Source organism: Tamandua tetradactyla, chromosome 23 (genome assembly GCF_023851605.1).
Source record: "Tamandua tetradactyla isolate mTamTet1 chromosome 23, mTamTet1.pri, whole genome shotgun sequence".
Lineage (NCBI taxonomy): Eukaryota > Metazoa > Chordata > Mammalia > Pilosa > Myrmecophagidae > Tamandua > Tamandua tetradactyla.
Genome location: NC_135349.1, coordinates 24,490,768 through 24,599,817, shown reverse-complemented (window position 1 = coordinate 24,599,817; position 109,050 = coordinate 24,490,768). Strand labels below are relative to the sequence as shown.

General features: G+C 47.3%; 7 protein-coding genes and 1 long non-coding RNA gene across 32 annotated transcripts; 4 read left to right on the top strand and 4 right to left on the bottom strand.

The window, feature by feature from the left end:
- Nucleotides 1-7,746: 7,746 nt before the first annotated feature.
- On the top strand, nucleotides 7,747-17,593 carry TLCD3B (TLC domain containing 3B). Of its 5 annotated transcripts, none has more exons than XM_077141296.1 (6): nucleotides 7,747-8,191; nucleotides 8,631-8,757; nucleotides 12,870-12,953; nucleotides 15,402-15,636; nucleotides 16,112-16,207; nucleotides 16,486-17,593. In XM_077141296.1, exons 2-6 carry the CDS (start codon nucleotides 8,633-8,635, stop codon nucleotides 16,789-16,791), a joined length of 846 nt encoding a protein of 281 aa, XP_076997411.1. In that variant the 5' UTR covers nucleotides 7,747-8,191; nucleotides 8,631-8,632; the 3' UTR covers nucleotides 16,792-17,593. The 5 variants fall into 5 exon arrangements, with proteins under 5 accessions (XP_076997411.1, XP_076997410.1, XP_076997413.1 ...); XM_077141295.1 differs by having other exon boundaries at nucleotides 8,627-8,757; XM_077141298.1 differs by having other exon boundaries at nucleotides 7,748-8,191; nucleotides 8,627-8,757; nucleotides 16,504-17,593.
- On the bottom strand, nucleotides 14,556-18,721 carry C23H16orf92 (chromosome 23 C16orf92 homolog). Of its 8 annotated transcripts, XM_077141306.1 has the most exons (8): nucleotides 18,630-18,721; nucleotides 18,178-18,342; nucleotides 17,964-17,977; nucleotides 17,360-17,832; nucleotides 16,594-16,772; nucleotides 15,846-15,997; nucleotides 15,014-15,079; nucleotides 14,556-14,649 (listed from the first exon to the last, which is right to left on the bottom strand). In XM_077141306.1, exons 1-4 carry the CDS (start codon nucleotides 18,718-18,720, stop codon nucleotides 17,683-17,685), a joined length of 420 nt encoding a protein of 139 aa, XP_076997421.1. In that variant the 5' UTR covers nucleotide 18,721; the 3' UTR covers nucleotides 14,556-14,649; nucleotides 15,014-15,079; nucleotides 15,846-15,997; nucleotides 16,594-16,772; nucleotides 17,360-17,682. The 8 variants fall into 8 exon arrangements, with proteins under 8 accessions (XP_076997421.1, XP_076997427.1, XP_076997420.1 ...); XM_077141312.1 differs by having other exon boundaries at nucleotides 16,594-17,832; nucleotides 17,964-18,051; XM_077141305.1 differs by having other exon boundaries at nucleotides 16,594-17,832.
- Nucleotide 18,722: 1 nt separating this feature from the next.
- On the top strand, nucleotides 18,723-29,003 carry DOC2A (double C2 domain alpha). The gene is given in 14 exon segments (XM_077141294.1): nucleotides 18,723-19,093; nucleotides 22,148-22,246; nucleotides 23,939-24,049; nucleotides 24,622-24,766; nucleotides 24,768-24,900; nucleotides 25,290-25,369; nucleotides 25,542-25,616; nucleotides 25,730-25,839; nucleotides 27,234-27,360; nucleotides 27,447-27,506; nucleotides 27,588-27,751; nucleotides 27,848-27,929; nucleotides 28,020-28,116; nucleotides 28,206-29,003. Coding segments are annotated over 11 exon segments (1,203 nt in total). The 5' UTR covers nucleotides 18,723-19,093; nucleotides 22,148-22,246; nucleotides 23,939-24,049; nucleotides 24,622-24,634; the 3' UTR covers nucleotides 28,349-29,003.
- On the bottom strand, nucleotides 28,702-37,970 carry INO80E (INO80 complex subunit E). 5 transcript variants are annotated; one of them, XM_077141303.1, is made up of 8 exons: nucleotides 36,895-37,967; nucleotides 36,673-36,743; nucleotides 36,427-36,479; nucleotides 33,750-33,831; nucleotides 33,539-33,650; nucleotides 33,017-33,133; nucleotides 29,887-29,982; nucleotides 28,702-29,121 (listed from the first exon to the last, which is right to left on the bottom strand). In XM_077141303.1, exons 1-7 carry the CDS (start codon nucleotides 36,973-36,975, stop codon nucleotides 29,908-29,910), a joined length of 591 nt encoding a protein of 196 aa, XP_076997418.1. In that variant the 5' UTR covers nucleotides 36,976-37,967; the 3' UTR covers nucleotides 28,702-29,121; nucleotides 29,887-29,907. The 5 variants fall into 5 exon arrangements, with proteins under 5 accessions (XP_076997418.1, XP_076997415.1, XP_076997416.1 ...); XM_077141302.1 differs by lacking the exon at nucleotides 28,702-29,121 and adding an exon at nucleotides 29,155-29,268; XM_077141300.1 differs by lacking the exon at nucleotides 29,887-29,982 and having other exon boundaries at nucleotides 28,702-29,268; nucleotides 36,895-37,969.
- Nucleotides 37,150-40,669, top strand: HIRIP3 (HIRA interacting protein 3). Of its 2 annotated transcripts, XM_077141293.1 has the most exons (7): nucleotides 37,159-37,748; nucleotides 37,827-37,947; nucleotides 38,049-38,157; nucleotides 38,405-39,411; nucleotides 39,514-39,682; nucleotides 39,766-39,864; nucleotides 39,947-40,471. In XM_077141293.1, exons 1-7 carry the CDS (start codon nucleotides 37,684-37,686, stop codon nucleotides 40,105-40,107), a joined length of 1,731 nt encoding a protein of 576 aa, XP_076997408.1. In that variant the 5' UTR covers nucleotides 37,159-37,683; the 3' UTR covers nucleotides 40,108-40,471. The 2 variants fall into 2 exon arrangements, with proteins under 2 accessions (XP_076997407.1, XP_076997408.1); XM_077141292.1 differs by having other exon boundaries at nucleotides 37,150-37,947; nucleotides 39,947-40,669.
- A 381-nt stretch (nucleotides 40,670-41,050) lies between these two features.
- Nucleotides 41,051-60,382, bottom strand: TAOK2 (TAO kinase 2). Of its 2 annotated transcripts, XM_077141291.1 has the most exons (19): nucleotides 59,585-60,381; nucleotides 56,437-56,603; nucleotides 56,179-56,250; nucleotides 55,986-56,087; nucleotides 55,454-55,499; nucleotides 55,126-55,222; nucleotides 54,856-54,969; nucleotides 54,657-54,748; nucleotides 51,921-52,014; nucleotides 51,736-51,817; nucleotides 50,774-50,941; nucleotides 50,344-50,604; nucleotides 49,986-50,147; nucleotides 48,009-48,374; nucleotides 47,720-47,923; nucleotides 46,767-47,006; nucleotides 43,439-43,651; nucleotides 42,346-42,528; nucleotides 41,051-42,261 (listed from the first exon to the last, which is right to left on the bottom strand). In XM_077141291.1, the coding sequence occupies exons 2-19, from the start codon at nucleotides 56,566-56,568 to the stop codon at nucleotides 41,740-41,742; spliced, it is 3,150 nt and encodes a 1,049-aa protein (XP_076997406.1). In that variant the 5' UTR covers nucleotides 56,569-56,603; nucleotides 59,585-60,381; the 3' UTR covers nucleotides 41,051-41,739. The 2 variants fall into 2 exon arrangements, with proteins under 2 accessions (XP_076997406.1, XP_076997405.1); XM_077141290.1 differs by lacking the exons at nucleotides 41,051-42,261; nucleotides 42,346-42,528; nucleotides 43,439-43,651 and having other exon boundaries at nucleotides 44,856-47,006; nucleotides 59,585-60,382.
- An 846-nt stretch (nucleotides 60,383-61,228) lies between these two features.
- Nucleotides 61,229-98,572, bottom strand: TMEM219 (transmembrane protein 219). 8 transcript variants are annotated; one of them, XM_077141285.1, is made up of 6 exons: nucleotides 98,454-98,572; nucleotides 72,585-72,783; nucleotides 72,305-72,494; nucleotides 63,691-63,920; nucleotides 62,100-62,252; nucleotides 61,229-61,331 (listed from the first exon to the last, which is right to left on the bottom strand). In XM_077141285.1, exons 2-5 carry the CDS (start codon nucleotides 72,747-72,749, stop codon nucleotides 62,115-62,117), a joined length of 723 nt encoding a protein of 240 aa, XP_076997400.1. In that variant the 5' UTR covers nucleotides 72,750-72,783; nucleotides 98,454-98,572; the 3' UTR covers nucleotides 61,229-61,331; nucleotides 62,100-62,114. The 8 variants fall into 8 exon arrangements, with proteins under 8 accessions (XP_076997400.1, XP_076997402.1, XP_076997397.1 ...); XM_077141287.1 differs by having other exon boundaries at nucleotides 72,585-72,786; nucleotides 98,454-98,559; XM_077141282.1 differs by lacking the exon at nucleotides 98,454-98,572 and adding an exon at nucleotides 74,232-74,322 and having other exon boundaries at nucleotides 72,585-72,786.
- LOC143667280 (uncharacterized) lies at nucleotides 73,966-74,867 on the top strand. The gene is made up of 2 exons (XR_013167976.1): nucleotides 73,966-74,096; nucleotides 74,490-74,867. It is a non-coding gene; the product is annotated as an uncharacterized LOC143667280 (long non-coding RNA).
- Nucleotides 98,573-109,050: the final 10,478 nt, after the last annotated feature.

The following is a 109,050-nucleotide window of genomic DNA, read 5'->3' as shown; positions in this document are numbered from 1 at the left end:
TGCCTTTGATCGGTATGACTTCCATCCATGTTCTCCAACCCTGATGCACCTCACCATAGCTGTTCCCCCTCTGGGGATTTCCTACCGCAGAAGGCAGAGACAGAACTGTTAGCATCTGGCTCCCCCAGTCCAAGTCTCCCCTCCTACCTCTAGCCACACTGAGAGATCTCAGCCAATCCTCTGCCAACCTCAGCCCTCTCAGAGGGGGCTTCAAAGCCCAGAAGCCTAAGTGCCCCCAACGTCACCATTGTTGATTCTAAGGCAGGGTCAGATTACATTCTTGGAGTTGTCTTCTTGTCTGCCTCTATGTCCTTTGCAGAAAATCCCGAGGACCAAGATGAGGTCAGTTCCTAGCATCAACCCCAGAAAAGACCTCAGGTGACACCTACCCCCTCCTTCTTCAGCTCCTGCCAAAGGAGAGAGACGTCAGCCTTGGCAAGGCCTCTGGGTGCGCCTGGGGCCTGCAGCAGCCAGGCTCACTGCTGATGGTGTTCTCTTCCGGCCCCAGGCTCATGCATTATGCATGAGGGTGGACAGTGCACCAGGCCCGTTCGTTTGTCACAAGACAAGCCAATTGAAGGAGGGACACGCACACACTACTTTCCCAAGGCCCCACTTCAACCCACATCACACCATTTGTTGGGGGCAGGGAAGAATTGATTTCACAGTAGCCGGATATTATGTACACATAAAGTATATTTAGCTCTGCCTGAAGTTCAGAGCTGGAGATGTCAGGTATATAGTATCAGCAGTTCTGCACTGCCCTTGGGAATGAGAGAAAAGGATTATGTATCCCTGGTCATCGCAGGGTGGGTGGAAGATGTGAGAGTCAGAGGAGGCCCTGAAGATGAAAGAAGCTGCAGCAAGTTTGGGCCTGGGCGTGGGAAGGAAACCTGGGAATTTTTATTTTGATCGAATCTTTTCAGGTCCCTCCTATGGACATCAGACAATATTGTCTCCCAGAGATTAAGAAGTGCCTCTTTATTATGCAAATGAAAGGCCTGTGGTTAGGCTCCGAGGGAATAAAGGCATTGAGCTGAGCTATAGTTACCGTCAGTAGAGAGGCCCATTCAAAGAACTTATTTTATTTAATCCTCACATTAGATCAGAGGGGTAGAAACCATTATTTCTATTGTATAGATGGGAAAGAGTTATGGCCCAGTTGTGGGCCTGTGTGATTTTGGGCAAGTGAATTGCCCTCTCTGAGCCTCAGTCTTCCTCATCTGGGAAGTGGAGGTTACTATAAGAGACCGGCAGGGCTTGCTGGCAGGATTGGAGGAAGTGTATGTAAAGTAAGTACCAGGCATAGAACAAGGACTCGTTAAAAAGTATAAGGATGACAACAGCTGAAAGGTAATGACGATTCACAATGTGCCACATGGGAACTGTGCTTTATATATATTATTTCATTAATCATCCCAGCAGCCCCATGAGGAAGCTCTGCTATTGCCTACATTTAATAGCTAAGGAGCCTGAAGCTCAGAGTAGTTCAAGCACAAGACACCTGGCTAGTGGGCGGTAGAGCCAGGACTGAGCCCAGGCCATGGGACCCAGTATAGAAACAATCGGGGCTCGGAAAGGTTCTGAAATGTGGTCAAGGTCACACAGCCAGTCTATGCGAGAAAGTGGGGGGTGGGTGATGGGTGCTGGATCCTTGGTTTTCTGACTCCCAATCACCTACTATGCACTTCCGCTTTTTCTGGTGGGCAGAAAAGGACTGGACTTGCTTGGAGCGCTACCGAACCCAGGACAGGTACAAATCAAAGTACTAAATAATAAATGTTGCGGGCACACTGGCCCGGACTCTCCCCAGATCACGCGTGGTGGGTGGGGCGGGGGGTGGAATCGGACCCTTGCCTGGGTATCGAGTGGGAAACAGTCCAGTTCTGGCTGCTTATTGATGACTTGTTTACAGTCTTCCAGGAGATCAGGGGCGCCCGCCTCCGCAGCTCGGCGGCGGCGCTGCTCCCGAGAGAGGAGGAGTCTGGAGGAGCGCGAAACGGTGAATTCAAGGCCCAGGGCCCGCCGTGTGTCTGGGTCTTCTAGGCCTGCGTAGGGGGGGTGGGGGGTGGGGTGGATGAGCGACTCGCCCGGGAGCCAGGCTGGGGAGGGCAGGGGGGTGGCGCGCGCCTGGGTGGGCACTGCCGTGGGGCCACCCCGCGCCGCCCCCCCTCCCTGCGGCCGCTGCTGACAGCTTTCCCGAGGCCCGCGGGGCGGTGGGCTGAGCTAACTCCCATGCCAGAACTGCCTGGCCTTGTCTCCCTTCCCGGAGCGGACTCCTGAAGGTGCTCAGAAACTCAAAGATCACCTAGACAGGGGTTTCAAAGTGTGTGGCGTGCATCCCGGGTGGGGTTTATTTTAAGGGGTCCAGAGGTTTCAGGGGATTGGCAAGTAAAGCAAAAACCACGAGAAAGTTCTCCTCTTTCCAACTCCCTTTCCACACTTCTCATTATGCTAGGAGAAAGTCTCATCTTGCTGCCAGAAGTCCTTTAACACCTCTCTGCTTGGCTCCTACTTCTCTTCTCTTCTCTTGTCTTTTATTTTAAACAAAAGCAGGGCAGGATTCCACTTAGGATGCACAGCAGGTGATAGCATCTAGCTAAAATGTAATAACATGTTTTTTTCTTCTTGTTCTCTTTTGTTACTGTCTACTGACAACAGGCAACTGATTTTCTATTTTCAGTGGTGATATAAAGTTTCCTTTGAAAGCCTCTGCTAAAAAGCAGGGACTCTTTAAGCCAGACCATTGGTTCAAATTACGGCTCTGCCACTTACTACCTGTGTGACCTTAGGCAAGTCGCTAACCCCCTCTGTGCCTCAATTTCCTCACCTGTAAAGAGGAGGCAGTAATGGTATCCAATGGTGCTGTGAGGATTACATTAGGTACTATAAAGAGCTTAGTTCCCTGCTTGGCATCTAGGAAATGCTGTATAAGTGTTTCTTAGTGTTGGGTCAAATAAGGCAAAACAAAAAAACATAACTGAGGTTTGGAGAACACTTCTTTGAACCTATCCTACCATTTTGGCCAAGTTAGGACCCTGGTGGGTCTCTGGATTCCCAACCCATTTACCCATCATTCCAATCTTGGACACTTAAACTCTTGAGCCTCAGTTTATTCCATCTGAGAAATGGGATTGATAGTGTCTCCTCGGATGTTGAGAAGGTGTGTGTACAGGTGGCTCTAGCAGGTAGGAATCCCTATAATGCCTTTCAGGTGTTCTCAAGAGGGTCTCTAACACCTTCAAGGGGATGTTAACTTGGTTTCTTGGGGTGGGATGGGGAATGAAAAAACAGTCTTTCTTTAATGTATAAAGTCTAGATATGCAGACAGCACTTAAGCAGATATAAAGTACAACTATGTTATTAATTTGTTTTTGTTTCTAGTATCTTTATTTTGTAGTTACAGAAAACCTTATGATAGAACTCTCTATTTCTAAAAACACTTAAGAGGTGTTTTTGAGTGATGCAAAATCTATTATTTTAAAGCTATGGGTTTCAAACTCCCTGTGGTAGTTAGATTCAGGTGTCAACTTGGCCAGGTGAAGGTGCCTAGTTCTGTTGCTGTGGACATGAGCCAATGGTATGTGAACCACATCTGTTGCTCATTATATCTGCAGTCGGCTAGGAGGCATGCCTGCTGCAATGAATGATGTTTGATTTAATTGGCTGGCGCTTAAATGAGAGAGCTCAATGTAGCACAGCCCAAGCAGCTCAGCATACCTCATCTCAACACTCACAGCTCAGCCCAGGTCTTTGGAGATGCAAAAACAAATCACCCTGGGGAAACTTGTTGAAACCCAGAGGCCTGGAGAGAAGGCCAGCAGAGACCATCCTGTGCCTTCCCATGTAAGAAACAGCCTCAGTTGAAAATTAGCTGCCTTTCCTCCGAAGAACTAACGAAATAAATCCCCTTTTATTAAAAGCCAATCTGTCTCTGGTGTGTTGCATTCTGGCAGCTAGCAAACTAGAACACTCCCCAAATCCAATTCAGGATGTTGAAAAGTATAAAACAAAAATAGAATTCTATTATAATCATGAATACTTATTAAAAATTAGAAGTTTCATATTTCTTTTGTCAAGAAAGTTGAAGTGATAAGTTTTGTTTTCATTTGTATATTTTTCTTATTATCTAGGTTTTCAACCAATTCATAGACAAAAACAATTTTAACAATAGTGGCATATTTCAGTTCAGTAATTTTTTTTGCAAGCCAGTGTTTCACAATGCATACACATTAAGCCACAGCAATTTAGTTTTGTGTAGAATTCAATTTCTTTCATGGACTCAAATACACCATGGCTCAAATTCTTTTTTTTTTTCTTAACATTCTTTTTAATTGTGAAATAAAACATATACAAAAAAGCAATACATTTCCAAGTACATTTTAACAAGTAGTTTAGAACAGATTTTAAAGTCTGGTGTGTTATTAAATTTTTATGAGGAAATCTATAACCTCTCTAATAAAAAAAATAAATATAAAAAATTTCATGAGGGGTGGCAATTGGATGGTGGTGGGGTCTGTGAAAAGGTTCCCTAGGGGGACAACAATGAGAGTCAAAGTTGAGAAACACTATTCTAAACCAAGGTTTTTCCAACTTGGGTCCTTGGGTCATTACCCACCAGTGGGTCGTGAAATCAGCTGAGTGGGACCTGAGCAGCATTTGGGAAAAACAATGAAACAGAAAAGGCCACCGTGCAATGCATGTAAGGACCAGTAAGTATTGTGAGAAAGTTTGGTTTCCGTTTATGTGTGTATTCATGGACTGAGTCACAAAATAAAATGGATATCTTGTGAGTCACTGTAAAGAAAAGTTGAAAGTGATCCCTCTAAACCACTGTTTTCCTTTTTCTCCATTTTCTCTCTCCAACAAGCCCCTGCAGCTTTGGACTGCTCTGCTCTAAGGAGGAAGAAATGGATGACTAAAGAAGGAAATGTTGGAGAGACTTCAGATCCAAGTGAAGTTGGGCCTGAACTTTACCAGCTCATGGCCCATGAGCTTCCCCCCCTTCCTTCTCCTTTATTCCAGGGTAAGCCACATACTCAGAGGAAAATGACTGTCCCTCAGCACTAGGGAGAAAAATTCTTGTGCTTTGCAGCTCCAAGACTGCCTCTCCTCATTCCTACGGTTGCTTCCCCTCCTCTTCCCTTCTCCCGCCTTGGAAGGCGGCAGTCACATTGGCCCAAGTTTAATTCCCAACTCTGCCACTTACTATGTGACCGGAGCCAAGACATTTCTCTTCTCTGAGACTGTAAAATGTGGAAATTATTCATAAGCTTGTAGTGAGGATTAAATGAGAGTGCATATCAAGTATTTTAGCGTGGTGCCTTGTATACAGCAGGTGCTCATACTCGTAGCTAACAGGTACTGAACACCATGTGAAGAAGTTTCTATGCATTGCCTCTAATCCTCACACCAGGCCTCCCCTAGAACTGGGAAGGTAACAGAGTTGGAGAGGAGACTTTGGAGACTGACCGCCTGGCTTCAAATCCTAGCACAGTATCAGTTCATATGTTTAAGAGCCAACTGTATTTCTATGTATATTGCCTTCTCGACCTTTTATAAAGGAACTTTCCTTATAACCCTGCCCCCCATAATGATTTCAGCTTATATCATATTAGCTAGACCTCTGACTGCAAGGGAGGCTGGGAAATATAGTATAAAATAGGCACATTTCATTCTCCAACAAAATCAGGAAGTGAGAGTGGATACTGGTCTGGCAACTAAAAGCCATGCTTTCGATTATCTTATCTTGCTCTTGGGTTTACCTTTAATTTTCAGAGGCCCATTCAGAGGGGATAAAATGAAGAAGCTAAAGAAAGTAAGAACTAACAGAGATAAGCTCTGAAAACATGACTGAATTGTCTGTCATCAATGGTGTTTTGTATCTCTTTTTTTTTCCTTTCTTTTTTTTCAGTTCCATTAAGGAAAGTTTATGAACTTTCTGTGCATCACATTGTAGAGATCAATCTATCCATAAATATGGTTGAAAAAATCTCAGCTCAGTCATTACTTGGCTGGGTGACCTTGGGCAAGGTTTTAAAGTTCTGTTTGCTTCTGTTTTTCTCATCTCTAAAATGGGTACAATAATAATCCCTACCCACCCGGTTGTTTTGAGGAAATAACTTAATATTTTTAAGCACTCAGATCAGTGTCTAAGTCATACTAAATACTATATAATTTAATAATTGTGTATTTTACAATTTAATTCTGTATTTTATATAATAAATATATTTTATAACTTAATTTAATGCTATATATAATAGCATTTCATGAGCTGCCATTTATTATCCCAACTTCACGGGCCCACAGAGGTGGTCATTTGTCCACCATTATTCAAGGAATGGAAGAACCTAAATTTTTTTCCATTTTTAAAAAATTTTTATTTATACAACATACAAGCCCTTGCATTCCTAACAGACAAACATTCCGTGCATGGTGTACAATCAATGGTTCACAATATCATCACATAGTTGTATATCAATCACCTTGATCATTTTTTAGAACATTTGCCTCACTCCAGAAAAACACATAAAAAGAAAAGAGAAAAAACTCATACATACCATACCCCTTACCCCTCCCTCTCATTGACCACTAATATTTCCATCTATCCAATATATAAATATATTTTAATTTTAACATTTGTTCCCCCTATTATTTATTTATTTTTAACCCATATGTTTTACTCATCTGTCCATACCAAAGATAAAAGGAGCATCAGACACAAGGTTTTCACAATCACACAGTCACACTGTGAAAGCTATATCATTATACAATCATAAGAAACATGGCTACTGGAACACAGCTCTACAGTTTCAGGCACTTCCCTTTAGCCTAATGTACCTTAATCTAAAAAGTGGTATCTATATAATGCGTAAGAATAACCTCCAGGATAACCTCTCAACTCTGTTTGAAATCTCTCAGCCGCTGACACTTTATTTTGTCTCATATCTCTCCCCCTTTTCGTTGAGAAGGTTTTCTCAGTCCCTTGGTGCTGAGTCCCAGCTCATTCTAGAATTTCTGTCCCACGTTGCCAGGAAGGTCCACACCCCTGGGAGTCATGTCCCACGTAAATAGGGGGAGGGCAGTGAGTTTGCCTGTTGTGTTGGCTGGAGAGATAGGCCACATCTGAGCAACAAAAGAGGTTCTCTGGGGGTGACTCTTTGGCCTAATTTTAAGTAGGCTTAGCCTGTCCTTTGCCAGGATAAGTTTCATATGAACAATCCCCAAGATTGAAGGCTCGGCCTATTGATTTGGTTGTCCCCACTACTTGCAAGAATAGCAGGAGTTCTCCAAATGGGGAAGTTGAATTTTCCCCCAAGGGGACATTGCAAATACTTTTTAATTCACTGGGAAGAACCTAAATTTGTTGAACAAATTTTTTTAATTTAAATTGCAGTTTAACTTAAAGTACCTGTATTTTAAGAGTAAACCTCGAGAATGTTTACATATATAGACACCCGAGATCTACAACAGAACATTCCCAAACCAGGAAAGGGTCCCTGGGGTCTACTCCCAGTTGGCCTCCACCTGCTCTCCCTAAAACGTTCTGGTTTTTCACGGTAGATGTTCCAGTTCCACTCCTGAAATGAGCTTCCAGCAGGTGCTGGAAGGCCCCTTCCACACACCCCTCCCCTGCTGGAGTAAGCCCCTCCTACCAGGCAGCCAATGACAGGACCCGCGTGTAGAGAGACTGGCCAATAGGAGGAGGACATTTTCCAAACAGTCCGCCAATGGGAAGGCGATATTCCGGCTGGGTCCAACTGCCTAGGCAGAGCCGCCACGTGCCCTTGCAGTTTGACATCTTGGAGGCGGCCTGCGAAGCTTTCCTCCAAGCAGCTAGAAGAGCACGGGATGGCCAGCCCTCGCTCTCCCACACCCCTCCTGGGCCTTCCGCACCCCTCCCCTCCCTGGGGTGGAGGGGAGGGAGGCCTTTACAGATTTAAATAATGTATTTGTAAATATCATCTGAAAACAAAAAAGATTCCTCCTTTCCCCTCCTTTTATCTTTTTTTAATGGGATAATAATTGCTTTGGCTTCTCTTTTTCTTTTCTTTTCTTTTTTTTTTTCGTTTTAAATATTTTTCAATTCCAAACATCTTTAAAAATTGCACCACACCCCCTTCTTTTCTCCGAATTTGAGTGCAGAGAAACTTGAGCCTCCTCTCCAACCTCCCTGCTTGCCTGGTCTGAGGTGAGGCTCTGAGAATTTTGAGGAACCAGGAGATGGGGGAGGGGACATGGACAGCTGGGGTGGGTACAAAGGCTTGGATGAGGCAAGGTTAAGGTGGAACAGGCGCCTCATCAGACTTGAAGGCGAAAGAGAAGAAATTTTAAGGCTTAAGGTTCTTCGGGGGTTACAGGAAAAATTTATGGGATTGTTGGAACCGAGTTTATAATGATACATTAGGACATCTGATTGTCCTGACTGAGAGATATTTAAAAGGCAGTAGGATCCAAAGAAGACTGTGGCTTCTGGATGGCTCCCACGGGTTGGTGGAGTTACTGGGATGGAGGAAGCTGATTGGGGGTGGGGGGCTGGGGGCGGAGGGTGTCTATGAGTCTGAAGGATGTGGCATGGAGGGGTTTTCATTGCCATCTTTTTTTTTTTTAACCTTCTCTTCCCCAGACAGGCATGACTCTGCTTTTTGCACTAGGCTGCATCTTCTTTCCTCTGTGCTTCTCTGTCTTCTGCTGGGGCCTGCAGAGCCACTCGTGTCTGCAGATGGAGAGACAAGAGGCTGTTTTGGTGGCATCCAAGTAAGAAGATAAGGATGAGGGTATCCTTCCTGGGGCCAGGGCTGGTGGAGGTGAAATCTTCCTTTCAGAAAGCGAAACAGAAGCAGAGTGGTGGGGTTGGCTGGGAGGATGGGAAGGGAGTAGGATTAAGACTCAAAAGCCACCAGCTTTGTGGGATCTTTTGCAAGTCTTGATGTTCTTTGAACTTTAGAGCCTTCCTTTCTGAATGGGCTTAATAACAATACCAACCTTCCATTCTCCATGGAGCTGTTGTGTGACGTCAAGTGAACTAGTGTCCTTAAAGTCGGGGTTGCAGAGTCCTGCAAGCAGCCCGAGGGACGAGGGACGCAGGCTCTGTGGGGACTGTGGAGCTGGAGGACTCATGCGACATCTAATGGGGGTAGCAGCTGCTCTGCTGGGCCGGACGTTACCTAGTGAGAATGTCGACCCAATGGTGTCTGATCTGCTGATTCTTTGTTTAAAGAGGTTGAGCCTTCGTGTGAAATCTCCCCATTTTAAAACACTGTCAAAAATAATTTAGAATTGAAGAAACTACTCTACTGGCTAGAGTTATGTTGGCCAAACAGAAATGTTCTGTGGGCTCAGTTGGGCTCTTGAGCTGCAAATTGATGATTTGACAAAGTTTGTACAAACGTGAGCTGTCATCAAACCATGGGAAAAGGTAGGGGTGAGAGAGGGCGGAAGGCAGAATTCACTCGGGCATCTAAATCAGTTCCCCGTGGCAACGCCTGTCTCTATCTGCTTCAATTCACAATGTGTTACATGAAACCCCAATCCCTTGACTGGGTTTGTGGTCCTCAATCAAGTAATGATGGTGGCCCATCCTCTCCTATCTTTCCCCCAAACTCAGTACCTGTTTTGTAGTTTTCCCCATGTTTGGCTTTGGAATCACACCAACATGGGTTTGGAAATCCAGCTTTATCAATTTTTATAGCTGTGTTACCTTGGGCAAGTTTTAAAAATTTCACCTAAGCTTCAGTTTCTTTGTAAAACAGGGAAACCACCATCTGAGGATTAAATAAGAATCAACATAAATCAGCTTCCACAGACACAGCCTATATATATAGTGAACACTAAGGAAATCAGGTCCCTTTCAGCTTTCAGTGAAGCGGGGAAGGCAGGCCCTTGGGTGTCTAACTCCCTCTGCCTAAGACCTCTCGGGATCAGTTCCCACAGGGCGCCACGAGGGGGCAGCGCAGAACCACAAATCCAGCCCCTTGCCTCTCTTTTGGGGAGGAGATGATGAAGAGAATGGGCTTTGAGCTGGGAAAGGCAAATTCCGTGGTTATAGAGGCGGATCTAAGGGCGGGCCTGGAGAACAGAGGGCGGTTTGGGTGGCAGGCTCCACAGTACGCGGAAGTACTCAGGATAGTTCTGTTGAGGACGGGAAGGCAGGAGGAACCCCAAGGAGTCAGCCGGGAGGGGTGAGAAGCCGGGAGGAGGGTGGTTCTCATTCTGGCTGGAGCCTCCAGCCTGTGGCGTGACCCTGGCTGAGCCCCCGGGTCTCTCCTTCCTTATGGCTGAATGTGGGGCTTGGACCGGCCAATCCCCCAGGGCCTCCCCCTCTCTGAAACCAGGCTGTTTCTGGGAAGTCACTGAAGAAGGGGAACCAGGAAAAACCTCCATAAGACTGAGGGAGCGGGACCTGGAGAAGGCATCTCAGGCTCCAGCTGGGTTTTCCAGCACTTCTCCGGCCTCTTTGAACCCTGCCCCGCCAGTCTGGTTCCCAGCATGAAGCGTGTCCTGTGTGAGGGGAACAGGCGCAGGTACCTTGGTACCTCTAGTTAGATGAAGTCATGGGACAAACTTCTCCCAGAGTTAGCGACATACAAGAGGCACCTCATATGCTTTCCTCCCTGCATCCCGTTGGTGTGAAGGTGGTGACGGAGGGGTGTGTGGGGCTGAGCCTGAAGGATGCCGTGTTGAAGTGTTTTTACTCCCATCCAGTCCTTAAGCATCCTTGAGAGAGAGCAAGCTGCTCCACTTTCCCCCACTTCCGCCCCCCAGGGAATCCCCGCTCCCCTGCTGGAGTGGGTGCTCCTAAGCTGGGTCCCCAGGCAGGCCACCTTGAGCTGCACATTGGGAGGTGTGAGCAGAAGAGGAAATGCGGGGCCTAAGTGCTGATAGGAAACCGGGTCAAGCCAGTATGGGGTGGGGTGGGGGGCACCCAGTGCCTTCTCCCAACTGGCCGGGGGGAGGGGCCCCAGCCACCTTTCTTCCCAAGGGAAGAGCCCACCCTCCCCTGGCCCTTGTCCCTGGTGGCCCCCTGTGCCACAGCCGCTGTCTCTTTAAGGGCCTCCCGCCCTCCCCCTTTCTCTGCTCCCCCCCAGCTCTGTCGCAGCAGCCGCTGCTGTGGCTCAGAGCTGCATGGGGAGACGCTGCTGCAGGTCCGGTTTCTTGGTGTCTGGTCGGTGCCATCATTTCCCCACCCCTCCCCCCACCCTCCCCAAGCTGGCGGCTCCCCTCCCCCTCCCCCCTCCCCACAGAGGGGGCAGGGGGCTGGGGGTTGGGCACGAGCCCTCTCTAAGGCCATGTGCCGTGTCCGGGCTGGGCGGCGGAGACTGTGGTGGCAGGGAGAGGAGGAGGCGGAGGCGGGAGAGCAGAGGTGACCGCTGACCACTTGCAGCGGCCGCTCCTCCGTCTTCCTCCTCCCCACCCTCCTCCCCTCCCTCCTCCCCTCCCTGCTGGCATCACAGTCCCACCCACCCCCACCCACCAACCCCGCCTTCCTGGGCCCTCCCAGCCTCTCCGAGTAAGCCCCCCCCCCACCTGCCTTGTCTCCTCCCCTCCCCCATCCGCATCCTCCTCCCTCTTGTACCCTCTCCCTCTCTGTCCTCTCACCAAGTCCTCCCCTCCTCGGCTTCCCCCATCCCTCTTACTGGCTTTCTCCAGTCCTCCCTCTCTCCAGCCACCCCAGCCAGCTTGCCCTCTCCCCCTCTTTCCCCATCCCCATCTAACTCCCTTTCTTCCTCGGGGCATCCCATCCCCGCCCTGTCCCCTTTGTGCCCCTTCCTCTGTTTCTCTTTCTCCTTCCCTGGCTCGGCATCCCCTTTCCACCTCTCACTCCCCCCGGCGCGGCCTCGCTGTCCCCTCCCAGCCCACCTGTCTCCCCGCCACGTCCTGAGCCACCATGCTGACCCCGATGGTGGCTGGCGGGGTGGTATTCCCCGGACTCTTCCTGCTCTCCAAGAACACGCTCCAGCGGCTGCCCCAGCTGCGCTGGGAGGAGGCCGACGCGGTCATTGTCTCTGCCAGGTAAACCGCCTCCCTGCCCCTCCAGCCCCTTCTCCCCTTCTCAGGCGTTATGGGGAGACGGCAAGGGACCCCAGCCCTTCCTGGGCCCTGCGGGGTCCTGGGGGCTGCCCCTGCCGTGGCTGGTGGGCTTTCCCTCCAAGCGTCCTTCCCTCCTCACTGCCTTACTCACTGTCCCGGGAGACGGCATCCAAACCCAGCCATCTGGTCTACTAGTGTTCAGACTGCTTTTTTTTTTTTTTTTCCTGCTCCCATTCACCCTCCCACCCTCCAAAATAGGTCCAGCATGTGACCAAAACATTCCTGTAAGAGATCAGGGAACGAGGGGCAGGGACCTGTGCGTGTCAGGTGTTCAGGGGGGTGTGTTTGGCGGGGATAGGGGCAAGGGACAGAGGGGTGAATGGTAGAACTTCATATAACCCTGGAGTCAGGGCCAGACTTGGAGAGGGGATCAGGGTGGCTGTCAAGAGTGGGAAAGCAGCCAGGGGGAATTCGAGGTCACGGAGGGACCAGAGCAAAGACCAGCCTGGTGACCAGGCAGCTGAGTGGTGCAACATTGGGTCCCAGGGCTTCCCCATCCCTCCCTGTGTGCTGTCCCCTCCCTTCCCCAAGAGAGGCCTTGTTATAGGGGACAGTCTCTGAGCATTGCCTCACCTCAGGATGACCTCGGTAGACCTGAGCAAGCCTAGGAGGCAGGGGTGGGGGTTGGGGAGCCCTGGCCCAGCCCAACCTGGGGAACAGAGGGAAAGTCATGGCCCCGAGAAGTGACCACATCCAAAGCACAGCCACCAGACTAGTGACGAGGAGAAACTGAGGCACACAGCTCTTCCTTCTACCCCATCCTCCCTCTTTCTCCCCAGGCTAGTGTCTTCCGTCCAAGCCATCATGGCCTCCACGGCTGGATACATTGTCTCCACCTCCTGCAAGCACATCATTGATGACCAGTAAGTGCCACGAGGCCACTTCTGCCCAAGTTCCAGCAGACCGTGTAGATGCGCCGCCCCAGGACACCCTGCGTCTTCTAGGGAACCCCTTCAGCGGGACCCAAGCCCTTAAACTTGGGCCTGAGCAAGTTAACTGCAATAGCTGCAACTCAACACGCAAGGATAAATTTATCCACATCCTGTCCTTAAAGGTCAGACCAGGAGGCGGCGTGGGGATCACAGAGAATTCTCAGAGCAGTGCCTCCTTGGCTTCCCAGCCCCTTGTATTGTAGCAGGGCTCCCGGTGTCCTTCCCTTCCCTACCCGCCCTCGCCGGCCTCAGACCCCATTTCTGACCAGCACTCAACCCGGGCGCTCCCTGCCTCCACCCTGTCACGCCAGGCCTACCCCTCACCTCCTCCCAGAATCCAGGTGTCCAGCCCCAGCTCTGTCCATGAGGAAGGAGGAGGAGAGAGGAGATGACACAAACAAGGCCACCGATGGTCAGGCTAGTGGGGGGGGGGGGGGAAGGGGAGGGGCGGAGAAGAGGCCAAAAATTGGCACTGGCAGCCGCTGCAGTGCCTGGTGCTTGCCAGGAAAAGCCCAGGCGAGAGCTGGGGCAGGAGGAAGGCGGGAGCCCTGTCCATGGTGCTGACGAGCTCGAGCTGCTTGTGGCCGCTGAGCCCCAGGAGACACTGTCAGGTTGACCCTAATCTGGAAGTGTCCCCTCTCCTTTACTTGCCCCCTCTTTTCCTGCAGGCGGGTTCCCTCATCTGTAGGGTAAGGTAGCAAGCCCTGTCTGGAAGGGCTGCTGTGAGGATTCATGGAACTGAGGTGCCAAGTGCCTAGAGCAGTTCTCGGTTCACACCGAGGAAATGCGCAATTCCTTCTTCAGACCCTGCCCTCCTCTCACCCTCTTCCTACCGCGCATTTCCTCCTGACACCTTCCTACACAGGGGTCACCTTTTGGCGCTCATATTCCCTCCCTCTTGGTCTGCTCTTGCACACACACACACCCTTAATCCTCAGGTGGGTGAGGTGGATCAGGGTTAATCCAGGGCAACAGCTGTTCCTGCTTCTGAGCACCTAATTGCTGGGAGGGTGGGAGTGGGATTTAAACTTTCCCTGGCTCCCCACCCCCAGTTGGGTGCCCTCGAGTCTGCTGGGCCTGGCTCCGTGCTGCTGCTGTTCGCTGGCCAGGGGGTCTCTCCTTGCACTCCTGCCCTGTTTCTAGCCTGGGCTGCTGCATGCCTCTCTCCCTGTCATCTGTTCAAGGCCACTTTGTCCCATGGGCTGCAGCTTCTCTTTCCCCTGAAACCATCCTTTCTAGAGAGTGGGCTCTGTCACCCCTTCCAGGCCAGCTCCCCTTACTGCAGGGCTTGTGTTCTGCTTCTGTGTTGCCTTCAACCCCAGGTCTCCCTCCACGTCTCCCTTTCAGCAGCACCTATTTAGTCTCCGTCCTTTCTGAGCAGGGTCCAGCTAAATTTGCTTCAATCCCTCCATTCAGTTGGGTCAGGTACCCCTTTGTGCCCCCACTGCCACTCCTGACTTGTCACAGGACAACAAGGTTTAAGAGAGGGTGCCCAATGTGCTGACCTGAGAATAATAAATGCAGTGTTGCATATTCATGTGCTTCTCATTTTTGTTTATTCTCAAAGTACATAGAATTTACTCTGTTCCTGGCTCCTTGTGCTCAGCGTTTCAGTGCTTGGCTGTGCCTGAGAAAACACAATGGGGCAGAACAAGCAGCAGTGAGGGCACCACTACCTTCTCCACTGCTCCTGCCACGGCAGCTCTCCCGAATCTTCTAGGGACAGTGGGCCTGTGGGGAAGGGCTTCATTCCTTGGCCGTATGTTTCCTGGCTCATGACTCAGTTTCCTTATCTGTAAAATGATGATGATCAAACCTATTCTAAAAGTTTTTTTGTGGGGGACGTAAATAAGTTTATGCATACAGGTTTTAGTATATTAGAATAGTGACTGCACCTAGTAAGTGGTCAGTTCATGTTGGCCAATATTATCCTTCCTTGCTGCTTTCACCTGTTCAGATGTCACTGTCTTATCTTCAGCTGTCACCCTTACCTTGACTGAGCTCATTGGCCCTCTCCATCTTTGCCATTTGGATGGCTCTGCCATTTGGCCTCTTGTCTTTTCCATCCCACCACGTGGAAAAGAGAGAGGACAGGAATAAATGGGAAAAATGGGTGGGTTTGGAAGTCAGACTCACCTGGGTTTGAACCCAGGTCTCCCACGTGCAGCTGTGGCTCTGTGACCTTGGGCAAGTCTCTTGCCCCCCTCCCCTTTGCTTTCCTCATCTGTAACAGGAGACTCCGCTTCCATCTCAGGGTCATTGTGAAGATCACAGGAGATCTGCCCCCAGGGGTGCCCAGCCCGGACACCTCGGAGCGGCCTCTAACTGTCCCTTTCCTTTCTTCCTCCATCCCTCTCCCTCTCTCTCTCTGCCCAACAGGCACTGGCTTTCCTCTGCCTACACGCAGTTTGCAGTGCCCTACTTCATCTACGACATCTATGCCATGTTCCTCTGCCACTGGCACAAGCACCAGGTCAAGGGGCACGGAGGGGATGATGGGGGGCCCAGCCCCCCGGGCAGCACCTGGGCTGTGGCCCGTGGCTACCTGCATAAGGAGTTCCTCATGGTGCTCCACCACGTTGTCATGGTGCTCGTGTGCTTCCCGCTCTCTGTGGTGAGTCCCAGGAGCTCTGGGGTGGGGGCGGCGGGGGGCGGGGTCGGGGCTGCCTAGCGCCTGCTCTTCCCTGCCCACCCCACCCCCCACCCCCCGCCCTGGCCAGCCCTGCTGAGGCCACACCCCTGGGGAGTTCCCTGCACTCCTGCCTGGCCCCCTGTCAGCATGAGGGTGTGGGCTCAGTGCACCTGGCCCAGGCTGGCCCCTACCCCGCTGGGGTGCTTTGGAGCTCTTGTTTGCATGCCTGAGACTCAGTTTCCCCTTCTGTGACATAAGGTCTGGAATCTTCCCTGCAGGCTGGGGGGAGGGGAGCAGGGAGCTGGTGCACCTGGCTTTGCTCCTGTACACGTGTGCGCGCAGACTGATCAGAGTGAAGCATCCCCAAAAGAGAGGAGAGGGGAGAGAGGCCAGGCAGGGGCTGCCCAGGAATGCGGGCGTGAGCCCAGCCCCCTCCCCTCCCTCCCTCTCCTCCCAGGTGTGGCGTCAGGGCAAGGGGGATTTCTTTCTAGGCTGCTTGCTGATGGCAGAGGTCAGCACCCCCTTCGTCTGCCTTGGCAAGATCCTCATCCAGGTGAGGGGGGGCACCTGAGGGACAAACAGGCCTGAAGACAGGGCTAACGGGAAGGGTGGGGGTGGGGGGGAGCCTTGCCAAGGGAACTGGCACTTTGGGACACCTTCAGGGGACCTTTAAAGGACAGGTGAAGTTTCAGGCTGGGGGAGAGGCGGAAGGAGGGGGAAGGTGGGTGGGGGTCGGACACCAGGGGAGAGGGCAGAGTGGGGGAGGCAGGCAGTGGAGGGGAGGGCAGCGGACAGAGGCTCCGCCCCCACCCGCCCCCCACGGCGCCCCAGCCCGCCTCTCCTTCGCAGTACAAGCAGCAGCACACGCTGCTGCACAAGGTGAACGGAGCCCTGATGCTGCTGAGCTTCCTGTGCTGCCGGGTGCTGCTCTTCCCCTACCTGTACTGGGCCTACGGGCGGCACGCGGGCCTGCCCCTGCTAGCCGTGCCCCTGGCGCTCCCGGCCCACGTCAACTTGGGCGCCGCGCTGCTGCTGGCCCCGCAGCTCTACTGGTTCTCGCTCATCTGCCGCGGGGCCTGCCGCCTCTTCCGGCCCCGGGGCACCCCGCCGTCCTCTCCCTGCCAGACCCAGGACTGAGGGTGGGGGCCGGGGGACCCTGTCCGCTCCCCCCTCCCGCTCCCCCTCCCCTCCCCCGTGGGGACAGGGTTCTGGAACTGCCGGGTGGGGGTGATGGGAGCCAGGGGCCTCCTGCCCTGACAGCCCCAGGACAGACAGATGGACTGGGAAAGGGGCAGGGACCCTCCCCAAGGACCAGGCAAGAGGGAGAGCTGGGAGAGGTCTCCTTCTCCCCACAGTGCCTGAGCTGAGGGGCTGCACCCACCCCCTTCCTGCACACCCCCTTCTCCAATCTCCACCCCAGGGAGAAGGACAGGAGGAAGGGAGCGCCGCTTCCCACCCGCTTAGGGCTTGGGGACGGGAGCGGGGTGGGGGTGGGGGATGTTGGGGGACCAGGGGTCAAAAGGCGCCACCACCCAGGACATCCCGGCCCCTCTGCTGCAACCTCCCCTCTGTTCGCCCCTCATCCAGAGGGGGGGGAACGCCCCTCCGACCCCACGTGGAGGACCCACAGTGGCTGGCTGCACCCCCTCCCAGCCCCTCTGCAGGGCAGGCCAGCCTGAGGACCTTTATTGGGCCAAATTCAAACCTGTTTGTTGGGGTGGGATGGGGTAGAGATGGCTGCTCCTCACCAGCCTTCGCAGCGCTGAAACCCCGGGGGCAGGTGAGGGGCGCCCAGCCCCCTGCCCCGAGGCTGCACATCTTGCCCCTCAGGCCCTGGCATGTCCCTGGTGCTACAGACCTCTCCAGGCTTGCTCCCATCTGGGCTGGGGGACCCCTGGGGGGTGCTTTACAGACGCTAATAAAGACCCGCGTGAACACAGCACTGAGGCCTCGGCTCCAGGGGCTCTTTGGGGCTGGGGAAGGAGAAGCCAGCAGCTCGGCTGGGGTGGGGAAGGGGTGGGGGCCTTGCTACCACAAGAAAGGGCAGGAGCCCCAGCTGGCCCCTGAGAGGCCAGGGAAGGAAAAAACAGGACTTTCATTTCTCAGAGAGCGGGTTTGGGTGCTCGGGAGCTGAGTCGGGGCCCACGTCTGGCTCCTTAGGCGCCTCTCTGGCAGGTCCTACGGGGAGCGGGGATGAGAGGCGGGAGGTCACCCACTGCCCACCCCCCACCCCCACTCCCCCAGGCTTTTGGTCCCTTTAGCCCAAAGGGGAAGGTGAGGCGGGCAGGGGCCCAGGGAGCAGGCCTCACATGTGGGTGCAGAACTGGCAAAGGAGGAAGAAGAGGGTTGCCCCCAGGACGGCCACCAGGACGTGGTGGAAGAACCCGGCGCCGGAGTCTGTCAGAGAAGACGAGAAGACGCGGGAGACGGGACCCTGGCCTCACCGCCCAGGGCAGCTGTGCTCCGGGCAGGGCGGGGGTGGGGGGTGGGGTGGGGTGGGGCCCTCCTCAAGGTGCTCCCTACCTGAGTTCACAAAAGTGACGGGCTCCTCACCAATAAACTCGGACACGGCCAGGAGCCTGGCTTCGTCCGAGTCCGCGTAATCGAAGAAGTCGGGCGTGTCTAAGAAAAGCCAGGCCTCGGCTCCTGAGCCCGTGGTCTGAGCACTTCCTGGGGGGGGGCCGGGGGCTGGGGGAGCAGGACAGAGGCACAGGGCCGAGGCTGTGAGTCTCAGTGTGGCTCTGGAGAGACCTGGTTTCATCCCCAGAAACTTCCCGAGGGTCAGCTGAGCTCTCCAGGAGCAGGTCTGAGCCGGCACAGCGAGTGGGGGGTGGGGGGTGAGGGTGGGGGAGAAAAGGGTGGAGAGAAAAGAGAAAGGCCCAGGACAGCCTCCCCCCTCCCCAAGCCCTAGGAACGCTTTGGCCCTTTCCCACAAGCATCGTTCCTTCCCCACTGCTCCCAGGAGAGCCTCCCACCTGTCTCTATGGCCCCCAGCCCAGCCAGCCACACCAAGACCCCCTGCCACAGTGTCATGAGCCCTCCAGCGGGTGGACTCTGTGATGTCATACAGCCCAGAGCCATTCCGGTCACACACTCTGGGGTGAGGGAGTGAGGATGTGCTAGGAGCTGGGACCCTCCCCCCAAACCTGAGCCAGTAGAGAAGAGGTTGGGACCCATAGAGCTGACATGCTTATGGATGTCACTGACGGTAAAACAGTAACAGTGGCGGCCCCAGAATTTAGACAGGTGGGCAGTCTTGCTGGAGGCCGGGGCAAGGGAAACTGCGTTTGTACAGCAGGCACATTTGGAGGGACAGGGGCTAAACACCTACAGTTACCCCCTTGGGACAGCCACAGGCAGCATTTATTGGGTGCTTACTACTATGGTAAGTACTTGACACATTCACTCATTTAACCAGGACAACAGCTCTATGGGCTAGGTAAGTTCATGTGGGCAACACAAACTTCCCAGAGGTGTGTGTTTTCCTCCCTGAGGCTCCCCCTTGCACTGTGTTCCCAGACTCAGAGACACACGCTGTCCCCCAAACCCTCCTATTCGGTGCTCAGGTGAGGCTGACACTGGGGTGAGGAATTAAGAGAAGTAACAGGCTTTCCCCACTAGATGACAGCAGTGCCCAGACCTGCCTGGTGGTTTCACCTCCTCTCACCCAAGGAAAGCACAGCTCGCCCACTCCAAGCCCTCCTCCCGCCTCTTCCCACAGGTTGCGTCTGGTGCTGCAGGAAAAGGGGTCATTGGGCGAATGGCAGGCAATGGGGCTGTGCACAGGTCTCTAGACCATTTATAGAACCTTTGCTGACTCCCCTTTCTGGGTCTCAGTTTCCCCTTCTGTAGCCAATGGACTACCCCAGGGGCCCTCCCATTTTTCCTCTTGCCCCTTTTTGTCTTTTCCCTCTTTGCATCAGCCACTCCCACCCCGCTGCCCCCATCTCAGCTCGGTAAGAGTTAGCACTCCTCTGATTGGCAGTTGGGCCTATTTCAGACATGCTCCGCCCCGCCCCAGCCCAAGGACACTTCGGGGTCTCTTGGTCTCGCTACAGAAGATGCTCCAGCCTGGACATGACCTGTTGGGTGGCCCGGGGTGGGGGTGCATGGTGGGCAGGCATCTCCATGACTCCCCCAAAGCCTAGTGCCTATCTGCAGGGCGTGTGAGGTCCTCTGTCTTACAGATGGAGGCTCCTTCCCCTGCTGGGCGCTCTTCCAAGTATGAGCCCACCCACTCTCCTCACAGCAACCCTGGGAGGCAGTTGCCATGGTCAGTTTCTAGTTCCTAAAAATGGGAAAGAGAGGAGAAACTAACATCTATGGGGCCTCCCTTGGAACAACTTTCTCCTACAGGGACTTGAACCCCAGCACCTGGTTCCTGCTGTGGGATGGAGTCCAGACCCTACAGCCTTTGGGGTTTTTCAGCTGCTTCAGTTACCTCAAAAGGAATCCAGCTTCCTTCTCTTTATCAGAAAAGGCCCTTAAGAGTCAAGCAGTAAATTATCCAGTCATTCATCCATGCAATCATTAGATAAAAAAATTGAGTTCCTGGTAGGTGCTGAGCTGGGTTCCCTTGATGAAATCACTAAGGCTTGTCTCATATCTGTCCTTGGGGAAATCACGGAGGAGATAACACATGGATGCGTGTCATGTCTAGAAGGACAACTCCTGGGGGGTTGTCCACACTTCTGTCTCCACTCCTTCCTTGCCTTGAATTTATTTGTCAATCGCTTCTCATTTGGCTTTGTCCCCATCACTCCACTGAAGACACTTATGTCAATCCACCAATGACCTCCTAACTCACCAAATCTCATGATTTCTTCTCTTTTCATTCTAATCTGTCTTGGAATCAGCTTGCCTGGCTTCAAGCACATGAGACATATTCCCTAGTCTTCGGGACCCCTTTTCCTCTAGCCAGCTCAGCCTTGGACCTGCTCTTTGCTTTCTGTATCTCTCTCCCTAGGTGATCTCATCGTTTCCTGGCTTTAAATACCATCTATATGCTGGTGACTCATAAATGTATATTTCCAGCCTGGACCTCTCCCCTGCGCTTCAGACTCCTATATCCAACTTCCTGTGTGATATCTCTGTTTGTCTGTCCAAAAACATCTCACACACAAAAAAGCAAAATGGAGCTCTTGATCAGCTTCTTGCTAAACCTGCTTTTTCCCTAGCCTTTTCATCTCAGCAAATGGTCCCTCATTTCTCTTGTTGCCCTCCTGGAAACAAAGACCTAGGGATCATCCCAGATCCCTCCCAATCTCCCACTCAACATACCAATAGTCAAGACCTGATTTCCAACATCCCTCTCAATTCTGTCCAGCTCCCTCCCCTTCCATTGCCACCTCCTCCTCTAAGCCAAACCTGCATCTTGCCTGACTGATTGCAACAGCAGTTTGAACTGGTTGATTTCCCAATGTATACTCTCACGGATGAGATCCATTCCCCAACCACCAGCCAAAACGAACCAGAACATGTGGATTCACTACTTAATGGCTTCCCATTGTTCCTGGTGTGAATTCTAAACTTCTAATCCTACCCATAAGACAGGTGGCAGCTCCTGGCCAGCCATGCCCTGCAGCCCAGCCCCCACTTTTCCTTGCTAAGCACACTCCAGTCATGATGGCCTTTTGCCCATTCTTTGAATATACTAAGTTCCTGTCTGCTTCCCAGCTTCTGCATATCCAGATGTCCCTTTGTCTAGGACACCCTTGCCCCCACACCTAATCTGGTTAAGTCCTCTTCAGCTTTTAGGTTCCAGCTGAGGCAACGCCTCCTCTGGGAAGTCTCCTGAGCTCCCATAACCTTCTCACTGCCTCCTGTCGTGGTGTCAGTCATGATGAACTGGAATTGCCTGTATATATTTTTTATTCCACTTACACACACACACACACACACACACATACACACAAAAGGTTAGGAAGCAGGTCACGTTGACCTCGGACATAATTGTATCACCGCAGTATATAACTGGAATTCAAGAAATATGCACCTTTCTTTTCTTTTCTTTTTTCTTTTTGTATGCTGTATGGCGGGGGTCTTTTTCCATGTGAGTATCTCATTATTGCAGCACTATTTGTTGAAATTTTTGTTTATTGGTTTGTTTTGTTTTTTGGGAAGTGCATGGGCCAGGAATCAAACCCGGATGGTAGGCGAGAATTCTACCACTGAACTACCCTCGCACACCCTGCACTTTGCTTTTTAAATTTCACAAGAAATCCTGCAGATAGTTCCATACAAGAAAATGAAGAGCCTCCTGCTTTTATGTGGCTGCATACTATTCCACTGCATGACCATGTCATAATAGATGTAACTATCTCCTACTGATGGATGTTTGGGATGTTTCAATCTTCTTCCATTGCAAACATGCTGCAGTTATTAACCATTAACTTCTACTATTTTGCATAAGGGCTGGCATATCTACGGTATAAAATCCTAGAAGTGGAATTTCTGAGTCAAAGAGAATGTGTATCTTGTATCCACTTGTCAGATTGCTCTCCACAGAGGTGGTGGCGTAATTCCTGTGCCCATTTGCCCACAGCCTTGGCAGCGCTGGATGTTAACAGATGCTTTGATTTTTGTCCATTTGGTAGGTGACAAGCGGTATCTCAGTGTAGTTTGATTTTGCATTTCTCTTGCCTTTAAATCACAAATAATCAGTGATGTCGACAGTGCCAGGCCCAGTTTGGGGCACTGAGGACTCAGGGATAAACCAGCCTCTGCTTGGCATGGAGCTCCTTGACTGGTGGGGGAGACAGAAATGCAAGTAGGCGTTGGCAAACCATGCCAGCGGAGCTGAGCCTGGGATGACATTGGTAGCTGAGGGGTAGGGTGTTTGTGGAGATGCTCCGGGAAGCCTCCTCGGAAGAGATGACCCAGGCTGACCACTGAAGGAAGAGAGGGTAATTCCAGACAAAAGAGTTTATGTGAGCGAAGCTCACACAGGGGCCTGAGAAATCACCTTTTCTAGGAACTGCAGGTAATTCCTTTAGTGTCTGCAGGTAATTCCTTTAGTGTGTGTGCAGTGGGGAGTGAGGGCCATGAGGCCGGAGAGGGCAGGGCCCTTGTCTGAAGTCAGGTGAGGAGTTTGTTGCTTGGGGATGTTCAGTTTGGAGCAGGGCAGGAGGGGAGGCTGGCAGGGCTCAGGTGAGAAATTGCAGGCGGTGCAGGAAAGGCTGGGGGCTCTAAAGCTTCAGGAAACCAATCCTGGACCTCCTCCCCGATGAGGGAGAGAACTGGAGATGGGGGAGGGAGGGGGAAGGACAGGAGGTTGGATGTCCAAGCTTGGGCATCCCAAAAGAGAAGCCATCCCTGAGAAGGGGACGCGAACCCCTGGGGCTTGGGTAACCGGTAGAGACCCAGAACAGCCAAAGGGAGGAGGCATGGGGAAGCCACAGCCTCGGGCCTCTGTCTCCTCCCGCGGACTGGGAGGTTCTCCAGGGTAGCTCTGGGAACCTGGGGACCCCAGGCCGGCAACTGCGGGGAGCTGAGACGCCAACGGCCACCTCGCCCCACGGCCCCGCCCGCCCCTAGGTCACTGCGGATTTCGGAGTCCCGCCCACCGGCCCCGCCCCTACCGACTGTGTTGGGGGGAAAGACCAGTACCCCTCCTCCCTCTTCCGCGCTCTCTCTGCGGGGGAGGGGCGTGAAGATGCGCTGAGTGGGGGGGAGAGGATGAGCCAGCGTCGCCATGGCAACGAGGCCGGTGGTCGGGCCCCGGAGACCCGGAGAGAAGGAAGGAGAAAGGGAGGACGGGAGGCAGGGGCGGGGGCCTGGGTCTCCCGGGAGGAGTTGGGAAACACCGGGCAATTCTCACTGTTGGTTTCTGGCGGAGCTGGGAACCCGGGTGTCTGCGAGTGCGTGCACGCCAAGTTCTCCAGGGTGAGTGTGTCGGCGCGTGTCTGGGTCTGTGCATGTGTGTGAGCGTGTGCACGTGGGCACAGGCGTGTGCGCGCGGTAGTGTTTGTGCCAGACGTGTGTGCCTATGTGCACACAAGTGTGTGCCAGCCTGCGTGCCCATGAATGTGTACGTGTGTGCACGAGCACACGTGCTAGTGTGCGCTCTCGTGTGCGCTCCCTAAGGGTGCCCAGGCGGGCGCCGGCGGGCGTGCGACCCAGAGTGGGAGCGGGAGTGTCTGCCCCCGGTCCCCCGCCCCCCTTCGCCCCAGCCTGGGCCGCCCCTCCCCGCCCTCCGCCGCCAGCGCCGGCTGCATCCTCGCCTCCACCTCGCTCACCCCCTCCTCCCCGCACTTTCTCCTTCTCTCCTTCTCGGCGCACACAGCCGGACTCCGCGCTCTTCTCGCCGGCCGCCCTGGGAATCGCCGGCGGCCGCCGCCCAGCCCGCACCGCCGTCCCCCCGGGGCCGGGGCACCTGTTGGACGCACGTTGACAGGTGCCGGGGGCTGGACCGGGCGTGAGGGTGAGGGAAGGTGCGTGTGTTAGCCTGTGTGCGCCTGCGGGGGTGTCGAGCTCTCCAGCGGCTGCAATTTCTGGCTCCCTGGGGGAACCAGGCTCAGGGGCAGGCATCTGAGGCAGGGGTCCCCATCTTATGTGTGTGTGTGGGGAATCAGGCAGGCTGAGGCTGGATGGAGGGATCGTGGGTGGAGAAAGTCTAGAGGGGTGGGTGACACCCAGCCAGCCAGGCAGTGTCTGGTGCAGAGGGATGGACACAGCCTCAGAGGGACAGACAAGGGGCCTTATGGGACTGCTTGGGGGGGCGGGTAGCCAGGGCCCAGGAGCAGAGGGAAGGGCCCAGGATAAGGGGCAGGGAGTGGGATATGGACAAAGGGACAGTTTAGCGGGAAGGTGGAGCCAGGGTCTGCAGGGTCTCCCCAGCCCCTGGGGAGAAAGGCCCGGCTTTTGGAGGGCACGGGCCACCTTCTCATGACACCCAGGGAGGGCCCTGCAGACCGCCAGTGGGCGGAATCCCCCAGAGCTGCTGTTCTCTCGCATCCGTCCCCCCAGCCAGGGCTGCTGCATGAGGGGCCGCAGGGGCGACCGCATGGCCATCAACATCCGGGAGCACATGGCCATCAACGTGTGCCCCGGGCCCATCCGGCCCATCCGCCAGATCTCTGACTACTTCCCCCGCCGGGGACCAGGACCCGAAGGGGGGGGGCGGGGCCTGTGGGGAGACCCCGGCTCGCCTGGCGCCCCTGGCCCTGGCTCCCCCTGCGGCCCTCCTTGGGGCCACCACGACTGAGGATGGAGTGGAGGTGGACAGCTATGATTCCGACGATACCAGTGAGTTTGCGGGCTGGCGGGGAGGGTCCCAGGCCGTGCGGTGGGGTGGGGTGTGTGTGTGCCGGTGTGTGTGGGGGGGGGTGTCGGGGGAAGGCTGCTGGGCGCTGCGGCCACAGCTGCAGTCTGTATGACAGTTACCGCTCAGCAAGGCTCAATATTCAATATTTCTGCGGAGACACTCAGCCACCCACACAGCCTGAGTTGTGGCCGAGCCTGGGACCCAGACGCACACACACGCACATGCCCAACTCAGCCTCTTGCACACCTGCTCCCACACTGACGGAGATGCAGACACGCACATACCCCTTCATCTCCCCTGTCTGCCTGGGGCGTCTGTCACGCACCTGCCTTTACACGCTGACTCAGGCTACCTTTCCCCTCTCCCCCAGCCGCCCTGGGCACACTGGAGTTCGACCTTCTCTATGACCAGACCTCCTGCACGCTGCACTGCAGTATCCTCAGGGCCAAGGTGGGCCCCGGGAAGGGGGGTCTCCAGCCCGCTTCCCTTCCCCAGGTCTGACCTGTGCCTCTCCTGCTTTCTTGGATCTCCATACCTTGAGGGTCCAGCTCCCAGGGGCAGGGATGGATAGTGGGAAGGAAATTGGTGCCAGGAACCCACAACCCTCTTCCCTCCCCTCCAGGGCCTCAAGCCCATGGATTTTAATGGCCTGGCTGACCCCTACGTCAAGCTGCACCTGCTGCCTGGAGCCTGCAAGGTAAGGGCCTCCTCCCTCACCTGGCCTGGCTTTTGGGCCTGCCTTCAGGCCCCAGCCCTGCCCGCATCCCTCTGGGGCACTTGGATCCCAGACTCTTTATGTCTACCCCACAGGCCAATAAACTGAAAACCAAGACTCAGAGGAATACGCTGAACCCCGTGTGGAACGAGGACCTGAGGTACAGCGGCATCACGGACGACGACATTACCCACAAGGTGCTCAGGTGAGGGCCCCAGCTGCCCTGTTCCTGAGGATTCCAGCCCTGCACCTCCCTTGGGAGAACTGACCCTGGGCCCCGACCTCCCTGTTTCTCTGCCGCTCAGGAGCGATCGGTGGCCCTCATCATCCCCTTTGGCAGCAGGCCAGGATGCTGCTCCAGCATCCCTGCCCCCTGCAGCTCTCTAACCCCTCCCCTGCCCATGGGCCCACCGCTCCCTGCTTCCTCTCTGCCAGCACGAGTCCTGCTCATCACGTGAGGCTCAGCTCAAAGCTCTGCCTTCTCCTGAAGTTGTCCCTGGTCACTGAAATCCCTTCCCAGAGCCCCGGATGTAAGCCAGGTCTATGCAGCTGAGCAGCTTCCCATCCCACACCCTGCATCCCCCTGAAATCTCTAGGGGGGGAAGTCTTCCAGGGCAGGGAACAGACTGGCCTGGGAGAGAGAATTGTGGGGAAAGCATTCCCTCAAGGGGAGGCGAGAGGTCAGCAGAGCCCGGCTCTTGCACTGACCTCGCCATGGGGAGCCAGGGAAGGGTTGCCATCAGGGAGGGGTCATGGCCAGGGCTGCATGTTTGAGACCTCACCTTGGCACTGGGCCTGGGGGTAGACTGGTGGGGGAGGCCAGAGGCAGAAACCAGGAAGGCATTGAGAAGGAGGCCTAAAAAGACTTACCCTTACTGAATGCTTGCTAGCACCTAGACTGAGCATCCATTGATTTCACTGGACCCTCACAATAGCTTTAACTGGTGACCCCTCATTAGCTCCATTTTCTAAATGGGAATTGAGGTTGAGGGAGGGAGGTCAGTGACCCACCCAAGGTCACACAGGGAGCTTACAAATGGCAGAGCTGGGATTTGATCTCCCTGTACATTGCACAGCTGCTCAACGGAGTGGCCATAGCCGGAGCTGTGGAAAGGGATGGAGGGAAGTGAAAACAATCATTTCTTCATCTTGGGGCACCCAGGTTCCTCAGGCATGCCAGAGGTGGTGCGGGGTCCTTGTCTGGCTGCCCAAGGCTCCTCAAGGCCCTTCTAGCTCTTTGTCTGAATCTGTGACCTACCCCTACCGTGCTCAGTTGCATGCTGACTACAGGCCGTCATGGGAGGGGGTGGCCCCCAAGGCCCGAGGGCATCCAGGAGTAGCTGAGAGGGCCTGATGGACCAAGGAGTCTGGGCAGCTGGACAGGGCAGGACAGAGAACAGGGGTAAGTGTTCTGTCTAGAGCTCCAGGCCCACAGCCATTGTGAGGAAGCTGGTTTTGCGGAGGCGGCGTTGAGAAATTTTAGGGCAGAGCTGGGACCTGCCTCAGGTCCCCAGTCCCATCTGAGGATCTTCCTCCTACACTAGAGCAGGGTTCAGGTACTCCGGGGGCCCTGAGCCTGACCCTGTAGTTTCCGGCCAGGATCTCTGTCTGTGACGAGGACAAGCTGAGCCACAACGAGTTCATCGGGGAGATCCGCGTGCCCCTCCGCCGCCTCAAGCCCTCAGAGAAGAAGCATTTTAATATCTGCCTCGAGCGCCAGGTCCCGGTCTGTGGGGTGGGGATGCAGGGGTGCCAGGGGAAGGGGGCCCTTGGAGAGACCAAGTTTCCAGAAACTTCTCTCTGCCCCCTCAGCTGGCCTCACCCTCTTCCATGTCGGCAGCGCTGAGGGGCATCTCCTGTTACCTGAAGGAGGTGAGGCACTCACAGGGACTGTACCTGGGCTAGGGGTGTGTGTGTGGAGGATCAGACTGAGCCCTACCTACCCCTCTGCAGCTGGAGCAGGCTGAGCAGGGCCCTGGGCTGCTTGAGGAGCGCGGCCGAATCCTGCTGAGCCTCAGCTACAGCAGCCGACGCCGGGGGCTGCTGGTGGGCATTGTGCGCTGTGCCCATCTGGCTGCCATGGATGTCAACGGCTACTCTGACCCCTACGTCAAGACGTGAGCCCTTGTCCTCCCTGGAAGGCCAGCCTCCCTGGGAAGCCTGACCCCTCTGGGACCTGGCCAGTCCTTGAACCTGCCCCTCTCCACCACCAGGTACCTGAGGCCAGACGTGGATAAAAAATCTAAGCATAAGACGTGTGTGAAGAAGAAGACCCTAAATCCAGAATTTAACGAGGTAAACGGGCAGGGGCCAGAACCCAGGTGGGCTGGAGGTGGAGGGGGTCGGGGCCTGCCAGCAGGTACGGCTTGCTTGCCCGGTCCCCAGGAGTTTTTCTACGAGATGGAGCGCTCTGCTCTGGCCACCAAGACCCTGGAGGTCACAGTCTGGGACTACGACATCGGCAAATCCAACGACTTCATTGGTGAGGGGAGGAGCCAGCTGGGTGGTGCTGCGGGTGGCTAAGGGGCAATTGACAGGGCCCTGACTTGGTGGCCTATGCCTGCTCCTCAGGTGGCGTGTCCCTGGGGCCAGGAGCCCGGGGGGAGGCCCGGAAACACTGGGATGACTGTCTGCAGCAGCCAGACACAGCACTGGAGCGCTGGCACACCCTAACCAGCGAGCTGCCCCCAGCGGCCGCACTGCCCTTGGCTTGAGGGGGCTGGCAGCCTCTAGCACTCGCCTGTCAAGCGTTGCACGTTTACACGGGGTGGGAGGTCCCTGCCCCGCACTTCCTGTCTTATTTTTGTGAGAGTCTCTGTGACCGTGGGTGTGTCTTCTCGTGAGGGACTGTGGAGATCTATATTCACATATGCAAACCTCCTGCCTGACTTGCTATTATATGGAAATATGCAAACCACTGTCCTCAGTGCCCCCACCCCAGGCCTGGCTGCTGCTCCTCCCTCCTGCCTCTCCAGGCTGCCCGGCCCCCTCCCTCCTAGGGAGGAGGTCGGATTGGGAGGGGTTCGGAGGAGGAGAATGTTTCCCAAAAAGGAATGACAAGAAACAGTAAAGAGCCACATCTTTAATATAGTCTTCGTTAATAAAACTAGCCCTGTACAGCTGCCCTCTTAAAGGGGTGCCCACTGCAAGGGGGCTCTGCCTCCTGAGGGGTGGCAGATGCTCCCCAGCACTCCTTTAATAATTGTCCCCTGGGTGGGGCTGGGATGTGGGACAGGGTTTGCCTTCCCTGATGAGGGCCCTGCCTTCCCAGGGGACATCTGTGCATGTTTACGCCTTTTCTGATTGTGTCAGTGGCCGAAGCATGGCAACTGGGTGTCAATAAACGCCTCTGAGGAAGCTGGGCACGTGTGCGCGAACAAAGGGTTGGGAGGGTGGCGGGGGCAGGTGGTGGTCACTCCGGGATGTCGATCACCAGGTCATCATCCCCGTCCAGGGCATCGTCCCCACTGCCTGTGTCGCTGAACATCTGCCGAGGGACGGTGCTCAGGATCGTGGGAGGAGGCATCTTGGGAGGGGGCAGCGGGGCCAGGGCTGCCCCCACCCCGGCCCCGGAACCCCGACCAGGGAAGGTCAGCGGCCCTCCCACAGGGCAATCGGGGGGTCCTACCGCCATCTGCAGCAGGGGTAGAAGAGAAGGGAGGGGCTGGTCAGGGAGGCCCTGGGAGCTCTGGCAGGCTGGATGCTGCCCCTTCGAAAGCAGTTTTGGGGGCCAGGGCAGAAGCAAAGGCACATTCAAGGGGCAGTGGAAACAGCCTGGCCAGCCCACTCTGGAGCCTAGGGCCTGCCCCCACCACAGCCCCTTCAGAGTCCCAAACCAGCAAGTGCCTGGGGGTGAGGGGTGGTGATGGAAGAAGTGATGGTGGAAGGGGGCGTGGTATGTCTTCACAGGAAACAGGGAGGGAAAGGCTGGACCTTGCCCTCGCCAGGGAGGCACCTTGGCTGCCCCTGTAAGAGCAGTAGAGTCAGCCCGGAGTGCCTGCCTGTCTGCCTCCTGGGTACCTGATACTGCCCACTGCCACTGGCTTCCTCTCCCTCCTCCTCCTCCTGCAGGACTAACTGGTCCAGAGGAGGGTATCACAGGCTCCCTGAGCTGGGGCCCCGGCAGCCTCTTCACCCCCGCCCCCGCCTTCTGAGGCCTCTACTTCTTCTACCTTGGATGGCCCCTCCTTGGGATCCCCACAGCCACTAGCCTAGGCCGGGCCCTCCTCTCCGCTCACCTGTGCTAGCTCACCTGTGCTACGGTATAAGCCTCCTAACTGGACTCCCTGCCTTCAGCCTCTCCCCGAGCCAGCTCCTCCTCCTCCTCATTGCAGCCAGAGGGATCTCTCTAAAACACAAACCTGAGCATGTCACTCTCCTACTCGTGGCCCTCAGGACTCTTGCTGCCCTTGGGACAGGCAGTGCAGCGGGCTTGATGACAGGCTGGGCCCTCCACCTGCAGGATCCTCCTCTATCTGCCAAAGTCCTGCTGTGTCCTCTAAGGCTGTGAAATGGCTTCTGTCCTGCCCAATTTTCCAGCCCCTCCCCTGCCGGGTCAGGTCTCTGGGCCTCAGTGTTGGCCCTTGGGCTTGGCCTGTGGGTACAAACTGTGTTCTGAGCACCTACTGTGTGCCAGGGGATCTCAGTTAATGATCTAACCTCCCTGGGAGGGAGGTGATCCACCAGAGGAAGAAACTGAGGCTTGGAAATGGAAGTTCTAAGGATGAGGACAGATAGGAGGCCCCTCTCACAGGCAGCCTTGCACCTGATGCCAGGCACTGTGAGCACACAAGGGAGCAGACGCATTAGTACAGCTGCATGATGAATGTCCCCTCCCCTGGCCACCACCTGTCCATTTCAACTCCATGCCCTGTGTCCTACCCTTGCCTGGACTTAGTCGATGGCCTCCTCATGGACCCCCAATAGCAGCTCAGGTTTATGTCTGGCTGACAGGGATCAGGTGCTGGGCAGAGTGTTTCCCATCCCTGGGCTCATTTCTGCTCACAGTGACTTGAGTCCACCTGATGGAGATGGAAGCTGAGGCCCACAGGTTTCAAGGCCATGCCTGAGACTACACGATGAGTGGAGAGGCTGATGAGATGCAAAACCAGGTCTGGCTCAGGCCCAACCTCTTTCCTAACCTCTTCCATTTTCACAGCTTGTCTTCCTCTGCTTATCTTGCTACCTCCAATCTTTTCACACCAAGTCACTCAGAAACTTCTAGCAACTCCTACTCCCCTTACACCAACAAGTCAACTCCTGGTTCTGGGCACTGAGGCCTTCTATGCTCCAACCCCATCCTATCTTTCTTTCCAGTGCTGTTCTCTCATCACTCCTACTCTGGCCCAAACACACACTTTGACCAGGTCTCCCAGTCTTCATTCTCACTGTCCCCTCAGCCTGCAATATCTAAAAGCCCACTGACCCTGGGCTCAAATGTTATTTTATTTTATTTTTAGCATTCCCTGGTCCATCCCCTCACCCCATGTGCAACAACTGATTTGGGTCCTTTTCCCAGCTGACATTTTCTCTCATGCATGCAGAGAACTTAGCTACTTGACATTCCTCTCCTTTGGGAACCGTCCACAACCAGAACTCCTCAAACTCCTCACACCCACCCCACCCCCTACCTCAATCCACCTACTCCAGGCTTTGCTTGACTCCATCTGCTCCGCTGTCCCACCCTCTCAGGGCAGAAGCAAAAATCTCCAAGGAGGGTGAAGGGCCGGTATCATTTTCCAGGTGCAAGGTCACGGCCCCACAAGGGAGCAACGGGCAGAGCTGGAACATGTACTCCAGAATGCAGAGTTCTGACCACCACAGACAAGGCTCCCATTTCACTTCTGGCTCTAGAGCATTGAGCCTACAGCCCGCCAAACTGAGAGGTGCTCAGCCTTTTTCCTTTTCAACTTTGACGAGTTGGAAGGGGTCGCAGAGGACACTGTGCCTTCTATGTCCTCAGCTGGCTCCCCCTCACCTCCCTGGGGCCAGTCCTTAGCTCTCTCTTCTCCTCCCTGGTCCAACATTCTCCCCTGGGAATCCCAGGCTCACATACCCTGCTGACAGCTGACATTTTCAGATAGCTCCAGAACCAAACTCCTCCTCTTCTCTCCAAAACCTGCTCCTCCTTTAGTCCTCCCCATCTTAGAAAAAGAAACTCCACTTTCTCAGATGCTCAGGCTAAGAACCCTGGAGTCATCCTTGACTCTGCTTTCTCACAGCCCAGAGGTGGTCTTTCAAGAAATCCTGCATGCATCTCAATCCTGAACCCTTTCCATGGCACCTGGAGTACTGCAGTGGCATCTTCCCTAGTCTCCCTGTTTTTACCAATCCTCTGGCCCAGTCTATTCTCATCATGGCAATCCCAGCAATTCTTTTGCAGAGTGTAAATGAGATCAGATGTCTCCCCCTACTCAACCTTCGCACATGGTGCCCCATTTCATCCATCCTTTACAATGTTATGAGGCCCTGTTTGGTCTTATCCCTTGGTCATTTATCTGAACTCCTCTCCCCTCCGATATCCCCCTCTCACTTCCCTCCAGCTACACAAGCCTCCTTCTCAGTCCATGAGCAAGTCAGACATGTGGTCTCCTCAGAGAACTGGTTTTTCCCTATGACTGAAACACTCCCAGAGAGCTGCTTGGCTTGTTCTCGTTTCCTTGAGGTCTCTAAACAACATCCCGGCAGCCCCCCACCCCAATCGTTAATGCCAGCCCCCATCCACTGGGTGCTTCCTAGCCTTTTGACTTGACTCCAGTTTTCTCCATTGCCACTTCTTTACCTTGCCTATTTTCTGCCTTTCTTGCTAGAATGTGAGCTCTGTTGCGACAGGGATTTTTTGGTCTGTTAGTTCACTATTGCATCTGCAGCATCTAGGCCAGTGCCTGACACATAGTAGGTGCTCAATAAGCACTTGCTGATTAAATTTAGTTTGAATGTTTATAGATGCAGAATTAGAGACCTAGAAGGTCAAAGAGACCTGCTGAAGGTCATGTGGATTTTAACTGGTGGAGCCTTGATTTGATTCTAGATCTCCTTTCCTTGTCCGGGCTGCCTGGCATCACAAAACATCCTCAACATGTGAAAGAAAACCAAGCCTTCTGCTACTGCCTACACCGCAGCAGTCTCAGGGCTGAAGCCCAGCATCCTCAACCTAATTCCCCAAGGCTGGTTCTGCCCCTGCCGTGCCTCCAACAACAAGCCTGTGAGCCAGGACTTCTCTGATCCATCCCATACCCTGCCATGTATTGGGTTGGGAAGGGTTTCAGCAGCCCCAAATCAATGAAAGTTCTGGGATAGGCCCCCAGCCCCTGTCTTGAGCCTCCCTTGTGGCTATCCTCCTGCTCTTCTGACCCCTCCCTGGGGTCCCCAAATCAGGGTACCTTGAGTTTCCGGGGCAGGCGGGGCCGTTTCTCCCGCTTGGGCCTCAGGGGGCTGGGCTCGGGCAGCTGCAGGGCCAGGTAATCAGAAGGGAATGGGGGATAGGTGGGAGAAGCCAGCTGCAGTGGCAGGAGTAGGGGGATGGAGATGAGAAATGGGGTGGATTGGGGTGAGGGGTGAGGGGTGAGGGGAGAAATGCAAATAGGAGGAAGAATGGAAAAACAAAAGATATGGTGATGAGTGTGGCTCCCCCTGGCTCCTGAGAGAACAGAAGGGGAGGGGACAGCAGCAGGACTTTGTCCTGGAGTCTGTTCTCCAGTCAAATCTGTCCCACATTCCTATACCAGAGAGGAAGTAGGCAACCCCGATGCACACCTTCCAAGGGGTGCTTGTTGGCCACACCCAGACAGGTGTCCCCACAGCTGGGTTGGTGTCACCCCGAGGGCCTGGCCCCTCTGCCCAAATGATGCCACCTATTCCCAGGCATCTTAGTTCACCACCTCCCACCCTGGACCCCAACTCACCGAGCTCAAGTATGGGGAGGGGGCCCCAGACGCCTGAAGGGGAAACCCTGTTGAAGGAGGCAGGGAGAGGCTGGAGGGGGAGGGGGCACCCCCTAGTGGAGGGCTTCTCTTCCTGGAGAAATGACAGGGGAGAGGGTCAGAAGTAGCTAGGAAGTCCAAGTACCATACCCTCTGCCCTCCCCCAGAGAGAGGAATGCTGGCTGCTTCTCACCTCTTGGGAGCCGAAGTATCCGATGACAACTTGGGTGTCCCCTCTGTCTCGCTGTTATCTGAAGATGCAGTGGCATCTGAGTCTGTAAGAGGGCAGGGCTGGTCAACGGGGGGGTGGGGGGTGGGGGGGGGTGGGGGGGTGGGGGGGTGGGGGGGGGTGGGGAGTCCCAGTCTACCTAGAGAAATGTAACCTCAGCTCTACAGAAAGGCTCCAGGGAAATGTGACTCCCAAACATGTGCTACTTTGGGGACACCCTCAGTTTTCCTGGCTTCTTAAAAGGTCCCTTACAACCTACTTCCTGCCCTGAGTCCTCCAGGATAATATGTTAGTCAGGAATTTCCTGTGTGCTGGGCTCAGTGCAGGATGCTTATTTTACCACCTCTCTTCATTTTCACACTTGTTCAAGGAGGAAGGTAAGGTCACACCTTGGTGTTCCAGATAGGCCACTGAGGCTCAGAAAGCAGGCTTGAACCCTGCTCTGTGACTCCTTATCCAGCTGTCCTCAGCTCTCTCATTTGCCTCTAAGCTGCAGCTCCTCCCTCTGCTGCACTCTCCATATCAAAGTCCTGTTATTCCACCCCCCCCCCAGTCTCTCCTACTTTTTATTATTTTTATTTATTTATTTATTTTTTTAACATGGGCAGGCACCGGGGATGGAACCCGGGTCCTCTGGCTCTCCTACTTTTTAAATTCACCATCCCACTACCCACCCCTCCATTCAGAATGCCACAAAGTCAGGCCATCACCAAATCAAAAACGCCTGCTAAGCAATCTCACCTCATCCTGCCACCCACTGTCTGCTCCAATCCTAGAAGGAACTGAAACATAAACCTCCCAATGATGTCCCTCACTTGCTTCTTAATTTGGCTTCAACCTACCTTTCTGGTCTCACAACAAAACTGTATTCTTCATATCACATCAACCTACTTCCTCAAATAAGAATTTCCCAATTCCGTGCCTCTGCCTAAAAAGTCTGTCATTCATTTAATAATTGCTACACATAATATATGCCATTTCCAATTTTTCTGCCCAGATGGTCCTTTAAAAAGCCACCTACTCTGTGAAGTCTCCCAGCACCCCTCAGGCCAGGTGATTGATTGCTGGCTGCCCCAAAGTTCTCTACTCTCACTTGGTATGCCTCTCCTTACACCGTGCTGAGAAATGCTATGTGGAGGTGTCTTCCCAACCACTGCAGGTTTCTCCAGATGTAAGTGGTGGCTTACATCTCTGGTTATTCCTCCCCAGAGTGGGTTAACACCCTGCCTATGAACATGCTAGGTTCTCTTATGCCACGTGTCCTGAAATTCCCTCAAATGGGAAGTTAAATGAAAGCACTTAATAGACAGAGGGAATGAGAGGCTAGAAAAAAAAAACTTTTTACCAAGACCTAAGTGACATGGCCTCTGCCTACCTTTCTTCTTACCTACTGTCTCCCTATTAAAAACCAACGAGTGGGTACTGTGCGTTCCAATGAAAAGTGATGTACAAAAACAAGCAGCCTGTCTGGTGGTAGTTTGCTGATTCCTGCTCCAAACCAGTATTTAAAGGCACTGTGGAAAGAAATAACTGTACCTGGCCCAGTTTATGAGGGACCTACCCTGGAAAAGGGCCACAAATACCCACCTGAGGAATGTTTTTCAATTGTGGGTCTCAAACAATTAGTCATGAAATCAACTTATTGGTTTGTAACCAACATTAAAAGGAGAGATCAAAAAGGCAGTCTAAAAATTATCAGCACGAATTTCATATAGCAATCTTAGCACTGTCTCACTGACCTTTTTTTTTGTTCGCTTTTTATTTTTTGAACTTTATTTTATAAGTAGTTATGTGGGGACTCAGGAGGTCATGTAAAATATACTGTTAATGGTAAGTAGTGTTCAAATGCTTTGAAAAATACTACTATATATGCTTCAGCCCTTCTCATCTTCAAACATGCCCAATCATTCTTAATGTAAGGCATCTGCATTTCCCTCTGCCTGACAGACTCTTATCCGTATCATCACAGGCTGGGTTTCTTCTTATAATTTAGATCCAACCTCAAATATCACTCCCGAAAGAGGCTCTTCTTGACCATTTTTCAAGAGTTGCCTCCCACCTGCTTTTGCATGGTCCACAAGCTTAGAACAGCTTTTACATTTTTAAATGATTGGGAAAAAAATACCAAAAGAAGTAACATTTCATGACATTTGAAAATTATATACGAAATTCAAATCTCAGTGCCTGTAAATAAAATTTTATTAAAATGCAGCCATTCTCATGTGTATGTCCCACACATCTAAAGCATCAAAAAATGTCTATCAACTCCTGCTCTACTCCCATCACTACTGTATAGCCCTCCTTTTATTCCTTTCAAAGCCCTCACCACTATCTAAAATTCTAGCATATTTCTTTGTTAATGTGTCCCCATTACACTCCAACTAGAATATAAATTATACAAGACCACGGGCTTTGACCATTTTGGTTATCATATATTCCCTGGGCCAAGCACAGGGCCTTAAATAGATGATCAATAAATACCTGAATGAATGAACGAATGCTAAAGGCAGAGGGCTAGCAACTAGGTTTAAGGAATTTTTGGAAGCTGCATCAGTCTCCACAGCCTAAAAACAGGGGACCAGGAAGCTTGCTGAAGTGCTAGAAGCCATGTTTTCCACCAACTTTTCATGACCATGCTCACCAGAAGAGTCTTCATCCACATTCTCATACTGCAAAAGTCGATCTAAGAGGAAACTGAAGAGATGGGAAGAACAAAAGCGTTAATTCCCTTCTTAGCAATGCTCTCCAGGGTCTTCGACCATCCTAGCTGACCAGTCGGATACCAGGAACAGGCCCAAGGTATCTGTGGTCCTATTCCAGGAGAGAGCCCCATGTAGATCCACAGCTCCTCCCACACCGCACCACCCCACCCCCAAACGTGTCTCACCTCTTGTCCCTGGACACCTTCAGCAATTTCCTCTGTGCCTTCCTCAGCTCCTCCTGGAAACACTCGTGTTCCTGTACCACATACAAAGTGGGCGCTGAACCAATGGCCATCCCGTAAAGGGCTCTGGGACTCAGCAACAGCTCGCCCCAATCCCTTTGCAAATGGGTAAACTGAGATCCTATCAGGCCCCACACCCTACAACCTCCCCACCCCAGCACTCACATAGATGAGAAACTTGAGCTTCCGCTTCAGATTTCGGTATTTCTTCTTGTAATCCACCTCGCCGTCCGCCGGCCCATTCATGACTCCCCGGAGCAGCGCCCCAGCGTCAGGAGTCCCGCTACCCAGAGCCGGCCGGTCAGTACGATCTCGCACACTTCGACTTCCGGAGACTGTGCCAGGCTGTGTCCCAAGACTACAACTCCCGGCGTACCCCGCGCCCAAGATGCCTAATCGCACAGGCTGCCTTCCTGGGGAATACCGGGAAAGGAGCGTCGCATCCAGTGGCTATGCTGAAGATGGCGTCGCAGCGGCGCGATGACGCCACAAAGATGGCGGACGGTGGAAGGTTCTGTTACTTTTTCTCAACTTACTTAGAGGTTTGAAGCTACAGAAAGACTTCCCTTCCAACCCAGAGATTCCGAGTCTTTTGGTGAGGACCCCCCTTTTCTTCTTCCTTTCTAAATAACAGCGGTTTACTGGCGTCCGACCACGGATAGAGGCAACGTCGCGGGTTGTTAACGTCACAGCCAAGCTTGCCGGCGCCGAAGAAGATTCGAACAAGAATCTTAAGAAAAGATTCGTTTTAAGAAAGGGAACGAGTCGCGAGACCCTCCAACTGCCTAGAGGAAGCAAATTTTGTCTGGCAAAGTTATCGGCCCAAGCGGCCCGCGACCTAACGGTCGTCCCTCGCCACACGGTGCCAGACACTGCGCTTGCGCGACCTCCTGTCAAACGCGCTGACGGAGGCCAAGAAAAAAGGCGGGAGTCGCCAATCCCGGGTGGAGCAAAATGGCGCGGGAGAGCGAGATGCAGGAATTCATCCGTAGCTTGTTCCGAGGCCGCCCGGATCTCAGGTGCACTGGGGGTTGGAGTTGGGGCTCGAAAGGGCAGGGGCGGGACGAGGACTCGGTCTTGACATCATGTCTCCGCAGCACGCTCACGCACTCCATCGTGCGGCGGAGGTTTTTGGCTCATGCGGGTCGCGACCATCTGGAACCCAAGGAGAAGCAGGCACTGAAGCAGCTAGTGGAGGAGGAGCTACTGAAGATGCAGGTGTGGGCACGAGCCTGGGACGCGGGAGGCGGGGTTTGTTGCCGAGGAGGAGGAGTCTGGGGGTAGGGTGGGCACGTTTTGCTCCCTTGATGCATACACAGGTGGATGAAGCCGGTGCTAGGGAGAAGCTGGACTTTAGGAAGAAGAAGAGGCCTCCCACCCCCTGCAGTGATCCAGAGAGAAAAAAGTTCCGCTTCAATTCAGAGTCTGGTTAGTGCCTCCTTCCTGCTGTTAGCGCCTTCTGCATTGTTGGTTCGTTTGAAAAGTATTTATTGAGCAGCTACTATATCCCTAGATATGAGGTGATGAGGCAAGACCAGTGAGTCAGGAACCAAGAATTGGATGGACATGTAGTTATGTTTCCTGCCTCCCCTCCCTCCACCTGTCCGCAGAGTTAGAGGCAACCTATCCTAAGTGGAGGAACCTGTCCTAACCCTTCTTTCTCTCCATATTCCAGAGCCCATCTCCACAGCCTCCAGCCCAGAGTGCTTCCGGCCCCCCGCAAAGAACGGGATGGCAGCAGCAGAAGTCAGTTCAGCCGAGGAGGAGAGTTCAAGGCGAACCTCAAAGAAAGCAATCGAAGAGAGCAGTGATGAAGACGAACAGCAGAGGGACCTGCCTGCAAAGGCAGGATTAGAGAAGGAGGTGGTGAAGGAGAGCAGTGAGGAGGAGGGCTCTGTCAGAATGAGTAAGGTTTGGAAGGAAGAGAGCAGCAAGGAAGAGGAGAATGAAGAGGAAGAGGAAAAGGAATCCAAGGGCAGGGCAAGGAAGAAGACTGTGACAAAGAACAAGCAGGTGCCAGGCAAGGCTTCAGCCAATAGGAAGCAGACCAGAGAGGAGAATGAGGACTGTGAGGAGGAACCTGCCCAGAGGGCAGGAAAGAAGGGGGAGGGAAAGCAATGCACTAAAAGCCACCAGGAAAATAAAAAGGAGAGTGAGGAGGGGCAGACCCTAGCCAAGAAGAAAGAGAACAGAGAGGAGGAGAACTGGAAACCTGGAGCCTGGAGCAATGGAGAGAATAGGCCAGCTCAGGAGGAGAGGAGCTATAAGCAGAAAAGCAGGGTGGGGAGACTGATTGGAACCTTGCATGGAGAGAAGGAAAAAGAGACAGCACAAAATGGGGATGACAGTGAGGGAGATGAAAAGCCCCTGGTGCAGGGAAAGAACAAGGATATAACCCAGTGCAAGAGTGGGGAAAGGCAGAGTGGAAGCAGTGAGGAGGACGGGGCAGACAGCTGGAAGGAGGTGAGCCCAATTGTGAAAGGCACTAGAAAGGCAGTTAAAGCAGGCAGTATCAGTGGTGAGGATAGTGATTTGGAGAGGGAGGTGAGTGACAGCGAGGTGGTGGGGAAGCCCAAGGAAGAAAGGAAGAACCGCTCTTCTAAGAAGAGCTCCAAAAAAGGCAGGACACGAAGCTCCTCTTCCTCCTCCTCAGATGGAAGTCCGGAGCCCAGAGGTGGGAAGGTAAGGGTGAAGATGGGGTGGGAGGCTATGTCATTAGGGAAGAGGCAAACCCTGATGCAGGTTCAGCAGGCTTGGCCTTCAGCTGCTGTTTTTCCTTGCCAGGCCAACTCTGGTCGCCATGGTGAGGACCACCCCGCTGTGATGAGGTTAAAGCGATACATCCGGGCCTGTGGTGCCCATCGCAACTACAAGAAGCTGCTGGGCTCCTGTCGCTCACACAAGGAGCGCCTGAGTGTCCTCCGGGCAGAGCTGGAAGCTCTGGGCATGAAGGGTGAGGTTGGGCATGACCTGGGAGCTACAGGGGGTGGCCTAGGCTGCAGTGGTGGAGAGGATCACTAGCCCCTTCTGTCCCAGGTAACCCTTCCTTAGAGAAATGTCGGGCCCTGAAAGAGCAGCGAGAGGAGGCAGCTGAGGTAGCCTCCTTGGACATTGCCAACATCATCAGCAGTTCAGGTGAGGGGCTGCTTCTCACTTCCCTAGAAGCAGATGGGACTTGGGCTTTCTGAGATAATTTCCTGTTTTCACTTTATCCCAGGCCGGCCACGGAGACGCACAGCCTGGAACCCTTCAAGAGAAGTGCCCTCAGGAGAGCTATACCGCAGGACCCTGGACTCAGAGGAAGAGCTGCCCCACCCCCCGCCCCCAGACTGGTCACACATGCGTGGCATCATTAGTAGCGATGGCGAGAGTAACTGAGCTTCCTCCATCCCCCAGAAGGGACCCCGCTCATTTGTACAAAGCACATACAGCAGCCCTGGCTGCTTCCACTATGTGCCTATACATGGTGGAAGCAGCTTTCTCTGGAGGAGATTTGTCGCCAGCCCCAGAGACCAAGTTGTTAGGACCCTGTTTCTTGGCTTCACGTTAATTTAAGGTATTTACAGGGGTTTATTTCTTTAAGACTTAATAAAGGAGTGTTTGTTGTCATTTAATCAAAACTGGTCCCCTATTCTCGTCCCTTGCACCCTGGGCCAGGACTTGGGTAGGTTCCCATTCATTCCCCAGGTTCTCCGAAGAAGTACTAGTCTCTTACCCTGCCATCCAAAGTTTGCCCACAGGTCCCTATCAGAGGACGGCATGGCCACTTGTTCTATAGCCTGCCAGGGGGCCTTTGGTTCCAAGGATCAACTGTCTAGTTGAGTGGAGGATCTGAGTAGCTGGCTTTAAGAAGAATTTGAGGCAAAAATGATTTGGGGACAGCTGGTGCTTATGTCTTCCTTTCCCCTCTGTTGGTAAATAGCCCCTTAGTCCACAAACTGACTTAGAGCCTAAAAGGGGTGGCTATAGGACCTAGACTTGATCGGGCAGAGCTCCTTATACCCCTGGCCACAAACAGAACAGGAAAAATCACCTTCAGGACTTTGGTTACTGGTAAGATATATGTTCAGAGCTGCCAGGGGCCTATGCATGATGTGAACCTTCTGAGAATCTTTGGAGCTAAAGCAAAGGAAAGCAGGGATATTAAAGATCAAGAGATTTACAGCCTGTTGAGGCCCTGGAGCCAGTTATGTGTGAAGTCAACAAAATCACTGAATTTTATACAGCCCAACAAAGTCTCTTTTTAAATATAAGTAAACTATAACTTGCCACTGAAACTGTCCTTAATACACATCTTCAACAGAAACGGCGAGTCCTGGGGTCTGTTAGAATAACCAACAGTTTATTAAAAGCTTGCCCTGGCCCTCTGTGCCTGAGTGAGGCTCCCATGACTGCTCCAGGCCCCGGAGCAGCCCCTTCCAAGGACCTTCCCTTGTTCTCCTGCCCCAGCCCTGATCCCAATTAAAAAAAAATAAAATAAAATAAAGGACAAGACGGCACAGGACGTCAGACAGTAACGGGGGAATGGAGACCCAGGCATCATGACCCCAAGACCCCATTCTGATTCTTCTTTCCTAGGAAGGCCTCTTCCTGTTCTCCCTGCCCTGGGCCCCAGACCTGTTCTGCTGGGTCCCAGACTTGGAGCCCCTGGCATCCCCAGTCCACGGCCCCAATGCAGGGTGTAGTATAGTTCTCTGAATATAATATATCTAGACCCACCCTTCCCTACCCCCAGGGGACCAGATGAATAGTTGACTCGAGCAAATCCCTCCTTTCCCAAGACCGAAATGGAGGGAGATCCTGGCACCATGGTTGGGAGGCACCTATGCCCAAGCTGACCCTGGGCCACTGGCCAGCCCCAAGAAGCTCATGAGATGAGGAGGTTTGAGGGGAGCTGGAGCTGACATTCCATCCCCCACTCTTGGGTGGGCCTAAAGCTTATTGCCCTCCAGGACCGGACTCCACCCACCCCTACCCCTGCCCTGTTCATTCGCTCATCCACCCTGCACTTCAGGAATAGAAGTGGGAGGAACCGTTGAGGATGTGAGAAGCGACACTGGTACTGCGGCTTAGAGGCCCAGGCACTGCGGCAGCAGGCGGGCCGACATTCTCACTGCCACTGCCCCCTGAGGCTGCCCGCCGCAGGGGCTGGGGACTGTTTCTTAGCAGCAGCAAAGCTCCACCGCGAGGTGTCCCACTCTGTGCTGGAGGCCCCAGCCAGTTTGGGGGACCTGGGGGAGCCAGCAGAGAGGGTTGACGCCAGGCTGGGGGGGGCATGCCTGGTGGGGGAGGGCCGTGGCTCCAGTGTGCCCCTGAACGGGGAACAGGACGGGAGGGCCAGGCAGGGGCAGGGGGTGGAGCAGGGTATCCCTGGGCAGCAGCCTCGGCTGGGATGCCCCCCAGAGCCATGCTGGAGAAGCCCAGCCTCATGCTCTCAGCATCGAAGGCCTCGATCTCACGGGCCTGCCGCTCGAGCAAACTCCGGATTCGCTCGGAGCGCCCTGTCTGCAGGGCCAGCAGCTCCTCTTCCACCTGGGGCACCCAGAACAGAGGTTAGAGAATCCAGGGCGAGGAGCCTGCCCTCCCTACCCCATCCTGGAGGCCAAGCCCCCTTACCCGCTGCTCCAGGAGTGCCCGCCTTAGAGCTACCCTCTGCTCCAGCTCCCGTAGCTCCCTCTCATGTTGACTCTCTGTACGGATCTTGATCTTGCTCTGGTAAGCGTTCAGCAGCTCCAGCTCCTGTTGAAGCTGCTGCCGAAGGGCCTGGAACTCTGCCTCTTGGGTCTCATCAAGCCGTAGCTAGAGGAAAGGAAGAAAACAGTTTTGGGAACCTCCTTCCCAACCCCCACAATCCACCCCTGCTTAGGTAGGTCTGGGCCCTTAGGTTTCAAGAAGCATCTAGTCTCAGCATCTTTCCTAATTAAAGATGCTCATACCCTGTGACATAGCAGTTAGATTCCTAGAAATTTATCCTCCACGTATACCTGCAATGTGTGTGTTGATCATGAAGTGGTGTAACAGCAAAATACTGGAAACAACCTAAATGCTTACCAACACAGGGTTGATTAAATAAATTTTGCTATATCTATACCATTAAAACTATGAGATATGCATATTGACCTGGAAAGATATCCTAGGAAGATTAAGTGGCAAAAGGAAGTTAGCAAACTGTGTAGAGTATGATTCCATTCTTGTTAAAGTTTTACATAATGTGCCATGGGTGCATAGGAAAATAAACTACACAGCTAATTATTTAAAAGTTACCTCTGAGAGGTTGGATGTGGCAAGAAGAGGGGGACACTTCTACTTTTTACACTTTTGCACTGTATGTACCTACAGCCACCCCCAGAGCTGTGCGTGATCCCTTTCAGAGCTGTGTGTGATACCTTTCAGAACAGCAGCTTTCAAATTGGTCTGAGGACACAAATCATTTTGATTGCTCACTGATCACATGTTAAATTCAGATCCAGGAAAAAACAAGAGACACTTGATAGAGTAGGCAGGCTGCCTTTGTCAAGACATTAAGAAAATATTAAGAGTTAATGTAAACCCATTATAGAGAATACTGTCAGTGGGACAAAATTTCATTTCCCAAGTATAAAATGCCCCATCTCTGTCCGCCCCTGCCCCCCACTTCCACTAGCCATGATTAAGCTGGAAATACAGAGGCTGATTTCCAGCACACTCCCTCCCTGGACTCCAGCCTCACCGCCTGTGAGCTGAGCATCTCTGAGATGGACTGGTCGTACTGCTCAGCCAGGATTGCCAGCTTGCGGGTCTGTTCTTCCTTGAGCCGCTTAAGAAGGCTCTTGTGCTGAGCTTTGGGTGTGGTCTCCAGCAAGTGTGCCCGCAGAGCCTTGTACTGCCGAGTCTGGATCTTGCACGTCTCCTGGAACTGCTTCTTGATCTGCAGCTCCTTAGACTATGCAGTGGATGGACCAAGGGGAGATGGGGGTGGGGAAGGAAGAGGAGGAGGAGGAGGAGGAGGAGGAAGTGCAGGAGGAAGAGGAAGAGGAACAACGAGGGGAGAGGGGGAGAAGAGAGAGAGGAGAGGAGACAGAAGCAGAGACAGGGAGAGGGAGAGAAACAGAAAACATGTTAGACAGAGGGGGCGGGGGGAGCTGTATACAGACAGACATGGAGAGATGGGATTGTGTTGAGAGATCAGGAAGGCTCTCGATGGGCAAGAGATGCAGAGAAAACGAGACAGGTTCCAGGAACGGGTTCACAGAGCTATGTGGAAAATCCATAAGAAAAAGCATCAGAGTGTGTTCACAGACAGGAAAGTGAGAATCTTTGAATGGGGTACTGTGCACACACAAGCAGCTTTGAACATGCAAAGAGGAAGATAATATGACCTACAGATAGAAGCATGTGAGCAAATATAAGAAAGTATAAGAATGAGAGAGAAAAACCAGTCACACCAAACACCCACAGAAGAAAGTAACACAACTAAAGAAAGACAGAGAAGTCCCGGGTTCGGCACCTCAGGGAGGAAGGGAGAAAAGGGGAAAAGCACCGAGCTGAGAAATGGATAAGAAGGGATTGTGCCGTCTCAGGCCACATAAGAGAAAGGGGCAAGGGAACTGGCCAGAAAGGGCCCAACAAGTTCAACGGGCCAGCAGCTGCCCCAACCAGATCCATATTCCAGTCCAGCCACGCCACTTACACACTTAGCTCCCATCCCAAGCCCAACCCATCCCATTCTCGCTGCCCCAAAACTCTCTGTCTAGCCCGTCGAGCTCAGCCTGCCCCACAATGGGGAGGGTTTGCAGTCTCATCTCCCAACCCTTTAGGATAATGCCCAATGCCAGGAGAGAAATTCAGCTCCCAGACAAAAGGGAATTAGGTTCCGGGGCCTAAAGGGTCTCTGGAAGGAACCCACAGACAGGGGATCTGGTGGGACCAAGAAGTTCTGTGGATGCCCACCACGGGCCCAGACCCAAGCTGGTAGAGGCTGTGGTGCCACGAAACTATGAAGGCAGAGAGAATGCGACTGAGTAGTAAAAGGGGTTAAGATAACGCAGATAAAGAGGTCATGGAATTGGGGGCCAAGGTCCAGACTGGGGGCATCCAAGGAGGCTAGGCGGCAGGACAAAGCAGACAGAGGCAGCCTGGGCCAAAGGTATAGTTCCGCTCAGATATTTTATTTGTGTTTATCTTTTTCTTTTTTTTTTTTGGTGGGGGGAGGGAGACAGGTTGGAAGGGAGACAGAAAAACAAAATCAAAGAGAAAGAAACAAAACCACATGACTCTCCCCACCCACGGCCGCCCCTGGCCCCAGGCCGAGTCGATGAGGGGTGAGGATGAGCACACACAGTGGAGAACAGCAATAACTTAGGGTGGGAGCAGCCTCAGGAGGACACAAGGTGAACTTCCAGACCCTGCGATGAGGGAGGTGGCCTGTCTAGAGTTCAAAGGGATGGGGTGGGGAAGCATACTAAGGAAGGAGGGGTGGAAGGGAGGAGAGGATCGGGTCCTGGAGAAACTTCACTTAGTAGTGGGAGAGATAAAGTGCTCAATGCTCTGGGTCTGAGCTGGGGAAGGGCTGGAGTTGGTCACCTCCAGGGAGGCAGGGCCCGGGACTGGCGGGTTCGGGATCTCCGCCCAGCTAGAGTCCCCGGAAGTGACTGGCGAGAGGTAGAGGGCCCCAGCCTGCGCTGGCTGCGTGGTAGCAGCCGAGGAATGCGGCTGGGCCGTTCACCCCGAAGCAGGCCCCAGTTGGCCAGTGTGTGGATGGCCCAGGGGGGCAAGCGGGAGGCTAGGCTGTGACTGGCCCGTGCCAGGCGCCAGTTCCAGCCCTTGCACAGGGTCCAAACCTTTGCCAACAGGGCTAGTGGGTGTTGGGAAATGCGGGGATTACCCCGTCGGGGCCCAGGGACAGGGAGACGGCTGCGGAAGCCATCCTTGTTGGTCTTAGGGTAGAGTGCAAACAGGCCTCGGTCCCCCACAGCCCCACAGCCCTGTAGGGCCCGGAAGGCCATAGGTGACAGGCGCAACAGAACCCGCAACCAGAGTCGAGAGATGGCCCGGCGTATCCTGGGGCCCTGCTGCCGCACCCATCTGCCCCCAGCTGCCACAGCTGCCAATGGTAGAGCCAGGCTTGGCCAGGCCAGGAGCCAGGCAGCCCCAAGGCCCAGAGGCACACCCATAAGCCTGCGGCGCCAGCTCAGGCCCAGGACAGCCCCCAATGCAATGCCCTGGGCCAGGAGTAGGAACAGACTGGGGGGCAGGTGCAGAGCAGTACAAAGAAGTAGGTAGGAGGCCCCTAGGCCCACCAGCCCCACCTCAAGGGCCAGCAGTGCTGCCTGCAGGCCACCCCCACCCTGGGCCGCCAGCAGTGGGAGCAGCAGCAGTAGTAATAGGGGTAGGAGGCCCGAAGAAGACCCTACTGCAAAGGAGAGACCAGCCAGGAGGCCATGGGACAGGAGGCCAGGGAGCTGGCTGGGAGGGCCAGGCCTCACGTGTGTTGGAGGAGGTTCAGGGGGGATGTCTGGGGAAGGACAGCCATCTCCGGGATCCCTAGGGGTTCCAATTGGAGCCCCCTCCTCCTCTTCTTCCTCTTCCTCTGGTACAGGAGTCAGAGCTGGGTCCTGGACCCAGCCAAGCTCAAACTCCTCATCCAGGAGGTTCCCATCTTCCTTCTCCCACAACCTCCACGCCCCAGCCTCCTCCTGGCCCACGATGCTCCTCTCCTGGGGTGCCAGTGATGGGACTCTAAGCTCCTCTATCTCCTCCCTGGGTAGACCCCAAACTTCCTCCTCTACCAGGCTCCTATGTTCATGTAGACTGGGACTAGGGGTTCCTGATTCTTCCCCCACAATTCTCCGTTCCTCTGGCTCTAAGGTGGCCCCTTCCTTTCCCAGAATCCTTCTCTCTGGAACTGCTTCCTCCTCATCTCCCAGCATTCTTTGGTCCAGGACTGCCTCCTGGCCAGATGAGCAGGGCTGCTCTTCTCTAGGGGTGCCTGTGCTGGGTGGTCCCAGAGTCCCAGGAATGGGGAGCGGGAGGCCCGGGGAATGCTGGCCTGCACGTACTTTGAGGCTCTTGGGCTGCTGGCGAACCTGGGCTGCATGCTTCTGCCGCAACTCCTGCTCACGTCGCTTGTTGTACTCCAGCTGGTTGCCCAGCTCCGTCTGGTGTTGCAGGCGGGTAAGCTCAGCCCGTGTGCGTTGCACGGCCTGCAGCTGCCGGAGCTCCAGCTCCCGCGTGGCCTCATGCTGCCGCAGCAGCAATGCACACTCCAAGTCCTTCTGTGTCTGTTTCTTGTTCAAATCCTGAGGCAGAAGGGAGACAAGGTCCAGAGCTCGGTCAGGGAGTATTGTTGGTATTAAGGAAGTAAAAGCCCCAGAAGTCCCTGACAGAGGGAGCTAGGGAGTGGGAGGGCAGATGAGGGGTATAAAGGGGCCATAAGCTCCTCGTTGGCCTGGGAACAGAGATGCCTAAGAAACTTTAGCAGGGGTCTGGTAGGGATGGGAAGCAAAAGGGTTTTTAAGAGCATCACGTTACAGCACAAATGACCGAGGAGAAAGAAAACCACAAGTAAAACAAATGGAAAAGGGGAGGTGCCTAAGATCCACGAACAGCAATATGACTGTGTGATTGTGAAAACTTTGTGTCTGATGCTTTTATCTACGGTATGGACAGATGAATAAAAAATATGGATACAAAAATAAACAAATAATGGGGGAACAAAGGTTAAAATAAATTCAGTAGATTGATATACTAGTGGTTGATGAGAGGGAGGGGTAAGGGGTATGATATGTGGGAGTTTTTCCTTTTTTCTTTCTTTTGTTGGAGTGATGCAAATGTTAAGAAAAAATGATCATGGTGAGAATACACAACTATGTGATGATACTGTGAGCCACTGACTGTATACCATGTATGGAATATTTGTATGTTAAGAATGTTTGTATGTTAAGTTTTTACAATAAAAATGTTTTTTAAAAAAGATCTGTGAACAGAGCAGGAGGGGAACAGGGTGGTTTACCTCTCGCAGAAGGTCCTGGTCCAAGCTGTGACGAGCCAGCAACATCTTGCGCTTGTACTGACGACACTGCAGCTCAAAGTACTGGCGCTGCCGCCGTAGCAAACCAGCTTCCTCCTCCGCCTGGCACTGCTGTAGCTGTTCCTTCTGCCGCAGAAGCCATTCAGCCTTTTCTCGCTTGGGTGTGCTGGGGTTCTCCTGGAGCTCCTGGGCCAGGGCAGTGAGGAGGGCAGGGAGATCAGGGCCTGCCTCACCCACCACAGCCCTGCCCACTGCCACAGTCCTATCCTACCTCCTTGAGCTGCTCCTTCCGAAGTTTGTAGGTGCGCTTCTGTGCCTCCAGAAGGGCCGCCAGCTCCTTCTTCTGCTGTCCAAGAATGTGCTGCTGGAACTTACGCTCCTCGGCTTGGGCAGCCCGTGCCTCCTTCTCACCGATGGCCTGGTGCCGCCGTGCCAGCTTTTCTGCCTCAGCCCCAAAGCCAGCACGCTGTGCCTCAAGCTCCCGCTGCAACCGCGCACTGTGCTCCTCCCGTTCACCCCTCAATCGAGACTCTAGGGCCAGCAGTTGCTTCTGGTGCTGACGTCGCATCCGCTTATAGCCGCTCAGCTGCTCCCGCAGGGCTGAGTCCTGCTCATGCTCCTGGATCTGACGGCTTACCTGGAGTGGAGGAGAGGATGTCATGCTCCAACGGGAAAAGCATGGATTTCAGACTCAGGCAGAGTAAAATTTAATTCTCATTTGGTACTTTCCTCACTGTGTGACCATAAAGAAAACCCTTAACCTCTTTGAGCCTGTTTCCTCAAGTAGATGATATAGACATTATCTACTTCACAGGTTGATGGGATCAAATGGTGATAAAAGGAGATAAGGCCTGGCACAAAAGGAGAAACAATTCAGATTAGTTCAAGAGAACAGAGAAACCCAAGACCTGCGTTCAATCCTAACTCTGCCCTTTACTAATCATGTGGTCTCAAGTCAGTTAACTTCTTAAGCCTCAACTCTTCATTTGTTAATGGGGAAATACTATCTTCTCATTTAGGGCTGTGTAGACTATTTGATACATATGTAAAAATGTCTACAATAGTCCCCTGCACCAACAAGTGTTGGCTTCCTTCCCCTTCAGCAAACACTGAGGACCTATTATTTCCCAGGTACTGAGCCAGGATCTGGGCCACCAGATGCTAGAATAGCAACACACTGGGTCTGGGTGTCCTCAACTGAGGTTTGATCTCAGGTCACATCCAGACTAGCTACGTCAGTGGATCTCTAAGTAGACCAGGTGGCTAAGCCCCTGGAAGTCAGAGATCTCTTTGTAAAGCACCACAAGGCATCAAGCATTACAGGATTTGAAAAGCTGTTCTGGGAGAATAAGCAACCACAAACAGAGGCCAGAAGAACCATACTTAGAGCCAACCAGTGGCCTCTAAAGGAACAGACAGTGTACAAATGCAGCTAAGTAGGAATGTGATCCAAAGGTCTATTCAAAGCATGGATAAAAGCTACGTTTTGTGAACATTCTAACAATTTTTTCCCCTTTGAATTAAGATGGCAGTCACTTGATTTTAAGACAGGACTAAGGACCTGCTTACAGAGTTTGAAAGCCACCAAAGGGGCTTGAGTAAGCAACCTCTTTGAGCCACAGCTGCTGTATCTCTCAAATGTGATGTAACATCTCCTTCCCAGGGACCTGGAAGGATTTGATACAGGCTTGTGTCAGGCCTAAGAGCCAATCAGTGGGATTGACAGACACCTGAATAACATCCCTGCCCTCCAGGGGCACAGTATCCAATAGAGCTGATAAAACGCCATCATGAGTGCCCTGACAGAAGCCCAGATGTGCTTTTGTACAGAGATGTGATACACCTGACTGGCAAAAGCCTGGGAGAGGACCCAGATCATGTTATTTAATCCAGAATACAAAAATGGATTGTTTGCTGCCATGTGGGAGACCCAGGTTCAATTCCTGGGCTATGCATTGCCACTCCCTGCCCCCCCAAAAGGATTGTTGGCCAAGCTAGGAATAGTCTGGCAATGGGACCAAAACAGTATGTGTAGGGAGAGGTGGGAAGATCAAGGTGAGGAGAAAGTGAGAACCAGGAACAGAAAATGATGGTGGAATCTGGACTTATCATGCACCAACAGGGAGAAAATCATTTCTGGACTTTCAGTCAAGTCCAGTCTTCAATTGACCTTAAAGACAGTTAAGGGCATACAAATGTGCTGGAAAAACAGATGCTGAGTAGGGAGAATAGGGATAGCTGCACCTACCAGGGAGGCAGTGCGAATGGTGGCAAAGTGATCCCGGTTACGGCAGTACGCCCGGCGACGGGCAGAAGAGCTGGTAGAGGTGGGAGCTGGGGCTGCAGGCAGCTGGAGAGGGCCTGGGGTCATCTCTGGCTGGTAGGGGTCATCATAGAGGTTGTCAGAGCCCTAGAGGAAGGGAAAATGGAGGGGATGCCCAGGGGTCACTGGGCCCAAAGGGAATTACTTGAGGAGGTGCAGTCATTCTTCAGGAAGGAGCGGTCAAGCTAAGGGAGGGAAAGCAGGGCACCCAGGTGATTCCTGAGAGGAGTGCTTGGGCCTGGCCACTTGCTTCTGTTAGGTCCACTCAGGGTGAATTACATACCGGCAGCCGGTGGATGATGGAGCTGTGGGAGGTGACCGTGTGCTCCCCCTCCTGCATCATAGCCATCTCCCGGGCTTCAGGGCCTTCTTCTTCTTCCTCCTCTTCCTCTTCTTCCTCTTCTTCTTCCTCATTGTCTGAGGCATCTGCTAGGCTGTTCACAGAACTGCTCTGGCTGGAAGCACTGATGGACATGCTGGGTACTGAGTGGCTACTCTCCAGACTGGTCAGCGTCCCGGCCCGGTGCATGTAGGGCTCCGTTTCCTGTGGACAGGGTATAGGCTGTTGGGCAGAGACAAGGGGTGTGTGCACAGAGGTAGCACAAGTAGACAGAGGGTGTGAGGAAGAGTGGTGAAGGGGGTATGGGGCCAAGAGGCTCCTGGGAAGCAAGCACAGTATGGGGTAGATAAGGATGGTGGAGTAAACTGGTCACCTCTTCTTCCTCTGGGGCCTCAGCGCCAGGACCATTGGGTGCCTCTTGAAATAGTATCTTCTTCATCTTGCGGTACTGCAGGTTGTCCAGCTCCCGTACAGCATCCTTGGTCCGCTGGATTAGGTCCATGATGACTGTGGGTGGCCGCTCCCGTAGCACAAAACGGTGCTAGGGGAAGAGAAGACTGAGGCCTATTGCTAAATGCTCCTGTCCCCAACTCAGCAATCCGCAGGTCTTGGCATTCCCTCTGGCCTGAGACACACCGCTGGGGCCCATGCCCATCATGGATTGCTGTTGCTTTGTCCCAACCCTCCACTCACAATAATTTTCTCTACCACTCGATCTCAACTCCCTAGACAATCCCTTCTTCCATGTACGGATAACAGGCAAGAACAGTCAGGAGACTTGAGTTTTAGTCCAGGTCCTCCACAAAAGTGCTATGTGACCTTGGACATGTCATGAGGCCTCTATGGGCCTCAAAAGGTATCCAATAATTATAAAACAAGCAGTCCAACTGGACAATCTAAGAAAAGTTTCTAATTGGAGCTCCTCAGGCCCTCAGGGTGATGAAGATAATGGGGGCCCCTCTATTTCTGGTAACTCAAAAAAACACCTAAGGGAAATCATACATTTACCCATGATAAGGTTATATAGGCTTTTAGCTTGAATTACATCATATTAGTGTGGTAACCCTGGTTATCACATGCTGACCAGAAGCTATGGCTGACAATTACATATATCTTTGATTAATAAGATATGCAAAAACAAATTATTACTTAATAAATTTAGGCAGTCTAACACACAAAAACTTGTAAAACATAGGCCACTGGGTACTGGAGATGGGATGGGAATTCTTAAATTGAGTTCTAGGAGAAAGAATCGGGAACTAACAATTTCATTGAGAGATTTCTTGTGGCTCTAACAAGCTACACTTCTAGGAGAATTTGGGTATGAACACTCACCTTCAGAAGAACCTCTGAGGTTGGTCTGTCTTGAGGGATTTTCTGAAGACAGGAGTCAACAAAATTCCGGAAGTACTCGGACCTGGAAATCACAAGGGGAAAAGGGGTCTGGGGCATGAGCAAGGAACCTTATTCCATGGCCTATTCCATGGCCTAACCCTTGGGCCCAGCAATCCCGCCCTTACCAGTGTCCTGACTGGAGCACGGGAGACTCATTCTGTGCAATGTGGTATAAGGCACTCATTGCATTCATATTGAACAGTGGTGGTTTCCGTTCCGCTGCAGAGAAAGGCAAGGAGGAGATGGTGAGAAGTGGCAGGTAGGCAGGAGACAGGAATGGAATTCAGAAGACCTGAGTTTAAACCCCACTTCTCTGACCTCCTTGCTGCATTACTTTGAACAATTTCCATAATCCTATTGACAGTCAATTAATTCCCTTCTCTATAAAATTCAACACCCATTCTTTCCACTGCAAACAGGCGTGGAATAGGATAGAAAGTAACAAATGCAAAAGCACTTAGTAACTAACTATTATTATTCAGAAAGTCAAAGACAGGTTCTGCCCTCCTGGAATTTCCAGTCTAAGAGGGAAAATAAAATAGGACTGAACAAATAACACCGAGTGTTAATTGGCACTAAAGGGAGGTCGGTAAATGGCTGGAAAGGTGAAGGTGTGGGGTGGGCCAACAAGCTGGATGTGTGCAGGGGATTCAGAGAAGACCTTAGATTAGAAGTTGCGAGCCCTGAGCCTCTTGTGGCCCAGACAGGTGTCATATGTTTTTGGCCTAAACAGTGATTTTAACTGCCTGCCAAATATAATAATAACAATCCAATCTTCTAGTTTCTCTTTAAAGACTAGATCTGGTAAAACAGTTTCTGCATTCCTGCATAACAAAGGGCTAATGCTAGCAACAATGGTCTTCTTTACACAGTAACAGCAACCTCCAGTTTGCCACAACTTCCTGTATCTCCTAGTGCCTTTTATCAGTTTGTTATTCATAATTGGCACCCTTGTCATTACCAAAAACCGGGCATGAATAGACAGATCTAGAGTTTTCTTATATCTGGCCTCCTTCACATACTTTCATCACCTGCCTGGCCCGTGCCTTAAGTGGTAAATGTGGACATGTGGAGATGGAGAGAAAAGGCCCATCCAAATCTCTCACCTCAGACAGAGAACACAATACAAAACAAGGCAAGGAGGCGGGGATGTTCACCAGACAGAGCTCCTGAAGAGAGCTCACAAAGGGGAGAGAGTCAGCTGCTAGAAAGTAGAATCTTGTTTGATATGCAGAAGGATGGGAATGGCTTTAGTCTTGAAAGCAATGCAGAGCCCCTGATGACTCTGAGTAGGGAGTCAAAGGACAGCTCTGGGCTTAAGCAGATCTCTCTGGTATGGGAGACAGTTAGGGAAGAGAGACTGGAGAGGAGAGGGCACTACATGAAGGTGTTGGTAAGAGCAACTAACAGCTACTATTTCTCAAGCAACAACTTTGTATTTGGCACTGTGTTAGAGCCTTACAAATATTAGGTAACCAAATAGCTGCTTTAACAGTGTAGGGGTGGCAGAGGTGAAAACCTTGATATGGCTGCAAGGCCTCAGGAACTCATTATAGCCTAACTCACTGTTCTCTGTGTTACATGAAGAGAAGCTGGTTTGAAGCTATTATGTACCCCAGAAAAGCCACGATCTTTAATCCTTATTCAGTATTGCTACGTGGAATCCTTTTTGATTGTTTCCATAGAGATGTGACCCACCCAATTGTGGGTGGCAACTTTTCATTAGCTGGTTTCCATGGAGATGTGTCTCCACCCATTCAAGGTGGGGTTGCTTATTGGAGCTTTTAAGAGGGAATCATTTTGGAAAAAGCTTTAGCACCATCAGAACCAACAGAGCCCACACAGCCAGAGACCTCTGCAGCAGAAGGAAAATGCCCTTGGGGAAGCCTTATGAAATGAGAGAAAGCTAGTAAGCTTCACCATGTGCCCTCCCAGCTGAAAGAGAAACCCCGAACTTCATCAGCCTTCTTGAACCAAGGCAGCTTTCCCTGGATGCCTTAATTTGGACAGTTTTATAGACTTGCCTTAATTTGGACATTTTCATGGTCTTAGAACGTAAACTTGCAACTTAATAAATTCCCCCCTTTTATTAATTTTTTTTTTTTTTAACATGGGCAGGCACCGGGAATCAAACCCGGGTCTCCAGAATGGCAGGTGAGAATTCTGCCTGCTGAGCCACCCTGACCCGCCCTAAATTACCATTTTAAAAAGCCGCTGTGTTTCTGGTATATTGCATCCAGCAGCTTACTAACTAAAACACATGCCATATACCAAACAACTGGAGCTAACCTCAGTTCCCCATGTCTGCTCTTACCTTAGCATACGCAGTCTTCTCTGGAATGCTTTCCTACCTTATTCAAACAGCTAACTGTTTTGTCTTCTGGATCTGTTTAAATATCTCTGCTGCAAGGCCTTCCTCAGACCCTCAACTAGGTCAAGTCTCCTGTTATATTTCTTATCGCCCTCTGGTAATTTCTCCATTCAGGTTTCATCACACTGAGAGAAAATATACCCGTGTCTTCATCTCAAGTGTAAGTGCCATGAGGGCAGTGTGTACCTCATTCATGGCTATACCCCCAGAACCTAGCACAGTGCATGGCACACAGTGGGTACTCAAAAAAGATTAAGAACTAGGGTAGTAGACAAGAATAGATGTATTTTACAAAATCTTCAGGTCTTAGAACAGGTAGGGCTTGACAGCTGCCAAAGTGAGATCAAGGGAAGAATCAAAATGGACAGAAGGTTGGCAGCCTAGGAGGACAGGCTGGGATGAGGATAGCCCAGTTAAAAAAAATAATAATAACAAAAAAAAGATGTAGGAAGGGGAGGGGTTAGGAGAACAGAGGAAAGAGTGTCCTTACCCAGCTCGATACAGGTTATCCCCAAAGACCAGACGTCCACCTTGCCATCATACTGCCCTTCATCCATGGCCAGAATTACCTCAGGAGCCATCCTAGGAGAACAGGCAGGAGAAAGAGGCTCATCATCAGCCCAGACTGCCAACTCCCTGTTCCCAATATCCCGGGGGTGCTCTCCCTTCACCACTGCTCCCCTACTCACCAGTACGGGGTGCCTACAAAGGAGTTGGCAGGTGCCATGATGGATGCAGAGCCAAAGTCCCCCAGTTTCACCAAGCCTGGCTCCGACAGCAGGATGTTTCCAGCCTTTACATCCCTGCCAGAGGCAAGATGCAGGGATGAGACCTGTGTCTCAGGAAGGTTGAGCAAAAGCTTCAGCACACAGTTTCCAAGAAGATGGGCTTAGCCCAGCTGAATTAGAGGTAGTGGAGAGAACTCCCCCCTCCCAATTGCTGTCAGTGCTGCCTGTTACCTGTGGATCATGTTGTGAGAGTGCAGGTAAGCCAAGCCCTGAAGGGCCCCATGGGTCACAGCTGCAATCTCTACCTCTTGAAGGGGCTTCTTGTGCACTGGGGAGTCAGAGAAAACATCAAACAGGGAGAGCCAAAGGGAGCGACCGAAACAAGCTCCACTTAACTATTTTTTTTTTGGGTGCATGGGCAGGGAATCAAACCCATATCTACCACATGGCAGCCGAGCATTCTACCCCTGAACCACCCATGTACCCATCCCCTTAACATCTACCCTACAGCTTCTCTGTTCTCTCCCTTCTCTTGTTTCTTGGGCAAAGAGTCACTCACCTTCCAGAAGGTCAGAAGCTGAGCCCAGGCAATATTCCATCACCAGCTGAAGAAGTTTCAAGGGTCAGAGGTCAGCAGATCATGGGCACCCCTGACCCGATTCCCTTGGGCAGAGACCCGAAACAGAGTTTCCTGGCCTATCCTCCACTTAGGCATGTCCTCGGGGTAATGACAGGGAGAAAGGGCAACTGGAGGAAATGATAGGTGGCGAGAAAGTCCTTGGAAGCAGGGACTCCCCTAAAAAGAACCTAAGACACTCACTATTGCTCCCACTGGAATCCCTCAAAGCCCAATCAACCCCACCTTCTCCTCAAGCCCACACGCCCTTCTCCAACTGCTAACAGTCTATGTCATCCTCCCAGCCAGCCTCTCCTTCTGGACTGACACTGCTGTTCATGGGTTTGTTTGAGGACTAGAGAGGTTGGAGGAAGACTGCATCTTCCCCAAGCTCCCCAACAGCACCCTGCACAGGGTCCAGCTACAAGACTCAAGCAGGGGAAAGGTCAGGCCAAAGTTGGGGGGAACAGCTCACCCAAGCTGTATGCTCCCTCAGGTAACAGCCCCGGTACTGAATGGTATTGGGATGTCGGAGCTTCTGCAGGAACCGCACTTCCTTGATGATGTCCTGCCACTTCTGGGGGAAGGAAAGGATGAGGGAGGTTACCCTGCCTGCATCTTGAGACTGGGGTCCCCTGCCTCACCCAGCTTTGTCAAGCGTGACCTACCTCATTTGACTGCTTCCCACTGTAGGACATCTTCTTGATGGCCACCACTTCACTGTTTCTGATATCCCGGGCCTAGGGGACCAGACCAGAGGGCGGGGAAGGTCCCGTGAGAATTAGGCAACAGAAGACCTGTTGGCCCAGAAAGGGGAGGGCAGGGGAGATCGACATGCTGGGGCAGAGTAGAGGGGCTGCTCAGAGGTTCACAGGGGGAAAAACAGACTCCCCACTTCTGGCCCACCCTCCCAAGCTCCAACTCACAAAGTACACAGCTCCAAAGCTGCCATGACCAATTTCCCGGAGATCAGAGAAGAGCTTTTCAGGGTCATCCTTGAAGAAGAGCTCAGCTACATCAGGGTCCTTCAGGCTCCCAGCCCGGCCCCCAGCCGGCATGGTGGCCCCTGGGGGCCCTGAAAGTGGGGCCTGGCCTGGGGAATAGAGATGAGCCCTCTTAGAGCAAGGACAGTACCCTCAGAGAGAGGAAGGGGCCCTCAAGTTTCTGCCTTCCCCTCTTCTAGTTCCCTGCTGAGGGGGAGGCATTGCTGAGGAAGGGCAGGGGGAGATTAGGAACAACATCAAAGCTCCAAAAAAAATGAGAAGTTGCCCTGGTAACCAGAGCACGGGGGCTGGGTCCCTGGAGTCCCTAAAACTGCTAGGAAGACTGGGAAGCTAAGCATCCTCGTCCATTTCCCTACCAACCCCTGCCTCTTGCCTAAAGACCGGAAGACTGTGCTTCCCAGACACAGCCACAGAAATCCAAGTGTCCTGTGCCACAAGTCCCATACCTCAACTATTTCCAGGCACCTTCCTGTTTCCCTGAGCACGGAAGCCTCCTCCTCCCCCAACCTCTTACACCCTGGGAGAGGGCAGGAAATGGCTAGGCCGGAGGCAGTGGAAATCCGGCCATTGTTACAAGTGGGTACTGACCCAAAGGGGCCAGGAGACTCACTCTCAAAAGGGGGCAGGGATACTGTCAGGGAGAAGATCTAGAATGGGAAGGACAGGGATATAAATGGAATCTGGCTTTGGGGGCTTCTCTGAGATCAGGGCTACTTTACTTTCCAGTCCAACTGCTTGCACCACAAAAAAGGGGAGTTTGCTGGGTACAAATAATGTTTATTGAGCAAGTATGGCAAGTACTTTACATGCATTATCTACCATTCAATCCTCACTACAACTCTATGAAGTAAATATTATTATTACTCCCATTTGACAGATGAGGAAATAGATTCAAAAAGGTTAAATGATTGACCCAAAGTAGTCCTCCACCACCACGCTTTCAGAAGAGCCCTATGAAACAAGTAGGGCCAGGGGATCATTATCGCCATTTCACAGATGCGGGTACTGAGGCACAGAGAAAAATGACTTCTCCAAGGTCAAAGAATAGCACCGTCTCCTTTCCAGTCAGGCCCGTGTTCTCCTTACTCTCTCAGCCCAAACTCAGCCCCTCTTCTGTAGGAAGCCTCCCCTGACAACTCCAGCCCCTAGGGAAAGTTCCTACAACAGCCGGCACAGAGAAAGCTCCTGCAAGACTGGTTCTCTGAGGGGATTCTAGCCCAACCCCGTGGCTAAGGTCAAGGGCACAAAGGAGCCCTTCAGCAGAGATGGACTCCCAGGGCAGAGTTCTAGCTACTTAAAGGTACCTAACAATTTAGTATGTAATTATATTCTGCTGAGCATTGTTTCCTGTGGTGCTGTTAATTTTGTCTCCCCAGCTCAACTGGAAGTTGTAGGGCAAGGAAGGAGCCCAACTCTCTGGTGGGTCCCCAGGGTGCAAAGGGCTCAGAATAGCCTGGAAGATTGATTGCCCTCAGCCCAACCCTCAGCAGCTTCCAGGCTGCTCCAAGCAGCCCTGTCACCCCAATCCTGCCAGCAACCAAGTACCTCTTCTTCCCCCACTGCACGCCCACACACAAAAGCAGGTGCTCACAACTTGCCAGTGGAACCTTCCTGATCTCCTTCCCAGTACTCAATCCAAGAATGCCAACCAGGACCCCAGGCCACATATAAGGGGTGCCAACCACTGGCAAAGCATCACATCCTCAGAGTAACAATGAACATTTATTTAGTGATTACCAAGGTCTTTGCTAAATCATAACCACCTTCTTTAATGGACAATGTTATCTCCATTCTGCAGATGAGGAAACCCAAGTCTACACACTGCCAGTATATACCATCAACAATGTATGGTAACAGGTTCCTTACCCTCAGTGTTCTCTTCTGCAAAATGGATTACAACATGGGGCTGTGAGATTTTAAAGAGATTTCATACTTAGGAGCACTTAGCAGACACTCAACATATAGATTTTTTTTCTTCTCTGCCTCCAGGGTTGCCACAAAATCGCTTTAATCCTTTGGGGATCATCCTACCCCAGGAGCTTGGCTTTAACTGTTAAGACACACTATTCTGGCTATCATTTATCATGAGGTAGAGCCCTCTCAGGAACTCTGGCCAACGTCTGGGATCAGAGTAAAGATGAAGGTCATGATAGAGAAAAAAAATCCACAAGGCAGAGGGCAGCAACCAGAGCCTCTAATCAGGAAAAGCTTCTGAGTACAGTTCTCCTGGAAAGGAAGTTCATCTCACCCCCAATCCTCAACCTCACCCCAACTTATTTTCCTCTGGACCCCTGGTCAACCCCAGATTCAGGAAAAAAACAGATGACAAAAGACAGGTAAGGAGCAGTGTGGCAAGACCTGATTCAAGACTTAGGTTCAAATCCTGATTCTGCCACCTGTGTGACCTTGGACACCTTTTTTAGGCCTCAATGTTCTTAACTGTAAAACGGGAAGACAGCAATAAAAGAGCCACCACAGGATGAACGTGGGGGGGGGGGTGTTACATGAGAGAATGGATGTAGAAGCACTTTGTAAATGGTAGAGCACTTGACAAAGGTCTGAGATTATGTATGCCATCTCAACAAGAGGTTGGAAGGTAACTACTGTAGCTGGGGTAAAAGATTGCCAGGCACCCCCAAACACACACACATCCTTGCAAGAACAAGAAAACAAACCAGACCAGGCCTGAACAGCAGATCCTGACCCACCATGGGAATCAAAAGCATGGAAATCAACACCCAAAAACAGTCAGGAAAAGGGGGTACAATCATGGAGGAGGAGAGGTGGCTATGAGGGGAAAGTGAACAGGGAAAAGCAGGATGCAAATCCATCTGATTAACTCAAGCAACCTAGGGTGTGACCCTCGGTGACATCGGAGAACCTGTCACCTGAGGTTCCCCCACCAACCAGACACAATGAAGGAAGAGGAAGGGGAAGAGGGTGGTAACAGAATTCAAGCCTAGCCAGGGGATGACCACTGGCCCAACTGGGCTTTTCCATCCTGAGAGGGCCCACCCTTTCTTCTCAGTGCTAGACATAGGGACCCGCGCCCCTGCACCCCGCTTCTCACCTGGAAGGGGTCACTATGGTGCCCCAGCGCCTCCGCCTTCTCTTGGGATCCTCCAGCGGCTCTGCCAAGCAGGGAGAGGGGCAAGGAGACCCTTCCCCTTGCCACCTCTTCCTCGGCTTTCGCCCTTCCTGAGGGGCGGGCCCGGAAAGCCTCCTCTGGAGGGGAGGGGGGGACAACCTGATCTGACCTCGCGGTCCAGTCCTCCCCCTCCTTGAGGGCGACAGTTGCTGAATCCCGGATCTCTGATTGTGGGGTCCTGAACCCCAGATATTTGAGCGCGGGGGGCTAAGTCCGATATTTGAACGCCTGGGGAATGAACCCCACACAATGGTGAACGGAGGGGCCTGAACCCCAAATATTTGAAATCTTTTGAAACAGAGCCCCAGGTTTAGAGAGGTTGGGACCCGAGTCCCGGATATCAGGAGTCTGAGGCGCTGGTACCCTGATATTCAACAAGAGAGGGACCAATCCCGGAAATCCGGGACCCAGAGGCCCAAGCTCCAGGGATTCGGCCACCGACAGAGGGCCCACCCCGAGGACGTCCGGCCGCACGGCCCCTCTCACGCCGGGGTCCGAGGGTGACAGCGCCCACTCTCGCTCTGGCCTCCTCCTTTTCCCCTTTTCTCTCCCAAAGATAGTGGAAAGACTGTAGCTAAGACCCTGCGTGCAGTCCCCGTACCCTCTCTCCCTCTCTTCTTCTCAGCCCCAGCCTGTCTCCGAACCACAGCCCGTGTCTCGTTCCGATCTCCCTCTCCCTCTTCCTCCCAATTCCAAGATGGAGCCCGGGCGGGAGCGCGCAGGCGCGGTAAGGACTCAGGGCCCGAGGGGGCGGGGCCCGCCAAGAAACAGCCCCGCCCCTCTCTCCTCACGGCCGCGGCAGGATTGAAGGGCAGCCGCCGAACCTGAGTGCGCGCGCAACCCGCCACGCGGACCCTGGGTGGGAGAAGGCGGAGAGAAGAGCTAGGCTTGGAGGGGGAGGAGCCCAGCGCGCCAACCGACTACTGGCGGTGGAGAAAGCTCTGGCGCATGCGCTCGCCCCGCCTTATCGGAGAGCAGGAGCTTGTTGCTAGGGCAAGCTTTGAGGGAGCGCGGATGGAAGGAAAGGAGAAGCCGCTATGTGCGCCTGCGTGTAGGATAGAGGTTGGGAGGGGTGAGAGAAAGCTGCTGCGGAAAAGGCGGGAAAATGCCTTGCTCTGAGATCGATGGCCATCCAGCCTTAACATGGGTTCCCAGGTGCGAAGAATCTTTGCAGGTCAATACTGGGAAAACTCTGTAGGTCAAATCCCTTTAGGAAACTGAGACCCTGAGGAGTAGCATGACCTGCCCAAGGTCACACTGCACTTAGATCAAAGCTTTTCCGTACATACCCACCAGACCCTCCCATCTAGCTAGAATTATCAATCATATTTCACAGAAGAAAACAAAACATAAAGTGGCAGGGCCGGAGGAAAAGATTGCCAGACATCCCCAAACACACACAACGCCCAGACACAACGATAGAAAGAGATGAAGTTAACATGTACCCTATGCTAACCTGAATCCCAAATTAAAGTGTCAACAGGAAAAAAATCCCCCAAACCTCCCAAAGCCTTTCTACCCTAAAATTCCTACCTCAACCCAATCCTCAATAAACTCCCCAGGCACAACTGGGCAAAAAAGGTCTTTTATTTTCTCCCACATCTCAGGGCTTCACTCTTCGCAACATCTCTTCCAACTCAGATCCAAGGTCTAAGAAGCTGCTGCAGACCTGGAGAAAAGAGAAAGAAAATTTTTAAATTGCATCATAAAGCCAGGTATCATGATTTCACAAGAGTGAGACAAGACAAGCATGATTCATACGCAAGACCCATCATCAATCATATTTGAGCCCTCTTAACTTGCCGTTGCACCAATAAAAAAAAAGTATGTGTGTGTAGTTCACGCACCTGTAAGATTCTGAGAGTCCATGACTTTTTTTAAAGTTTGGATGTGACCTACAGGTATGGCTGAACTTTAGAATCAGTATGTTACGTGAAAGAAGTCACACAAGAGTAGATATTGTATGATTCCATTTACATAAAATTTAAAAAGAAGTAAAACTAAACTGTATTGCATAGGAGTGTATTCCTGGTGATAAACTATAAAGCAGGACAGTAGTTACCTCTAGGGGAAGAAAGGGTGCTGTCAGGAAGAAAGGCACCAGAAGGAGTTTCTGGGTTGTAGGGAATATTCACTTTTTTTTTTCTGAAAGGTATTTACAAGAGTGTCCACTTTATAATTTGTCAAGCATTACTTGAATGTTTTATGAACTTTTCTACATGGGGTTTTAAGTATTTTGTAATAAAAAGTAAGAAAAATGTTGAATGCTGAAGGTGTAAATTGCTTCTGGTCCCAGGGATAGTGGCAGCGGAATAGGGTTCTCAGGGACCCAGAGAAGGATGCAAGGGTAGATCCCAAGCACCTGCTCTCTACCCCAGTTACAATCGCCACCTCACCCCGTTCCCTACTCCCAAAGGACTAAGGCAAAGCACCTCACCTGAGAACAGGGCCCTCAGAGCCGGGTTCGAGACCAATGGTGCTCCCGGCGTGGGTGGAAGCACACAGCAGTGACACAGCACAGAAGGCCACAGAAGAGAAGCAGGAGAGAGCCCAAAGCCAGCAGCCTGGAGCCACACAGAGCCAGCTCCTCCTGGGAGTGGGCAAAGGGAGAAAGGGAGGGAGGAGTAATGGACGACAGAACGAAAGAAAATGGAACATCTTCTCTTGGGAAGACATTCTACCCTTGGCCCAAGTGGCTCTAGAGAGAAGTCACCATGAGGGAGAAAGGAATCTCCACTCTAGGGAACTAAAGGGAAAACGTTATTTTTATGCAAGCTAATCTTTTTCTCGATGGTTTATAAAGTGCTTTCTTGCTCCATAATATCAGAAAATAGAAGCATTCATTCTTATCCACATTGACAGCTGTGCAAGAAGGCAGGTCTAGAACCCAGGTCTTTCCTGATTCTAAGCTCCCAGGGCATGCCCCTCACAGGGTCTGTTCAGCAATTAGGGAAGTGTGTGCAGACGTTCTCTTAACTGGTTTCCCTCCTCTGATGTGGCCAAGCTCCCCCGGGTACCAGTGGAACACCTCTCTCTCCCCCCAGAAACTCTGCAGTAGCTGCCATGGCCTGCACTATCAAGTCTAGTGTCCCGGCCTGGTACTCACAGTGGTGTCACAATAATTCTCTTGCAGACTTGCCTCATCTCCTAAGTAATTTCTAAGCCCTTCCCCACATGGAGTCTCCCAACAGCTGAATGCTTTCCAATCTCTAGGCCTGTGCTCGAGCTGTTTCCTCTGCCTGGAGGGTATCTCCCCTCCACTGCATTCTCTACCCAAATCTTCCTCATTCTGCAAGAGCACTCCACAGTGGCAAAACAAGCCTGGGACTCTAAGTTGGAAGACATGATTTGCTGTCCTGGCTCTGTACTTACCAGCTGTGTGGTCTTGGAAAACTCACTCCCTCACTCTCAGCTGTTTCCTCATCTGGAGAATGGGATAATAACACCTACCTCAAAGGGTTATTTTGAGATCAAAGGAGATAATGACCTAAAAGCACTCTGTGCATTATAAACTACTGTACGCAATCCTCTTTCTTAAATGCCACCTTCTCTGTGACGCACTCTCCATAAATGTTCAAGTTAGAGCTAATTGCTCCTTCCTCTGTGTTTATCTAACTTTCTGCTCATGTCTCTGTGATGGCAATTAGTCCATTCTTCCCCTTATTACAGCTTCTGAATTCCTTTGAGGTAGAGATCATGTTTTATAGTATTTTAAAACAACAGTTAATAGTAATAGCTGCCATTTATCAAATCTCTATTATGTCCCAGGAGTTGTGCCGGGTCCATGACATTCATTTTTATTTAAACCTTATTTGTTGGAAGTAGGAGATAGCATCACACTTTCCGTTTTACAGATGAGGAAGCTGAGGCTCAGCGAGGCTAAGGCACTTGCTCAAGGTCACAGAGCCTAGGAGGGCAGAATTGTAAGGCCTGGGTTTTTACTCTTAGGCCTCACTGCCTCCAGGAGCCCCAGGTCACGGTGGTCAGCATGGGCCATCTGTGGTCGCCCTTACCACAAAGGGACTTACTGAGGTGAGCAGTTTGGTGAGCACAAGGCCTTCGTGGCTCCAGACCCTGATGCACTCCTCAGCCATCTTTGGGCTCAGAGTGGCATTTCCCACTCCATCCTCCAAGCAGGGTATGGGGGGCTGGCTGGACGGTAGGATTCCTGGAACAGTGCTAAAATACAGGCAGGTTCCTGGGGTCCTTTCTGTGGTTATCCTGGCTGTTACAAGGACCTGCTTTTCTGCAGAAGAACCTGTGAAAGGCATTGGAGAAGACATGGAAGAAAGTGAAGGGTGGGGTGGAAGCAATCAATCGTCAGACTTCTAGTCAGTTCTTTCTCTTTTTTTAAGTTGTATCGTGGTAACATGTAGATGTATAAAATTTCCCATTTTAAACCACTTTCAAGTGTATAATTCAGTGGTGTTAATTTCATTCACAACTCGTGTGCTACCATCACCGCCTCCACGTCTGTTTGTTTCTAAGCCTTCCTACAATGTCGGGCATTTTGGTGTTGATTCTATTAAATAAAGTGCTTTATTTACCATCATATACTTTGCTGAGAAGTGAAAGTAACGGCGTGCCAATTTCAACAAAAATGAAGTTAAATTAACTTAAAATCAATAGAACATTAATACTAGTACTCCTGAGATTGCAGTGAGACGAAGAATGATATACATTGTGACACAGGCCATATAAACTGGTTTGTGCTTTTTAAGGAAAGTTTTCCACTAGATACCAAAATGCATTACAGGGTTCACACCCCATTTCAAATGAGTGGGGAAAGGATGGCCTATTCAGTCAATGGCCTTGGGACAATTTCCATTTGGAAAAAAATACTGAAGTTAGACTTTGACCTCACACTGAAAATTAAAATAAAGTCCACATGGACTTATGAGCTGTGAAAAATAAAGAAAGAAAAAGAAAACAAACAAACAAAAAAACCCCTAAGCAAGTATTAAAAGAAAATACAGAAGAATAGTTTTGTAATGTTTGAGTGAAGAAGACTTGTTTAGGAAAGACACAAAATCTAAAAGTCTTAATAAAGGGCAAGATGGATAAACCTCATAAAAATTAAAGGCTTACATACAATGAAATATAAATGAAAAAAAGCAATAGATTGGTTGAAAATACCTATAAATCATTTAATTGACAAAAACTTCTAGTATCCAAAATGTAAAACAGACCTAAAAATAAAGAAGAAAAGTGCAAATAACTTAAAAGAAAAATGATCAAAGGATATGAACAGGTAATTCACAGAAGACACAAAAATGGCCAAAAACCCTCTAAGAAGATGCTCAAGCTCAGAAGGAATGAGGAGAAAATCAATTAGAACAATCTAGTAATTTCTTTGGCAATTCTTTTCCCCATAATTAGAAAGACTGGTAACAACAAATGTTATTGAGGTTGTAGGGAAACAGGCACTCTCAATTGGTATACCTTTTAGAAGACAATTTGGCTGCACTGAACATAATTTTAAATGGGCCACTAAAATGATAATGTTGAAGACCATGTAATAATATAGAAAAATCCTTATCATGTTATAAAATAAGAAAAAGATAAATACAAACCAATGTATAGACCATGAGGACAGCTCTGAGAAAATGTACATGTCAAATTCCACAGGAGAATTTCTCCCTTTTCATCTATCATCCCCAAATGGGGATCAGCTACCAAGTCCTGTCAAGCCCACCCTTTTTTTTTTCCCACATGGGCAGGCACCGGGAATCAAACCTGGGTCTCTGGCATGGCAGGCAAGAATTCTGCCACTGAGCCACCGTTGTACCACCCAAGGCCACCCTTTTAACCTCTCTCTCAAATCAGTTCCCTTCTTTCACATCCTGTCTTAGCTCAGGTTCTCATCATCTCTTTACTGTAACCCTTTCCTTGGGTCTTCCTGTATCTGGAAGCATTCCCTCCAGGCGGTCAGCTAACGGAGTGATCTTTTAAAAAGATCAACATAAATAAAATTATTTTGCTGAATAAAATCTTTGAGTCTTCTTAATGTACAAGACCAAATCCGAGTATCTTGGCTTGAAGTTCGAGACCGTCTATGGGGTCCCAATGGATTCTTCCACCAGTCATTCAACACTCCTTCCTCTGCATGAGCTAAACATGCTGTTCCCTCTGGCTGGAATGGCAAATCTTAAGCCTTCCTCAAGCTTCACCTCAGGTGATGGATCCTGGATAAAGCATATCCTCAACATCCTTGCTTTATAGACTTCTGGATGCTCCCACTGTACCCTGTGTTTTACTTCACACATGAGCGGTACTGATTTCTATTCACATCTGTATCCTTGCTATTATGTAAGCAACATGAAAGGGAGGGCCCACATCTTACAGGTGTATTCCTCACACTGGTTATGCAGAAGGTATTCACTTTGGTTGCTTGGGTAGTACAATCGTATGTTGCTATTTTGCATTTTATCCGAAATAATCTTTAATGTATTTACATGGTTTCCAAACTGTATTAAAAAAAGAATAGGAGGTGCATGGGTGGTTCAGTGGTAGAATGCACACCTTCCATCTGGGAGACCCAGGTTCAATTCCTGGACCATGCACCAAAAAAAAAAAAAAAAAAAGAATAGGGCTTCTTTGCAGAAACTGATAAATTAATCTTAAAATTTGTATAGAAATTCAAGGGATTCAGACTAGACAAGACAATCTTGTAAAAGAAGAACAAAGTTGAAAGATTAACACTTTTCTGATTCAAAACTTACTATAAAGCAACAGTAATCAAGACAGTGTGGTAATGGCATAAGGATAGACATATAGACCAATGCAATATAATTGACAGTCCAGAAATAAACAGTCAACTGATTTGGGGGGAAAGAAAAGTCTTTTCAAAAAATGATGCTGGGACAATGGGGCATCTACACACACAAAAGAATCAAAGTTGGACCATTCCTCACACCACACACAAAAGGACAAAAGGTGGCTCAAAATGGATCAAAGACCTAAATGCAAGAGCTAACATTATAAAACTCTTAGGAGAAAAGGTATAAATCTTCATGAGCTCTTAGATATGACACCAAAAGCACAGGCGACACAAATGAAAAACAGATACACTGGACTTCATTGAAATAAAAAAAATTTCTTGTTTCAAAAGGACAACAAAAAGGATGCATGGGTAGTTTAGTGGTTAGAATGCCTGCCTTCCATGCAGGAGACCCGGGATGGAAGGGTTCGATTACTAGACCATGTAACCTCCCTCCACCCCCCCCAAAAAAAGGATTAAAAAAAGGGAAAAGATAACCCACAGAATGGGAGAATATATCTGCAAAACATGTATCTGATAAAGAACGTGCATCTAAACTATATAAAAAACTCTCACAATTCAATAAGAAGATGACCCAATTTTTAAATGGGTAAAGGACTTAAACAGACATTTCTCCAAAGGAAATATACAAATGGCCAAGAAGCACATGAAAAGATACTTATCATTAGCCAATAGGGAAATACAAATCAAAATTATATTGAGATAGCATTTCACACTCACTAGGACGGTTATAATAAAAAGACAGATAACTATTTTTGGTGAGGATGTGCTGGTGGAAATATACAATGATGCTAGAAAATAATCTAGCAGTTCCTCAAAAGGTTCAACACAGAGTTACCATATGATCTACCAATTCCATTCCTAGGTTTATACCCAAGAGGACTGAAAGCATATAGCCACACAAAATATTGTATATGAGTCCTTGCCCTGATCAACATGGCACAGTGAGAAGCTTCAAGACCCTGTCTGACACAAACTTTGAATATCCAACAAAAACTGACAGAAACGTCTTTCTCAAAGCTCCAGAAAACAGTTAAAGGACTGCAGTAAGGGGGCAAGCACCACATCAAGCAAAAAGCTACTTAAAAATGGTAGGATCTCCTGGAGCCCTGGCTGGCCCTTCCTCCACCCATTACCAGCTCTGGGCACAGCCAGCCCACCCTTCCAGTGGGCTCCCTGGTCCCAGTACAGTAACCCTCTTGCACATGCTGGGAGCATGTGTATGTCTGGTCCACTCTGTATGGAGGTGGCCTGAAGGGCTTGCCCTCCTAGAACTTATCCTGAGTGTAGAAGGCTCATGAAACTCTCTTACAGAACACTGGGGGAGAGTAGTTAAGTGGTGCTGCCTGTGGCAAGGGCTTCCTGGTTATAGGATATACCATACAGTGCCCAGACAGTGAGGCAACTGTTTCTTAGAAAAGAGGGGACATTTGGAATTGTGTAAAAGGAGAATCCCTAGGGCCACACGCACATGCCCAAATCAAGATGCATGCCAAGACAAGATGCATATGCAGGAAGGATCAGGAAGGTCCCTATGTTTTGGCCTGGAGCTATTCTCTAAACTCATTGTATGGATAAACCCATTGTATGGATAATATATACACAGGTCACTCTGCAAAGACTGGGAAAGGAGTTTTCCTTTTCACCTCCTCTTCTACCCTACCCTACCCTGTCCCCCTCCCCTTCTTCCTCCTCCTCCATCTTTTTGTTGTTGCTAGCTCCTACAAATTAAGGAAAGCTCTGTTGTAGCAATAATTGGATATAAGCTTAAGGAACAGATATTTCAGTATCTAAATTCTAGCAATAATACATTAAAATTTCAAAATGTCCAGGTTTTAAACAAAATATTACAAAACATACAAAGAAACAGGAAGCGATGACCCAGGCAAAGGAGAAGATTAAAGCATCAGAAACTACCAATGAGGAGGACCAGACCTGGGACATACCAGACAACAACTTTAAAAAACTGGTCCCAAATATGCTCAAAGAGGAAAACAAAGAAAAATGAAATCAGGAAAATGAGAGATGAACACAAAGAAAACATGGGCAGAGAGATGGAAATTATGAAAAGGAACCAAACAGAGCTGAAGACCACAGTAATAGAAATCAATAATTCCCTAGAAGGGTTCAATAGCAGATTGGAGCTGGCAGAAGAAAGAATTAGAGAAGTTGAAGATAAAACATTTGAAACATCCAGTCTGAGGAGCAAAAATAATGAAGAAAAGTGAGCGGAGCCTGTTCACTCTCAAGTGTACCAGTGTACACACAAAGTGGGAGTCACCAAAGGAGAAGAAAGAGAGAAAAGGACTGTGCTGGTTTGAAAAGATGTATGTCCCCTAGAAACGCCATGTTTTAATCTAAATCCCATTTCATAAAGGCAGAATAATCTCTATTCAGTACTGTATGTTTGAAACTGTAAAAAGATCATCTCCCTGGAGGTGTGATTTAATCAAGCGTGGTTGTTAAGCTGGATTAGGTGACAACATGTCTCCACCCATTTGGGTGGGTCTTGTTAAATTTCTGGAATCCTATAAAAGAGGAAACATTTTGGAGAAAGAGAGAGATTCAGAGAGCAGAGCAGAACGACATAGCCACGAGAAACAGAGTCCACCAGCCAGCGACCTTTGGTGATAAAGAAGGAAAACGTCTCCCGGGGAGCTTCATGAAACAACAAGCCAGGAGAAGAAGCCAGCAGGTGATGCTGTGTTCACCATGTGCCCTTCCAGGTGAGAGAGGGACCCTGACCATGTTCACCATGTGCCCTTCCAGCCAAGAGAGAAACTGTGACTATGCTTGCCATGTGCCTACTCACTTGAGAGAGAGACCCTAACCTTCTTGAGCCAAGGTATCTTTTCCTGGATGCCATCAATTGGCCATTTCTATAGACTTGTTTTAATTGGGACATTTTCTCAGCCTTAGAACTATAAACTAGTAACTTATTAATTCTCCTTTTAAAAGCCATTCCATTTCTGGTATATTGCATTCTGGCAGCTAGCAAACTAGAACAAGGGCAGAGAGAATATTCAAAGAATCCATGGCTGAACACATGCCAAAGTTAAGGAAAGAGATGAATATGCACATCCAAGAAGCTCAACAGGATAAATTCCAAGTAGGATAAACGTAAATAGATGCACACAATAACACATTATAACCAAACTGTTAAGTGTCAAAGATAAAGAGAGAATTCTGAAAGCCACAGGAGGGAAGGAAAGTGTCATATTCAAGGGTGCCTCAATAAGTTTAAGTACCAGGTTTGCATCAGAAATCATGAAGGCAAGAAGGCAATGGGAAGGCATAAAGTGTTCAAAGCAAAAAATTGCCAACTAAGGATTTTATATCTGGCAAAACTGTTTCCAAAAATGAGGGAGACTTTAAGACATTTCCAGGTAAACAAAAGTTGAGGGAGTTCGTCACCACTAGACCAGTCCTACAAGAGATGCTCAAGAGCTTCTGCAGGTTGAAAGGAATCAAGATGACAGATTGAAGTCACATGAAGAAATAAAGCTCTTTAGTACGGTTAATGACATGGGTATATATAAATTTCAGTATTACTGTATTTTTGGTTTGTAACTCCACTTTTTTACTTCCTACAGTATCTAACAGGCAAATGTACAAAATGTAATGATAGATTAGTGTTTTTGGAATCACATTGTAAAAACATGTCATTTGAGATAAGAACTACAAAAAGGTGGGTAACAGAGTGCTATAGGAACATAGTGTGTATATACTATTTTAGCTAAGTTGGTATCAAAGCACAACAAGATTGGCATAGATTTAGGGCATTAAATTGAAGCTCCATGGTAACGACAAAGAAAATATTAGAGAATATACAAGCTCATAGAGACAGAAATTAGAGTACAGACTGCAAGGGATTGGGAGACAGGGGAATGGGGAATTAATGCATAATGGCTAGAGGGTTTCTGTTTGGAGACATGGGAAAGTTTTAATATGGAAGGTGGTCAAGGTACTACAATATTATGAGTATGATTCATCACACTGAATGGCATGTTGGGAGTAGCTCAGATGGGAAAATTTATGTTGTATGTCTCACAGTTAAAAAAAAAAAATCAAGAGCAATTAAAGAGACAATGACAAGTAAATGCAATACATGATCCTAGATTGGATCTTGCAAGGATGGAGAAAAGACTCAAAGGGACATTTATTAGGACATGAAAAATTGGAATATAGACTGTAAGCTTTGCATCAACGTTAAATTGCTTGAATTTCATAACTGCACTTATGGTGGTTACATAAGTGAAAATCCTTGTTCTTAGACAATGTAGATGGCAGCATTAAGTGTTCAAGGAGCATGAGATATACAACCTACACTCAAGTGTTCAGAAAATGGATTGATAAAGACATGGATGGATGGATGGGTAGACTGAAAGAGAGATAGATAAAATGATACACCAAATGTAGCAAAATTGTAAAATTGGTTGATCTGGGTATCTTGAGGGGGTTTATAGGGGTATGTTGGATTTCTGTATACGGGGACTAGATGATTTTTGTAACCGCCCTGTAAGTTTGAAAATACGTCAAATCAAAAGTTAAAAAAAAAATCGTACGTGAACATTCATAGCAACATTATAACTAATGAGTGGATAAACAAAATGTGGTCTATCCATGCAGTACTACATTCTTCCTCAATAGTGATACATGCTACAGCACGGTGAACCTAGTAAACATTAACGCTAAGTGAAAGAATCCAGTCACAGACAACTACATGTATATGCATCCATTTATATAAAATGACCACAATAAATTAACCTACAGAGATAGAAAACAGGTTAGTGGCTGCATAGGGCTCATTAACGCTAAGTGAAAGAACCCAATCACAGACAACTACATGTATATGCTTCCACTTATATAAAATGACCACAATAAATTAACCTACAGAGATAGAAAACAGGTTAATGGCTGCATAGGGCTAGGGGTCAGAGGAAAACAGGGGTGACTACTAATGGGTACAGGGTTTCTTTTAAGAGCAATGAGAATGTTTTAAAATTGACTGTGATGATGGCTGCCCAATTCTGTGAATATACTAAAAAAGCAATGAATTGTACACTTTAAATAAGTGAATCATACGGCATGTGAATTACATCTCAAAAAAGCCATCATAAATTGTATAAACTGCTCCAAGTCTGTACATATCAGACAAATTCCTTCATTCTTGCACTTTCTTTATATACATGTACCTCTGGACATGCAGGAACCCTCACCCCACCCACCAATACACAGAAATGTACACAGAAATATGCAACTCAGGAGAATCTTAGCAGGATAGTGTCAGAAAGGACCTAGAAGTCAGGGAATTCTACCTTTCCCTCCTCCCTCTTCACCTCCCCAGTTTTTAGTTAAGGAACTTGAACCCTAATGTTACACAGGATTTCATGGTGCCCAATGATTATTTCCCCCAAAGACCATAAGCACTCTGGAAATGGATGGTGTCTCATTTTTCCCGTGTCCTCCATAGCACACAGCACTGTGCTAAGAAAAGAGTGGGCTCTAAAGATACAAATTTCATTGAACAGAACATGGCATCCCTGATAGGAAAAAGCAGTCACCTTTAAGAGAAGGCTGTAGGGATGAAAGAGGTGAGAAAGAACTTTGAATCAAACCTAGCCCTCCTATCCCACCCCCAAGAATAGAATCAAAGAACTTCAGAGCTGGAAAGGGAAAGAGAAAATGTTTATAGAGCATCTATACTGTGGGCAGTACTTCCTGCCCTGAAAGTATCTAGTTCTTACTATAGGAGAAGTTGACTAAGGCCCAGGGATGTGTCCCCGGGGTGCTGAGGTTAGAGGTGGGGCCTGGCCCTCCGTGTTCCGATGCCTGAACCCCACACCCTCCCCCCATCTCACCTTTCAGGCCCATCTGACTACCCAGGACCACGGCTTGGAATGTCTGGGTCTTGTTCCTGTCTGGACCATCTCCGAAGTTCAAGGTGGTCAGTAAGCCCACAACCTGAGACCCATGCCACTTGTTTATGGCTGTTCCATTCACAGGGCACAGGGTCAGCTGGCCAAAGGACCTCAAGAAGGAGACCCAATCCTGTGGGCAGAATGAGGGTGACAGAGAGGCGAGAGTAGATTAGCAGCCAGAGCAGACCTGCATGGGAAGGACGGGCAGGAGGCTACTCACCTGAGGGATATCGGGGCTGCGGAGGCCAGTCCTGTGGGTGAGCAGGAACCTGCCAAGGCCCAAGCCCGAGAGACCAAGCAGCAGCAGGATCAGCGTGGCACAGACCAGAGGTGGGTGGTGAACCAGACAGAGGTGCAGGTTGTGCCCTGCCTGGCAGCTGCCCATGGGGAGCAGAAGGTTCTGGGCTTCCACCAAGAGCCTGCTGGGGGACAGAGAGGGAGAACACGACCAGACGCTGCTGATCAGAAAGCACTCATCCATTTTATTCAAAGGAAAGCTAAAGCGCAGACAAGACAAGAAACTTGACCAAGACCAAACAGCCACTTAGTGGCAAGAGCCAGGCCAAGAATCCAAAGTTCCTGACTTGAAGAGCCTATCTCCCTGCACCACTCAGAAAATGTTTGCTGCATTTCGTTTCCCAAGGTACTCAAGATGGAACCAGAGCAGAGAACCCCATGGTAGACAGCTGGAAAGGGAGAATTCTCAGTAGGAAAAATAGGAAGCGGCTGTTTTGGAGCTAGGGTTTGGCTGTAGAACAGTTCCAACCAGAGACCAGAGGAGGGAAGTGAAGGCTGGCTGACCAACAGAGCCGGGATTTGGAGCCAAAATCCCAGCTGGGTTTGCATCTCCCTCTGCTACATACTGGCTATGTGAAACCAAATCAGCTAACTTTTGCATAAGAATCTGTGAAATGGGTATTCCAAGACCGCCACGTAATGAGGATGAAACAGGCAGATAAAGCACTTTGCACAATACTTGGCAACAGAGGAACTCAACAACTGTCGTTTCCTTTCTCGTTCTCTGAGTCTCGGATGTTCTAAGCTACCCGGTGAGGGGAGCAAAAATACCATGGCGGGGGGTGGGGTGGGGGGGGGGACGGAGGCTCAGGGACTTTAACACAAGAGTGGTTCAGCCAAGGTCTGAAATCTATCTCCTGCTTCCAAATAAGGGGCTCCTTCTGATCTACTGTCCTATCCCACGCGAGAAGCAACAGCTTAGAGAAAAAGCACATCTGCAAGGCCAGAAAAGAAACCTACGGGGTGCGGGTAGGAGGGTGCAGGGGACAAAGCAAGTGTCACAAATGTACAGCCCGTGCCCTGCCTTCCGTCTCGGCTCATCTGGACCGGGGAAAAGGAGGAGAGGAGAGGGCAGAGTCTGAGGATCAGCAGCTGGTGGTCCACCAGGGCCTCCCGCTCCCCACCATGATCCCCTCCTGCAAGAACTCAAGCCCCGCATCCCGTCCCCGCCTAGTTGCGTGGTGGCCGCCCGCCGGGGCTCTCACCGCTCGCAGCCGGGCGGAGGCCGGCGCCCCCCGCGACGTCACGCGTGGAGCTGCGGAGGGGCGGGGTCCCGGCTCCGCGCTTCCCTCTCCCCCAACCCACCCACCCGGCAGCGGGGACTCGCATGCGCAGTGTCCACGCGGACGGCAGCCCGGCCTCCCCAAATCAGGGTGGGGGCGTACCAAAGGAAACCCAGTGAAGGGGCAATGAGGAAGGGATAGCTTCGCCGGGGGTAAGTAGAAGGAAGAGAGGCCAGGGCCCTAATCCTAGAGACGTTGTACAGTTATAGATCCTCCCTCCTGAGAGACCGAAGGGGCTTTTCAACGGAAACCTCATCGCAAGCATTTTTCTGCGGCTCATCCCCTACCCGCGCCAATAGCACGGCCCAGCCGCGCCCAGGTTCCGGGTAAGGGCTTGGGGTCCGCCCGGGGGCGGAGCTCCAGCCCTCGGATTCGGTCCTTTGCCGCCGCCGGCGGGCTTGGCCCTCTGCTCTTCTTTGCAGGGCAGTACTGTTTCCTGTCTACACTTCACGCTTGGCCTCTGACGTTTAGCGACTCTTAAATGCATAGGCTCCTAGAGCTGCAAGGCTGCTCAGTACAGACGATCTAACTTCGCCCCCTTTTAGAGACGAGAACACCGAGGTCCAGTTTTACCGGAAAGAACGCAACAGGGCAGGAGTCCTGGGTTCAAATCCTGCCTAGGTCGATACCCGCTGGATAAGCCATAACGTGCTGTCGCCGAGACTCAGTTTGGGGGACCTCCCCGCTAAAGGAGACCATCATACCTACTGCATTATTGGATGGAAAACTTAAGGGACAAAGTGTGGCCAAACGCGGGCTGGTTGCCTTTGAGCACATAGCCAACGCTGGACAATGCCGAAAACGGAATCTGAATATTCAACTCTTGAAAACGGTACCACTCCTCTTGCCCCCAAGTTTCTGGCGTACTCCTCTAGAGTAGAGTGGATGCCTTAAATAAATGCCATTGATCAATTTCATTGGAATTCCAAGCCTAGTGTTTTCTTAAAGAAAAAAAAGGCGTGGCTGATAGAGAATCTTAGAAACAAACAAATGGAAAGCACTTAATAACTGAATGAGTTCAACAGCCCTTGCCCTTTTATTTTCTAGATGCAAAACTGAGGTGTGGAGAGGTGAAGGGACTTGCTCAGTTATGGCTCAGACAGAACTGAACCCAAGTTTCCCATGCGAAGTCCAGTCCCTTTCCTACTTAAAGTTCTCCATCCTTAATCTCCCAGAGAGATCTCTTCTGACTCTCTGCCTATCAGATGCTGGCTTTAGGGAAGCCACCAGTTGGCTCTGGGTGACACACAGAGGGCTTGGGCCAGTTACAAAGTTCTCAGGATCCCCAGATCTTTTCGACAGTTTGAGACCACAAAAACCATTCCATAAACATTTACTGGTCAAATTATTAAAAACAGCTCTTTACAGGCCAGGTCCCCTGAGGACCCAACTTTCAGTCTTATATTAAGGCTGCATGCTTGACTATTTCTGACATTTAGATTAAAACCTAAAACAAATTACTTTTAGTTCTTATTTGATCCAAGCACAAAGTTAATATCCATAAGGCAAAAACTTTGTTAATGCATCTACTTAATGACAACTCTAATCAGTAAGGTAAGATAAGGCATGAAAGTGCCCGGCACAGTGCTAGTGCACAGTAGAGGTTCAACAAATATGAGTTATTCTTGTGCTGTGGAGTAATTAGGCTTATGCGGAAAACAGTTCTTGCAAATGACTATAATTGATACTTACAGAACCAAACCGAGTGGTTCTGTGGACGGGTAAAGACAAACTGGTTAGAGCAAGGAACTGCCCCAAGCCCTGACAATCAGGGTAAGTGCATGTGAACAAATTCTTTACACAGAAATGAAGGGAGGAGAGCAGGAGAGAAAACAAAGTTGGTTATACGCTATAATGCTCTAGCATTGTATCAACATTCTGACTTAATCCACTTGATAGGCCCTTAAAGGGGATGCTACTTTGGAAATCAAGGCCTAAACAGGTTGACAATGACAGAATCTCATTTATGACTCAAACCTGGCTAGAGGCTACCGTGATGTGAGAATCAGAGAGCCAACTGAAAAGGCTGAGGGGCGGGGGGCGCACCTTCAAGCTTTTAATGCTGGTAAATTCCTCTCACAATTCTGGCCCATGATAAAACTTCTCCCAGTGATCTGTTCCATTTTCTCTTTCTAGATTATCGAGTCTTAAACCTTCTTGGGGTTACAGACCCCTTCGAGAATCTGATGAAAACTTTTTGTTCATTCAGTCTGACATTCATTCAATCATCATTCATTTTACAGCTCCTGGTGGCCAGGCTCTCTTCTGCACACTTAGGGGTGTGGTGATGGACAGGTGATACAGGATCCCTGTTCCCCTGGGAAATGAGATGTGGCTATGCGCCCTCTTTCTAGGAAAATGCAAGGTCCCCTCAATTTCTACATGCAATTTCAACCCATGGGACCTCAGTCCTTCTAGAGTCTATCCTTGAACAAGAGCCTGTGGGTATTTAATGGGGTTCCTTCTGACCTGGATAGAGCTCCATTTTGTGTTTAGTTTCATATTAGAACTTCTTGATAAAATTACTCCTCCCTTCTGCCTTTACTACTTGGTTTTTGTTCTGTTTCACTCAACCAGTTCATTCATTCAACAAACATAGGAACACGTGCTAAATGCCAGACCTTGTTAGATACTGAGGGAAGCCACATTTCCTATCATTGAAAAGCTTTAGTGAAAGAGACAAACTAAAAATTATGATAACACCCTCATACATTGCTGGTGGGAATGTAAAATAGTGCAGTTGTTGTGGAAAGCATTTTGGCAGTTCCTCAATAAGTTAAACATAGAATTACCTAGCAATTCACTTCTGGGAACATACCACAAAGAATTAAAAACAACTGTTCAAACAAATACTTGTGTATGAATGTCCACAGCAGTGTTATTCACGATAGCCGAAAGGTGGAAAAAATCCAAATGTCCATCAACTGAAGAATGGATAAACAAATTGTGACATATCCATGCAATGGAATATTATTCAGCTACGAAAAGGAACGAAGTAGTGATACATGCTACAGCATGGATGCACCTCGAAACTTTATACTAAGTGAAAGAAGCCAAACACAAAGGACCACATATTATATGACTCCCTCTATATGAAATATCCACAATAAGTAAATTGATTAAGACAGAAAACTGATTAATGGTCACCAGGGGCTGGGAAGATGGAGGGATGGGGAGTGGCCATGTAATGGGCATGGGGTTTCCTTTTGGGATGACAAAAATATTCTGGAACTAAAGCCTGCTTAAAATGAGGCCTAAGCATCACCCCCAGAGAAACTCTTTTGCTGCCCAGACGTGGACTTTCTCTCAAAGCCAACTTGGCAGGTGAACTCACTGCCCTCCCCTGCTACGTGTAAATCTCCCAGGGGTGTAAATCTCCCTGGCAATGTGGGACAGAAATCCCAGGATGAGCCAGGACCCAGCATCAAGGGATTTGGTCAGGCTTTGACCAAAAAGGGGAAGAAAGAAATGAGACAAAATAAAGTTTCAGTAGTTGAGAATTTCAAACAGAGTGAAGAGGTTATCCTGGAGGTTATTCTTATGCATTATATAGATATCCCTTTTTAGTTTATGGTGCCTTGGAGTGGCTAGAGGAAAGTACTTGAAACTGTTGAACTGTGTTCCAGTAGCCCTGATTCTTGAAGACGATTATGTAACTATACAGTTTTTACCATGCGAGCGTATGATTGTGAAAACCTTGTGTCTGATGCTTCTTTTATCCAGAATATGGGCAGATGAATTGAAAAATAAAATATAAATAATAAATAAATAATAGTGCTGATAAGGGGTAAAATAAATTGGGTAGATGGAATCACTAGTAGTCAATGAGAGGGGGGTAAGGGGTGTGGTATGTATGAGTTTTTCTTTTTATTTCTTTTTCTGGAGTGATGCAAATGTTCTAAAAAAATGATGAATATACAACTATGTGATGATATTGTGAGCCATTGGTTACACACCATATATGGAATGTATGTGTGAAGATTTGTCAATAAAAATGTTTTTAAACATTTCTGGACCTAGATAGTGTGATCGTTTCACAACATTGTAAATATTCTAATGTCACTGAATTGTAAATTTTTATATAGTTAAAATGGCAAGTTTCATGTTATGCATATTTTACTTTAATAAAAAATATGATACAAAGTGTCAAGTACTATAATAGCTGCACAATAACATAATAAATAACAACACTAGCTATACTCTACTGAATACCTTCTAATGGGTCATGGATTTAGCAGCTTTTAACTGTTATCATTTTTGTTTTTTTTCTTTTTTTTGCATGGGCAGGCACTGGGAATCGAACCTGGGTCTCTGGCATGGCAGGCGAGAACTCTGCCTGCTGAGCCACCATGGCCCACCCTTACCTATTTGTTATCTTGGTCAATCATGTCAATAATGAGATTACTCCCATTTTATGAATGAGAAGACCAAGGCTTAGCAATTTTAGGAAACTTGCTCATGGCCTCCTGCTAGTGAACAGCTACATATAATACACACAGACAGACAGACAGACACAAACACACAGGATTAAAAAATATATTGAAAAAATAGGAAAATATGTTTAAAGGCTTGGAATAAGAGATGCTTTCTGAAGTAAGAATAAACATAGAAACCCTAAATGAAAAGATTGAAATATTTAACTATTTAAAATTTAAAACTTTTGTATGCTAAAGACCCCCTACAAATGAAAAGGGGGAGAAAAAAACTGCACGACATATTAACAGTCAAATGCTTAATAGTAACTAATAATGTTTGCTTTGTTTTGTACTGAGGTGAAATGTACATCCCCTAAATGTTCAATGGCATGAGTTTTTACAAATGTAATAACTATGTAAACAACATCCCAATCAAGATTTGAAATGTTCCCTTCACTTCAGTAACTTCTCCCATGCTTCTTTCCCGTCAGTCTTGCCTCCCTGCCCTCAAGGCAACCATTGTTCTATCATCAAAGGGTTAAGTTTTTTTTTTCACTGTGACCATGCTAAGCACCATTTTATTAAGAATTGTATACAGAGCTCTTCTGATTTTACAATTTGTGTTGGCACATTGTTTGGTGTTACAGCCTGTTTTAATTTCCTTGGCTGCTCAAGAAAATACCATAAAATGGGTGAGGTTTAAACAATGGGAATTTATTAGCTTACAATTTTAAAGCTAAAAAAAATCCAAATCAAGGCATTATAAAGGCTATGCTTCCTCTCCCAAGACTGTGGAACTCTGGTGCTGGCTGCTGGTAATCCTTGACTTCTCTGTCGTGTGGCAAAGCATGTGGCAGCATCTCCAGGTCTCTTCCTTCCCTTCCAGGTTCTGTTGATGTCCTGCCTCTTGCTTCCTATGGCTTTTGCTCTCTCTCCGTCTGAATTTCATTCTGCTTATAAGGGACTCCAGTAATAGAATTAACACCTACCTTGATTGAGGTGGGCCACAAACTTAACTGAAGGAACTTCAACCAAAGTTCTCACCCATAATGAGTTTATACCCATCAGAATGGATCAGATTCAAGAACATGTTTTTCTGGTGTACATTCAGCTTTAAACCACCAAACAGCCTGGGTAGATCAGGGTAGTATTAAAATGGAAAGTTCTATGTGATTTCTCTATTTTATTGAGTCTTAGTTTATATGAAGGGTCTCTGTAATCTCCCAATGAAAATTTGTGAAGTGCTTAAAAATACAAAGAAGTAAACTTCTTCAATATAAACTGAGAGTGTCTGATATAACTATAATCAAGAAAGAAGACCTACTCTAAAAACGTGTGGTAGTTTGAAGTGACAAAGGATTAACTTTTAAAATGAAAATTTACCATGCACCACATATGGTCTCGGGGCTTTACAGGTATTACCTCATTTTAATCTCCAATAACTCCAAGAGAAACATGCTGTTGTCACCACCCCAATCTATAGATGAGGAAATAAAGAATAATTTGCAAAATCATACATCTAATAAGTGGGGGAGCAAGGATTTTAACTGAGGCAGTTTAAATCTAGAGTCTGTGCTTTTAACTTCCATAGTACATTGTGTCCAGGATAATATCTTGAGTATATTAGGAGCTATATATAAATCTTTACTAACGTGGAAAGATCTCCAAGATATATTAAGTGGGAAAAAGAGCAATCTGCAAAGCAATCCATATTTATGATTTTATTTCTGTACAAAACAAAACACACAAATCTATATTTCTGAGTGTGGGTGTGTGTAGAGTAAGAGGTCTGGAAGGATCTACATGGCCAGTGGTTAACTTTAAGGAGGCAGATGGCAAGTAGTAATTTTGTTCTAGTCTAAAAAGAAATGTATTATTAATTTCTTTAACAATAAAAATTATATATTTATAATGATATAAATACATATTATAATTTATTATTAATTACATTGTAATATAATTGAGAACAATTTCTTTTGCTTCAATTACCATCTGTACATGATGACTCAAAAATCCCTATCCTATCCTAGGGGGTGCGAGGGCAGTTCAGTGGTAGAATTCTCACCTGCCATGTGGGAAACCTGGCCTCGACTCCCTGTCCGTGCACTTCCCAAAAAACAAACAAGAAACAAACAAACAAAAATGCATCAAATGGTGCTGCAATAACGGGATACTCACATGGAAAAATAATGAAATGTGACCCCGCCGTATAGCACACACTCAAAAATAAATAAATCCCTATCCTAGGCCAAAAACTGAAGTCATGTTTTCAAATGTCTACTGAAAAGCTCCACTCGATCCACAAATATTTATTAAGTGCTTCCTGCATGCTGTGCACTGTTTCAAGCACTGGGAACCCAGTGATAAACATCTCAGGCAGAGCTCTGGCTTCAAGAGCTCATGTGACCTTGTTCACACTTGGTGCCCTACAAATACTTCACTTAGTATTTTCAAAACTGTGCTCATTACTTTTCCCTAATATCTGTTCCTCTTCCTTCATCTTCATCCCTGGTGACAGTATCACCATCTACCCAGTCAGCCAAGCAAGAAACCTTTGAGTCATCCTTGACTCTACTACCTCCCCCCTTACCACCCTTCATTAAAAATGTCTCTGGAATCTCTGCCTCTCCATTCCTATTGCTCCTGCCTACTTTAGTCTCTCATTGTAGCTCATCAGGACCCTGCAGCTGTCTCCCAATTCCTCTCCCTGCCTCCAGTTTCTCTCCCTTCAATCCATCTACGGTGGTTTGAAGCTGTGTATACCTCCAGAAAAACATCTTAAATCAAAGCCATTCCTGAGGTTGTAAACTCATTGTAAGTAGGACCTTCCGATGAGGCTACTTCAGTTAAGGTGCAACCAACCTCGTTCAAGAAGGGTCTTAATCCTATTTCTGGAGTCCTTTATAAATGAAATGAAAACAGAGAGAAAAAGAAAGAAAGCCAAGGAAGCAAGAAGCTGATATCAACAAAACCTGGAGGAATAGCAAGAGACCCACAGAAGTCACCACATGCCTTGTATATATGACAAGAGAGCAAAGGATCACCAGCAGCTGGTCTTCGGGAATGACGTTATCTATAGCCTTGATGATGCATTGATTTGGAAACTTTCTCAGCCTCAAAACTGTAAGCTAATAAAGTCCCATTGTTCAAGTTGAACCATTTCATGGTATTTGCTTTCAGCAGCCTAGGAAACAAAAATACCACCTGAGTTACTACTAAAATTGCTTCCTAAAATAGCAATCTTGAGATTCTGCTGCTCTGCTGAAAGACCTCTCCTGACTTCCCGGAGAAAATTCCACCTCCTGGTACAGGTAAGATACTTCACAACGTGGAATCAGCCCTCCTGTCCACGATCATCTTCGTTTTTCACTCTGGCCACATACGCATTTTGCAGTTCTAGCAATTCCACACCTCCCTATTTTTGACTGGCACTGCTTCTCCTTAGGAACACTCCTGCTCCCTTTCTTCTGCCTTGTATGCACGTACTCTTTCTCCAAGACCAAAGTCAAAGGTCACAGGCTGCTGTCCCCTACCCTCAGAATGGAGCCCTCCCCGTCAGGCTTTTGCAACAGACCATCTATTACAGTCCTCAGCATCCTGCATTTTGATTCATTTGCAGGAAACCCATCACTTTTGGATTGTGAGTTCCTGAAAAGAAAAAAACAGCACTGCATCCTTTTCATCTCTATAACTTTAGCATATATAATACAGTGCCTGGCACATGATAAGCTCAAAACGTTGGTGAGTTCCTTCTTCCATTCCCTTTAGCACTATACTAAACCTCTCTCACTCTCCTCAAATCCTTTCTCGAAGCTCTTTTTTTAAAAAAAAAAATTTTTTTATTGATAAAACAACATACAAACATGAACATTCTTAAAATATGAACATTCCATACCTGGTGTACAATCAGTGGCTCACAATATCATCGCATAGTAGTATATGCATCACCATGATCATTTCTTAGAACATTTGCATCACTCCAGAAAAAGAAAAAAGAAAAACTCATACATACCATACCCCTTACGCCTCCTCTCATTTACCACTAGTATTTCCATCTACCCAATATATTTTAACCTTTGTTCTCCCATCATTTGTTTATTTTTATCCATATTTTTTACTCATCTGTCCATACCATAGATAAAAGGAACATCAGATACAAGGTTTTTACAATCACACAGTCACATTGCGAAAGCTATATCATACAATCATTTTCAAGAAACATGGCTACTGAAACACAGCTCTACAGTTTCAGGCACTTTTCTCTAGCCACTCTAATACACCTTAAGCTAAAAACGGGATATCTATATAATGCATAAGAATAACTTCCAGGATAACCTCTTGACTTGTTTGAAATCTCTCAGCCACTGACACTTTAATTTGTCTCATTTCTCTCTTCCCTTTTTCGCTCAAGAAGATTTTCTCAATCCCTTAATGCTGAGTCACAGCTCATTCTAGGATTTCTGTCCCACATTGTTTTAAGGGTGGTTTACACCCCTGGGAGTCATGTCCCATGCAGAGAGGGGGAGAGCAGTGAGTTTGCTTGTTGTGTTGGCTGAGAGAGAGAGGCCACATCTGAGCAACAAAAGAGGTTTTCTGGGGCTGACTCTTAGGCCTAATTTTAAGTAGACTTAGTCTATCCTTTGCGGGGATAAATTTTGTATGAACAAACTCCAAGACTGAGGGCTCGACCTATTGATTTGGTTGTCCCCACCCTTTACCCAAGCTCTAAAACGTCCATCTGAATTGTCAGTAGATGATGACCTTGCCCAGAAAAGAGGCCATGACTGATGAAACCTTCACCCTCACCCTGTGCCCCACATACCCATTTACCTACATATCCATCCAAAGTTTCCTCAATTGTGTCACTCCTCCAGCCCAAGGTCAATCACTTCACCTTGCAATCCTATCCATATGCACCTATCCATACATAAAAGAATGAAGGTGGACTCCTGCCTCATACCATATAGAAAAGTTAACTCAAAATGGATCAAAGACCTAACTATAAGAACCAAAACTATGAAGCTCCTAAAAGAAAATGTAGGGAAGCATCTTTAGGACCTTATGTCAGGCAATGGTTTATACCAAAAGCAAGAGCAGCAAAAGAAAAAATAGATAAATGGAACTTCAAACTTAAAAACTTTTGCACATGAATGGACTTTATCATGAAAGTAAAACAACAACCTATGCTATGGGAGAAAATATTTGGAAACCACATATCCAATAAGGTTTTAATATCCAGAATATACAAAGGAATCCCAGAACTCAACAACAAAAATATAACCTGATTAGCAAATGGGCAAAACACTTGAATAGACATTTCTCTAATAAAGATACACAAATGGCCAAAAAGCACATGAAAAGATGATCAACGTCATTAGCCATTAGGGAAATCCAAATCAAAACCACAATGTGATACATTCTCATACCTACTAGAACAGCTTCCATTTAAAACATGGAAAATAATAAGTTTTGCAGAGGATATAGAAAAGTTAGAAGACTTCTTTACTGTTCATTGGAATGTAAAATGGTGCAGCTGCTCTTGAAGACAGTTTGGCAGTTCCTTAGACAATGAAGTATAGAATTACCACATGACCTGCAACCCCATTTCTAGCTATATACTCAAATAAATTGAAAGCAGCAACTCAGAAAGATATTTGCACACCAGTGTTCCTAACGGCATTATTCAAAATTGCCAAAATATGGAAACAACCTATGTGTTCATCAACAGATCAGTGAGAAAACAAAATATGATACACACACACACACGCACACACGCAATGGAATATTATTCAGCCATAAAAAAGGAATGGCGTTCTGATACATTTGATAACACAGATAAACCTTGAAGACATCACACTGAGTGAAACAAGCCAGACACAAAAGGACAAATACTGTGTGATGTCACTGATATGAAATAATTAGAATAAGCAAATTCAAAAGGTTAGAAACCAGAATACAGGTAACCAGGGGCCGGGGTGGGGTAGGGAATGGGGAGTTAATGCTCAATTGGTACAGAGTTTCTCTTTGGGTTGGTGAAAATGTGGTAGCACCACATTGTGAATGCAATGAACACCACAGAATTATATATTTGAATGTGGTTAAAAGGGGAAATATTAAGTTGTATAATGTTACTAAAATACAATTTAAAAAATTCCTATAGGCCTGCAGAATATGAGCACTGAACTCTAATGTAAACTAAGGTCTATAGGTAACAGTATAATTATAATATTCTTTCATCAGTTGTAACAAAGGGACCACACTGATGCAAAATGTTAATAATAGGGAAACCTGTGCATCAGGGGGATTTATATGGGAACTCTGTTTTTTTTTCTATATGTTATTTATGTAAGCCTAGACCTTCTCTAATAAATTTTTTTAAAGCCACGTTAACAATAAAAACATCAAAAAGGAATGAAGTTTTGATACATTGCCACTATGTCTTGAAGACATGATGTTGCGTTAATAAATGTACTGACACAAAGGCACAGATACTGCATGATTCCACTTACATGAAGAACTCAGAATATGCAAATTTATAGAGACAGAAAGTAGAGTACAGGTTACCAGGGATACGAAGGAGAATGGGATGTTAATGCATGATAGGTGTAGGGTTTCTGTCTGTGATGATGGGAAAGTACTGGTAAAAGATGGTGATGACCATAAACATGGGATCTTGAATAGGGAGTGAGATCTTTTTGGTTTGTCCAGGTTAGTGTGATGCCCTGATACATCCCAGAGTAATCTGGGCAGAGAATAAAAAAGTATTTGCAAAGTCCCCTTGGGGGACTGGGAGAAAGGAGGAAATATTCAACTTCCTCATCTGGGTAATTCCTGATATTCTTGCAAGCAATTCAATAGGCTGAGCCCTCAATCTTGGGTTCACCCCTGTGAAACTTATTCCTGCAAAGGAGAAGCTAAGCCCACTTATAATTGTGCCTAAGAGTCACCCCCAGAGAACCTCTTTTGTAGCTCAGAGGTGGCCTCTCTCTCTAAACCAGCTTGGCAGATAAATTCACTGCCCTCCCCTCTATGTGGGACATGACTCCTAGGGGTTTAAATCTCCCTGACAATGTGGGACAGGACTCCTGGGGTGTACTGGAATCTGGCATCATGGGATTGAGAAAGTCTTCTTGACCAAAAGGGGGCAGAGAGAAATAAGACCAACTAAAGCTTCAGTGTCTGAGAGATTTCAAACAGAGTCAACAGGTTATCCTGGAGATTATTCTTATGCATTATATAGATATCCTTTTTAGTTTATGGTGTATTGGAGTGGCTAGAGGGAAGTTCCTGAAACTGTTAAACTGTATTCCAGTAGCCTTGATTCCTGAAGACAATTGTATAATCATAGCTTTTACAATGTGACTGTGTGATTGTGAAAACTTTGTGTGTGATGCTCCTTTTATCCAGGGTATGGACAGATGAGCAATAAATAAATAAATAAATAATGGGGTGTGTATGTGGTATTTAGGTTCAGGTGTCAACTTGGCCAGATGAAGATGCCTAATTTTGTTGCTGTGGACATGAGCCAATGGCATGTGAAGCTCATCTGTCGCTGATTACAGTTCTAGCGGTGACTAGGAGGTGTGCCTGCTGCAATGAATGATGTTTGATTTAATTGGCTGGAAGCTTAAATGAGAAAGTTCAACATAGCACAGTGAAGCAGCTCAGCATACCTCATCTCATCACTCACAGCTCAGCCCAGGCCTTTGGAGATGCAGAAGGGAATCACCCCGGGGAAAGTTGTTGGAACGAGAGGCCTGGAGAGAAGGCCAGCAGAGATCACCCTGTGCCTTCCTGTGTAAGAGAGACCCTCAGCTGAAGGTTAGCTGCCTTTCCTCTGAAGAACTATACATTTTTAACTAAATAAATCCTCTTTTATTCAAAGCCAATCCATCTCTGGTGTGTTGCATTCTGGCAGCTAGAAAACTAGATAAGGGGTAAAGGGATAAGGGGTAAAAACAATTAGGTAGACTGAAATACTAGTGGTCAATGAGAGGGAGGGGTGAGGGGTATGGAACATATGAGTTTTTTCTTTTTATTTCTCTTTCAGGAGTGATGCAAATGTTCTAAACATGATCGTGGTGATGAATATACAACTAGGTGATGATATTGTACACTACAAATCGACTGTATGTGTATGAAGGTATCTCAATGAAATTTTTTTTTAAAAGGTAGTGATGAAAGTAGCAGAACATTGTGAACGTAATTAATATCATTGGGTTGTATGCTTGGGAATGGTTGAGATGGGAATGTTTATGTAGTATCTCTGTTTCCACAATTGAAGAAAAACGAGAGAAAGAGTGACTGAAAAGACAATGACAATTAATGAAATACATGACTGTTCTAGTTTGCTGCCTGCTGGAATGCAATATACCAGAAACAGAATAGCTTTTAAAAGGGGGAATTTAATAGTTTACAGTTTAATAAGTTGTTAATTTACAGTTCTAAGGCTGAGAAAATGCCCCAATTGAAACAAGTCTATAGAAATGTCCAATTTAAGACATCCAGGGAAAGATACCTTGGTTCAAGAAGGCCATTTCTCTCTCAGCTGGAAGGGCACACGGTGAACATGGCAGTGTCTGCTGGCTTTCTCCTGACTCTACCAAAAGGGACTCTCTCCAAAATGTTTTCTCTTTTAAAGGATTCCAGTAAGCAACTCCACCTTCACGGATGGAGGCACACCTCCATGGAAATCATCTAATCAAAAGTTACCACCCACAATTGGGTGGGTCACATCTCCATGGGAACAATCAAAATGCTCCCACCCAGCAATACTGAATGAAGATTAAAGGACGTGGATTTTCTGGGGTCCACCACAGATTCCACTGGCACAATGACTTTTGACTGGACCTAATAATGGAGGAGAAATGCCCAAAGGACAATATTGGTATAACTGAAAAGAATGGAATATAAACTAAATGCTTTATATCAACATTAAATTTCTAGAACTTTATTCTGTACTTTTCTTAGGAAAAATAGATGGAAGGCTAAGTGTTCAAGGAGCGTGTTGCATGCAACCTACTCTCAAATGTTTCAGAGATGATAGATATGCCAAATGGCAGCTTAGCGAGGTGTGGGATTTAGTTCGTCCTCCAGAACACCTACTAAATAGCCAGGAATAGTACAGAACAACTCCTGGGGCCACATCAGCGCAGTGTACCCCAGGCTGAATCAACTGGACCGGCTACGAGTCCCCCAGAACCATGAGTTCCCCTCAGCTGTGGTGGCTGGCGCCCCTCCCCCACAGGCTGCTTCCCAGAGGGGAAAGGAAAGAGACTTTACCAGCAGCAGGGGCTGAGTGCAACAAACCTTCAATTGTGGAATTAATTCACAAATTCTGACTATAAAAATAGGCCCCCAGCACAGCTGAACTTGGTCAAAGCAGAGTTCGCTGATTTTTGCCCTGGCACCAAGGGGGCAGGGCTGATGGAAAAAGAAAAAAAGAAACAGGTTTTTTTGATCGGATAACACATAATACTTGAAAGGGTCTGGGCCCTGAAGGAAAGGAGGGGGCATATAGGATCTGAAGGTACACAAAGCAACATACCAACTTATACTCTCGATTGGCAAACCTGAAGAACCGGCTCCTGCTCTGAGAAGGATTCTTCTTTTTTCTGTGGCTGTGTTTCTACAAAGGCTGGACTGCCTTTGGATACAGCAGCAGGGCTTCTCAGGCTGCAACTGCCCCAGGCATAGGCAGAAACAAGCTTGTTGGAGAGTTTGTCTGGAGCCTGTGCCTTCCCCAGGAGAGGGGTGGGGCCCAGCTCAGGTTGGATTCCCTCCCTCTAGGAATTCAGACCCCAAGGTCTGGAAAACTGAAGCAATTAAAGCCAGCCTACAACCTCACCTCTGTCTCCACCACGCCCCCAGCAGGGAGAGTCTGCTGAAGTTAAAGGTACTGCAGCACCTTAAGCTGGTGGGACCTGCAGGCAGACAAGTGCCACATACTGGGCAGGATAGGAAAAACACAGAGTCCAGAGACTTCACAGGAAAGTCTTTCAACCTGCTGGGTCTCACCCTCAGGGAAAACTGATGCAGATGACTCTTTCCTCCTAACAGGAGGCCAGGTTGGTCTGAGAAATTCTGGCTGGGGCCTATAATACCTAAGTAGACCCTCCTAAGCCAGGGCGGGGGAGGGGGGAAGGCACCATACAGTCAGGACAAGAAACAAAAAATAAGAACTGAAAAGTTCTGATCTGTTAAACAAAACTAAGCTAGTGGTCCAGAAAAACTGAACTGAATGTCAAAGAACAGATAGACAACAAATTCATCCGGCAAGAAAATCCTAGGTAAAAGAAGTGAAAACAATCTCCAGAAAAACTAATTAAGGTAATCAAATGCCTAGACACTGGCAAAAAATAATGAATCACACTAGGGAAATTGAAGATATGGCCCAGTCAAAGGAACAAACCAACAATTCAAATGAGATACAGGATTTGAAACATTTAATTCAGAATGTTCAAACAGATGTGGAAAACTTCATAAAAAATCAAATCAATGACTTGAGGGAGGATATAAAGAAGGCAAGGAATGAACAAAGAGAAGAAATCAAAAGTCTGAAAAAACAAATCACAGAATTTATGGGAATGAAAGGCACAGTAGAAGAGATGAAAAACAAACAATGGAAACCTACAATGTCAGATTTCAAGAGGCAGAAGATAAGATTAGTGAATTGGAGGACAGAACATCTGAAATCCGACAAGAAAAAGAAGATATAGGGGGAAAAAATGGAAAAATATGAGTAGGGACTCAGGGAATTGAATGGCAACATGAAGTGCACAAATATGCTTGTGGGTGTCCCAGAAGGAGAAGAGAAGGGAAAAGGAGGAGAAAAACTAATGGAGGAAATTATCACTGAAAATTTCCCAACTCTTATGAAAGACTTAAAATTAGAGATCCAAGAAGTGCAGCATACCCCAAAAAGAATAGATCCAAACAGACATTCTTCAAGACACTTACTAATCAGAATGTCACAGGTCGAAGAGAAAGAGAGGATCTTGAAAGCAGCAAGAGAAAAGCAATCCATCACATACAAAGGAAGCCCAATAAGACTATGTGTAAAGTTCTCAGCAGAAACCATGGAGGCGAGAAGACAGTGGGATGTTTTGAGAAAAACTGCCAACCAAGAATTCTATATCCAGCAAAATTGTCCTTCAAAAATGAGGGAGAAATTAAAACATTTTCAGACAAAAAATCACTGAGAGAATTTGTGACCAAGAGACCGGCTCTGCAAGAAATACTAAAGAGAGCGCTAGAGGCAAATATGAAAAGACAGGAGAAAGAGGTGTGGAGAAGACTGTAGAAATGAAGACTATCAGTAAAGGTAAAAAGAAGAAAAATTAGATATGACATATAACATCAAAAAGGCAAAATGGTACAAGAAAGTACTATTCATACACTAATATCTCTAAATGTTAATGGATTAAAATCCCCAATCAAAACACATAGACTGGCAGATGGATTAAAAGACAGGACCCATTTATATGCTGTCTACAGAAAACACATCTTAGACCCAAGGAAAAACATAGGTTGAAAATGAAAGGTTGGGAAAAGATATTTCATGCAAATAACAATCAGAAAAGAGCAGGAGTAGCTATACTAATAGCCAACAAATTAGACTTCAAATGTAAAATAGTTAAAAGAGACAGAGAAGGAAACCATGTGTTAATAAAAGGAACAATTCAACAAGAAGACAGAACAATCATAAATATTCATGCACCAAGCCAGAATGCTCCAAAATACATGAGGCAAACACTGAAAAGAGAAATAGACACATCTACCATAATAGTTGGAGACTTCAATTCCCCACTCTCATCAATGGACAGAACATCTAAGCAGAGAATCAATAAAGAAACAGAGAATTTAAATAATATAATAAATGAGCTAGACTTAACAGACATTTATAGAACATTATACCCCACAACAGCAGTATACACCTTTTTCTAAAGTGCTCATGGATCATTCTCAAGGATACCCCATATGCTGGGTCAGAAAGCAAGTCTCAATAAATTTAAAAAGACTGAAATCATACAAAACACTTTCTCAGATCACAAAGGAATGAAGTTGGAAATCAATAATAGGCAGTGGGCCGGAAAATTCACAGATATGTGGAGGCTCAACAACACAGTCTTAAACAACCAGTGGGTCAAGGAAGAAATTACAAGAGAAATCAGTAACTACCTCGAGGCAAATCTAAATGAAAACACAACGTACCAAAATTTATGGGATGCAGCAAAGGTACTAAGAGGGAAATTTATTGCCCAAAATGCCTATATCAAAAAAGAAGAAAAGGCAAAAATTGAGGAATTAACTGTCCACTTGGAAAAGCTAGAGAAAGAACAGCAAACTAACCCCAAAGCAAGCAAAAGGAAAGAAATAATGAAGATTAGAGCAGAAATAAATGAAATTGAGAATATGAAAACAATTGAGAAAATCAACAAAACCAGAAGTTGGTTCTATGAGAAAATCAATAAGATTGATGGGCCCTTAGCGAGGTTGACAAAAAGAAGAGAGAGGATGCAAATAAATAAGATCAGAAACGGAAGAGGAGACAGAACCACTGACCCCAGAGAAATAGAGAAAGTAATGACAGTATACTATGAACAACTTTATGCTAATAAATTCAACAATGTAGATGAAATGGACAACTTTCTAGAAAGGCTTAAACAACCAACATTGACTTGAGAAGAAATATATGACCTCAACAAACAAGTAAAGAAATTCAACCAGTCATAAAGAAGCTCCCCAAAAAGAAAAGTCCAGGACCAGATGGCTTCACATGTGAATTCTACCAAACATTCGAGAAAGAATTAATACCAATCCTGCTCAAACTCTTCCAAAAAATTGAAGAGGAGGGAAAGCTACCTAACTCGTTCTATGAAGCCAACATCACCCTCATACCAAAGCCAGACCCTCATACCAAAGCCAGCCTTTCAAAAAAAGCCAGAAGAAATTACAAAAATAAATCAAACTACATACCAATCTCTCTAATGAATATAGATGCAAAAATCCTCAACAAAATTCTAGCAAATCGAATCCAGCAGCATTTAAAGAATTATACACCATGACCAAGTAGGATTCATCCCAGGAATGCAAGGATGTTTCAACATAAGAAAATCAATTAATGTAATACACTATATCAACAAATCAAACCAGAAAAACTACATGATCATCTCGATTGATGCAGAAAAGGCGTTAGACAAAATTCAACAAACTTTCCTGTTGAAAACACTTCAAAGGATAGGAATAGAAGGGAACTTCCAAAAATGATGAAGGGAATTTATGAAAAACCCACAGTTAACATTATCCTCAATGGGGAACTACTGAAAACTTTCCCCCTAAAATCAGGAACAAGACAAGGATGTCCACTATCACCACTTTTATTCAAGATTGTGTTGGAAGTTCTAGCAAGAGCAATTAGACAAGAAAATGAAATACAAGGCATCAAAATTGGAAAGGAAGAAGTAAAACTATCACTGTTTGCAGAAGATATGATACTGTATGTCAAAAACCCCAAAAAATCCACAGCAAAACTACTAGAGCTAATAAATGACTACATCAAAGTGGCAGGTTACAAGATCAGCACTCAAAAATCTGTAGTGTTTCTATACACTAGTAATAAACAATCTGAGGGGGAATCAAGAAAAAAATTTCATTTACAATTGCAACCAAAAGAATAAAATATTTAGGAATAAATTAAACTAAAGAAACAAAAGACCTATACAAAGAAAACTACAAGAAATTGTTAAAAGAAATCACAGAAGACCTAAATAGATGGAAGGGCATACTGTGTTCATGGATTGGAAGACTAAATATAATTAAGATGTCATTTCTACCTAAATTGATTTACAGATTCAATGTAATACCAATTAAAATCCCAAAAACTTACTTTTCAGAAACAGAAAAACCAATAATCAAATTTATCTGGAAGGGCAGGTGCTCCGAATAGCTAAAAGTATCCTGAGAAAAAAAATGAAGTTGGAGGTCTCATACTACCTGACTTTAAGGCGTATTATGAAACTACAGTGATCAAAATGGCATGATACTGGCAAAAAGATAGATATATTGTCCAATGAAATCGAATAGAGTGTTCAGATATAGACCCTCTCATCTATGGACAATTGATCTTTGATAAGGCAGTCATGCCAACTCACCTGGGACAGAACAGTTTCTTCAATAAATGGTGCTTAGAGAACTGGATATTCATAAGCAAAAGAATGAAAGAAGATTCATCTCTCACACCCTACACAAAAATTAACTCAAAATGGATCAAAGACCTAAACATTAGATCTAAGACCATAAAACTGTTGGAAGAAAATTTAGGGAGATATCTTATAAATCTTAAAATAGGAGGCACTTTTCTAGACCCATACCCAAAGCATAAGCATTGAAGAAAGAAAGAAAGAAATGGGAACTCCTCAAAATTCAACACTTTTGTGCATCAAAGAACTTTGTCTAGAAAGTAAAAGTACAGCCTACACAATGGGAGACAATATTTGGAAACAATATATCAGATAAAGGTCTAGTATTCAGAATATATAAAGGGATCGTTCAACTCAACAACAAAAAGACAGACAACCCAATTACAAAATGGGCAAAAGACATGAACAGACACTTCTCAGAAGAGGAAATACAAATAGCCAAAAGGTATATGAAAAAATGCTCAACTTCCCAGGCTATTAGGGAAATGCAAATCAAAACCGCAAAGAGATATCATCTCACACCCACCAGAATGGCCATTATCAATAAAACAGAAAATGACAAGTGCTGGAGAGGATGTGGAGGAAGAGGCACACTTATCCACTGTTGGTGGGAATGTCAAATGGTGCAACCACTGTGGAAGGCAGTTTGGTGGTTCCTCAGGAAGTTAAATATAGAATTGCCATGTGACCCGGCAATACCATTGTTAGGTATCTACTCAGAGGACATGAGGGCAAGGGCACAAATGGACATTTGCACACCAATGTTTATAGCAGCCTTATTTACAATTGCCAAGAGATGGAAACAGCCCAAAAGTCCATCAACAGATGAGTGGCTAAACAAGCTGTGGTATATACACATGATGGAATATTATGCAGCTGTAAGACAGAATAAAGTTCTGAAGTATGTAACAACATGGATGGACTTTAAGGACACTATGCTGAGTGAGATTTGCCAAAAACAAAAGGACAAATACTGTATGGTCTCACTGATATGAACTGACATTAGTGAATAAACTTGGAGAATGTCATTGGTAACAGAGACCATCAGCAGATAGAAATAAGGTAAGATATTGGGTAATTGGAGCTGAAGGGATACAGATTGTCCAACAGGACTGATTGTAAAAACTCAGAAATGGATAGAACAATACTACCTAACTGTAATATAATTATGTTAAAATACTGAATGAAGCTGAATGTGAGAATGATAGAGGGAGGAGGGCTGGGGGCACAAATGAAATCAGAAGGAAAGATAGATGATAAAGACTCAGATGGTACAATCTAGGAATGCCTAGAGTGTATAAGAATGGTGACTAAAGGTACAAATTTAAAAAATGTTTTTGCATGAGGAAGCACATAGGAATGTCATTGCTGCAGGGTGTTGAAAATAGATAGTAATTAATATTTTAAAATTTTAACTTATGTCTGAGACTAAAGCAAAAACTGTTTATTTGGTACAAAATCTATATTTTGACTAGTGCATTTCCTAATATAACTTATGTGGACAGCTTAATTGAACACCATCAGTACATGGGACCTTGAGTAGGGCATGAGATTTTGTTGGTTTGTCTAGAGTGATGCCCCGATAAATCCCAGAGTGATGCCCTGATAAATCCCAGAGTAATTTGAACAGTGAATAGGGAAGTATTTGCAAAGTCCCCTTGGGGGAATGGTGAGAAAGGGGGAAAATTCAACTTCCCCAAGTTGATTTCTTGATATTCTCACAAGCAGTGGGGACAACCAAAGCAATAAGCTGAGCTCCCAATCTTGGGGTTTGTTCATATGAAACTTAACCCCACGAAGGATAGGTCAAGCCTACTTAAAATTAGGCCTAAGAGTCACTCCAAAAGAACATCTTTTGTTGCTCAGATGTGGCCTCTCTCTCCAGCCAACACAACAAGCAAACTCACCGCTCTCCCCCTGTCTACGTGAGACATGACTCCCGGGGTGTGGACCTTCCTGGCAATGTGGGACAGAAATCCTAGAATGAGCTGAGATTTAGCATCAAGGGATTGAGAAAACTTCTTGACCAAAAGGGGGAAGAGTGAAATAAGACAAAATAAAGTGTCAGTGGCTGAGAGTTTCCAAATAGAGTCAAGAGATTATTCTGGAGGTGTTATTCTTACGCATTAAATAGATATCACCTTGTTAGTCAAGATGTAGCGGAGAGGCTGGAGAGAACTGCCTGAAAATGTAGAGCTGTGTTCCAGTAGCCATGTTTCTTGGAGATGATTGTATAATGATATAGCTTTCACAATGTGACTGTGTGATGGTGAAAACCTTGTGTCTTATGCTCCTTTTATCTACCTTATCAACAGACGAGTAAAACAAATGGAATAAAAATTAAAAATAGGGGGAACAATTGTTAAAATAAATTTAGACTGAAATGCTAATGATCAGTGAAAGAGAGGGGTAAGGGGTATGGTATGTATGAATTTTTTTCTGTTGTCTTTTTATTTCTTTTCCAGAATTGATACAAACATTCTAAGAAATGATCATGATGATGAATATGCAACTATGTGATGATATTATGAATTACTGATTATATATGTAGAATGGATTAACTATCATAAAAAATTTTAAAAAGATGATAGATAGATGGACAGAGACACAGACAGATAACAATAAATGTGGCAAGATGTTAAAAGTTGGTAAATCTGGGTATCTGGACAGGGGCTATCTGTATTTGTTTTGTACTATTTTTGCAACTGTCTGTAAATTTGAAATTATTTCAAAATAAAAAGTAAAAAAATCAAGCCCATCAATCGAATGGGAGGAAACAGTTGTAATTTATATAGCTGATAGTGGTTAAGTATCCAGACTATATGAAGAACTCCTACAAGACAACAAGAAAAACACAAAGAACCCAATTAAAAAAATAGGAAAATGACTTGAAAAGACTGGACAAAGAAGATATACAAATGGTTGATAAGCACATTAAAAGATGCTCAACATTATTATTCATGATATACCAATTCAAATCTACTAGGATGGCTATTATTAACAAAAAAAGAGAGAGAGAGAGAGAGAGAGAAAAGAACAAGTGTTTCTGAGGATGTGGAGAAATTAGAACTCTCTCATGCATTGCTGGTAGAAAAGTAAAATGGTACAACTGCTGCAGAAAATAGTTTGGCAGTTCTGAAAAAAGTTGAACATAGAATTAACATATGATCTGGCAACTCCATTCCTAGGTTTACATGCCTAAAAATTGAAAGCAGTGACTCAAACACATACGTTTACATAAATGTTCATAGCAGCATTATGCACTTAGCCAAAAGGTGGAAACAACCCAAATCCCAATGTTCATCAACAGATGAAAGGATAAATAAAACGTGGTCTGTACATAAGTGGAATATTATACAGCCATAAAAAGGAATGAAGTTCTGATATGTGCTGACACATAGGTGAACCTTGAAAACGTTATGCTAAGTGAAATAAGGTGGACACAAAAGGGCAAATATTGTATGATTCCACTTATATGATATTTCTAGAATAGTTATATTCAGAGACAGAAAGTAGAATAGAGGTTACCAGGAGATGGGGGGAGGAGAGAATGAATAGGGACCTATTGCTTAATGGGTACAGAGTTCTCTTTGCAGTGATTAAAACGTTTTGGTACTGGATAGTGGTAATATTGCATATTGTGACTATAATTAATTCCAATTAATTGTACACTTAAAAATGGTAAATTATATATATATGCATATATATATCATTTTTCCACCACAATAAAATGAGATTTTAAAAGGATCCAGAAAAATAAAAAATTTTTAAGCAGTTAGTTAAAAAAGGATCCAGAGAGGAAAGGGCTGACTTGCATAGGCCTAGGAGTGAGGGAAAAGCACCGTGAAAAGATGTTGAGGAGCAGTGCTGGAGCCTGGGCCTACCAGTGCCCTCCCCCACACATTGAACCCCCTTTGCGCTATCCTCTCTACCTCGTTGCATTTTCCAGATTACACCACAACTGACAACTTGCCCAGATTATGAGGACAAGGGTCAGGATTGATCTGATTCATCTCTACAGCCTTTGTGCTCAGGGCCCAGCCTGGTGTAGAATACATGGAAGATGGTTTTGATGAATGAATTAATAAAGCCACACCAAGACTTAGAAGTCTGCAAATGCCCTGTATTGGTGAGGACGTGGGGAAGCAGCCTTCTGACATTGTTGATGGGAGCGTAAACTGATTCAAGGACAAAACAAAAGTATCTATCAAGCTGAACATTATCTTTGGCCTAGGAGTTCCACTTTCAGGAACTTACCTGATAAACTTATATACTGGTGTTCCAAGAAACAAGAGAAACGTATTCATGACATCATTGTGTGTAATAGCAAAATACCAGAAACAACTTTTTTGTCCCAAATTTAGGGACTTACACAAATTATGTTATATCTATAATACAAGGCTCTGCAGCTGTCAAATAGAATGAGACCTCTCTACGTGCACAGATGGGGGAACAAGCTCTGAGATATATCAAGTGGAAACAGAATAATATAGAAAAATATATATTGTGTGCTAATATTTATGTTTTACAAGAGGGAGGGAATTAGATGCATACCTGTTTATATGTGATAGGATATTATGGAAAGATAAATAAGAAACTCAGAACAGTGGTTGCCTCTCAAGAGGAAAACTGAAGTGTTAGGGGCTAGGGTGGGTAGGGGTGGGGTCTTATTTTACATTGTATACTCTGTTACTGCTTGAGTTTTTATTAAGTGCATATTTTCAATAATAATTAAAAATTTTAAGTAATAAAAGAAGTATATTGGATGGTTATGGAGAAGAGAAATTCAGCCCTCCATTATGCCATAGATGGAAACATCTCAGACCTTTTTAAGAGCCTCTTTTTCACCTGTTTTTCTATCTGTCTGTGTGTCTCTCCCTCTTCCTCTTTTTCTCTCTTTACCTCTCTCTATCTCTAATTCTCTCTAATCTTTTTAGGAGTCTCTGTTCTCTCTCTCTCTCTCTCCCCCCCATCCCCCTCTCTCTCATATCCTTTTTGCTCACCTCTTTCAAAATGTGCTGGGATTTCAGGAGCATATTCTGGTGAGGAAAGGAACAAGACTGGAACCAGAGGCTAGGGGACTCAATCCTGCAAGAGAGCCATTTCTTAATTGAACTCTGCCCCAAGGAGCTTGATTCAGGCTGTTGTTAAGATCCATGTATCACCTCAGAGGCAGCGAGCAAGAGGTTCCTGGCAGTGCCTGTGTGCCAAATGGGGGTTCTGAATGAGCAGTTTCCTTTCCATCAAGGCCCAGCCTGGCACTACAAGCGTTAGAAGACAGTTTTGACTCCAGGGGAGTCTGGGAAGCCAGTCTGGGGGTCAGGACTAGCTTTAATCCTGGGGAAACCATACCAACAGGCAGGGAAACTGAGGCAGAAGCTTTGACTCACAGCACAGAGGATAGGAAAAAGGGGCTTGTTTGGCATAAAGTGCCCAGGGCTTACTTCAGGCAGTCAGAGGAAGACAAAAGTCCCTGGGCTTTTTGGAGAACAGAGTGGAGGACATGTTATTTGGGAAATGGCAGGGATACAGGAAAGGTAGTAGGTTAGTGGGGTACAAGCTCCATTGTTTAGCCTAAAGCTTTTCTTAATCCCTCCCATCTTTATATGCCAAAGCAGATATCATAGAATTGGAATCATTCCTCCTATGATTCCAGGGCCGGAAGAATTTTTAAACACCTTCTAGATAATGTTCTATATGATGTTGGAACTTCTGCTATCCTCTGGGCTCGATTCATGCACTAACAAGACTGGTAAAGCTCTTAGAGACTGTGGAACCTGATATACAAGGCCCCTCTTTCTCCTTGGGGGAAACAGACCTGGGAGAATTCCCCCCCCCCCCAAACCTTTTCTCAGCCTGGCCCGAGTCCCAGCTCCCAGGAAGAAGCCCATACCTGAGACAGTTCCACCTTCTCCTCCTCAGAGCCAGCAGGAGCCGGCACAGTGCTGAGAAGCCCAGAATGTCCTCCAGCTTCTTCCGTGGTCAGGCCAGCTTCATTAAAAAGAACTTTGATCCCTGAGGATTTGTTCATGGAGGCGTTATTGTGTACTTGGTCACAGTTCCCATGGCTACGGGCTCACAGTAAGAAGGGAATGGGTATAGGTCAACATCATCCTGAAAAATAGAAATTTGACCTCATTTATAGTCAGAGATGCAACAGGTGACCTTGCAAAAGGCACAGCATGAATGGCGTTCAGAGTTCTGAATGACTTAGTAGAAAAGAACATTAAATAAGTAGCCCATGCAGAAGCATGGCTTCCATCCCTGGCTCAGCTTAGGTACTTAATAGCTGATAATGGCTCCTAAGGGTATTCACCTATTAACCTTTATATCTGGAAAAGAGATAAAACTGAAATATTGCAAACCGGCAGCACTCAAGCCAAATCTAACCCAAAGCCCTCTTTTGTCTGATTTCAGAGTATTAAACTTTTTTTGAGTCAATTTTTTGTAAAAATTAGGACATTTCACAGAAAAAATTCAATTCCCAGTGTCGAAGCCTTCCCACCAAAGACTTTATTTACAATTGAACAAAATTGGATTTACTGACTCATTGCAATGAGGAAGGCCACGTGATAAGGGGAATCGTAGTAAGGGGGTGTGGGAAACGACTCACTTCAGGATTTGGGCTTGTGATAGGTGATTCTGGGGAGGATTCAAGGAATAGGGCTTCCATTGAATATCATATTTTTATCCAAATGATGGGAAGAAAGGAGCAAGACTAAAGCTACAATTGATAAAGAAGGAGGAGGATGCTTTTGGCATTTATATTAGCCAGGATGGGGGATGTTTGGTCATTTCTGTGGTTTGGACATTGTGATAGTTAGATTCAGTCGTCAACTTGGCCAGGTGAGCATACCTAGTCTTGTTGCTGCGGACATAAGCCAATGGTACGTGAACCTCATCTGTTGCTAATTACATCTGCAGTCGGCTAGGAGGCGTGTCTGCTGCAATGAGTGACATTTGACTTAATTGGCTGGTGCTTAAATGAGAGAACGCAATGTAGCACAGCCTAAGCAGCTCGGCATTCCTCATCTCAGCATTCACAGCTCAGCCCAGGCCTTTGGAGATGCAGAAAGAAGTCACCCTGGGGAAAGTTGTTGGAACCCAGGGGCCTGGAGAGAAGACCAGCAGAGACCATCTTGTGCCTTCCACGTAAGAAAGAACCTCAGTGGAAAGTTAGCTGCCTTTCCTCTGAAGAACTAACAAAATAAATCCCCTTTTATTAAAAGCCAATCCGTCTCTGGTGTGTTGCATTCCGGCAGCTAGCAAACTAGAACAGATTTGGTACCAGAGAGTGGGGTGCTGTTGTGGTTTGCAAATACCAGATATGTTGGAACAATTTTTTGGATGGTTAAGGGGAGAATTTTGGAGGAACTGTGAAGAGAATGATGGAGAAGTCCTGGAGTGCTTGAAGAGACTGTTGGTATAAACGGAACCACTACCAATCTTGACAAAGGAGGACACAAGAGGGAAAAAATGGAGTTTGCAGAGTGAGAACCATGGAAGCTCAGGTCTGAAGCCAAGAAACCTTGGCCAGGAGAGTGGATCCACCCATATACATGGAGAGGGTGAGTTTACCCTGAAGGGCGAGGATGAGCCTCCCACCTTGTTGCAGTGGAAGAGTTGTGCAGCCTCAGGCTTTGGAGAAGATACAGCATGCTCCTTGCGGGACCCTGGCTACCACCACATGGAGGGGTTGAGTGTGTGCCCCAGAAATGGCAGAGAGCCCGGGGTGCCCCTGATCTTGGAGAGGGTGGAGCTGGAAAAAAGGTGGTCTCCTCAGTGTTCCCCGAGGTTGATTTGGAAAGAGGCAGTTCACTGCATAGGCCCTTGGAAAGGGTGGGACTGCCACTTTCTAAAGCCGAAGGATAAATAACTTTCAGACTTTGAAATTCAATGGTGTTTGCCCTGTGAGTTTTCATTCCAGTTTCTCCGAACCCGTGACTGTCCTCCTTTGCATATTGGCATCAGATAACTTGTTTTGAAATTCACAGGTCCACAGCCAGGAGAGAATGTTTTTGCACCTGTTTAAGGTGATGCTTGTAGTTGCCAAGTTGACAAAGGGTGGACATGTGGTAGTTAGATTCACTTGTCAACTTGGCCAGGTAAACATGCCTAGTTCTGTTGCTGTGGCCATGAGCCAATGGTACGTGAACCTCATCTGTTGCTGAGTACATCTGCAGTCAGTTAGGAGGCGTGCCTGCTGCAATGAATGATGTTTGAGTTAATTGGTTAGTTGCTTAAATGAGAGAGCTCAAAGTAGCACAGCCCTAGCAGCTCAGCATACCTCACCTTAGCACTCACAGCTCAGCCCAGGCCTTTGGAGATGCAGAAAGAAATCACCCTGGAGAAAGTTGTTGGAACCCAGAGGCCTGGAGAGAAGGCCAGCAGAGATCACCCTGTGCCTTCCCACGTAAGAAAGACCCTCAGTGGAAAGTTAACTGCCTTTCCTCTGAAGAACTAACAAAATAAACCCCCTTTTAGTAAAAGCCAATCTGTCTTTGGTGTGTTGCATTCTGGCAGCTAGCAAGCTAGAACAGGGACTAACTGCATCCTGAAGAGCTCACTGAGCTGAATCCAACAACCATGGCTATGCCCTGGTAAAGAGAAGTCTCCAGAAACAGTCTTTTGTTACCTCTAATGAGCACAATATTCATTATGTTTAAATTTGGCAGAAAATTACAAATGTTGGTAGCTTAAATACAAAAGGATTTTCTCTCTCATATGAAAAAAATCCAAGGAAGGGAAGGGATATAAAGGTGAAACAGAAGGCATTCTTAGGACAGTGGGACTATCTTGTATGATAATGTCATGGTGGATATTTTGACATTATGCATTGTCAAAACCCATGTAACAGTACAACACAAAGAGTGAACCCTAATAAAAGTATGACTTTAGTTAGTGATAATGTATCAATATTTGTTCAGTTTTTTTAAAAAATGTAACTCACTAATACAGGATGTTAATAATAGGGGATATTGTGAGTGGGGGCTATATGGGCACTGTTTGCACTTTCAATTTTTCTATAAACCTAAAACTTGTCTAAAAAGTAAAACTTATTAAAAAAAAAATCCAGTGTGGACCATGGCGGCTCAGTGGCAGAGTTTTCACCTGCCATGCCAGAGGCCCAGGTTCGATTCCCAGTATCTGTTCATGAAAACAAAAAAAATCCAAAGGTCATGAGTTAAAGCCTAGGATAAGATGGCAACTCCTTAGAGTCATCAAGGACCCATATTCTTTCCATCTTTCTGTTTTGCCATTCTTAGCACATGACTTTTATCTTCATGGTTATAGTCCAAGATGGCTGTGGGGCTTCAGCTATAATGTCCACATACCAGGAAACAAGGGAGAAGGAGGGAAGATGAAAGGACTTTACCTTACTTTCTGTCCCTTTTCTTATAAGTCCCTCCAACTAGTTGCTGTCAAATTTTTTCTTTCCAATGGTAGACTTATTTATATTAGGAAAACTTCTTTCACTCAAATTTCATTTACTCACTAAATGCTTACAGAGTTCCTACTATGGGTCAAACATGGCTGTTGGTATTGTGGATTGTGCAGGTTTGAAAGGATGTATGTACCTGTTCTAGTTTCCCAGCTGCTGGGATGCAGTATACCAGAAACAGAATGGCTTTTAAAAAGGGGAATTTAATAAGTTGCTAGTTTACAGTTCCAAGGCTGAGAAAATGTCCCAATTAAAGGAAGTCTATAGTATGTCCAACCTAAGGCCTGGAGAGCTCACTGAGCTGAATCCAGCAACCATGGTTGTGTCCTGGTAAAGAGAAGTCTCCAGAAACAGTCTTTTGTTACCTCTAATGGGCACAGTATTCAGTTATAATTAAATTTGGCAGAAAATTATAAATGTTGATAGCGTGAATACAAAAGAATTTTCTCTCTCATATGAAAAAATCTAAGGAGGGGAAGGGATGTAAAGGTGAAACAGAAGGCATTCTTAGGACAGTGGGACTATCTTGTATGATAACGTCATGGTGGATATTTTAACATTATGCATTGTCAAAACCTATGTAATAGTACAACACAAAGAGTGAACCCTAATAAAAGTATGACTTTAGTTAGTGATAATATATCAATATTTGTTCAGTTTTTTAAAAATGTACCTCACTAATACAGGATGTTAATAATAAGGGATATTGTGAGTGGGGGCTATATGAGAACTTTTTGCTTTCAATTTTTCTATAAACCTAAAACTTATCTAAAAAGTAAAGCTTATTAAAGGGAAAGATCCCTTGGTTCAAGAAGGCCAGTTAAGTTCAAGACTTCTTTCTCAAGTAGAAGATACATAGCGAACACAGTCACAGTTTCTCTCTTATTTGGAAAGGCACATGGTGAACACAGTCAGGGTTTCTCTCTCATCTGGAAGGGCACATGACCAACACGGCATCATCTGCTAACTTCTTCTCCTGGCTTCCTGTTTCATGAAGCTCCCCGGGAGGCATTTTCCTTCTTCATTTCCAAAGGTCACTGGCTAGTGGACTTCTGTTTCTCGTGGCTATGCGGTTCTGCTATGCTCTCTCTGAATTTCTTATTTTCCAAAATGTTTCCTCTTTTATAGGACTCCAGAAAATTCTCAAGACCCACCCAAACGGGTGGAGACATGTCGTCCCCTAATCCAGTTTAACAACCACTCTTGACTAAATCACATCGTCCAGGGAGATGATCTCATTACAGTTTCAAACATACAGTATTGAATAGAGATTATTCTACCTTTATGAAATGGGATTTATATTAAAACATGACTTTTCTTAGGGGGCATGCTTCCTTTCAAACCAGCACACAAGGACATATTTTTAATTTAAATTTTTATAGTAGTTACATATATATATTTCAATTTCACATTTTTAACCTTACAATTCATTGGTGTCAATTATATCACCACCATCCATTACCAAAATTTTTTTCATTATCCCACACAGAAAATCTATATCCAGAAATAACTCCCTGTTAGCACCTACTCTCAGCCCCCTAATAAACTCTATTCAACTTTCTTTATCTATAAATTTTCCTATTCTGTTTATTTCATATAAGTGGAATCAGAAATTATTTGTCTATGTTATCAGCTTCTTTCACTTAGTTTAATGTTTTCAAGATTTCTCCATGTTGTAGCATGTATCAGAACTTCATTCCTTTTCAAGGCTGAAATTGTGCATCTTCTTTGGAGAATCTATTCAACTCCTTTGCCCGTTCTAAAATAGTATTGTTTGTCTTTTTGTTGTTGAGTTTTAGGAATTCTTTATATATTCTGGATATTAAACCCTGTGCTGGTTTGAAAGGATGTATGTACCCTAGAAAAGCCATGTTTTAATAAAAATCCCATTTCATAAAAGCAGAATAATCCGTATTCAATACTGTATATTTGAAACTGTAATCAGATCATCTCCCTGGAGATGTGATTTAGTCAAGAGTGGTTGTTAAACTGGATTAGGTGATGACAGGCCTCCACCCATTTGGAGGGGTCTTGATTGGTTTACTGGAGTCCTATAAAAGAGGAAACATTTGGGAGAATGGGAGATTCAGAGAGAGCAGAGAATGCTGCAGCAACACGAAGCAGAGTCCACCAGCCAACGACCTTTGGAGATGAAGAAGGAAAATGCCTCCCGGGGAGCTTCATGAAACAGGAAGCCAGGAGAGAAAGCTAGCAGATGATGTCTTGCTCACCACGTACCCTTACAGCTGAGAGAGAAACTGTGACTGTATTCGCCACGTGTCTTTCCAGAATGAGAGAAAAACCCTGAACATCATCAGTCTTCTTGAACCAAGGTATCTTTCCCTGGATACCTTTGATTGGACATTTCTATAGACTTGTTTTAATTGGACATTTTCTCGGCCTTAGAACTGTAAACTAGCAACTTGTTAAATTCCCCTTTTTAAAAGCCGTTCTGATTCTGGTATAGTGCATTCCAGCAGCTAGCAAACTAGAGCAAACCCTTATCAGATAAATGATCTATTTCTTCCTCTTCTGTAGGTTTTATTTTCCTTTCCTTGGTCAACGTCCATTGATACACAAAAGCTTTTAATTTTGATGAAATCCAATGTATCTATTTTTTTCTTTTGCTGCTCGTGCTTTTGGTGTCATATCTAAGAATACTGCCAAATCCCAGGGTCTTAAAGATGTCCTCCTAACTTTTCCCTTAAAAAAAAAAAATTACCATGGTAAAATACACGTTTTTTAGTTTCCTAACTGATAAAATAAATACCATAGAAAGGATCAGCTTAAACAGTGGGCATTTGTGGACTCATGGCTTTGAGGCTAGGAGAAGTCCAAAATCAAGGCATCATCAAGGCAAGCCTTTTTCCTAGAAGACTGTGGCACTCTGGGCCTGGTTGCTGGTAATCCCAGGTCCTTGGCTTTTCTGTCACGTGGCAATATGCATGGCAGCCTTTCCTGGTTTCTCTTTTCTGGGTTCCATTGACTTCCAGCTTCTAGCTGCTCCCTGTGGTTTTCTTTCTCTCTGTGACCTTCCCTACAAGGCCTTCAGAAATAGGAGTAGACCCATCCTGATTCCACTGGACGACACCTTCACTGAAGTAATCTCATCAGGAGGTCCTATTTACAAGGGTTCACACCCATAGGAATGGACTAAGTTTAAGAACATGCTTTTCTGGGATATACATAACTCCAAGCAACCACATAGGGTAATGAGTTAGGAAGCATTCCTTCTCTCCTATGTTTTGGAATAGTATAAGAAGAATTGGTGTTAATTCTTCTTTAAATGTTTGGTAAAATTTAGCAGTGAAGCCATCCAGCCATGGACTTTTCTTCTTTCAGAAGTTTTTGATTAGTTATTCAATCTCTTTCCTTGTTTGAGGTCAGTTGAGATTTTCTATTTCTTCTTAGGTCAGTTTAGGTGATTTTTGTGTTTGTAGGAATTTGTCCATTTCATCTATGTTACCTAGTTTGTTGGCATATAATTGTTCATACTATATGGAGTCCTTTTTTATTGTTTAATATAACATTTATGCAAGCAAAGAAAGAAAAAAGCAATAGTTTTCACAGCACTCTTCAACAAGTAGTTACAGGACATTTCTTAGAGTTTGTCATGGGCTACTGTACAATCCTCTTGGATTTTTCCTTCTAGCTGCTCCAGAATATGGAAGACTAGAAAGCTTTAATTTTTTATCACCACATTCGACATTTTTTCTTTCTTTTTTTTGTGAAAAATAACATGTATACAAAAAAGTAATAAATTTCAAAGCACAATACCACAATTAGTTGTAGAACATATTTCAGAGTTTGACATGGGTTATAATTCCACAATTTTAGGTTTTTACTTCTAGCTGCTCCAAGATACTGGAGACTAAAAGAGATATCAATTTAATGATTCAGCAATCATATTCATTTGTTAAACCCTACCTTCTCTGTGTAACTCCACCATCACCTTTGATCTTTCTATCCCACTCTTTAGGGGAATTTGGGCTATGGCCATTCTAACTTTTTCATTTTGGAAGGGGCTGTCAATAATATGGAATAGGGGAATGAAACCAGCTGATGTTCTGGAGAGGCTGGGCCCTCTAGGTTTCAGGACTTCATCTGATTCAGGGACCCATCTAGGGTTAAAGCCCTTTTTTATTTCTGTGAGCTGGTCGTTAAGGCCCCACTTTCATCCCTAATTTCAGTATTTGTGTTCTTATCTTTTTTTCTTTATCAGTGTGGTTAAAGGTTTGTCAAATTTATCGACCTTTAAAACAAACTTTAGTTTTGTTGATTCTCTCTATTGTTTCTATGTTCTCTGTTTCACTTATCTTTGATCCTTACTACTTCTTTTCTTCTGCTAACTTTGGGTTTAGTTTGCTTTTCTTTTTCTATTTCCTTCAGATGTGAAGTTGATTTGTGATCATGCTTTTTTAACGCGGGCATGTAGAGTTATAACCCCCCTCAGAGCGCCACCTTGCTTGCATCCCATAAATTTCATTTTCATTTTCATTTGTCTCAAGATATTTTCTAATTTCCCTTGTGATTTCTTCTTTGACCACTGGTTGTTTAAAAGTGTGCGGTTGAATTTGCACACATTTATAAATTTTTCAGTTTTCCTTTTGTCATTTATTTCTCACTTCATTCCACTGTGGTCAGATAAGATCGTTTATATGGTTCCAATCTTTAAAAATTTCTAAGAATTTGATTTGTGGCTAACGTATGGTTTATTCAGGACAATGAGCCTTGTTAGCTTAAGAATAACGAGTACTTGGCTGTTGCTGGGTAGAGTGTTCTACACATGTCCATTAGGTGTAATTGGTTTTACTATAGTCAGAATCCTCTATTTCCCTATTGCTTTTCTGTCTAGATGCTCTTCAATTTTTAAAATTTATTTCTTTATTATTTATTAATTTTTAAAAAATATAACAACAAACACATTCTAACATATGATCATTCCGTTCTACACATATAATCAGTAATTCACAATATCATCACATAGTTGCATATTCATCATCATGATCAATTCTTGGAACATTTGCATCAATTCAGAAAAAGAAATAAAAATAGAAAAAAATTCATACGTACCGTACCCCTTACCCCTTCCTTTCATTGATCACTAGCATTTCAATCTACTAAATTTATTTTAACATTTGTTCCCCCCCATTTTTATTCCACATGTTTTGCTCATCTGTTGATAAGGTAGATAAAAGGAGCATCAGACACAAGATTTTCACAATCACACAGTCACACTGTGAAAGTTATATCATTATACAATCATCTTCAAGAAACATGGGTACTGGAACACAGCTCTATATTTTCAGACACTTCCCTTCAGCCTCTCCATCACATCTTGACTAACAAGGTGATATCCATTTAATGCATAAGAATAACCTCCAGGATAACCTCTCTACTCTGTTTGGAATCTCTCAGCCATTGACACTTTATTTTGTCTCATTTCTCTCTTCCCCCTTTTGATCGAGAAGGTTTTCTCAATCCCCTGATGCTGAGTCTCAGTTCATTCTAGGGGTTTTCTCAATCCCTTGATGCTGGGTCTCAGCTCATTCTAGGATTTCTGTCCCACGTTGCCAGGAAGGTCCACACCCCTGGGAGTCATGTCCCAAGTAGACAGCGGGAGGGTGTTGAGTTTGCTTAACCCAACTGATTTTTGAGTGTTAATCTTGTGCCCTGCTACTTTACCCTATTTGTTTATTAGCTCTTGCAGATTATTTTGTGGATTCTTTTGGATTTTCAGGTCTCAGGACTTTATTGTCCACCTTCTCACCACTGCCCAAGGTTTTGCTTATCAGGAGATTGTCTAGAGAATGTGGTTTTAAGCTGAACTAAGGTTAGCTCTCCTCCCTTTGTTGTAGGTTGAATTAGAAAATCTTCTGAACGTCAATGGTTGCATAGTGGCATGTAAAACTCTGGACAAAATATATCAGCCAACCATATCACAGGAAATTACCAGAAACAAAAATGGTTATTAATCCTTATAACAGGCCCCGGACACAGAGTCACAGATTACCAAACTCAGCACTTAAAACACGTCTCAAAGTCCAGTTTTGTGTGTTTTAGAGGTCCAGGTGATGTTTTATTTTAGTATATTCACAGACACACTATTGTATTTATATAGGCACAGCAAGAAGTGTTTGCAAAAGCATGAATTTCCCCTTGGAAATGTATTGAAATGAAATTTATTGAACTTAAATGGAAACTTCTTGTTGGGCTTGAGTAAATGCTGCATCATTTAACATGTCTGCTGGGCTCAGGGACTTTTTTTTTCTTCAGGGACATGTTTTGAATCATCTTTTCCAATGGTGTTATCCTGCTCTGGGAAGTATAGTATGGCTTGGAAGTATGAATGGAAATGGAATCACAGTTATCCCTCCTCTTAGTTTTCCTGAGTAGTCTGTTCTTGCTTCATTTTGGAGGTTTCTGGGTGTCATTCTTAGGCAAAGATGATCCACTAGAGGAGATGCAATTTCAGATGTCTGAAATACTCTAACATTTCTCCAAATGCCCAGGATGAGTTAATGTACAATAGGCAGGTGTAAGCCTGATGTCTGCAAAAGAAGTAGGATCCTAGCAGAGCACAGTCTGTATCAGGAGTTTAAGCATCATTTATCACAACAGGAGTATTTTTGAACTCTCAAGGTGGACCGATTCTTTGAACGAAGTTGCACAATTCCTGCAAAGTAGATTGGAAAACCAACTGACAATTGTAGCAAAGATAGCCCCAATATATTTTTTTAAAAAGGGAATTATTAAGCCTTTAAAAAAAATTTTTTTTATTCAGCATAACAACATACAAACACAATCATTCTCACCATATGATCTTTCCATTCTTGATATATAATCAATAACATAGTATCATCACATAATTGTATATTCATCCTGATCATTTCTTAGAACATTTGCATCAATTCTGAAAAAGAAATAAAAACAGAAAAAAATTCATACATACCGTACCCCTTACCCCTCCCTTTCATTGATCACTAGCATTTCAATCTACTAAATTTATTTTAACATTTGTTCCCCCTATTATTTATTTATTTGTAAT

Bases quoted from the DNA above. Each gene is read 5' to 3' on its own strand.
- TLCD3B (XM_077141296.1), top strand. From the start codon at position 8,633: ATGACTCTGCTTTTTGCACTAGGCTGCATCTTCTTTCCTCTGTGCTTC. The intron at 12,954-15,401 runs GTAAGTGCCACG...TCTGCCCAACAG, and splicing joins AAGCACATCATTGATGACCA to GCACTGGCTTTCCTCTGCCT. The intron at 16,208-16,485 runs GTGAGGGGGGGC...ACGGCGCCCCAG, and splicing joins TTGGCAAGATCCTCATCCAG to CCCGCCTCTCCTTCGCAGTA.
- C23H16orf92 (XM_077141305.1), bottom strand. From the start codon at position 18,720: ATGACATCACAGAGTCCACCCGCTGGAGGGCTCATGACACTGTGGCAG. The intron at 18,343-18,629 runs GTGGGAGGCTCT...CTGCTCCCCCAG, and splicing joins GCTGGGGGCCATAGAGACAG to CCCCCGGCCCCCCCCCAGGA.
- INO80E (XM_077141300.1), bottom strand. From the start codon at position 36,975: ATGAATGGGCCGGCGGACGGCGAGGTGGATTACAAGAAGAAATACCGA. The intron at 33,651-33,749 runs GTGAGAAGCAGC...TCATTTCTCCAG, and splicing joins GATACTTCGGCTCCCAAGAG to GAAGAGAAGCCCTCCACTAG. The intron at 29,269-33,016 runs GTACCCTGATTT...CCCCTGCTGCAG, and splicing joins GCCTGCCCCGGAAACTCAAG to ATGGCGGTAGGACCCCCCGA.
- HIRIP3 (XM_077141292.1), top strand. From the start codon at position 37,684: ATGGCGCGGGAGAGCGAGATGCAGGAATTCATCCGTAGCTTGTTCCGA. The intron at 38,158-38,404 runs GTTAGTGCCTCC...TCCATATTCCAG, and splicing joins CCGCTTCAATTCAGAGTCTG to AGCCCATCTCCACAGCCTCC. The intron at 39,412-39,513 runs GTAAGGGTGAAG...TTTCCTTGCCAG, and splicing joins CGGAGCCCAGAGGTGGGAAG to GCCAACTCTGGTCGCCATGG.
- TAOK2 (XM_077141290.1), bottom strand. From the start codon at position 56,568: ATGCCGGCTGGGGGCCGGGCTGGGAGCCTGAAGGACCCTGATGTAGCT. The intron at 56,251-56,436 runs GTGAGTTGGAGC...CTGGTCCCCTAG, and splicing joins GCTTTGGAGCTGTGTACTTT to GCCCGGGATATCAGAAACAG. The intron at 55,500-55,985 runs GTGAGCTGTTCC...AAACTTCTTCAG, and splicing joins TGAGGGAGCATACAGCTTGG to CTGGTGATGGAATATTGCCT.
- TMEM219 (XM_077141283.1), bottom strand. From the start codon at position 73,990: ATGCGAGTCCCCGCTGCCGG. The intron at 72,784-73,970 runs GTGGGTGGGTTG...GTCCCCCAGCAG, and splicing joins ATGCGAGTCCCCGCTGCCGG to GCTCTTGGTGGAAGCCCAGA. The intron at 63,921-72,304 runs GTGAGATGGGGG...TGCCTTTCACAG, and splicing joins TAGTCAGATGGGCCTGAAAG to GTTCTTCTGCAGAAAAGCAG.